The sequence below is a fragment of the Oculina patagonica genome, chromosome 9 (assembly GCF_052425735.1).
Source record: "Oculina patagonica isolate OP01 chromosome 9, crgOcupat, whole genome shotgun sequence".
NCBI classification, from domain to species: domain Eukaryota; kingdom Metazoa; phylum Cnidaria; class Anthozoa; order Scleractinia; family Oculinidae; genus Oculina; species Oculina patagonica.
Window position 1 is genome coordinate 3167317 of NC_135766.1, and position 126550 is coordinate 3293866.

Genomic DNA, 126550 nt, shown 5'->3' on the forward strand with positions numbered 1-126550 from the left:
AGTTCAAATCCGAAACCGTGTACCTTGAAGACTTTGCGGGGCGCATTGGTCAATGCAGCTGACAGTAGATGTAGTATTTTGTCCATTTTTATGGTTTATTGATTTTTTTTTGCGACAATTTCGCCAATATACAGCTGAAGACCCATTATGGTAGGATGGTGGTCCAAATTCCATTTTAAGTATCCACTATCCGAACTCTCTGAAATGAAGAGTCCTGAACCCAGGCCAAAATTCTTATCTTTTATTCTTAGCTATTTTTTTATTCGCTGAGCTGTTGTGTTTGCCTGTGTTTGCTAGCCAAACGTCACTCGGGTAGATAACCATCTGTTCTGTGCTTAAAATGAAAACAAGTTCATGTAGAAGACAACAGTGTCGTGAAGTCGTCATCCCTTGAAAAAATACGCGCCTTATTCGATCAACATAATGTCAAGGAGGTTTTTATAATCATCATTGAGTAAAACAACGCTGACTTTAAATTGCGGACAAAACACGTACAGTAATGTGTAAGTTTGGATTAAATACTTTGAAGGTTTATTTTGAACAAACGGTCGGGAACTAAATTTTCGTAACTGTTGTCTCCTTACTTAAAAGGGGGCTACAGTTTAATGATGTCTGTTTCATTATTAATTTTTTATCTAGATGAGTATTAGAATCGAAGACAGCACGTGCTTGCATATTCAGCCGGCTACCAAGACCCTTTAAATTACATTGTCGAAATTAGTTTAGCGTGATCGATATGGTAAATAATTATATAACTTCGTTGTCCAGCAGTTGAGAAAGTAGTTTTGAAAACCGTGAGTCGGGTCCTTTTTCGTTTGTTTATGAGGTCGAAAATGTTATCATACGCGAACGTCACTTACGCATTACACTGAATTGGATTGTAAGAAGATGCCAACCCGTCTGGGACGATTCCAAGTGTTTTCGAAAGGAAGATGGTCAAGTATACCTGTTAAGTTATAAAAAACGAGATGACTTCTAGATTTTTTTTAACAACTGAAATATATGGCTATCAATCTGAGCATGCCATGACTGTCCAACTAAAAAAGTTAAATATCTACTAACGCGTACTCGCATTCCGAGCGAATAGTTTAAATTATTTTTTATTACTTTTGTAATTATTGTAAAGTGAAGGTCTTGCAATGTAAGCGCTAAAGGTTTATTTTAGTATAGGTTTCCCGGGCCCGTGACCTCATACTCTGTAAATGTTTTCCTTGATGTATTTTTTTTTTCATTTAGCGGAGTAAAAGAAGTTAAAAATTCGAATAATTTTACTTGAAACATGCCACAACACACACTCCATCTGTCTTTTATGAAATACCAAAATATTTGTAGTGACCTCAGCAAAAGACCATTTTGTTCTGGATTTACAAAATAAACAAGTATTTTTTTCCACCAATTAAAGCCTACATTAGATAGCCGATTTTATCTAGTTGAGAGCCCAGAACAGACCTTTTTGTTTTGACTGTAATGTTTTCTTGATTCCTCTTTTTCTCTGTCAAGGCCATCAACTCGGTCATGTGTAAACTATTCAGGCAATCTTTGTCCTAACCTATTCCATCTCTAAATCAAACAAGATCTCTTCTGTACTGACAAACTTAAAACACTTGTTTTCGTTCTTTCAGTTAAAAAAGAGATGATTTTGCCAGGAAGAGGTACCGATAACTTTTATATTCATTTCACTAAGGCGATTTATGGTGTCTTTATAGTTAAAGATAGCGGGATATGTCTTGAAACACGCTGCCGACAATGGGCAAGTTCCAATAATTTATTGTTCTTACTTAGAAAATAAATATGAAAGAGCATTGACCCCGATTAAAATCCATTTCCTTTCAATGCCGGCAAAATACTTTTCTCCATACACAAGATGTTATCTGTAGTATTAGGTGTCCTGCTATCGTATAGCCATACAAAAAGGTACGTCTTATCTCACCAAGGGGCATTTGCCATTTGGGAGTTGTCCTCGCTTCACACTGAATATCAAGCCATGGTATTCTCAGCGAAGAAAGGTGTCCTTCTGGTGCTCTGGTTTTGCTTGGTGCTTGCAGAAGTCAAAGGTAAACAAGTAAATTGTGTTTTAATGTATTTTACCTGGTTGTAAAATCCGATCAACGCCTACTTTTGATGTGAAAATTTAGTTGACTCTTGCTTTCAATGAATCATTTGAGAATAAGGTGGCACGCACAATGCATGACAACTAAATAATTTATTTTTCCAACGATTTGAAAGCAAGCTTAGAATTAAACAAACAGTGATACCCTATCAGACACTATTGTAATAAGCAAATACAGCGGAAGATCTGGTGAGCAACAACCCAAGAGGATTTGGAGAAGGGCTGTTGTAACATAAACGAGTCGCTTTAGAGAACGGTATCTCGGCAGCAAACACACACTGAAATGGTAGCCGCCGGCCACCAACAAGAGCCGCCAAACACTCCAAAGATAGGGTTTTGATCGATATTACAGTATACAATTTCATTACCCAATAAGCAAACATTATCAACCAAAAAATGTGCATTCAGAATGCCAGTATCAGTAGTGCATACTTTAAACACATTGTTGAATCAGTAATCAGCAGTTTGTATACTGAGCCATCTACCGATTTCCATGACTGTGATACGTTTCTCAGGGATCGCCGCGTATGCGTAGCTTTAACACAAAGGCAGATCCTAGTTCGAATTCATACGAAATATGGATGCGATCGAGTTGCAGTCAACGGTTATATAAAATGCAAAGATTTACAGAGTTTCTTGGTTTCTTGAGCCAGGGTGGACGCCAAGGGAGCGGGTCACTTACCAGACTAATCGGATATTAAGTTTAAAATGAAGTTTCCGCAAAACTTTTGAGCACTACAGGCAAAAATAAAGTTAACAAAGAGACCTCATAGAATGGTATAACGTAACAGTGTAGGTACAGCAACAAAATCCTGCCGAAACTTGAGCACTAAAGCTGACCCCGCGAGAGAAAAATGTATTTGAAATTATCTATATTTCAGTTAAAACGGACGTTTTACGCCAGTTCAAAACAAAATTGGCGCGCCTTTTGAACATTTTTGAGTTTTGACTTTAATATTCTCGAGAATACTTTAGAATTTTATTACGGGGTCACTAAGACAAACGATTTTCAGTACGATCTTTTAAATAGTATATACAAAATGTTGCCGTGCTATGAGCAGATTTTTGGTACTTAATTTTTGCACTCATTGCTTGAACTTTCAGCGGAATCAGTCTTTATAGTTTAGAAAATTAAGATTTAGACGTGTCTTTTATGTTTGTATTATTAGCAAAGGGAGCACAGTCTAGAGCTTTCCATCGTGCTCACAGGAAAACATGTAAAAAAAAAAAAGTTGACTGCTATAGTTGTGAGTTTCGCAACATGTTTAAATGGACTATCCAAAAAGATAACCTTTTTTAAAGTCCATTAAGTCCATTTATTTACAGCATGCATTTTTGTCTTTATCAGTTTAACAATCGAGTCAGAATAACAGAAAGCAATTAGATTCCGGTCCAAAAGAAATACGCCTTAATTCGTTCAACGTTTTTTGATACACTATCAAAATAGTGCAAAAAGCAGTCGTCGGTGATGGTTATCAAGACACTATTTTTTCTGAGTCGAAACCGTTTTTGTGTTTTTTGTGTTTGTTGTTTTTTTTTTTCACGCGCAAGATTTCACTTTGATATATATCTACCACTAATTTAAGAACGTTCGCAACAAATCTTCCCACGCTCAGATTTTATGGAACTTTCACTACAGTTATATAATGGCTAACTCGAACGTAATGGGGTTAAATATGGAAGCTACGAAATTGACTCAAAATTAGCTTACTTACTAAAGTTAACAAAAAGAAACGGATGTGAACTCATTTAGCCATTTTTTTTAACACATAATGCAAACAGTCGAATAACTGCATCAGACGCACTGCAATGCAATAAATAATACTTCGATTTCTATAGACACCAACTCTGGTACCTTATGTTCTTTGGCGGTATTTCAGTAATTGGGATGTGACACGTTCAGTCTCGCCATACAAAAATCTCTTGATCTACTGGGTGACCTTCTAAATAACTATCATTTTTTTCACATTTCGCAATCGTTGACTGCAGCGGATTCAAGTTTGAATGATCTAGAAACACTTCCTCCTCTTCGATATTATTTTCTAGAACTCAGAACCACGTAAAATACATGGTTTAAAGACGGCCATAAAGTCAACACCGCCAACCTAAACCAGGCCATATTCGAGATGAAGGGTTCCTTAATAACTAATTTTGACCCGTTTCGACAAGGGGTTCCCTCAATTAACCAACAAAAGGTTTGGACACGCGGGACTAACATTATATGAGAGATAATTACGTACATCGGAGACGTTAATTTTCAGTAGTATAAATCCCCCCCCCCCCCCCCCCCCCGTGACCATTTTATTGTAAATTCACTGTCATAGGAAATTAAAGTGAAAGACATTACATAATGTATGATCTTTGGCCTTACATATTAAACCAGGATATTGCAATAGCATTATCTTGCATGAGCATTATTCATTTTGTGAAACTTGCTTCAGTTAATAGACTTAAGACTAGCTTGTTCAAGTTCAAAATGACATTTACTGTCCGAGTCTTACATCGTTTGCTTTAATTCAGCGTTACACTAAAAATAATACAATAAAAATAACCATCTACCACAGCTCAGACCAAATCATTGCCTTTTACCTCGCACATTTTGGAACCATAACAGTTGTAACTCAGCCCAGTCAAAGACCCATTCACTGCCGTAAAGACTTTCATCCGGATTTACCGTGGATGTCTTATTAAAGCAGATTCAAGGAATTCTTTGTCTTACTTTAGCGCCGTATCCATTTTATAACGAGACGAAATCAAAGTATGAAGCCATTTGAGTCGGCCTTAGTTTAATTTACGATAAAGATTTATAAGTGTTGTTTTTTTTAGCGCGCTGGGTATCAAACCATTATCTTATCAAATCGTTATAAAGCAAATGTTTATGCAGCCCAGTGAACAACACGTACTAGGCCTTCAAGTGTGTGGACAAACTTGATCCTTATCATAGTCAAGAAGTCTGAATGCATTGTCTATCTAGTAACAACTCCAGTAAACAGTGATTAAAATGACTTTTACTTAAAACAATGGTTTTGCATATTCTTTTCAGGTGTTGAGAGGGGTAAAGTTGACATTCGGCAAGCCGCAAACGGCGATTTCCACTGCGAATATGTGTCATTCAGCAGCAGTTTTTCTAGTGGAACTCCCGTACGAGTATTTGCTTCACTAAATCACGGAAACGAATCATCAGGCGTCCACGATACTGCATTTATTTGGGTGGAAGATGTGACAACAAGCGGTTTCAAAGCCTGTCTCGTGCAAGGTGGCCAGGGTTATGGAGGTAACACCACCATCGATTGGTTTGCATTGCAAGGTTCCCAATCAGGTGTTTATCATGGAGAGGCTAGTTTAAGCCTTTTTACCACTGGAACAAAATGCAGTCAGGTGGCATTTCCTCAGGTGAGATTGAAATTTGAGTGACTGATTGTGTTTCTTTTGATTTGCTCTCTGCCTCGGGAGTATTCTTTTCTTTTTTTTTAATGTCTTTTAATTATATTTTTATGAACATAATCATACTTCTCGTTAAGGATTCCCGCCATTTCCATCCAGATCATGGTCGAAAATTGCATTAAAATCCCCACAAATCACAGTATTACAATTATCATGTAGATGGAAGTTATCCAGCTGTTCTCGGTTTCCTGAACAAAGGTTGATTGCTAGTTTGTTTTGTTTGGAGGTACTGGTTGAAATAAAGGGATAGTCCTGTACCATAGCTTCTATAAATACAGGACGCCACTTTAAATCGATTTTTGGGAATTCATCTCGAACTCATTGTTATAAGAACACCTCTACTTTTAACCGTACCGTGCAATAAAAAATAATAATAAAAAAATTTCAGACATTATTGTTGCCATTGATTTCGAAAAATCCCTCGATCATACTTACCTGTATGCATGTAAATTTCGGCCATCCACACTTTTTACTCAAATATATTAACTTGCATCATAAATAATTGATTTACATCAGAAAAATTCGCAGTCGGTCGTGGTGTGTGGCAGGGAGACCCATTATATATAACATCTTATTTTCATATTAGGATTGAAAATATCCAAGTTATTTAAATTGATACTTGGGAGGTTGAAATGTCACTTTTGCGGATGATCTGACTTGTTTCCTCCAAAACAGAACCTCCTACTATTGCTTTCAAGATTTTCTTAGCATTTTATCAGAATGATCTGGTCTCGAAGTTAACGCGGAGAAGACTGATTTTTTTAAAGCTTAAGCACAGGAACTTTAGAGCGAAATGTACCCTAGTGAATTTGAAACGTCTATAAAAATTATTGGTGTGTACTTTGACTACAATCAAGTATCGAGAAAAAAAAAAATCAATTTTGAGTCTCACCTGATATCAGTTTAAATAATAATGAAATATGTACAAGTGAAGGGGTCTGACACTCGGGCAGAATTCAAAAATATTTCGCCAAAATTATGTCCAAGGCTTCTCTAATTCCTTTTTTGCAATGAACTTATTAAATACATCAATAAATGACTTTATCTGTAGGGGCAAAGATTAAGTCAAATGTCTGCTTTAATTAATGATATAGATTATGTAGGTTAAAAATGCTGGATTCCGAATCTATAATCTCTGCTTAACGAATCATTTGTCTAAAGAAATATGCTGAGAATTACGAAAGTCCCTGGAAGTATGATCTAGATTTCTATCTCCAGAAAGTTGGTGGGAAATAACGTTACATTGTAATTTTGATTTTCGGGAAGTATCCAACCCACTTCCTTCACTTTTAAAAGGAGTCAGTTTGCAAGCCTGGTCATTTGTTTTAGCCACCTCTTTTTCGTTTATATTAATTTTAAATATTCTTAAGTTTGTACTTTTGTTTTTGTAATTTTGACATTTTATATAATTTTCGTTTTTACTTTTAGTTTTTATTTTACTTATAAATACTATTTTTATAGTAATGTAGCTGTATTATTGTTAGTATCGGTATAATTATGGTAGTTATTGTAAAATAACTGTGTTTAGGTTGTAAGTAGTGTGACAACTGTATTAATATTGTAAGTAGAGTAAGAAACTATAAAGTGTTGTTATTAGTATACCTTTATCAGTATTGTGAAATGAAATATTATCACAATATTATAGATATCTCATCACCTACAATCTTCTGATTATGGTGATAAAAAATGCTTCTTATTAACATACCCAATTTTTATTCGGTTTGTTAGACCTTCTCAAATGTGCCTACAGTTCACGTGACTGTCAAACATGGCATTCCAAACCAAAAGCAGGACGCCATGAGTGTTTGGATAGAAAACGTCTCCACAAGTCAGTTTGAAGTTTGTTTGCGAGAATCAAGGTCATTTGATGGAGCTCACAACAATCTTGCGGTGGTACGATATACCTCTTTGTTTGTTAATTAAAAAAAAAAAACTTGAAATTACATTACTTTTTTCCTGTATTGATCAGTCTCAGCTATTCGACAAGTGTTACAGTCAACCCCTAAATCGTTTCGAAAAAGCAAGTTGATTGACCAAAGAAATATTAAATTATAATGATGAAAGTTATTTTGCTGTTTTTGTTATTTTGCCCTACTAGAACTGGATGGCATATGAGCAGTACCCATCGTCGTGGCAAGCTAAAGAATCATCAGAGGTTGCGTTTTATGATAACGAGGTACCAACGGCAGAAAACAATTACTCCCTGTGCAAGGTACGCTAAAAAATGTTTTGGTCGATACATTACCTTTCTCACAACTATCTATCAAATAGCGCAAACCTTTATCAAGAGTCGCAACCGATTCGATTATCTAGAGTAAAATTAGTGAAAAAAATGAAATCATCTGAAGGGGAGTCAGGATTTAACTGTGCCAACAAAGGTTATTATGCTTACTACCAACGTGAGACTTAATTTGGCGATCAGCGACCTTACACTTGCAGGTGTGACACAGACAACGCTCCTATTATTGTCACTGCAACTTTAAACTTGAATCCCCAAAATATTTTCATATATATATAAGTTTCTTTTTAACATTACTTACAGATTGTCAACTTTACAAGTCCATTTTACAAACCACCCGTGGTAATCAAAACTGTGCTTGATGGTGGCAGTAACAATGCCAACATTGCATGTCCAGTGAAAGGTCCTTTGAGCAGCTGGATAGAGGTACAGTATGTTTACAGACATCTCAACCATAAAAATATAATGATGGTCGCGACAATGACGCAAACGGTTACTTTTCCATGCGTAAACCGAACCTTTACTAAGGAACAATTTTTGAAAGTTAAATTGGTCGATACCCGACCAGCGAATATTGCCAGGTGACTTATGATAATTTATTAACTTCAGACCCCTCGTCTTTAGCATTCTTTCAAAGCTAAATAAAAACGATGACAAATCTAATTTAGGCTTTTTCCCTAATGTTTTACCAGTGAGCAAAAGGAGATGACTAAACCAAGATAGGCGAAATGTATTCCCTATATATTTTTAAATTCTTCCAACTCTTCAGACTAATGTAAGTTTCTCTTCTTCAAATATTTTTTTTTTTTCAGATCAGCTAAGCATACATTAACGTTTGTCTACACCACTGAGCTAACTGTATAATTATATAATCTATAATAACACCTAAGGCAGATAGGATATATGTTTTCCAATCGCTGTTTTGATTCATATTTTTTTTTTTTGACAGGAGGTGACGAACAACCACTTCCGTGTGTGTATCAAAGACGACGCTGGCTACGACGGACAGAGAGGCAATGTCACTGTGGACTATTTGGTCATCGGAGGTAATTATGGAAGTGTGTTAACATATCCATCAAACAATCAATCCATATAACAGCTATCTTATTCACAACATTTACTTTGTTAACTTAAAAAGTCACTCAATTATCATCTCTAAGAAAAACATTCTTTGGTTTTGTCTCTTTAGATCTCGATCCCTGTACAAATTCAAGCTGCAAGTACCACAGTCACTGCGTGGCGTTGTCTTCGCACCAGTTTACTTGTGTTTGTGAAAGCACTTGCCCGTCGTACGAAGAACAAGTCTGCGCGTCTAATGGTCGCACATTCAAAAACTTGTGTTTGTTAAAACAAGAAATCTGCAGAACTCGTGGAAATTATACCCACTATCACCCGGGAAGCTGTACAGGTATATTAAATACCATCTTAACACCAGTTAATCTTCATTTTATTCATTTGATATAGAAAAAAGAAATGCAAACAAACACACAGAGAGATTGGTAGTTAGTCAGTCAGCTGGTCAGTCAGTCAGTCAGTCAGTCAGTCAGTCAGTCAGTCAGTCAGTCAGTCAGTCAGTCAGTCAGTCAGTCAGTCAGTCAGTCAGCTTCATTCCATCGTGTCACAAACTGATCCTCGCTTTGTAGATTTAACTGATCATGAAAAAATAATGTACCTTCTTAAATTAGATAATAATGCTACCTCTAGAATCATAGCTAAATATATCTTTCTCATGTTTCGAAGAAGAAAAGAAATTTTAAATTGAAAGTTATATCAATAAATAGTTGTATAATTAATACTTCAATTATTATCATAAACGTCTGCATTGTAATTCAAGTGTTTGTTATTAAGTAATTTGTTAGCATAGTTGTTATAACATAACAACCTCCCTTTGGAGTGTAAGGCACAATAAAGATTTACTGTTACTGTTACTGTTACTAGTCAGTCAGTCAGTCAGTCAGTCAGTCAGTCAATTAGCCAGCCAGTCAAACAGTCAACCACTTAAGTTTCTTCTCGCTGCTCCCCATTTAACCAAAAAAGTACCTGTAGCAGGTTATTTCACTGATTAGTGTACATAACGTACACATTCATCCATTAAATACACGAAAAACCTAAAGTTATTATCTTGTTCTCTTACAGGTTTTCCACTACAGAAAGGAAGACACAAGTTGCAAAACACCCCTTCCTGGGCAGAGGACCAGTGTGAAGTCATCAAGTTGGAGCCATTCCTATTTTATCCTCATAAGAAAATATACATACAACTTACTGTTAACCACATAAACTATTCTGACTCCAACTTTGTGCATGAGGCCACTACACCGTGGGTTGAAAGCGTCAATAGCACTCAATTTACAGCCTGTGTTACTCGGGCTGGTAGGAACGACTACCCCACAGATAGCTTTGCCACGGTAGATTGGATCGCTCATCAAGGCTCTCCGTCAGGAGGAGTAGCAGGCGAAGAAATGTTTTCTCGATGGTGGACAGGAACTAGCTGTCAGACGGTCACCTTTCCAAACGTAAGTGGACTGGTTATTAAAATTAATACGAAACGATTTGAGAAACGTGTTTGCGTTTACAACATGTTTAAAGCCTCGCGTTAATCAGATTTTTATAATAGATATAACTTACTTCTGTATTCTCTTGAATTTCTAGGGACATTTCACTGATTCACCAACGGTATTTGCAACAGCTGAACATCACCGATCAAGTCTCAAGCACGATGCTACCAGTGTGTGGCTGGAAGATGTCTCATCAAGTTCCTTTAAGATTTGTCTCAGGGAGCTTCAAAACTTCGCAGGGGTTCATGACGACATCTCTGTGGTACGATTGCTCTAACTTTAATCCAATTTTACCATGGATATAAAAAAAAACCCTACTGCAAACTACGAAACAAACTAGCTATGGAAAGATAGGGCAGATAGTGCTAAAGCTTCGTTGATAGAAAGTTGTTGAGTATGTAGCTTTGGTATTTTAGGTTTATATTAATTGTCACTTTTTTCCATTTCTGTTATACAGAACTGGCTGGCGTTCGATTCCCTTCACAGACCGCTATTTAAAGAAAACAATGACATCAACTTTCTAAATAACGTCTTGCCTTCTAAGAAGCATAACTTCGCATTCTGCCAGGTGTGTATGCACATGATGTAACCAATATGCAGCAATCGATCATCCTTTTGATAATTAGTCAATATTGTGTTTTATCTAAGTTAAAGAATTGGAACTCTTAATATTTTATTTGGCAAACCAAAGGAGCTTGACTTAAAAAATCAGAGATACTTTTAAAAATGGCAAATGACTAGGACTAACTGCACCACAAATTTTGCAGTTTAACTCCAAAGTGGTAATACTGAGATACACACAGACGTGAAGAAGCGATAGCCTGCTTGCTTGCTAAAGAACTAAATACATGGCTAAAAAACAAATTCCACTTATTAAAACGAATCTGTATACATATATTTATTTATAATCAGAATTTTGTTAACAACAGGATGTTAGTTTCCTTCGGAGATACAGTAATACCCCAACAGTGTTGTTAACAGCAAAACATTCTACCAGTGGTGGAAATGCAGCCGCAGAGTGCAACGGGATCGTAACCTGGATTGAGGTATTAACTGACATTTTAAGCCACTAAGCCAATAAACTATCAGATGCTTTGTTTTATTGCTTGACGTAAATGAATCTCCAGATACCAAACAACGTTCACGCGCAATGGGCGAGTTGGAGTTTTGGGACTTTTTTGTTTCTGTAAAACTAGGAAAGGTTGTGAGACAGAAGGTCTCCAACAGGGGAGGGGGGGGGGGGACTGTCAACTAACACCTGATATAACTACCTTCCATGACCAAAACAATCCATACACCCCAACAATTAACATGTGCATTTTTTTATACATTGTATAAAAAAATATATACTGCGTTGTTGGGCATTTTTCTTTAAAAAAATGTTAACAAGTTTACTTACGGATATTCTATTATTTCAAGGATCGACGGAACAATGCTATGAAATCAAGGTATTGTTTTTGATATATTTTCATTCTTTTTCAGTTCATCTCTAACTCAGGCTTTCGAGTATGCGCCAAAGAACTGTTTGTTCAACACTTTGACCCACTGACTGTGTCATATGCAGTGTTAGCAGGTGGATAAATATGGTTCCCTTTTACATTTCTTTTTTTTTTTTATCTTTGTATATAGCAGTACGAAGTTTTTCGAAACGTTTTCTTATCACCGTAAATGTACAAAAAGGGGTTCGTTGTGCATCATCACTGGACTGGTGTAGTTATAATTACTGCATTTTAACAGTTCATACGGGCGCAGGCGCACAAAGGTAAAAACAGTCCGCCATCCAAAAAATTGCAAACCTACTCAAACCGTCACCTTAAAAGTCACTTCAAAACGCATATTTTCATCTCCACTTAACTGAGTGCAATATTTCAACCAACTCAATCAAAATCATCTTTAAACAATTTTAAGAGGCAGTTGAGTAAGATATACCTTAAGCAAAATGCTACGTGTTTAAAGCTGGAAAAAGTATTTAACATTACCCTTCCTTTAAATAGACATTTGCGGGGATGACTGGACCTATTTTAAGGGATACTGCTACAGGCAAGTATCTTCTTGTGATTCATGGAGTGGCAGCCGGGGGACATGTGCTACATTTGGAGCAAATCTTCCCAGCATTCATAGTCAGGAAGAGAACGTGTATGTCCAAAGCTTACACGGTGGAGAACATTCTTGGTTGGGCCTGTCTGACATCAACACTGAGGGGACATTCGTGTGGAGCGATGGAACACCGTTTGACTTCCATTACTGGGCGAAACACCAGCCAAACAACTTTCACAATGAGGACTGTGTTCACACTCTTGGCTTCCTTCAAGGTCATAAGTACGAATGGAACGATGTCAATTGCACGGACTGTCACAGATTCACCTGCAAGAAGGGTACTATACACAATGCTTTAATACGCGCATTAATCTGATCCGCAAATATCACTAGTTTAGATTTGTATTCCAGTTATAGCACCTTCAGTGCCTAGTAGATTTTGCTGAACCAGGTAATATGTTTGCAATATCATAAAGATAATAACTTATTAACCGAGTAAACAGGCGTCTATTTTTGCGTGACAATAAACCCTTAATCTTTGCGTGATCAGTAGTTAGCCTGTGTAGCAAATTGTCGTCTGATTATTTCAAGCGAAGGAATAGTTCCAACGCTGTGGGATGCCATTTATGATATTAAAACCAAAAAGTTTCGGAACTCAGCAGGTTTTAATATTTCGGCTTTTGGTGTTTATGTAAGTTACGGATGAAAAACTGCAACAACGATCAGAATGAACCGCCGAGTGAACAGCCCAACATGTGCATAAGCACACGAATGGTCCGAACAAACAGACTGAGCAGACGAAGGTCGAAAGAGCAGAAAACCATCCAAAAGACTGATTGACTAGAGAGTTTACTGACTCGATGGTAAAAAAAGTCCTAATAGTTATGTTTGTGTAAGAAACAGACGCAATGACTGGCTATGGTGGTTTAATTAGTAGTGATCTGCTTTCCTTATTTAATTTTATCGCTTAGGTAAACTACCATTTTTATTTTAATCAAGGAATTTATAATAGTGAGCTCACTAAAATTTTTTCTTGGATCGGAGTAGATTGTCATGAAAGCTCAGAAAGTCTATCATTCTCGTCAGGGGCACAGTGACAGACGCGTTAGAGAGATAATTATTTCGCGAAGATTACGCTAGAAAACAGGATAAGCGCGCGCGGGAAGACGTTACATCGATCTTTCTATCCGTATTGTAACGTACCGTTAAACTAAAAGCCAAATCAGGGTAAATCTCTCTAAACCATGTTTCAAACTGTGGTACCACAGCTGGCCCTACGTGGCTGAGCTGACTGTTATCAATCTATACCGATCAAACGTTTACAAAATGTTAAAATAAGGCAAAAATTAATGACCTAAGTTTTAAAGTTCGTTGAATGTGTTTCGAATTGATGATGAGATTATATCACTAAAAAGTGCCGTAAACTAAATAAGCTTTCGCAGCTGTGTTTTAATCATTGTTGTTTGGATCAAATTGGTAAATTAAATCTCTAAAAACAAAAAAATAATAACAAACTGACCATCGGAAAAACTGAGCGCTTGTTACGGAATAAACTCTCTTGGCCGTTTTCATTTTTTTGCTCGCGAGGGCTGTTTGTACGCGCGTGCTTTTATTTGAACGTCTGCATCTTGCGCGCGCGCAGTCTGGGCATCAAAGAGAGCCGACAAAAGCATAGCGCGCGATTCAGTTAAAGCGAGGGAATAATTTCAACGTCGTGGAGTGCTACTTTGATATTAAAGAAATTTCGGAAATTCGGCTGCTAACTTGCTGACTATCTATTGGTTTTACTTCAGTGGTAGAAATATGTTGTTTATACAAGAAACTATTCCGTTTAAGTTATATTACCTTCAGTTTTATACCTGCAAAAATGGCAAAGACCACAAAAAGTTATCGAGCCATGAGGGGCCTTCTCAGATACATACTACCGCTTTTACAGGACCCAGTCTTTCGCAAGACTGGCTTCCTGTGGGTACAAAAAAAAACAAACAAAAAAAAAAAAATAAAAAGTGCTGTTCTACAAACATGCTCGTCTATCTCAAGGGCGAGTAGAGGTCTGACACAGCTGACCCACGGGGACTGCATCTTAGGTTGGACATGGTCCGCCATATGATGGGATATTGATCCGGCATATGGTTTAAAGCAAATTGTCGTTTGATTATTTCAAGCGAAGGAATAGTTCCAACGCTGTGGGATGCCATGCTCAGTTTTTCCGATGGTGAGCTTGTTAATTTTTCTTTTTAGAGATTTAATTTACCAATTTGATCCAAACAACAATGGTTAAAACACAGCTGCGAAAGCTTATTTAGTTTACGGCACTTTTTAGTGATATAATCTCATCATCAATTCGAAACACATTCAACGAACTTTAAAACTTAGGTCATTAATTTTTGCCTTATTTTAACATTTTGTAAACGTTTGATCGATATAAATTGATAACAGTCAGCTCAGCCACGTAGGGCCAGCTGTGGTACCACAGTTTGAAACGTGGTTTAGAGAGATTTACCCTGATTTGGCTTTTATTTTAACGGTATGTTACAATACGGATAGAAAGATCGATGTAACGTCTTCCCGCGCGCGCTTATCCTGTTTTCTAGCGTAATCTTCGCGAAATAATTATCTCTCTAACGCGTCTGTCACTGTGCCCCTGACGAGAATGACAGACTTTCTGAGCTTTCATGACAATCTACTCCGATCCAAGAAAAACTTTTAGTGAGCTCACTATTATAAATGCCTTGATTAAAATAAAAATGGTAGTTTACCTAAGCGATAAAATTAAATAAGGACAGCAGATCACTACTAATTAAACCACCATAGCCAGTCATTGCGTCTGTTTCTTACACAAACATAACTATTAGGAATTTTTTTACCATCGAGTTAGTAAACTCTCTAGTCAATCAGTCTTTTGGATGGTTTTCTGCACTTTCGACCTTCGTCTGCTTAGTCTGTTTGTTCGGACCATTTGTGTGCTTATGCACATGTTGGGCTGTTCACTCGGCGGTTCATTCTGATCGTTGTTGCAGTTTTTCATCCGTAACTTACATAAACACTAAAGCCGAAATATTAAAACCTGCTGAGTTCCGAAACTTTTTGGTTTTAATATCATAAATGGCATCCCACAGCGTTGGAACTATTCCTTCGCTTGAAATAATCAAACGACAAAGAGAGGGAAAAGTGGCATCGTTGCCTTAGCGCAAGCGCTAGGAAAGATCGCGAATGCTAGATCACAGTTCTAGCTAGCGAACGGATACTTTACTTGCTCTTTTTTATACTTGCATTGCAAACGTTGCAATCTATTCCTTCCCCGCTCAAAAGACGTTTGAGATTCGATATTGAGGAACTAGGAGCTCTTTAGACATCCGCGTAGTATGTCGGAACACTTGTTTGTTGTGGGCCAAGGTGTGCATAGCAGAGTGAAAACAAATCAGTGCTTAGTATAGCTTTGGTTTTTTGGCTCAAAGGGAGTGTTTAACGAAAAACATTCTTTCTACAGATTACAATGAATGTGGGGACTTCTCCTACGATTGCCCAGTGAACGCCACTTGTGTGAACAGTGATGGTTCTTACTCATGCCAATGCCCTGTTGGATATCGTCTGGGTGGAAATAACTGCACAGGTTTGTCTAAATGTTTTAGTAACTATCTTTGTCAAATTTATTTGTTGGAGGAATATTTGATATCATATTGAAAAAAAAATGAATAACCGTTGGAAATGTAGCCTTTGGAAAAATCAAACCGTTGCATGTTCCTCGACTCTGGTTCACGGTGTCTTCAGTTAAAACTGCGGTAAACATAGGAACCTTACAATACATCTCAGAAACCGAGGCAAGGTAGAATTTAAACACCGAGGTTGGTTGTTTTTCGGAATGGTCAAAACACTGACTCGCTAGTGAACTTGGGTCTCCTATTCCAAAAGCAACTGGCGCCTTGTGTACAGGGATACCTAAACGCAGATAAACTAATTTGGTATCATTGAAACAAAGTGTAAATAGGTCCACTGAATTGTTCCCACCTAATAAAATGCACTTTTTATCCGGGCCGTTTTTTTGAGTCCTCGCACAAAACTGGGACGAATCGTTGCCTGCCGAGCGGAATAACAAATGCGGCGGGGACTTATTTTATTAGAAGGACCAACTAGCAACGCTTTCTTTCTGATTAAAGTTTTTTTTTTATTTTATATATATTTTGTATTTTTTAATTCTTTTACAGACGTGGACGAGTGCAGTGTGCCAGTCTGTGACGTCAATGCTAACTGTCAGAACACTCCCGGATCTTTTGTCTGTTCCTGTAAAGTTGGGTTTTCCGGAGATGGAAAAACTTGCACTGGTGAGATATCCGTGAAACAAAAGGGAGTATATTGGAATTTAATTTTTTTTTGGTATTTACATAAAGGGGAAGTGTGGTTTGTGTTGTTGTGTGGGGGTGAGTGGATGTTATATTGGAGTGATGTGGAGGTACTTTTATACGGGAATGGCATTTGTTTACAAATGGAAAACGTGACAGCGTGCATGCACCATTGAGATGCACGCGGGAGGATTTACTAAAGCTGGATTTACTGAAGAGATGGAAGAACGTGCACTGGTGAGATATCCGTGGAACAAAAGGGAGTCTATTGGAATTTAAATTCAACAGAAACTTTTTATAGGGTAAAGGTAAGGACATTAAAAAATATATATATATATATCATTACTCTCGTTATCAAAATTGTAACACTTATTTGCGAGTCTTCAGTTATCGTAGATAAATAAACAGGATATTGGTTATCCTCTTCCGTTTATAATTATTGTGTATTTATCCTTGATTTTTTTTCCATAGATGTGGACGAGTGTAGCGCATCTATCTCCGTGTGTGACGTCAATGCCAACTGTCAGAATACCGTCGGTTCTTATAACTGTTCCTGCAAAGCCGGATTTACTGGAGACGGAAAAACATGTACAGGTAGGAGAGAATGGCAGAATAGGTTGTTATCTTTTCATAGGTTTAATCATATATAGTCCCTAAAATGTAAGTTGTTCAAGGCAAAAGACTGGAAGATGAAATAAGGTGATGATAAAACGTGTCCACTTCCCTCCCATCAGGAAAAGGAAGGTTTGCTTTCTGTAAACCCTATTCAGACCGGGGTTTTTTGGACCTTCTCAGACCGGGGGGAGGGGGGGGGGGCTTCGGAAGCCCCCCCTATGTAACTTCCAGAATATTTAAGCAATCACCATGAAACTTATAGGATGTATTGTACGTCCGAAACTCTTTCTTTTGGTATACGTCACGTGGGATGGTGACGTCACATCACGTGACAATTACATCATGATGTCAAAACAGCCGCCATCTTGGATCCGCCATCTTGGATTTCAAAATTTTTCCAAAATGCCAGAAAACCACCGAAAATCACTGCAAAGTACTCAAAATGAATAAAAATGTGCTTTAAACCCGCAAAGATGTAAAAATAATCCCATTTAAGTTGATATTTATTAACAGAAACACGCAAAATTACAAATTTGGGAAAACATGCCAGTCAAAATGCCGTTGCCATGGTGACGACAAGTTCCTGACACATCATCCAACCCTACTAAATTGTTGCCAGATAAATTTTAGGAAAACTCAGAAAGTTTGGCAGCGTTTGGTTAAATCTTAAAAAAGTTATAAAAGTTCGAAGTCAGCGCGGGCCTCAAAAGCCCCCCCCCCCCCCCCCCCCCCCTTCCGGTCTGAATAGGGTTAACTAACGGCGTTGTCGCTAAAATTATTTTTTTTTAGATGAAGGTAGTCTTGTTTTATTTAGACTTTTGCTAAGCCATTGTTGATTTCCTTGACATCAATTAAATGTCAAATTGAAGGCCATTCAATATTTTACTAAGTGTCATCCTTTCTTTCTGAACTGGAAAATCAAATTGTGAACGAATTACACAATTTTAAACAATTTACATGTTCATGAAATTTGATTGACTTAACGCGCATCGCCGTGGTCTCAAGCCTGTTCAAAACGAGACCTTTTTTTCAAGTTATATTTTGATTTTCTTAAATGCTCTGACCTTTTTGTCTCACAGATGAGTTAAGGTTATTTTCTTTGTGGTAACGTGGTTTGAGAGGTAGACATTATTTACTCGACGGAATACCCGTTAATCAATATGCGCTCGGAAGTTACGTTTAAAAACAAAGTGAAGATCATGATTTATCGATATAGCTCGATTTTTTTTTTAAATAATCTCATGCATTCACTAAACATTGTGCAAGGAGAGTAGAACAGTAGTGTGTGTGTGTGTGTGTGCGTATGTTCATTGTTTAACAATTAGTCACCTCATTAAATTAATTTCTCGTTACCATGTTTAGCTTTGCCTTATGATGATAAAAATTGTCATTTTGTGTTTTGCAGCTGCCCATAAGGACTGTGCTACGCTGTACAAATCTGGGAAACGAAGCAGTGGTGTTTATACAATCAACCCTGATGGATCAGGTACATTTGATGTGTTCTGCGACCAAACAACAGCCGGTGGGGGGTGGACAGTTTTCCAAAAGAGGCAGGACGGATCAGTCGATTTTTACCGCGGCTGGGCTGACTACAAAGGAGGCTTTGGTAACCTTAACGGGGAATATTGGCTAGGGCTAGAGAAGATACACCGTCTGACCAGCAGTGGACAATACAACCTCCGTGTTGACCTTGAAGACTTTGCAGGAAACACTGTTTATGCCGAGTACGGTTCGTTTGGGGTTGCGAGCGAGGGGAATAAATACCAGCTGAGCGTAGGAAGTTACTCAGGTTAGGTTTTCTTTAATACGCTTGTTTTTCTTTTTCTTCGTATAAAAAAAAATATATTTTTTTCCTCTCTCCCCGTTGTGGTTATTAATTGTAGTCAGCAAATTACTCTCTTTCAAACAGGATTTAAAGGCCAGTTTGCTTTTTGCGGAAGTTTGTTATGAAAAAACGAATGTTAAAGTTACTGATAATTACTAAGCTACATTTTTTGCTGTCCGTTTTGGCTATTACATGTTTTATTTTTTTTTTTACAGTTCGTTACTCCATTTTATTAGAAAATACTTAATTTTATATTTAGGTTTGTACTTTTTTTTTGTTTAGGAACCGCTGGAGATTCGCTGACTTTTCATAATAGTTATCCATTCTCAACAAAAGATCAGGATAACGACTACCAATCCAACAGCAACTGTGCAGTGCAATATAAAGGAGCCTGGTGGTATCACGGTTGTTACAACAGCAACCTGAATGGCCCCTATCGTCATGGAAAATACACGGGTACTGATAGTGTTACTTGGTATTATTGGAAACGAAATTATGAGTCAGCTAAAAGAGCTGAAATGAAGATTAGACCCGCATTTTTTTAAAGGCCTGTACGTCTGGCTCCTTTGTTCACCATAACAAGATCAATACCTTTTTTATTTGTTTTCGTAAAAGCATTTATGACAATTCCATGGTACATAAGAAGGGAAACTCTGACGAATTTCAACTGTGGAAATAGAATATTTTGAAAGAACTTTCAACGACACGTACGTGTTTTAGGTCAACAGAAGTTTGCTTTCACGTTTTCTTTCACGTGTAATTTGATAACTGTGATTTGATATAATATTCATTATTGCGCTTTTGTTAATCTGACAACATAACAAAAAAAGTAAGAGAAACTTTCTTTTGGGTATAGTCAAGCTTTCAGTTTCCGTTTCTCGCCTTTAATTTTAAAAATGTTTATGTATACCATAGGTCAGTCCAAGTTAGTTGATGTAACTGGATATTATAAGCTCTTACGATTATAGGTGATACTGGAAACTTAGTGTGCAGCTATCAATAAACAAGTTGTCCAGTACACTGGTTGTCTGTTACGTGTTGTATTTTAATATGTAAATAGATCATTGGGGAAAAGAAGTCGGACAGCGAGTAAAGGCGAGTAAAGGCGTTAACCAATGAATGAATTGTTACACTCTCTATTTGTCAAAATCAGGCCTGCTGTCGCGGAAATTGAACCTATTGACCATGAAAATTGTTTACGAAGAAATTGGCTGAAAGCCCTGGAGGGGGGAGGGGGGAAATCTAATATGGAAGAGACGGGAATGTTTTTTTTGTTTGTTTTGCTTAGAGGTATACATGATGTAAATTATTTCAGATTTCGGTCTCTCTTTGTGTGTTCTGTGAAAAAGGAGGGTATTTTTAGCCTTCAAGGTCTCGTTTAGGGTTGCTCAAGAAAAAATATAAAAATATATCAGTTTTAAAATGTTCCAAAATGGTATCTTTTAGGGGTCAAAAAGTGTAATCAATGCCCAGATTGGTCCCCTTTAAGGGACTGTTTAATTCAAATTTTTTGACGAGCATCTCTGTCTGTTCGATATGGGAGTCCCCCTTCCCCACTTACTTCCAGGGCTGAAAGTTAATTAATTTCTACAAGTGCAACTAATTAAATATCTTTTGGGCATAAGAATTTTCCTTATCTTCCACCATGAACAAAAAAGGTCATTACACAGCAAATTCATCTATCAAGTAGCAGCTCAGTAAACAAAAAGGCAGTCAATTTATAAATTTTAAAATACTTTTCTTTTATAAGACTTTTACTTATACTATACGTATATACTTAGTGTGAATTGAATTTCTTTTTATTGCCATTCAAGTACAACGAAAAAGATATTTGCTAGTCCAAAACATGACTTTGACTTTTTGTTTGCACAGAATTACTGCATTGAGATCTTGGTACATGTAGATAGTTCCTTAAATTTTAGGAACAGAAAAATATCAATCTACCGCTGATTAATTTTATTTCATTTTATTTGTTTTAAACCCCTTGGTAAATTTGTTTTTCCCTAAAAATCCTGGTTCTTGAGGAATTAAATATACACAATTAACATGTAACAGCATAGTAAATATAATGTTTTCATTGTTTAAGAAAAGAGGGGGTGGGGACGGTTGAGGCCCAGGGGGAGTCCTCCAGCTTGTTACTGACGGGGATGATCGAAGGATTTTTTTGGGTTTGAAATTTTCAATTCCGGCATTTTTGGGGAGTTGGAAAATTTGGCAAGTATTTTTTTGGGTGACTGTATTTTTAGATAGGGATCCCGGATTTTTTTGGGTATTAAAAACGAACTTAAGTGCCTTTGTCCACGGGCCTTAGCGTATTTTATGGTGTGATGAATAAACAAAATGGGCGTTCTTTGTGTTATTTTATTTCCCCTTTTTTTTTTTTGGGGGGGGGGGGGTGTTGTATTTGGTCCAGGGATTTTTGGGGTAATGTCAGAAGACTTAGGGATTTTTTTGGGTTCTGAGTTTGCCTCCATTCGATCATCCCCGTCATTTACCCCCACCCCTCCCCGTTGAGGCCAAAACTGGGCCTACAAGATCTACTTAACCTGACCTGATAAATTTTCTGGACTACTTGTAATGAGTTTGTGGGAGAAGTGCCAATTGACCTGTTGGAATTCCGATTGTTAATACCTTACTTTAATAACTAAGCTCAAGCCCTACCTTAACATAAATTATCTTGTTGTGGTACTAGGCATAAGTATACATAGAACTTAAATTGAGCTGAAATTCCACATGGAAGGAAAGACTTACTGAGTTAACTTTGATAGTTGCTAAGGCCAGAAAAGCCAGCTGAGCTTGTTGATGAGCCGGGTAGTGTTTTTTAAAGCTCAGCTACACCCCTGATTAAAGTTTTGGGCAGAATATGAATGCTTTTATGTAATTAATCACAGTGCTTTCAACAGCACTTGTTAGAAAACAATTATAAGTATAGTTGCATGACGAATGACATTCATTTGTACAGCATGTGAAACTACTCAATTTTTTTTAAGTCAAAACGTCAACGCTAGCTAACGCTTTATTCAACATTTAAAGTAAATAGCTCCACGAGTAAACAAAATGAAATTTTACTGTTTTTTACTCAACTGACATTTTATTGTGTGAAGTGAAAAAAAAAAATATTGTCATCGTTGCTTTCTCTGGTACGTTATGCACTTTAGAATGTCTTCCTTTGCTGGCCTTACGTGCATTTATTTTCCAAATGGTACTACCAAAACTCCGGTTGATGCCGTAGAGGAAATTGTTTGAAATTGTCACGAGCGAACTCCGCCACGCACTTTTACGTCTGGAGGCATATGGCAAGCCGTTGCTTTCCCTGTTTTGACACAGTTTCGAACTCCTCTTTCATTTATGTCGCTGATATTTACTTTCCAACTTGTGCTGTCACAACTACTCAAGCTCAAAAGGGATGCAATCGAAGTTAACTGAAAATCCAGCGCCATACAGTCAAAATTTAGCATTGATGTGTTTTCGTGGCGAACGAAGAAGTTGAAATTTCTTTGTTCTGTACTCGACATTTCATTGGCTGAAGGAAAAAAATGCTGAAATTCATTGTTTCCGTTCTGCTTTGTGATTGGTTAACTTTATCTGGGTGACCGCGGTAACAGTAGCCGCACTGCAATTCCCAGTGCTCACACTGCAAAGAACAGTAATCATGATAATGGGATAGGCTGCAGTTCATCAATCTATATTAACAAACATCACATGTTGCAAAGCAATCTGTTGTTCGTAGCCAGCCAAATTTTTACTTTACCGAAACCAACCTCAGTCATCAAATGATAAACATTGAACATAGCTATTTTGGTTTGTGGGTGTGTCTCAGTTGTGTCTCACAGATCAGTTATTTGTTGATAAGTCTTCTGTTTCAGTACAGTTAATTATTATGTTATATTTGTTGCTCATGCTTGCATGGTTTGATTATGCAGGCAAATGAATGGTTAAATTTTTGCCAAACAATCTATACCGGAGTTTATGACTAACAAACAGTGTTTCCGCCTGTGCAAAGTTAATTTTTGCTTAGTTTACATGTAGTTAAAAAAAACTTATATGCAGGGAAAAAGGTGCTTAATCCTTTTGGGGGACCCTACAGACTGTATTTCGCACTATGACAAAATGTCACTATTTTTGCTTGCGGCTTGCTTGCTTATTTTTGCTTGTTTTACTCCGGTTTGCTAGCAGAAAGCTGTTATTTTTCGTATCGGTCCACCATTCCATCAAAAAAAAGCTGCTATTTGGGGGGAGGGGGAGGGGTAGGGAGAGGGGGAGGGGAAGAAGGGAGGGGGCGGGGGAGGAACAAGTAACATGTAAAATGTTACAGCTAATTAAGTGTGGATTCCTTGTCTGAAGAGATCTTATCCTAATGTTTGTTTATCACTTAGCTACAAAATACAAAAGCAACATCGGGGTTTTCTTTCTTTCGTCTTTAAAATGTGGAAAGTGTGTGTGTGTGGGGGGGGGGGGGGGGAATTTGACCCTGTTTGAAGCCTTAACCGGTGGGGCATCTACAAAGTGGGGAATATGACCAAAATGTTTCAAAACGTCAATTTCCCCCAGGGGGGGGGGGGGGGGGTGGGGTATAGGCGCTTTTGAAATTTACTGATACATAACATACCAGTCATGGTGGGGGTATGGACATTTTCTAGAACAACACAAGCTTTCTTTGTTCTAGTTTATCCTCGAAAGTTTAAACTAGTCTATCATTAGGAGGTTTAATGCACAGACTGCTAATTGACAATCCTTTTTTATTGATCAATTTTTTTTGCTCTTATATGGTGCTGTTGTTCATGGTTAAAAAGGATACATACTATATATGTATATAAAGAAAAAAAAAAGAATAAAAAAATCAGTCTAAAAGGTTTAAATGGCAAATAACCAGGGAGCTCCGGTTTTAGGCTTGCCTAAATCTATATATTACACTAATGTTCCCCGCGATACGGTGATCGGTCGTTCTGCGAATGGAACTCTATCGTTCCAAACACAACGCTATTGATTTGCATTGTTTCATTGTGCTGCACTTTTTTTGTGTAAGACTATTTGTTAATTATTATAGCGGAGCATCCATACGACAAGTAAACGTAAGCAATTGGAAATCCATGGAACCTATTAAATCCATCGCACGTATTAGGTCTGAGACCAAGTGTAGACACCTACGTTTTTTTTTTTTTTTTTTTTTTTTTTTTTTTTTTTTGGGGGGGGGGGGGTGGGGGGTCTGTTGTGGCAAAGAAGTTTTTAAAACAACGACTAGTCGAATATTTTTCAGCTAGTCTGGAGTTTAAACGCGATGAAAAATTTCAAATTTTATTCTCCGAAAAGGATCTTGTGGCGGTATTCCATTACCTGGCGAGCTGGAACAGCGCTTTTAACGCGTTTTCTCATTTACTGTGGCCGCATGGATACGATCCTCTGTTTTTGAGGCCGCTTTTAAAGGGCATGTAAACCCTAGAATACAACTTTTTTGATAAGACGTAAATCATGTCGCTGAATACCATTTTGGCGGTTATTTTGTCAAATTCGAGGTTTTTAAGGGTAAAAAACGACATTCTTTATCAAAATTTCACTTCCGGTTAAAACAATAGCGAGCACTCGTGACGTAAGAGGTGGAACCAAAACATTGCGCAACAGAGGAATTTAGTAGCAAATTACAGGTATATATGGCTTCTCGAAAAAGTAGTTCAAGTTCCGAGGAAGCTTTGTCTGAAGAAAGCTCTCCCAATGCGCTAAATTTTTATGATAGCGATGTTGGTGAACTATCAGAACTTTCCGAGGACGTTGGGCCTCGTCCATACCGATTTGAGCCGCGGAGAGTTCAACGAAATGTTCAGGAACGTGACGACAGCGAGCCACAGAGTGAAGAAGAGACAGATCGCCTCGGAAACACTGACTGGTAATTTTGCCATTTTTTTTTTTGTATTTCTAGTTTATTGAAAGTGATGTTAGAGACAGAATTCTGAGCAAAAGGGAATAGAAACCATCTATTCTTCGTTGGGATGTGTTATCAAAGCTTCTTTTAATTTTACGGTAGGTGCGAATGCGGTTCCTGTCGTGCAATGCCTACACCCTCTGAAAGCGTCTGCTGCACAGAAATCGGCCAAGTGTGGCAAAAAATCGAAGATCAACGGCCAGAGGTAGAGCTAAATTGCATTACTCAGCACCCAGGGTTTGCTTCAAACTGTCTTGATGTTTGGGTTCTGGAAACGGCCTATTACGCGTATCGACAACAGCATGGCGCAGTCAGTCACACGGCACACGAGTAGGTCAACTTGATTTATTGTCGCTTACATACTGAAGTATGGTTTAAACTATTACAGAGTTATGCTGTATTATAATAATACAGTGCAACGTACAACAGCAATTTTGCGTCTTTTTATGTGGCAGGAAATTTAGGTACATCGCCTACAGACAGCTTGTACGTTGGTGTTGGGGCTATCTTGGGAAAAATGTCAGAGTCGCGCTGCCATCATGTGCAGTCAATAAAATCAGAGACACTTTCCCCGCTGATTTCGGTAATGCGTATACTGGATTGAAGCCACCAAACCTATAACAGATACAAAGGCAAGTAAACATTAAGTTACAGCACTAGCAGCATTGTATGTTTGCTTTATTAGCAAATTAAATGTATATTTGATGTGCGTGCGTGATTCACATTTGAATATATGTACGAGACGCGTTTTATTAATTTCCGAAATGCATACAACGGATACTTATCTAGAATTAAGGTACAGTAGTTTTGCTCCCAAATCACATGTGAAGAGAGAGAATTTATTTCATTTTAAATTGGTGTTTATCTAAATAAAGTGATGCATGGCAAGTTGCTGACGATTATTTCCGTAGCGTGATTAAAGCTCTGCGTGATCAATCAATCCATTTTGTACATCACACAATTGTAATATATCAAAAACCCCTACTCTAAATAATTTTAACAGATAGTCTCAATGGTCTCATCACTTTCCCATTTTTGTAAAAACAAATAACAGTTGAGGTTTAATAGTAGGCATACCAAATGACCTTTGCATTAAGACCGTGCGAATCGTGACACAAACTCATCCACTGCTGTTTGTTTGCAGGGTTTTTCAAATGAAGCTGCGAGTGGTGCAGGCAGACTGGTCCGGAGTTCTGCAATTGAGTTTTTCAATGAACTGGCGTCTTCTTCGTAATCGTGTATAAGGACATCAATAAGAGCCTCCGTGTAACCTAGACAAGAAGACAGAATTTTTATATCAGACTTATTTTTATCTGTTTGATCTTTGATCACACAACTACACAACTATTAATGTGTCGTGTTACCATAGGTAGCAGCAGTCTTGACTTCGCGCACCGAGTATTCCCCTTTCTTAAATTTGGGAAAGCGAATGCTGTAACATGGTCGGCCATCCACTGTCACTGCTTGCAAGCGGTCACTGTTTTCATTGTAATGGAGGGCAGCTAGGAGAAGCCTGCAAAGTACGGAAAAAACGTTCTTTTAAACTCGAATTGAAAGTAGACCAAAGTAAGATAAAAGACAAACAAACGCAATTGTACTGTACTATCAGCGTACTACACCATAAAATATATAAATATAAAACTTTCATTATAATTATGAAAACCTCCAACATTACCGGGCATACATTGCCAAGAAAGCGAAAGCAGTATGCTTGGGAGCAAATATAATATCGAGGCTGTGGAGTGCCTCCAGGGAGGATGTTTGATACAACGGTGATAGCATTCTGATGTCTTTCAGAAGGGACTTGTTCAGGAGAACATCGGTTAGTTTCTCTCAGACCTTGGAAGCTATAAATTGTATAAAGCAGAACAGTGACCTTACAATTGTTCAGTGATGAGCGTAATAACTAAAAAAACAGAAACATAACAAAAACAGTAACAGAAATAGGTAAATCTTACAAGGCTGCAGCCACTCCTTGTCTCTATCTTCTTCATCTAGAGGGCCGTGTTCACAGGATGGATACAAATCGCTGTGTCCATCATGAATGTCCTGTATGTGGTTGGTGACTGACTTCCACATAGCCTCTATCATGTCCCCATCCCCCTCTGGTGCTGCAGCGGCTATCCAATAAAGATGGTTCACAACTGATTATTTTCCACAGCCCAGCGTCTCCACAGTCTTTCTGCTTCGCCAGCGCATCAATTTTTTTGCCAATTCCTTAAATAAAAACGGTTCTCTCATGAAATCTATACATTTGAAAGGAATGTGATCAAAGGCAAAAATGGACCCACCTTTAGCGATATGCTAGATGTCATAATAGTGGGTGGTTCCTTTAGGCTTCATGTTCTTTCTTATGTAGGCTGCGTTTTGGCGATTCCTGTCTGTAATTATGACATCAAGTGCAAGATTTTTTGCGGCCAAGAACCGTTCCAAACGTAGAAGTCCTTCATGTTCACACCAAGAGCTGTTTTGCACCTCGTTAGACTGCAGACAGTAAAAAAGGCAGTTTTAGGAAACAGACATTCAAAAAGAGAAAAAGGAAAGATTTTGAATGTACATTACTTGAACTAGTTGAATGTCCAGCACTTTGTTCACCCTCTGCTCAATAACAGTGAAGGCTCCATACTTAGCACAATGGCCAGGGCTGTCTGATCGCCCATCACCAGACAGGACAATACCTCCCTCGAGACTTCTCAAACTCTGGATGACTTGTTCCTGCTCTTCCTTCCACTTGTTAATGACAACCGGAATAAGGTTTTTTTTTTTGGTGTTTATGGAACGTCTGGCGACTGAAGCACTGTACCTTGAGAATCTTCAGCATTCTTAGGGTCTGTGATATCATGCTTCCAGAGAAGAGAATGGCTGCAGATAGCAACAGATTCCCAGCGGGTATCCTTTTAATGTAGGGCTGACTTCTCCATACTCTAGCGTAATTGCAGTTAGAGCATTTTTGTGTAACGTGGATTAAAGTGCCAATTATCTTGGAGACTTCAGCAGAAGCCGGCTCAGTGCACAGGGGACAAAATGCGAATAGCTCCATCAAGCAGGATAAAAACACGAAAAACTTTGATTCACTTTGAGGGGACGCGTGCTCCTTTTTCGTGTCGGGCACCCTATGATTTAACACAATTAAAAGGACGAAATTAAAGAAAAGAACAAAAGAGAAACAAACTAATCCGTAGTTCGAGTAAAATACCATACTTGTCATTATAGTCTTCTGTCTCATCTTTCTCAGCCATTTCGTCGAAAGACATATCAGCTGGCGGAAAATAGTCCACATCGTCGTCATTATCGGCACTACGACCCCCTAAACTCTTCACGGGACTGCAGATTGGGGTTGAAGTAAAAGGCATGGGCGGGAGATAACATTGCGTTTCGGTCTCATCTGTGATTGCTACTTGTATGCCTAGTGAAAAAAGAACAATATTCTTCAACACCAAAAGAATACGGAAAGATTGACACAACACCAATTTTTAGCAAATTAAGCCGAGTCTTACCAACACTCGCAACTGCCGGTTTGGGTTGAACATCAATCAATGGCCAAACTGGCCAAGGATCGCACTGAACAGCTACATCGCAACTACCTTTGTTGCCCGTTTCCTTAGGTGCGTCCCTCTCTGCGCTAGGCTCAGCAGAACAAGAAGCTTCCGCTGAACTGGAGGCTTGCTGGTGTTCTCTTAGTAGCTATAAATAAATAAAATTTATTATTCAGGCTTTTCAGGAATAATAATAATTAAGCTTTACAATAATGCAGTATTTCGAACAAATTCTACTTACTCTATTGATCTCCAACTTTTGAACCGCTCTACTTTTTCTTGGCCTTTTATCAGTATCACTGTCACACAATTCCGGTTTTGTGCTCTCCAGAGGTCGCTTGCGACTGTCAGGCACATTAGAAGATTCTGCTACTGCTGAAGATTGAATGGTCGGTACAGCACCAGCAAGTAATATTTTTTTCTTCTTAATGCCCATTTCTTCCATGTACGATCGCTCATAGCAGTCAGGAGCAAAATGAATGTGACAGAGGACGGAGTGCTCGGTTGCTTTAGCGAAATCGGCTCTTTTCAGTCTGACGAAATTAATCCATTGCCGCCTCAAATTTGGATCTTTGGGAAATTTATGCATAGCATATCCTGTTTCATTAGAGTTACTGCAAAACGCGGCGACACAGCGCTTCACCATTATCAAGAAACAAAGTTAATTCTGCCGAAAAACAAGTTAACCTGGTTAACACGTGCGAATTTCGCAAAGCTTTGCAGGAAGACCTTTCACTTCCGGTCAACGAAGGGTCCACCTGTGACGTCACGAGCATGATGGCGCAATCCAAGATGGCGGCTTTTTCAAACTTCACGTACGTTTTTTCACGTGAAAATGCGCTCGGGGAAAAAAAAGAACTACAGACCTGAACTACTTTTTATATGTACTAAACATATATGTTGCTACAAAAGATAGCATTTTTAGGGTTTACATGCCCTTTAACGTTAGGAATTCATTTATATCGCATATCACAGCCTTTCCTAAGACGTAAAATATTTAGACTACTATTCAATGCACAGTCTATAGTTTAGGGCAAGATCCTAATGATTAACTGTGCAATGTATTTGAGGTTATTGTCAGAGCAGAATCTAAAAGTCATAAGAAAACTTGACTGGATAGTTAAAGCGAAATGTTAAATTGTTAAAGCTGAAGGTTATAAGATATTTTTTTTTATAACTCGAGCTTTATAAGCAGTTTTACCTAAAGAGTAGCTCCGCAAAAAATTATTAAGATGATAACGATACGCTTAGGTATGATTTTTTTTGTGGAACTTTTTAGCTTTACTAATTTATAGATTGTCCCATCAAGGTTGACGTAAAGCATCCACATGCATGTTGCATTTTCCGGACTGTTGTTTTGTTGGGAATATGTGAGTCGGAACGGGGTTTCAACTTGGTTTAGAGCGATCTGAAGTTTTTCTGTTTTAATAAAATTATAGAATTTTCAACAGTTCTTTTATAAAATACGAAGCAAAGGAGTGATGCGCTCCTTTATTTTCATCCTATGTTATATTCCGGTTTTAGTTTCCTACTCTTCGAAGCTTGCGTGACCGAGGAAAAAGTCTGACATTTTTACAGTTGCTTAGTTTAACTAATCAAAAGACACTGACTATCAGAAGTCTTTTTGTTTTTGGTTTTGTAAACTCGTTTTTTGTTTGTTATTTGTTGCTTGATTACCACATTTACTCATTTTAACCGTAATAGTTTTATCGCTTTTATCCGGCTAACACAAGGTCTTTGCAATGGTATTTCCTTCGACGGTTAGTAGTAATTGCTCAGTTGTTTAGATAACCCGTGAACGTTCGTTAATAGTTTCCGAGAATAGGTCGTGTATCAGGCGTAAGCAAATTGCGCAATATCCAATATTGTATAATACAGCATCTAACTTTCCGTTAATTTTGGCGTATAAGGCGAACAAAGAGATCTTCCTAAATTTCCACTTGTGTGATAATTTAAAATATTTATTCATAAGTGAACTCGTGATCGCGCACTGAGGGCGGACTTACATGTATATAAGCTTATGCTGGAAGAGCTTATCTTCTTGCAGAAGAAGATCTGGCACCTGCCAATCATTACGTGCTATGCTTTTTGCAACTGTATAAAAGCACTTGAAAAGATATAATTTCCCTTCACACTCGATGACTCTTGGTGAAATATTTAGATAACCCGCACTCAACGGACAGTCAATCACTTGTTTTACATCGACTACGAGAACTTTAACGCGACACATCCAAATGAAGCAATTGTTAAAGAAGATTAAAGTAAATGAATTTCGAGATATGACAGAAATTGAAGTCCATAAGTTGAAGTTCAAACAAACAAAAAAGAAGGTTTCCTTGTGAAAAATACATATGCTTTTCCATGCTTATACTGCAACGGCTGGCTGAAATGTCATTTTTGACACCTGCTATTCGATACTCGCTGCATTATCTCCATACGACGAAACTTCACCTTGCTTTATTGCCATATTTCCCGGGCTAACGATGAAACACAGCTAAAACGTTATTTCCTTGAGGAAACAAGACTTGATACCTGCTAATGAATACTCGCTGCATTATCTACATATAACTGTGTTTCACCTTGTCGCGCGGCAGTCTTCATTCCAACAGCAAGGGTGGTCTCTTCATAAGCTCAAGTCATGGTATTTGCATTCAAAGAAGGCTTGCTTTTGTTTCTTTGGTGTTCCTTAGCTTTCGTCGAAGTTAAAGGTAATTTTTGTTTTCATATTTATTTAACCGTCCTTAAAATTACAATTGTTACCAATTTTTTAGTGCAAGAAGCTACAAACTTCGAGTCTGGAGTCTTGATCGGGCTCTTTTCAAATTGTTGCGATAATTGTTTTGCATGTTCGGACTAAAATGTATAATCAATTAAAAGAACGGGTCCTTTTTTTTAACATTGAATATTAATCCTGAGCTAAATGTTGTTCACATTTATTCATAATGCTAGTTAAAGACCGTCATTTAATTTTCTGTGTTATTTGGATAAAACCATTCTCAGAACAAAATTTCATTTTTTTTCTAAAAAGAGAAACATCGATCAAAGTGAGATATTATTAGCTAATTTAGTGTGTTCCTTCACTTGTGATATCTATAGCTTTTACGTCTACTGTCTTATTTCCGTATGCGAAAGCTGGTACCTTTGAGTTGAACTGCTTTTCTTTAGTATAGGAAAATTCTGCTGAATTGTAATTATTAAGTGATATTATTTTTTTTTTTGCGAAATAGTCAGTATCAGTTGGTAAATAATGATCTCATCCGTCCCTCGACGGCGTTAATTTTACAAGCATTAAGCATTTTTTGGACTACACCTAAAATTGATTACGTTCTGATTTTAGAGTATGAAATGAACGCCAAAACATTAAAAAACATAGATTCTTGCATATTATACACACTAGATGGATTTCTTTTGGCATCATGTCTAATCTACACATAAATCTGAGGAGCATTTGATTATCAAGTCATTTCAGTGTTACAAAGTGAGCGCCCCGCCTCCAATGGGAGCAGATTGCTTGAACAAAATTGTTGTGCCTGACCTACCGTAGTCGAAAAAGACTATATTGCAAATATTCTCCCCAGCACATTTGGTTAATCTCAAACGACTAAGCTAAGCAACACTCAAGACCTTGTGTAAGTCCTTGAGGAAACGAGATTTCAAACTTGCTTATCAATACCTTTTTTGTCGTCGTCGTATAATTGCCTTTTAATATTTCTGTGCAGCAGTTTGTATGTTAATAGACTGCATAGTATATTTAAAGATATATTTTCTTTTCTTTTTGCGAATGCGTGACATTTGTAAAAATTACTGACTCATAATTGGCAGCTTTGTGCACTTTATAGATTTTTTAAGCTTTAAGGAACATAAAATCGCATCGCATTAGCCATTAAATTCTCGCTTTATCAAACGTTGCGCTGGAAAAATAATTTAAACCACCGGTCATAATTGGAACAATTTTTTTTTTGCTGAACAGGTTAATGTCAATTATCTTTCTTACTGTTGTAAAATGGTCCCCCTTATCAGCTTTTAAGATAGTATCATTATCAAGCATTTTGAATCAGTCACTCTTTTGTCTGACGGTCAGATATGAGCCACTGTAGAATCAGTACTGCTAGTGTTTCGTTTCTATGAATTCGTTGTTTAAAACTCATATCACACAAAGCAATGCTCCTAAATCTCTACTGGAAATGATAGGTGCAAATCAGTTCATGTAAATCTAAGTGATTGCATTTTTCCAATATTCATCGTGTCCAAATAACAATAAACAAAACATTTTTTTAATAATTTATTTAATAAAAACGCTATAATGTCCTTGTCAGGGACATTCTTTCTTAGGCTTATGTTGAAACATCAGATACGGTTATTTCCTCGAGGAAAGAAGATTTGACAACTGCTCATCAAGCCATGTGACATTCTATAGTGTCATTTACTTTGAAGTGTGCTTTTTAAATACTTTTTTGGGAAAATTAAAAAAAAAATGTTTCCTTGCGGATACAAGACTTGACACTTGCTTATCAAAATTTATTGCATTTTTATTTGTATATATGTCGTTAACTTTCTCGTGTGGCACACTAGAACAATAAAAACTGTTATTTCCTCGAGGAAACAAGATTTGACAACTGCAAATCATGTAAGACATGTGACATTATATCGTGTCATTTACTTTACCGTATGACACAACCTACTTTTTCGGGCTTATACTATAGCAATTTGACACCTGCTAATCAACACTCGTTGCATATTCTTTCCATATAACTGTAGTTCATTTTGTCGTGCGGCAGTCTACATTTTTACAGCAGGGGTGACCATTTCATAATTTCAAGTCATGGTATTTTTTAAGAGAGAATGCCTGCTTTTATTGCTTTGGTGTTGCTTAGCGTTTGCTGGCGTTAAAGGTAACTGTCATTGTTCCATTATTATTGATTTTAAACCTTCGTAGTGCACGAAACTATCCAAAAGAGTCTTATACGAACAATATTGCGAAAACACTTTTAAAAGCCTTCTGACTAAAATGCAAGGTCAATTAAGACGGCAGATTCGATACGCTTAGGTTTGTTTCACTAGCTCAAAAACAGGAGCATTGTTTCATAATGCGAGGTAAAGATTTCATTTAATTTCGTGTGAAACGTACTTGAAGGGCGGTACTGATTTCCTCAAGTGTAAGGAAATGGCTTCACGGTGAAGATGATCGTTTGCAAGTTTGATAATACTGGTTGAAATCTTCGATCCATGGTCGAAGTACCATACACAGTTTTTTTTAGCTATGGAACCAGAGTGAAAACGGAAAGCCGAAAGCTTCTGTGTGCAAGTTTTAACTACCCAAAATTCTACGACTAGTACCTGACAATCGAGTTATTTCCTTGGCAAAAAATAGCGCCACACCTCCAATGGAACTCAATTGCTTAAACAAACGGTCTGTCTGGTAGCTTCTTATAAGTACCAAAATATGGAATTAGTACAGCAGATGATAGCGTATTCAAATAGTTACTATACTTAAGTTGTTTTAAATCACCCATTGTGTTTAAATTGACGTGGTGATGATATCGCCATCGGCTCATTTGTTACAAGCGCGCAAAAGAAATAGCGGGCGACTGTCCTTTGTCAATTGCTAGCAAAATAAATTTCGCCAATAATGGTATAGATTTAGAACATTCGCCAGATTGTCATTGCACCACGACGCTTTATCGAAAACGAGTTTGAGCGGCACCTTGGCCAAGATCAGACTTTCGTACATGGTACTGCATTTCGACGTCACCTGTGATAGAAAACTAAACGCGTAGATGCATCCTATTTCTGACTCGTGTACGTTTTGTGCAGGAAAAAAACTCAGGCTAGGAAAAAAGTTCTTTGCAGCAACTTACTATTTTTTTTTTTTACACTTAATACACTTGTTATCCGATAGTCACCATATACTCTTCTATAAACTCATTTTATATTGCCATGTGGCAAAGGCTAAAATGCATTCTTCAGAGCCTATGCTGAAAAAAAAAAAACATTTCCTTGCGGAAAAAAAAATATTGCTCTTCAACACTGACCCTTTACTCTCTCTGTATGATTCGTGGTCTTTATTTCCAAAGCAATTAGGACAACTTCTCCGGAATCTTAAGAGCTTTTTAGCAGCTTCATAGGGCCTCTATTTATAGGGCCTCTATTGATGGCAGTAATTTTGTAATTTATAATTACTGAAAGAGCAACCCTGTTTAAATAAAGGCACTCTTCTTCTTCTTCTTTTGCTTCTGTTCCCCTGTAGTTTAGTGTTCATCGGGGTAACAGGAAACTACATTAATAAAAAGTGGTTGTGCTTCGTCGATTCTATTCTGTTCCAATGTTGACAATTTAGAGAGGCCTTTCCATGTTTAATATTACAAAAATAGACCAAAGTTTACCGGCGATATACGCCCGATTTAAACGGCTGATTTATTTTGAATAGATAAGTCGTCATGTGTAAATCTTGTAAAAAGAAACATTGTTTTGCCTTGGGTGTCACAGCAAAATCTTATTTTAATCACGTAGCCATTTGTTTTGACTTAATTTCGAAATCCAGTCCTTGTTTTTTCTGAGTGTTTTTGCGTCAAAATAACAAGCTTGTGGCATCTCAAAATGACCCCTTGAACTACTTGTTTGAACGGCTTATATATGCAAAGCACTAAAGCCAATTATATTTACAAAGGATTTATCGATAAACTGAATTGTCATATATGCCGTAGTTCCAAATTTAGTTTTGAACATTTCGTTATGGTTCTGTTTCTTTCAAATTTGCAGAAATTCAGCCACCGCCAAAAAAACAAAAAAACAAAACAAAAAAAAAAAACGCTTAAGCCAATGTCTTACAAAACATTAAAGAAGGGACATGAACATGGAGCTTCAAGTGTTTGTTTAGCATTACTAAGCTGGATTACGATTGAATGATCTGTTGCAACATAAGCAGTGTTACTAATTATAGTTCAATTTTCTTTATTTTTACCTTTTTCAAGTTTGAAACATTATTTTAGCTGGATTATTGCATCATTTAGCCGTCTTTACGTTGCGATGGAAATAAAAACGGACGGCACTGCTTTAACATTGTAACCTCGCGCCATAAGGCCTAGAACGATGTTTGCCGCTGTAACGCCATCGATCCATCCAAAAAAAAAAAGGAAATTACGCTTGTCGCAACACAGATTCGTTCTTCACAGACAACAGATATTAAACAATTACTGGATGAGGTTTTTGTGATATCCGGAATAATCAAGGTCGAGGTAAGTGTTATAACACGTACAGAGACCTTGATTATTCCGAATATCACATAAACCGAATCTAATAATTGTTTTATTATACATTGTTTTTTCTGGAAAAAGAAGTAATGACAAACGATTTCAACCTGTTTCAAAACTTGTGCTCATTCCGGCTGGTCGTCCTACTAAATCGTGGAATAGTTCCTTCCCAATTTTTGATAGTCATTTTGTGTTTTCCGAAATTTTATTGTCCAGCAATTTTTGAACTTTTGTCAAACTACTTCTCGGTTAAAGAAGTGAATCGACGAACTGTGAATTTCCTTCGCCGCCAGATGCCTGACACATTGCTCTTGGAAATCATGCATTGCGCGCGCAACCTACAGATTAGTGAATAATCTGCTAGCAGATTATTCACTAATCTGTAGGTTGCGCGGGATTGCGCGGATTCCCAGAATTAGCTGTAGGCTCTTAGCCAATGAGAAGACAGCTAGTGACTACAATGTATAATAACAGGTTTAATTATGCTAAACCTGGCTATCATTCATTTAATATTTCATAATCGAGTCACTGCCGTGGAAATACTGAACTCGAAGTGAGGACCATGGCTCTAATTGAAGCTAATTGCAGCCTTTGTTGTGTGTAACTTTAAAAAAAAAGCCTTCGCAACGTAATAGAGACTTTCAATTTATCGGGCAATTCTGTTAGCAGGAGTGCAAGAGACCTTTAAATTTCTTAATTTCTAAAACCAACGGTTGTCTGAATAACTAGTGCATAGCGAGCGCTTCGAAGAAATAATCCTTCGGCCATTTTGAACATCTCACCGAATTACTGCGAGACGTACATGTAGATAAAAACTTTCTCCATTTATGGCTCTCCACTTTAATTAACAGCAAAAGTATCCAAACATATATATTTGATTGATTTTAAAACGGGGTTTCAACCTGGTTTAGAGCGATCTGAAGTTTTTTTTTTTTTTTTTTTTTTTTATGTTGTTATAACATTATTAATAGAGTTTTCAACAGTTCTTTTATAAAATACGAGGCCGAAAGGAGTGATGCGCTCTTTTTTTTTTCATCTTTTGTTATATTTCGGTTTTAGTTTCCTACTCTTTGAAGCTTGCGTGACCAAAGAAAAAAGTCTGTTTTTCACAGCTGCTTAGTTTAACTAATCAAAAGACACTGACTGAGAGTGATAAATGATCGTCGCAGTGAATTTCCAATTTAAGCAATTGGAATAAAGAAGCCTGAAAAAAATTCAGGGCTTCAACGGGCCGTTGAAGCCCTGAATTTTACATTACATCATTACACTGACTATCAGTAGTCTTTTTTGTTTTTAGTTTTTTAGGCTCGTTTTTTTGTCTGTTATTTGCCTGCATGATCACGCCACATTTACTCATTTTAACCATAATGGTTTTATCTATTTTATCCGGCTAACACAAGGCACAATGGTATTTCCTTCGACGGTCAGTGGTAATTGCTCAGTTGTTTAGAGAATAGTTCGTGTGTCACACGTAAGCAAGTTCCGTAATATCCAATATTGTATAATACAACATCAATCTTTCCTTTACTTCTGGTGTCTAAGGCGAACACAGCAACCTTCTAAATTTCACTTGTGTGGTAAACTCTTGGTCATAAGTGAGCTCGTGATCGCGCATACATTTAAGAGCTTAAATGTAATCTTCTTTCCAGACGAAGATTCGGCAAATGCCAATCATTACGCGTTGTTCTCAAATCGTTCCACATAACTGTATTTTAACATGCCGTTATTTTTTGTTGTTATTGTTGTTGTTGCAACATAGTGAATTAACCAAGGTTAACATAATTATTCTGGTCTCTCTAACACAAAGCAACTGCAAAGAACTTGAAAGATATTTCCCTCCACACTCGATGACTCTTGGTGAAATATTTAGATAACCCGCACTCAACTGACAGTCAATCACTCGCTTTACATCGCTACGGGAACTTAACGCCACACATCCAAATGAAGCAATTGTTAAAGCATGTTAAAAGTAAATAAATTTCGAAATTTGACAGAAATTGAAGTACCTAAGTATTCCGTTACATGCCGGGCTTCAGTGCATCGGTGCATATAGAGTTGAAATAGAAAGTTCGAGTGAAGACATCAACAAAAAAATCATTGTGAAAAACATATGCTTTTCCAGGCTTATACTGCAACGGCTGGCTAAAATGTCATTTTTGACGCCTGCTATTCGATAATCGCTGCATTATCTCCATACGACGGAATTTCACCTTGCTGTATTGCCGTATTTCCCGAGCTAACGATGAAACAGCTGAAACGTTATTTCCTTGAGGAAACAATACTTGATACCTGCTAATTAATACTCGCTGCATTATCTACATATAACTGTGTTTAACTTTGTCGTGCGGCAGTCTTCATTCCTACAGCAAGGGTGATCGCTTCATATGCTCAAGTCATGGTATTTGCATTCAAAGAAGGTTTGCTTTTGTTGGTTTGGTGTTCCCTAGCTTTCGTCGGAGTTAAAGGTAATTTTTGTTTTCGTATTTATTTAACCGTCCTTAAAATTACAATTTTTACCATTTTTTTTTTTTTAGTGCAAGAAGCTGCAAAATTCAAGTCTGGACTGTTTCTTGATCGTGCATTTTCAAATTGTTGCGATAATTGTTTTACATGTTCTGACTAAAATGTATAATCAATTAAAAGGACGGGTCCATTATGTCCATCATTAGTGAATATTAATTCTGAGCTAAATGTTGTTCACATTTATTCAAAATGCTAGTTAAAGGCCGTCATTTGATTTTCTGTGATATTTGCATATAACCATTCTCAGAACAAAATTTCAATATTTTTTTTTTCAAAAAAGAGAAACGTAAATCGAAGTGAGATATTATTAGCTAATTTCGTGTTTACCTTCACTTGTAATATCTATAGCTTTTACGTCTACTGTCTTATTTCCGTATGCGAAAGCTTGTACCTTTGAGTTGAACTGCTTTTCTTTATTATAGGAAAATTCCGCTGAATTGTATTTATTAAGTGATATTATTTTTTGCGAAAAAGTCAGTATCAATTGGTAAATAATGATCTCATCTAGGACTACAGCTAAAATTGATTTCATTCTGATATTATGAAATGAACGCCAAAACATTCAAAAAATGAAAAAAAAAAAAAAAAAAAACCCACATAGATTCTTGCATATTACACACACTAGATAGATTTCTTTTTGGTAGCATGTCTAGTCTACACATAAATCTGAGTAGCATTTGATTATCGCGAGTCATTTCAGTGTTACAAAGTGAGCGCCCCGCCTCCAATGGAAGCAGATTGATGACCAAACTTTGTGTGCCTGATTAAAAATAAGTGCCTAAATATCAAGAATAAGAGAATTGGTATGAATTTTGCCACTACTTTTACACAAGTATGTCATTAACTTTCACTTAGAATGATACATTGTAGCATTTCCAAGTAGTACTTATTGAGTCGAAAAAGACTATATTGCAAATATGCTCTCCAGCACATTTGGTTAATCTCAAACGCTGGGCTAAGCAGCACCCAAGAACTTGTGTAAGGCCTTGAGGAAACGAGATTTCAAACTTTCTTATCAACACTGTTTTATCAACACTCTTTCTTATCAACACTCGACGTATAACTGCCTTTTAATATTTTTGTGCAGTAGTTTGTATGTTAAAAGACTGCATAGTATATTTAAAGATATATTTTATTATTATTTTTGCGAACTTGTGACATAAATATTGCTGACTTACAATTCGTAGCTTTTTGCAATTTCTAGATTTTTTAAGCTTAAAGTCAGTGTCACAACGCATCGCATAAGCCATTAATTTATCGCTTTATGGAACTTTGGGCTGGGAAAAATAATTTAAACCACCGGTCGTAACTGGAACAGAAAAAAGCTATTTGTTTCACAGGTTAAGGTCAATTATCTTTCTTACTGTTGTAAAATGGTCCCCCTTACCAGCTATAAAGATAGTATCATTACCAAGCGTTTTGAAACAGTCACTCTTATGTCTGACGGTCAGATATGAACCACTGTAGAATCAGTACTGTTTGTGTTTCTTTTCTATGAATTCGTTGTTTAAAACTCATATCACACAAAGCAATGCTCCTAAATCTCTTCTGGGAATGATAGGTGCAAATGAGTTCGTGTAAATCTAAGTGACTGCATTTTTCCAATATTCAACGTGTCCAAATAACAATAAACAAAACATTTTTTTAATAATTCATTTAATAAAAACGCTTTAATGTCCTTGTCAAGGACATTCTTTCTTAGGCTTATGTTGCAACATCAGAAACGGTTTTTTCCTCGAGGAAAGAAGATTTGAGAACTGCTCATCAAAACATGTGACATTCTATAGTGTCATTTACTTTGAACTGTGGCTCAACTTATTTTCTCATTTTTTTTTTAAACTTGCTTTTTAAATATTCTTTCGGAAAAATGTTTCCTTGCGGAAACAAGACTTGACACTTGCTTCTCAAAATGTGTTGCATATTTGTTTGTTTATCTGTCGTTCACTTTCTCGTGTGACACACTAAAACAAAAAAAAAAATGTTATTTCCTCGAGGAAAAAAGATTTGACAACTACTATTCAAGACATGTGACACTATATCGTGTCATTTACTTTACCGTATGACACAACCTACTTTTAAGGGTTTATACTATAACAACTGATACGTGATTTCCTTAAGGAAACTATATTTGACACCTGCCAATCAACACTTGTTGCATATTCTTTCCATATAACTGTAGTTCATTTTGTGGTGCGGCAGTCTACATTTTAACAGCAGGGGTGACCACTTCATAATTTCAAGTCATGGTATTTTTAAAGAGAGAATGCCTGCTTTTATTGCTTTGGTGCTGCTTAGCGTTTGCTGGCGTTAAAGGTAACTTTCAGTGTTTCATTATTATTGAGTTTAAACCTTCGTAGTGCAGGAAACTATCCAAAAGAGTCTTATGCGAACAATATTGCGAAAACACTTTTAAAAGCCTTCTGACTAAAATGCAAGGTCAATTAAGACGGCAGATTCAATACGCTTAGGTTTGTTTCACTAGCTCAAAAACAGGAGCATTGTTTCATAATGCGAGGTAAAGATTTCATTTAATTTCGTGTGAAACGTACTTGAAGGGCGGTACTGATTTCCTCAAGTGTAAGGAAATGGCTTCACGGTGAAGATGATCGTTTGCAAGTTTGATAATACTTGTTGAAATATTCGATCCATGGTCGAAGTACTATTCACAGTTTTTTTTAGCTATGGAACCAGAGTGAAAACGGAAAGCCAAAAGCTTCTGTGTGCACCGGAAAGTCTGTGGCTAGTATTTGAAAATCGGTTTATTTCCTTGTTAAAAAATAGTGCCACACCTCAAAGGAGCTAAATTGCTTAAACAAACAGTTTGCTTGTTTCTTATAAGGTACCAAAATATGGAAAAATTAGAATAAATGATAGTTTTTTCAAATAGTTACTGCGGTAAATTTGTTTTAAATCACCTATTGTGTTTAAATAAATGAAATGGTTATGACATCGCCCTCGGCTCATTTGTTACATATGAAAGTATGAAGAAGCGCGCAAAAGAAATAGCAGACGCCGGCCTTAGGTTGGCAAAATCGATTTCGCCAATAGTGTTATAGATTTAGAACATTCGCCAGATTGTCATTGCGCCACGACGCTTTATCGAAACGAGAGTGAGCGGCACCTTGAAGAAGACTTTCGTACATGGTACTGCATTTCGACGTCACCTGTGATAGAAAATTAAACACGTAGACGCATCCTATTTCTGACTAGTGTACATTTTGTGCGAAAAAGGTTCTTTTTAAGAAATTGACTGTTTTTTCTTGTGGAAACAAAAAAAAATTGAAATATCTGACATTTGTTATTCGATAGTCACCATATACTCTTCTATAAACTCATTTCTTATTGCCATGTGGCAGAAGCTACATGCATTCGTAGTAGTATCTTAATTCTTGTCCTAGTTTTTAATCTAAGTAAGCATACAACATGGGTTTTGTCTTTTTATTGTATTTTAGATTTTAATGTATTTTAATGTTTAACATTTATTTTCTCAGAGGACCCTCCTGAAAACCACCCCCTAGGTGATTGGAGGCCTCCTCTTAAAATATTATTTATTATTATTATTATTATTATTATTATTATTATTATTATTCAGAGCCTATGCTGAAAAGAAAAACGTTTCCTTGCGAAAAAATATATAGCTCTTCAACATTCGCTTTACTCTCTTTGTATGATTCGTGGTCATTATTTACAAAGCAATTAGGACAACTTCTTCGGAATTTTAAGGGCTTTTTTAGCAACTTGTGTTGTCCTGTAAATTTGTGTTCATCCGGGTAACAGCTGTACTGCTTCGACGATTCTACTGTTCCATTGTTGACAATTTCGAGAGGCCTTTCCATGTTTAATATTACAAGAATAGACTGCTTACCTGCGATATAAGCCCGATTAAAGAAGCTGATTTATTCTGAATAGGTAAGTTGTCATGTGTAAAATTCGATATGTGTAAATTTTGTAAATTTTTCTTTCCCTTGGGTATCAAAGCAAAATCTTATTTTATCAATTACACATGTAGCCATTGTTTCCATTTAATTCCGAATTCCAGGTTGTTTTTCTGAGTGTTTTTGCGTCAAAATAGCAAGCTTGTGGCATCCCAAAGTGACCCATTGAACTACTTGTTTGAACAGCTTATGTATGCAAAGCACTTAAGCCGATTTATATGTATAAAGGCTTAAACGATAAACTGAATAGTCCTATATTTCGTAGTTCCAAATTTAGTTTTAAAAATTTCGTTATGGTTCTGCTTCTTTCAAATTTGTAGAAATTCAGTCACGGCAAAAAAAAAAAAAAAATAATAATAATAATAAAAAAATGAAGTCTTTGTCTAACAAAACATTAAAGAAGGGACATGAACATGGATCTTCCAGTGTTTGTTTTGCATTATTTTAAGCTGGATTACGATTGAATGACCTGTTGAAACATAAAAAATTATACTAGTTTTAGTTCAATTTTCTTTCCGTTTATCTTTTTGAAGTTTGAAAAATTGTTTAAGTTGGATAATTGCATCATTTGGCCGTCTTTACGTTGCGATGGAAATAAAAACGGACTGCTGTTACATTTTACCCTCGCGCCATAAAGCCCAAAGCGATGTTTGCCGCTGTAACGCCATCCATCCAGATTGGTTGACAACACTTTATTGAAGCGGTGTCGAGCTAGCAAGTGTTTATATAACTTATCTATATATCAACAAACGTTTGGCGTCAGCTGCTAAAGTCAGTGAAGATGTACGAAAAATGTTGACCATGGATTATAGTCGCTCTTAATATATTTAAATATCTAACTTAGGAAAAAATGGATACGATGTACAGTTTAATTCCAATTATTGCAGGAAATCTAACTATTCGTTTCTGGCTTGTCATATTGAAGTTTTGCTTTGTTTTTTAAAATTCCTTTTTTTCAGGAGTTGAGAGGGGGAAACTTCAAATTGACCATGTTGGAGTTGACGGTTTTCACTGCGAACCTGTGTCATTCAGCAGCGGTTTTTCCAGTGGAACTCCCGTGCGAGTGTTTGCTTCCATTAATCATGGAAACGAATCATCAGGGGTACACGATTCGGCTTTTATTTGGGTGGAAGATGTGACAACCAGCAGTTTTAAGGCCTGTCTCGTGCAAGGTGGCGAGGGTTATGCAGGTAACACCACCATCGATTGGTTTGCATTCCAGGGTTATCAATCAGGAGTGTATCATGGGGCGGCAAGTTTCAGCCTTTTTACTACAGAAACAAAATGCAACCAGGTGGCATTTCCTCAGGTAAAATTAAATGTCGTGTTTGCATTTTTTGAAGTTATAACATTATTTTTGGGGATCCATCATCTTTCTCTCTTCCCTTATTGGGAAATGCTTAAGTGTATTAAATTATGTTTCATCCAGTGCTACTTGTCAAAGTACACTTTACCCTACCAAATTATCTGCGAAGCAAATGCGAATCAAACTGATCATTAAACTGATCAATCGTGCAAACGACGCCCCATTCCAATTTGTTTTTATACTTAGATCTCATAAGAAACTAATGTAAATGTCAATTCGTACCTATTAGATCTTTGCAGAGGTACCTAAAGTCCACCTGACAGTCCAACATGGTACTCCGAATAAAAAGAAGGACGCCATGAGTGTTTGGATAGAAAGTGTCTCCACAAGTCATTTTGAAGTTTGTTTACGAGAGTCGAGGACATTTGATGGTGCTCACAGCAACCTTGCAGTGGTACGTTAATAATATACTAATTTTTGTTATACGTTGTACCTCGATTTTAAAAACCAGGCAGATAGACACTTCCCAATACAAAAGGCATACATTCAGCTGTCAAAAATTGTAAAGTACGTGACGTTTAAGCCTGAAATTCAAATATAACAATATTTTTCTTATAACTGTTTGAAAATTTACTTAAAAACTACAACTCAAATGCTAAACTTGGGCTTCCTTCGCCAGAATTGTATGGCATACGAGCGTTACCCCTCAGTGTGGGATGCAAAAGAGTCCTCGGAGATCATATTTTCTGAGAACGAAGTTTTGACCGCACAAAACAATTACGCTGTGTGTAAGGTACGTATCCACTGCACATTCAGTTTAATGTCATAAGAGAGGTTTAAAAATGGACCTTGGTATTGTTTTATTTGTTTTCTGTATTACAGTAGCATGGAGCATTTTTTTTTATTAAGTGTCGTGAAAGCAAAACCAAAGTAATCAATCTAGGCCATCACAAAGGACGCAAACAATCAGTCGAACCACCAAATACTCAAAAAAAATATAAGTAGCCGACTCGAAGCGCGGAAAAACGTGTATGGGTGAGCCACAAATGTTTTTGTGCTTCAGATTGGATGAGAAAGTGGCGGGAGATTTTTAACCCAAGCGCTACTAAGTGCTTACAAAGCGTGGTAATGCAGAAAAAAAAAGCAAATGCGAATTAATTTCGACACTCAATCGAAAACCGCTTTAAGCTCAATTTACTATGAGCCGGGGCAAAAAAGATGCGAAATCACTATTTATGTTTTAATTTTTAACTGTCTCAGTACTGTTGTAAATAAACCCTTGGACGTACAAGCAAACTCAAACACCCACCGCACAGGAGGGGGGAAGGCACTGAGTAGATAGCCCTCAGCTTACTCTACAAGATGACATGCTTTTTGTCGGCTGTGACGTCATTTGAGCCACCATCCAGGATCTTCCATCTTGTATTTCACCTTTTTCTTAAAAAAAGCAGAAAATAACAAGTTTTGCTGTAAAATCATGTCAAACTGCTTATGAAATGTGGAATATAACAAATCACACAATTATGTTTAAAAAACTGGAAAGTGTTAAAATTGACGATTTCGGGCTAAACCTGCTTGTAATCATGACGTTACCATGGCAACATCAAATATCGTGGACACATGGTTGACATATCAAAGTTTTTGCAAAGGATGAATGAACAGCTACTGAAAGTTTCAGTATTGTAGAGTAACTCTTTTTTTTTCAAAATTTTTAAAATCCTCATCATCCACCCCTCCCTTGTACGTTCGAGGGTTAAGACAAAGATGATTAAAATCATGCTTGCAAGAGGCTGTTGAAATGTGCTTTTGGTCATTAAAACTAAATCTATTATGGCTTTACAAACATGTATTCACTTTTGCACGTTCTTGCAGAATGTCAGCTTTTCAAGCCCATTTTACGCACCGCCCGTGGTACTCACAACTGTTCTCAATGGAGGCAGCAACAATACCAACATTGCCTGTCCGATAAAAGGTCCATTAAGCAGCTGGCTGGAGGTAAATTTATTTATTACATCCATTTTGAAATCACTGGTGATCCTTGCAATCTGATTGGCTCTCAGGAGTGCGATTTATTCACGAATCGCACTAATTTTTGCTCCAAATTGCATCTTTTTTCCAGCCAATGAGAAAGGAACAGTAAAACAAAACAACCAATCAGATTTCAAGGCTTGCTTAAATTTAACAAACAAATTGCAGGAAAATTTTATGAGAAAGAAAGCCATTGTCTATTGTTTAGTGAATTTTTAAATTTGTTCTCCAAAATCTTGCTTTAAAAAATGGATGGATATAACTACTTTCAGTTTCTGAATAACAATATTGAGCTCCTTCAAGCCTCATAACCTACATTTGAGGAAGTTTCCAACTTTCAGCGTCATTTTGACAAATATTTTGGCGATTTATCTTCACCATTTGCACAAGATCCGTGTGATCCCGAGTCCATCAAAATATAAACAAATGAAAATCACACAACAACAAATGCAGAGCCAACAAAAGAAGTAGAGGCTTCCATGCAGGTTTCCTTTAGTTTCAAGCGAAGCAATACAAGAGCTAAGTCTGTCGCTGTAAATAAAAATACGCCAAAATATGACAAAACATGACAAAACGATGATTGAATGTCTTTAAGCGGCTGGTGCCAGTTCCGCCATCTTGAAAATTTTAACACGAAAACAATGCCACCGGAACAACTTGACAAGATCATTTCTAACCTGAGGTCAAATAAGGACGGAGAATATTACGAGCAGGAATCCTTTTAAATCATGTAGAGTGCCATTAAACGACATTTGTAGGAGAAAATACATCTACTGACCTGATCGAGTCCTGAGCATGCGATCGAGAGAGTTTCTCAACTCACAAAAAATCCTCAACACGATAGGTTGCACCATTTTCTTCCACAAGGACAACGAGAAGTCTCAACCACAAAAGAAACTTACATAATTGAGTCAGATAACGAGGATTGAACGTTGAAGTACATAAAACTGTCTTTGTTCTGCTTGAGAACCTGAGAACTGCGCGAGTTTCCCTGAATGAAAGATGTTTTCCTTCGTTACGCTCGACTGAGTTTTTGACACATGACGTCTTTGTCTTTCTGTTTTCAAAATGAGATGTAAAAGCGTTTCCGGTTGCGCTTTCTTTCCAATCAGCTACTGGATCAATAAAATATCGGTACTGACTAAAATCTAAATTGTGCGATTTCAAAATGGATGTAATAAAGTGGTAATTGAACTTCGTGTCGTGCAATTTTGGTCTAAAATCATACTCGTTCGATTTTGAAATCACTCGTACTCGTATGATTTCAGACCAAATTGCACTCCACTCAGTTCGATTACTATAATAAACAACATTATTTATAAGCTAACTCGATTTAACCCTATACAAACCGGGGGGGGGAGTGTCGGCACTGACTGTAAACGCTTATGGCATCATCAAGCTTCAATCATTTATCTAGACTTGATCTAGGAATCATTTGGTATAATATGCTATTGTGTCGGGAACTTGCCGTTACCATGGAAACGGCATTTTGACTGTCGCGTCTTTTCAAATTAGTATTTTTTGTGTTCCTTCTGAAAGTCAACCTTTCATTTTTTTTTAGTTTTTTGCACCGCTTTATTGATTTCAATTTCTTTAGTAATTTTGGGCAGTTTTCTAAAAAATGAAATACAATATTGTGATTATTGATGGCACATAACTTTTCTACTCTGCAATTACTGTTTGGATGTCAGGCCCGAAAGCCTTATGTCGACAGATTCAAACTAGCTATGGACAGAGTTACTTTGAGAAAGGGATGTGTTCTTGATTCCTGGTTGAAATTTTATTTTCAAATTACATTTTTCGAGAAAACCAGAAACAGTCTTACAAAGTGGTTTTAACTTTGGCCATTCAAGTTTTTATTTTACAAATTACATAGATAACCTGGCGAGCAGAAAGCGACTGAGAAAAAAAAGGGGGAAATGCGAGATAGAAATGATCGGATTTCAGTAATAAGCATACACATAAAACATAAATAAGAAAAGTCATCGAGAATTTTGAACTAGCAAAAGAAAAAACATTTCTCAGCTTTAAAATATAATAAAAGCTTGAATATTTGAAAGAATCATGCAAGATAACAATGGCAGCCTGTATTATTCTTAGTGATGCCTTATAATGTCTTACTATCTCTATGCAGGAAGTGACGAAAACCCACTTTAGAGTGTGTGTTAAAGATGACGCAGGATACGATGGCCAGAGAAGCAACGTCACTGTAGACTACCTGGTTATTGGAGGTAAATAAAAAATAGCTCAATTGAACCGCCATGCATAGGTTTCGTTTCAAGAAAAAAAAAAGAGTGAAAAGGGTTAAAACAGTAAGCGATAGCATACCATCATTTTATCGATAAACACAATTATCCACAAAGTCGAGCTATTCTTAACATTCAATCTATATTACATATTTTTGTTACTCTTTTAACGACCGTCAGTTTACAAACAAATGTTATTATGTTTACTTTTCAGACCTTGATCCGTGTACAAATGCAATTTGCAAGTACCACAGTCATGGCGTAGCTTTGTCTCCACACCGGTGTACTTGTGTTTGTGAAAATAGTTGCCCATCATACGAAGAACAGGTCTGCGCTTCTAATGGTCGCACATTCAGAAATTTTTGCTTGCTAAAACAAGAAATCTGCAGAACACGTGGAAATTATACCAACTATCACCCTGGAAGCTGCACAGGTATTTAGTCTAGTCTTGAAGAAAAATCAAAGACAGGCAGACAGACAGACAGACAGACAGACAGACAAACAGACAGACAGACAGTAAGTTTTCGTACTCGTTTTCGTACTCGTTTGGGTTTATGATCTATTAGATTCCATATTGTTTTAAATTTTGAATAAATTCGTTTTGCCACTAGATATACATCCACTTGGACTGTCCTCCTTTTGTCATTTTGTCGTGGCTATACTGTCAGAACTAACAATTAAAAAATAAAAGATAAAGTGACCGTCTCCAGCAGAGATCAGCTGAGGCAGCAACCTTGCCTACTAACCGTTTCATTAATTGCCTTTGTATGCTTTTGTATTATTGCAGGTTTCCCACTTCAGAAAGGAAGGCACAAGTTCCAAAACGTTCCATCTTGGGCAGAGGATCAGTGTGAAGTAATCAAATTTGAGCCTTTCATATTTTATCCACATAAGAAAATATACATACAACTTACTGTCAACCACATGAATTACTCTGATGCCACCTTCGTACACGAGGCCACTTCACCGTGGGTTGAAAGTGTTAACAGCACTCAGTTTACAGCCTGTGTTACTCGAGCTGGTAGGAATGACTATCCCTCAGATAGCTTCGCCACAATTGATTGGGTCGCCTATCAAGGTAATAACAATAATAATTTAATAATTAGTTATAACTTTATATTGCGCAAATTGTTAATATAAAATTTTCAATTGCGCATTGCAGTATTTAATATGATCTTTGAAGGGTAGTACTATTCGAACTGTTTGACTGTCGAATAGTACTACCCTTCAAAGATTAGGATTCTTCAGATTTTGTACGGAAACAACTCAACGACCTAAGCCAGAAAACGCGCACAGTCATTCAACCAGTTTTTGTTAGCAACAAAATCGAACAAAAGCTTAAAACCACCTACTGTAAACCAGCAGTGTGTTGTATACAGATTCCAATGCGACTTGTGTGATGCAAGTTATGTAGGATATACACTGAGGCATTTACATCAGCGCGTGGACGAGCACAAGAACAAAACATCATCTATTGACAAACAGTTTCGTGTCATCAAGAAGTGAAAAAATTAGTTTGATTGTTTAGTGCATGGAATGCTAGTAATCAGAGAATTGTCACCATCTCTAAATGTCCAATCAGACTCACTCCGAGCCAAACTATTTGCGTGACATTGCATATTTTATTATGTTAATCTTAAGCGAACTTTTTCTGACAGTTTATTCTTTTCATTTTTTGTTAACTTGATAATGGAGTCATGACGACTCCGAAACGTCGATCGTTATTATCGTTTATTTTTACTTGCCTATGTATATCAAAACCCTTGCTTATATATTATGTTTACTATATTATCAAGGTGCTCCGTCTGGGGGAGTTGCAGGCGAGAAAATGTTCTCTCGATGGTGGACTGGGACTAGCTGCCAGACAGTCACCCTTCCAAACGTAAGTCTACCGTTTCCCCTAGGTATACGAGAACGATTACGTTGAGAATTTGTTTTTCTTAACGATCTAGAAAATGATTTAGATCCTATCTGAACTCAAAACTTACTCCCATATTCGCTTGAATATTTTAGGGAAAGTTCTCTAATCCACCGACAATATTTACAACAGCTGAACACCACAGGTCTCGCCTCAAGCACGATGCTACCAGCGTGTGGCTCGAAGATGTCTCGTCAAGTTCTTTCAAGATTTGTCTCAGGGAGCTTCAAAACTTTGCAGGGGTTCATGATGACATCTCAGTGGTAAGCTTTATAGATTTCTAGTCCAGTCGATTCATTGAACCTTCCCAATGCTAGGTTTTATAAAAAATATTTTAGTAACTCTCATAGCGTCAGAGGCAAAAAAAATGCAAAAATTGGATGCAGGGTAAGAGTTAGTTGAAAAATTGAAAAATAAGACAAAAATTGGTGCTATTTCTGGATTAACTCAATAGTGCTTTAAACAGCGGAGGCAGGGAGCGCTTAATCTTCGTGTTGAAGCCAGTCCGCCCAGCCCTTTTTTGCTTTTCTTTGTTGTTGTTGTTGTCTTTTTTGTCAAACTATGCATATTTATGCTTGTCAGACTACAGTCCCTTAAAAATTTTTTTTTTTTTTTAATACGACTGTACACAATTCAGATTTTTATTTTCTATTTTTGAAGAGGAATTAAGTCACTACGAACACGCTGTGGTTGGTCTTTTTCTTTTCTACAGAACTGGCTTGCATTCGAATCGCTTCATAGGCCACTGTTTAAGGAACACCGGGATATCAGCTTTCCAAATAATGTGTTGCCTTCAAAGAGGTTTAACTTCGCCTTCTGCCAGGTAAGCATCGTACATGTATATTGGTAGCACGAAATCTGGGATGGTTGTAGTTAGTTGGTAGAACACACGGACACATTGCAGTTCTAAGATTTTCAAGGGGTTGATGGCAAAGGGAGCGCATTATTAATAATGATACTACTACTTTTTAGTACTTAATCTCGCGATTTTGGCTAGACAGTATTTCGCGGGGTGTTATCTTTGCGATTCGGCCAAAAATATATTAACATAAAAAATAGTGCGTCAAAAACTTTTTTAAAATACACTTTGCGGGTATAAGTAATACGGTGGAAGGCGCAAAGGCCTAGTGGATAGTGCGCTGGACTCCAGATCAAGTGGACTGCGTTCGAGCCCTGGCCGGGCTACTGCGGTGTGTTCTTGGGAAGACACTTAACTTACATGATGAATCGTTCCACCCAGGTATAATTAACGGATGCAGGCGAATTTACTGCTGGGAGTAACCCTACGATGGACCAGCATCGCATTCAGGGGAACTAATTACTGGTAGCCTCTTAATGCGGCCTAATATTATGACACTTGTGTCGACAGCAGGCTTTACTTTTTTCAATCAGATACCACGGACATTTAATGATTTTCTTTGCAAAACAATATTTTCTCTCCATACCTGAAGGCATTGACTATCTCTTTTGCCCTTTATTTGTATGAACTGGATCGATGCAGGTTTTCAGTTCAGTTTCTGGTTATAAGCCTTGGGAAAGGTTGAAACGTTTGCAAGGAATATTACAATGTTCTTCTTAACAGTGATTTGCAATTAATGAATTCGTAAAACGTGCATCGTTCGTTTTCGTAATTTTTTTTCGATTCAAATAGCTGAAGAGGAGATGGAGCTAGGAATGTTTACGGTCTATAGTTCTTCTAGCTTCCAAACTGTACGAGTTTCATTCTACTTCTACAAACCAACAGCCATTTTGTGAACTTTCGTCACGGTCGCGTAGTATGGCAAGCCAAAAGTTTCTTGTTGTAAAGGAAAAATGAAGTATTTACGAAACTTTTTAAATTCGAGTTTTTAAATAATTTTAATTATTGTTACAGGATGTGAGCTTCGTTCGGGCCTACAACAAATCCCCAACAGTGCTTTTAACAGCGAAGCATTTCACCGGAGGTGGAAATGCAGCCGAGGTGTGCAATGGAATTGTGAGCTGGATCGAGGTGAGGTGATCTTTACATTCTTTTATATTTGTTTCCCGTCACTCAACAGTTTCTCCTCTTGAGGAAAAAGTAGACGACTGAAAGCAGGCTGTTTTTTTTATTAATATATTTAAATACAAATTAAACATGCAGACGATAAAAGCAGCAGCAAACTTGAACCGCTGTTCAAAAATTGCTAAAACAAAAACCGTTAAGAAACGAACCTATTATTTCGATGATATTGCCCAAATAGCAGCGTTTTAATTTCAATAGCACGTGTTTGTTAATGGTCATTTACAATCAACCTTTAGTAAACAGAACCTAGATTTTGGTATGATCTTGCATTGCTGGAGTAAATGGGCTGAAAGTTAATATAACAATAGAGTTGATGTTTGCGGGCGTAAATATGTTTTTGGCCCGACTCAGGCACTGAGAAGGGCCAAAAACATATTTACGCCCAAGAACATCAACTCTATTACTATTATAATCATTTCAAAGGGCATTTAGTTAAAGAATCAAAAACAGTAAGCGATATCTTGAACACTGCCGACTTGCGAGTCGGCGTTTATTTCTGATTGTAAACCAGGTTTAAAAGTTTACAAAACTCGGCAGAAAACCGCAAAATTAATCAAAACAATCTTTGCTTGAAAAGGAAATTAAAAAACTCTATCGACAGCAAAGAAATAGTCGTCATTTAGAAGTGTTAAAATAAATTGCGCTGTTAACTGAACTGGCAGTTTGGAATATGCCTGAAATTCAACTGAGCGATTTTCGCTCGACGAAGACAAACTTACATTTACTTCACCGCCTCGATTCTTCTTTAAGTTTCTGCAATTCTTCTTCACCTAGCTAAGAAGTCTGAAAATTTGCTTCCCCGTTCAGTCCTTCAACAATTTTGTCGCTATAAAGCTTAAAAACAGTTTGCAATTGCAGTTGGAAGCGTCTCGACTCAAAGGGCTTGAAGTGATGCCAGCTTTTACCAGCCAGCAAGAAAACGGTTCTGATTGGCTGGCTTCGTTATTTTCTTGTTTCTGATTGGTCCACGGTAGCGGGCTAAAATATATTTTAGCCCGTTGAATTCTCCATTTTAGCCCGCAAAATACGCCACAATGCCCGATGAAATGATTATAATATATACTAGTTATGCAATGCTTTCGAGTGGTATTGAATATCCCACGAGTCACTTGTATTTTCTCGAAGGAAATTCAAGTGACAAGTGGGATATTCCATAGTATACCACGAGAAAGTGTTGTGTAACTATTTTATACTATGCCATAGAAAATACGCTTACTAAATTTCATCGTGAATAAGATCGCAGCACACGATGGGAAGGTTGGGTTGAATTCCGTCGAAAATACAACGGCTTTCCTGTATTCTGAGTGGCTATATTTTCTATGGCATGGTATAAATTGTTGTACAAGTGTGATTATATATTTCCCATACATTCAAATGCTTACAACATTTTTTTCTTTTTCGATCTCTCCCTTAAGTATATCACCAAAAACGGATTTCGTGTTTGTACCAAAGAACTTTTTGTTCAACGCTTTGATCCAATGACAGTATCATATGCAGTATTATCAGGTATGCAAAACAGTATTTTTTTTTGCTCTTTCTGCCAATCCTCAGAGGAAAACATGTCCCACTTCTTTTTCCATTGTCCGTTGGTAGCAAACTTTTGGCAGTCAATTAAGCATCTATTGGGGGGTTATGAGCTAATTGAAAGAGAAATGATCCTAGGGATCACCGACGCAGTTGAAAATGCATTTCTAAAGAATCATCTAATTCTATTAGGAAAACAACATATTTTCAGATGTAAACATAACAACTCTCTTCCTAGCGTAATCAATTTCACAAAAACTTTGAAAGCATGATTCTGAACGTTTAATTGCTAAAGAAAATAACAAGATCAACTTTCATTATGACAAATGGAAGGATCTGTTAGGCTTCCTCCTCTCATTTTAAAATAGCTGGCAAGCTCGTGGCACTTCTTGTCTCGAAACAGCTATCTAATCAATTAAAGGCAACTTACTGAACTGTATGTCGTTATACATATATATTGTCTGTAGGCATGGCACTGTCTTTGTGTTTTATATATTTTTTTTTTTTAAGAAAAATGTAAATTTATTAGTGTAATGTAAGAAGTTAATTGTAAGTTCTGTACTGTAGGTTATTCTAAGCTATATACTGCAAGTAGTGTATTGTAAATAAGTCACAGAGTTAAGTTATAAGTATAAGTAATGTATAATGTAATGCAACGTGAAATGTAAGTAAGTTATTGTGTGTATTGTAACCTGCTTGTTGGAAAAAAAATAAACAAATTACAAAAAAAAAAAACTTGGGGGAGCATAAGCTTAATTCGCTTTATTTTGTTAATTGTTGATTGTCGTTTATTTTTGTCGCGGCGACTCTTCAAATTCCTCCACTTGGCCAACAACAACGAAAGGTGACAAGATGAATGCGCGGAGGAGGTGGTTGGGGTAACTATTCGCAAAAATGACGTCACCTCCGGTTTTCAGCGCCTCGAACTTTTCTAAGAATTTGACTCGAAAGCCGTGCGAACTTTTGTGGGAAATTGTTATAGAAATAGTAGGGTGAAAAAATTCAAGCTGGTAACTCAGTGGAGATCAATTATCAAAGTTCCATCCCTAAGCTGCGTATAAACATAAACTTTCTAGGGAGGGCGTTAACTTTTGGCTTTAAAGCGAAAGCTTTCGGAAAATGTAAGACTTTGTATGGAGATTTTTGGCGGGAATTGCACAGGAACTGCGCACGTGCGCGGCGTTTGACCGCTGTGTGGAGTAACTATATGGTAAAAGGCGGATGAAAGTGGAGTTGAGGGGAGAGGATAAGGCGGTGGGCCCCACAATCCTTAGCTGTTTTACATATAAGAACGGGAAGAGAAATTTGGGGAGGGTGAGATGTGGATTGCGTGTGGGGTCACTAGATGAAAGGGTGAAGCTATCGCAGGGTTGGATAAATATTTTTGCTTGTTTTGAATAAAGTAAGTTTTCTAAACTGATGAAGGAACGACGAGGCCCTGTCAAGGGGGGGGGGGGGGGGGCAGTTATCCCTTATCCCTTTTATTCGGAGCACTGTTATCCCTTCCCCCTAAAAGTATCAACAGCGTTATTAGTACATTTGGTGGAGTTTTCACCGTACAGAAAAGTGAAATCGTGCATTAATGTCTCACTAGATGCTATAAATATCTTATTTATGTTATAAATGCGATAAAAGTAAGTTGACAAGCCTAGACTAATCTCGCGCATGCGTATTAGCCATTTTCATAGTTTCGATCTTACGAGTATATCTTTGAGATACCTTCCCCTTTTGTATGATATCAGGGGAGGTACTTTGAATATTTTCTTGGGAAATGATTTTTGTTCTATTAAATGCCAGATTTTCATGAGTATTTTATATTTGCTTCAAGTTTGGTACTGCTGGGTGGTATTGCCATACAAAAGGCATTTTTTTATTTGTTTTAAGGTACTTGGTTGTAGGGCCTGCTTTTTGATTCAAAATAAACTCTTGCAAGAGATTTTGGACTAGGCTCGCTGCGTAACCTCTCTCGATAGGATGTGATTGAAATGCTTGAAATGTTGTTTTGGAGGATTTTTTCCTGTTATCCCTTATCACAAAAACCCCTAACAGGGCCTCGACGATTTTCAGCCAGCCGGGAGTTATAAGTGTATTTTATTTATTTTTATTTATTTATTTGTTTTTTTTTTCTTTAACCGTCACTAGTGCTGTTGTATGCAACATTTTAAGGTGATGTTTATCACTTTGACATTTGATAAGCATAAGACAAAAGATTAAAAGCAATCAGAACATGTGAATAAGCCTGAATGGGTGAATTTACAGATATTTATACAATTTGCTTTGAACAGATGTTTGCGATGAAAACTGGAGGTATTTTAAAGGTTATTGCTTCAGAAAAGTGGGTTCGTGTGACTCGTGGAGTGGCAGCCAAAGCACATGTGCCACACTCGGAGCTAATCTTCCCAGCATCCACAGCCAGGAAGAAAATGTCTTTGTTCAAAGTCTACACGGCGGGGAACAGTCATGGTTGGGTTTCTCTGATATCAACACTGAAGGTACTTTTTCGTGGAGTGACGGAACACCTTCTGACTTCCATTACTGGGCGCAAAAGCAACCAAACAACTTTCGCAATCAGGATTGTGTCCATACTCTTGGCTTCCTTAAAGATCGCCACTACGAATGGAATGACATCAATTGCACAGACTGTCACCGATTCACATGCAAGAAAGGTAAGTGAAGAAAACGTTTTTGTTCAAACCATTTTATTTTTTTTTTCTTTCTATATAGACGATGTGATAAATGCTGTCGATGCAACAAATTGCTGGAGATTGTTTTAAAAACGTTTTAAATTCGTTTTTGAAACAGAAGTTCACAGGAAGCTCATTAATATTCGCTTCTGAAGTCCCTATCGAAAGGGGAGAAATGAACATCGTCATTTAAAAGCTTGGAATGTGGTGGTTTAGCATTATTTTTATTGCTATTGATGTGTTTTTTCTTTTTTTATTTACACATTTAAACCGCCTCAAAAGGTCTCACCAGAAACTTATCATCCTCCGTTTGTGATGTTGCCAATATTTTCATTTGCTTCATAGCGGAGCTCCCAGCAAAGCAGAGCCTTATACACATAAAATCAAACTAATTAATACGTACTGAGATTTACTCACTGAAAAGCCGCTAAGTAAATTTTAGTTCGCAAACCGATGTAAACCAATCAAATGGCGCGTATCGCTTTTGTCACGTGTGAGAAAAATGATACGTCTAATCAGAAGCCGCCTTTTTTTGACGTGTGAGACGTATCAAGTTGAAGTTTTCATTCAAGGCTGATTGGCAGCGTTTCGCGCACAAGCCATTTCTTGGTGTATCTGAAAGGCTATTTTTTTACAATTATAATTCCAACGTTTACCTTGAAACTTGTTCGGTATTCCTCGTGTTGTCTACTCTGACTTTGCAGTTCTTTATATTCACCTCTGAAAATTATACTAAAACGATTGTCCGCCTCAGTCTCAGTGATTATTGTTGAATAATCAATTCGCCTTGGACGAATAATTGTTAATTAATATATACCACACATGTGAATATTACTTTTTTACTTCTATAGAGCCGATCTGACGGGAAACAAAATGTCCGCGATTTTCGCTTCGTCTTCTAAAAGTTATGTTTTCGGTCACTATTTTATTGAGCTTGTGTGGTATATACTAAAGGGCGATTCTCATATAATCTCCCCAATCGTTTCTATCGCCTCTGTCACTTCAAAACGTTTTCTTGCAATTGGGACGATTATATGAGAATATTACATCTACGATTGTCTCAGTGTTTGCAAACGATCGATGCGACAGAAACGATCGGGGTGATCATATTGAGAACCAACCTTACAGCAATGCTTGGCCTCAGTGTCAGTGAATAATTGTTAATTATAGCTAACTGCTAATTTTTCTCCGATTCTAATTGGTTTAAAGACATTAAAAGACATTAAAACCTAACCAAATACATTTCATTTAGTTGGTTTTGTGCCTGCCGGTGATGTTTCGTTTGTTAAATTCCGGCTTTCAATTAAGTGTTTTATCCTTAAAAAGTGAACAATAAATCACGATGCTCGGTTTTGAATAGGCGGAAAAGATAGTGGTTAACAATAAAAACGATAGAGTGTTTGTCTCCAAATTATCGACGGTCTAATAGTTCCCCCTTAGAAATTTGATGTTCTTAATTCTTAAAAATAGCATTTAAGCCCTTGACGCTTCGCTTATTTGCTAATATTTGTTTTAAGAACATCCAATTATCGCGGGGCAACTATCCGCCGATAGCTCATCGACAGAAACACTTTACTTTTTTTAATATAAAACAATAGCAGAACTAACCAGATAAGCACATCAATTTCCAAAAGAATACGGATGAGCTTGTACTAAAAGGTTCTATAAAATAACTGAGACACTATGCGAGCACTGATTGGTCAATAATGAATGCAATCGTACTTAAAGATGATCGAGGGCAGAAACTGCAATTTAAAATTAGCTTTTACGGTAAGAACACAAAAACCGTGCACACTTCATTGTACTTTGAAAAATGAAGTAGAGAAAAAAGATGACAAATTATTCACGGAAAATAACCTGTTGGCTCCATCTTTGTCCATTTGTTTATATCTCCTGCAGTTTTTAAGCTGTCATTCGATGGTTTTCTGCATAAATTTACATATGCTAGATAATTAAGGTGTAGTGTTTACGGTTTTCAGCTTCACACTAGCTGTAAAGTGTTCTCCCGACATCCTGCGTGTGAAAATGCGCTCTATTGCTTAAATATATTTATATTTTTGTACAACACAGATTACAATGAATGTGATGAATTTATCCATGACTGTCCAGTGAACGCCACTTGTGTGAACAGTGATGGTTCTTACTCATGTCAATGCCCTGTTGGATATCGTCTGAATGGAAATAACTGCTTAGGTTTGTAAAACCATATTTATAATGATTTATTTGGTCAACGAACGGTTTTCTTCGAAACGTACAATTAATATTTTCGCACGTGATTAACTCTACTGGCATAATCAGAAGTTTTAGAAAACGTGTTTTGGTTCAATTTCACCCCAAAAAAATTCAACTTGTTTGTATCGTTTTCCCAGCTTAACAGACATGGCGATGCCTCGATTTATCTTGTTACTATTTGGCATCGGAGTACAACTTTCATTGCAATTAATTTGTTTTTTACCAATAATTTAAGATGTTGCATTTCGTGAGCAGATGTGGACGAATGTAGTGCTTCTATCCCCGTCTGTGACGTCAATGCTGATTGCGAGAATACCCGTGGATCCTACCGGTGTTCCTGTAAAGCTGGATTTACCGGGAATGGGAAAACGTGCACCGGTGAGAGGATAATAGATATAGAATAATAACGAGTTTTTCTATAAGGCATAATGAATTAAAACAAATCATCAGTGTTATTTCCAGGAGGCGAAAATAAAGTTTTATTCTTGTTAGATGATAAATGAGGAGCACATCTGAGAAGTCACTCCTTGATTATCTTGCCATATTCAGTGCTTATAACTTAAAGTTTCACATTGTTTTCCTGTAAACTTTGAGGTATTAACTGCCCCATTTGTGTATGAAAATGTTTTCAACCATACTCTCGGTGTTGGAAACGAATTATACAAGAACGCCTAGCCCGTTCAATTAAGTTAATAATAATAGTTGATGAAGAAAGAGACTTCGGTTATCTCTTTGCTTATAATGCCTAAAGTTACTCATGTTTATTCGAAGTTGCTCTCTATTGATCTATAGATATTGACGAGTGTAAGTCTTCTGTGCCAGTGTGCCACGTCAATGCAACATGTCAGAATACTCTCGGGTCTTATCGTTGTTCATGCAAAGCTGGATTGGTTGGATACGGAAATAACTGTCTAGGTAAGAGTAATATGAAGGATGAAAAATGACTTGCTTGTGACTTTAATAACGGATTTATTATCCGTGCTTTCATCTGTCTCGCCGTTATTTTTATAATATCCAAATTCTTAATTTCTAAAGAAAGGACTGCAGCTTCCCTGTAACACGAGTGCAGCAAAGTTATAATACGAGTGCAAATTACAACAAACATTATACCAGGAATTACTCACTGGAATATGATGCCATGACGGTGTAGAAACGTTTTTTCGTTTGTTGTTTATTATATTCTTGAACTTTAAAACTGCCAACGAATATCCTGGGTATGGCTAGCTTATCCTGGGAATTAAAAGCTTATCCAAAGCTTTCGGACGATAATATAAGGAGTTTTATGGGTATCCAAAATAACCTTACAGCTTTCGTAATAGCCTGCGTCGCAGCCGGACATTTAGTTCGTCTGCAACGCAGGCTACTTTCGTAACTTCCGAAAATTATTTCTGAGGACAGTCCAAAGATTGCCGAAGATCAAACAAATATCCCCGAAGTGTATCCAACATAATTGGAAGGAGAACACGTGGGGAAGATATTTGTCGAGGAACAGTGTCCAAAGGCTAGATTTTTAAAGTTTGTTATTGACAATTTTTCAAATATTTTTTCTTGCTGTGGGAACAAATGCAAATTTCGTTATTTTTTGGAGACAGGAAACTGTGCTCGAAACGATGTGAGTAGCACAACTTAGCATTACTTGAACATCTGTCACGGAGGGTAACATGTTTATACAAACGTATCGTAAAGTTACCATATTTATTGTCTATTTATCTGTATGTGTCCTTTAGTTTGCTTTCTTCTGTTTAAAATTCAACTTGGAATAGACGACAATCAGAAGAATGATTCAATCCAACTTGAGATGTCTGTAACTGATCATTTGTATTTTATGTTTTAAATCTAGAGTTTGTGGAGGTCAAAGTGAACAGCACGTGTGCACATTCATTGGTGATTAACACCAATGCAACCGGCATTATAAGGCCAAGGCAGTATTCATATTACATTGATAATATGAATTGCCAATGGAATTTTACATCAAATGTGAAGTTGGAACTTGTCTTCCTACATTTTAAAACTGACTCTCCTGCTGATTATGTTAATGTGTACGATGGCGGATCGCCTGCTTCTCCTCTGATTGGCACATTTAGTGGATCTTCTTTCCCTTCACCCATCATGAGTTCTTCAAACAACCTTTTTGTAACGTTTACTACTGATGGCTCAGGAACTAGCGACGGATTTACAGCAACATACCAAGGTGTGAAGCATCTACAGTATTTTTAAATAGTTTCAGCGTGCTAAATTTAAATATGTTTTATTTCGGTAAGTTTCGACAAAAACTTCTACGTCATCTTATAATTATTTGCAGTTATCTTATAGTAGGGATAATGTTTGTATTGACAAAGTTTTTTTAAGCCTTTAAAACATAGAAACTGTTGGAAGAAAAGAACATTTACAAGGGGACCTTTGCACTCGCCCGTCATGCTAATGTTGCATTTGTCCGAGAGTTGACTGAAAACGGAAGAGATGAGAGAAAACTAAAATAAGTTGATATGGTTTCGACGGCTATTTTAAACGAACTTTTCATCTTCACTGTTAACAACCAACGGTGCAAAGTGCCGAGTTACGCCCCGCGCAGTAAAAGATTCAGAGCACGTGCACTCAGCAAGCATATTCCTTATAATTCATATTTATTTCCATTTTCCTTAACCTTTAGCCATTACTGAAGGGACCATTCGTCTAAATGGCAGTAAGCCATCGACTGGAAGAGTTGAAATCTTTCACAATGACCAGTGGGGCACAATTTGCGATCATGACTGGGATATAAATGAAGCTAATGTAGTCTGCAAGCAGCTTGGTTTTCCGAAAGCATCACGAGCTCACAGCGGCGCCACGCACGGTCCGGGATCTGGTCCGATATGGTTGGGTGGCGTTACATGCTCAGGAAACGAGTCATATATCGGTGCTTGTAGTCATCGTGGATGGGAAAACCATGATTGTATTCATAGCCAGGACGCCAGTGTAACTTGTTCTTCTGTTCGCTTGGCGAATGGCAATGCTAGCTATGGCCGTGTGGAGGTTTGCGTGAATGGAATTTGGGGCACAGTGTGTGATGATATCTGGGATATGAATCATGCGGATGTGGTGTGTTATCAGCTTGGCTTCTCCAGTGCATTCTCCGCTCATCATGGTGCAGCATACGGTCAGGGATCTGACCCTGTCTGGATGGATGACGTCAACTGTGAAGGAGGAGAGCCCTCGCTTTTCAACTGTACCCATCTTGGCTGGGGAGTGAATAATTGTGTTCATAGCGAGGATGCAAGTGTTGTTTGCAACACTTAGAATATTGTAAATGATATCCATAATGTTTGCGTATTCATGTCTTATTTGTTGATGGGGACATGACTACAGCAAACACCTTTAAAAAATGCTTTTAATACTCGAAGCAACTATATAACTGAGTGTTTGCTTGTTATTATCTTTTTGTCAGGCGTTCGTATTTTTTTATTTTCACCAAGCTGAAAATAAAATATTTTTATAAAACATTAAGGAGCATTAACTTTATATGCAAATGCATTTTGAAGTTCTACAGTTTACCACGGACGAACCTAAAAAATTAATACCCCACTATGAAACGAGGGGGTTGAAAAACTCTAAACGCATAGTTGCCATATTAAAATTTTCACTAAAAGTTCCAGCATCATAGAGTAAATCCCTTTTTTTAAAAAAATATTTAAAAGCCTGGGGGGAGTAAAGGGGGTGCATCCACTTTCTCCCACTGTTCGTTCATCTTAAGTCCCTGGGTTGTATGGTTATGAAGATCTTCTCTTTAAACATACATAATCGAACTCATCCAGTTTGACAGGCACAGCAATTCAAAACGCGTATTAGATTCAACGAGGAGAGTTTTTTTTTTCAATCGTGCACAGCCACTTCTCATTTCACCTAGTTGAGTGTTTGAGCTTTCAATGCACCTTAGAGATCATCTCATCCCAATGCCTTGCGAACGGAACACAGACACTAGGACACATAGAAGCCTCACAAAATCTTTTTAGCACTAGCAAAACGATGTTTGCTTGGTCTGTGCTTTTTTGACGAGCCATAAATTTTTGTTACGGTGGATCGAGCACTCCATTGCGCGGTAGGAAGTGCAACCACCTTGTCATACACCAATCCCTCGGATCGCGAAGAGTTTGTCACTTTCAAATATAAAAAGTCACTTAGCTTATTGACATTAAAAAACTAGAAAGCTGCTTGAAAACATAATATTAAACAGTTTAAACTAATTGCCACCAAGAAAGTATCATTTTTACGTGGGCATGCAAGGTCTCATGGAGACGCTTTTTCAGCACCCCTTTTCCACGGCTCCTTCTTAGGTGGTTTACATTTCGCAGCAACGCTATGCTTGCTTGTTCTACTAGGCTGTAAATAATGTACCTATATTTAAATTGTATTTTAATTATGGGCAATTTAGAGGCAACAACTTTTGTCACACACGCCTTTGAAAACACGCATTGTTGGCCTCATGAAAAAATCGTATACGTCTTTGTTTTTATATAGCATCGTCTGTCGAATTGATTTAGCAATTACAAGATTATTGTTTCACATGTTCAACACCTCGATTATCTTTTATTGCCTTCGCTCCCGTTACCACTTAAGTAATGCATTCCTGTTAGCAGTGAAGTGGAGCAGATGTTTAAATGAAAATTGTGTTGATTAATTATGAGTCACCGATAATTCTAGCAGTTTTGCTTAATACTAGTATAAATAAATAGATGGTTTATTTATACAACTTCGCAACCCAAAAGGTTGAATTATGTTATACAGTGGAACCCCGATATAACGATCTTCGATATAACGATATTCCCGATAAAACGATGAATATGTTATGTCCCGGCAATAGTAAAATGTATGGGACGGAACACCTATATAACGATTCCTCGATATAACGATATAATTTTACTGCCCCCTTGGCATATCGGGGTTCCACTGTATTCACAAATCTACAAATAGTATTATAGTTGAGTCACGATTTTTCGAAATTTCAAGAAAAGGGGTTAGCAGGGTAGTTGTTTAAGTAAGAAGGTACGAAAAAAGATACGAGTTAGCGAGAAGTTCCAGTTGTTGAGGGCTCGAGATATTTTTCAACTGTATTTACATAAACAATACTTGCTGTTTTTAGTTGTAGCTATTTGCCAGTATAATCATTATCTCACCTCCAGCGGTTTTTCGCGGTGGCGGAGGAACACCTCGGCGTTCCTTCCTCATCCCGAAACTCAAGAGCGGTTGATATTTCCGGTGAGGAAACGTTCAGAGTTAACGCAAAACTCCAATCAGTTTTTATTACCAGTAAACATATCTCCAGGGAAACATGTATTATTATTTCACTTTAATATTTTCACTAAGCAATCTGAAACAGAGTCCACCAATGTAAGGATGTAGAATATGTTATAGAGCAAAACATCAGTAAGAAACTAAGAAGTCTGACACACTAAAAAGAAAAAAAACAAAGTTAAAATCAATGATTTATGGTAATTTTGATTAAATAAGGTATGGTTCCCTTGAGATATGTTTACAAAAGAGGTAAATAGTTCCTTTTGTTCTTTATTTTGTGTTTGTTTCGCGTGATTTGACAACTTATGTAGTGGTATACTCAGTACTGAAACTTATTAAAATAATACTTTAAAAATCTAAAATGTGGTCCTTTGACGTAATAAAAATAAGTTGTAACACGGCGTGAAGAGCGCAGGTTAACACACAAATTCAAACCTACACTGTGGTACAAGGAAAGGAGGCGTGTCGAGGGTGGGCGTTGGCGGACCATTCCTTAGGTTTTAGTTCTAATAAGACACACTCCTTGAATAATAATATATTTCAATTAGGATCACTGCCATGTAAAGAGGTGTTGTTGCAAATAGTTTCCAGATATAAATAATCAGTGTTGTGTTCTGCCACCTAAAGAACTGCCCAACACAATCAGAACGGAACAAAACGCTGGGCTGGAAGTAAGCCAAGAGCTGTTGTTATTTTAATAATCTCACCCTTTGCCTATATAATATCGTTCTTTTATTCTGAACCTTACACCGGGTGATAGATTTTGCAATAAAACCGAAATATTGTTGTTTCTCGTTTCTTGAATATCTAGTCATGAATGTACTCGGACGTTCTTCATAATTATTCGATCACTATAACTTTCCATTTTGGTTGAAGGCGACAAAATGTGGAAAATTTCGTTCTTAATGTTTCAGGTTAATTTATTAAATGCCGGATTCTCTGTTAGAGAAAAATCCGGACAGTTTTTGCAAGTTTTGAACTTCAAAATGTGCCTCATGTTAAGTTACAGGTTGCGGCCTTTTTTTGATCTGTACTCGTATCGACCATAACTTTCGACCTGTCGGTGGGGTGCGAGAGTTCTCTCAGTTCTCTCACTTTTGTTTGTTTTCGTTGTAATTTTCCGCACTGTTTAGAAATAACAGCGTTTTTACAGGTGGCCATTAATTTTAAGATTTCTGTTACGTGTCTCAGATAGCATGCGAGCTCTGATTGGTCAATTTTACAGGTGGCATTGCACAGTACGATCGCATACCACTTGATTCACGCTCTCCAGAACGAAAGATCCATCATCAGTAGATATAAAGTGGGGATTCACCAACGGGAGGGCCGGGGAGGAATGACGTCACAATAGCCGGGAGGAATGACGTCACAATAACCCCCGCATCACAATAGCCGGGAGGAATGACGTAACAATAACCCCCCGGGTTGACATCCTCAAAAAAATGATGACATCATCTAAAAATACTATACACCCCCACAATCACCGGTTTAGGTGGTGGAATCTCCTCATAGTTCTAAAAATAGATCGGATGATGTAATTAGATATTTTTAGAACATAACATCATGCAATGTTCCCTCTCCCCCCTGCATTCTGGTTTATTGTCAAAAATTAGTAGATATAAATATTTTGCAAAAATTATGATTTTAGTAAATAATATTTTGATATACGTTAAAGAATCTACATTCAGAAGTCTTTTCAGAGGTAAAATTATCGGTAATTTAAGATTTACGGAGCAGCCGACCGAATAGTCATGGGAGCAATTATTTCTCGTTTCCATTCTAACTCGGGCAATAGTTCGAATATAATGTATGCAGGTTGGCGCAATGTTTTGCTGTGAAAGACCATTGTCACATTTTCATAGTCCCGGCATATTTGGATCATCTCTGGTAAGTTTTTGCTTCTAGTCCAAACTAGAATTAAATAACTTCGTGAACCTCAATCAACTAACGCCAAGATTTATCGCACGCGAATTCGCATCAACTTGAACTAGTAATTAGTTTACGAAATCAACATTTCACTGGCACTTTTTTGTTTAACGAAATTACCTTTGTAAAGTTCAGTGATGTCATAGTTTAATTTTCTACTTCATGGCGGTAGCGGTTTTCAGCATTTCAAAGTACAGGCATAAGTACCGATTCATTTCGGTCAAAGTTTTTAGCTTTGTAATTATGCAAGTTGTCTTGTCGCATACATTTAGTACTGCTAACATACCGGTAATTGTTTTTAAAACAATGGTAAAGACTCGATGTGCTCTAGTGAACAAAGCATGACCAATCGAAAAGTTAAAACAATAGAGTGAACGCGCTTCAGTGACCTCGGATATAAACAACGATTTCGAACCGCTTATGATAGAAAAATATCGGTAATGAGTTTAAAAAAAATCATACACTAAACACACAGATTGTAAGTAAGATAAACTTTTATTTCGATCGTTCAACATGGCATTACAATGATTTAATTTAATCGTCTTCGTCCTCCTCATTGCTTGGGAGATAAAATGTGGATTTTGATGACTTCACGTTCTTGTGTGTTATAGCTCCGCAATCGTAACATCGACGCAAAGTATCCTTTCCGTGCTTTCGGTCAAGAGGGATTTCGTGCTCACATATAGGACACATTTTACAGTTATCTTCCCAAAAGCACTTCGGGCATTTCATGATCGTAGTATCATATACATTGGAACCCTCGCAGTGTTCACATGAAGAACTAGCTTTTGTCTGAATTACATTTTCGAAATCGCTATTCTCGGCTTCTTTATCACTATCGCTCTCGCTCCCTTGAGGTTCCTCATCTCCACTACCCTCCTCAGAAGCTGTTCCCTCCTCTTCGTTACTCTCAGTCGAGTTACCGTCGTCAGCCTCTTCCTCTTTATCACGATAGGCTTGTTCTTTTTGTAATATATCGCTTAGAACTTTCTTATTCTTTATCAAACGCTTATTAACTCCCAGCTCCGCCAGTCCCTCTGAAAAGGTATTGAGTGCGCGGGGTTTAGCTACATCATCGTTACGTGGAAGTAGCACATACTCGACCAGTTCTGAAATGTTTGTTACTGGTATTATGCGTTGATTTCGGAGTATTTGTCCGCGTGGTGTCCAAAACAAGATATCTTTGGAGGTGGCCATGCTATGCAGCAGTTCAGAAGCATACTTTCTAGACACAGCTTGGGAAAGATTATTTAAAACATCTTTTATCCGAGGTTCCTCGTCATCGCTCTCGTCGTCATCAGAGGTTGTGCTATCTTCTTGTCCGCTTTCCTCCTCTTCATCGTCCCAGTCTATCTTTCTCTTCATATTGACCAGCACTCGTTAAAAGCAAGATATAAATGATCAATTTTAAGGATGCAGCTATGCCCTTATAACATAAGAAGTCCCAAACTACTTATAACAGGGGTCAATAATTCTTGAATAAAGCCTCCACCCTCTTGTACAAGAATTCGTTTCTTTGTCTTGAAGGGAACATTTGGTTCAACGAGGTTGACTAGAGCATCCTTGTAGGGTATCACTTTACGTTTATCTTCTTCAGAGATTGGTATGTTTTCCTTGAGAACGTTATAAATAAGTTGCACTAATGCGTGCATCTGTTGTGGAGTGGCTGTCTTAAGAAGAAACTGGCGTTGATGAGAAGGACAGTCAGCTAAAAGTTGAAGGAAACCTCGATTGTTCTTTACTACACGAGTCATGATTAAAGAATGAACTAACGGTAGTAAGGTTTTTCTTTATAATTAATACTGGTGGTGGTGGTGGAGTTAAACAATGGAATTGTGGTGGTGGTGGAGTTAAACAATAGAAATGTGGTGGTGGTGGTGGTGGAGTTAAACAATAGAATTTTGGTGGTGGTGGAGTTAAACAATAGAATTGTGGTGGTGTTGGTGGTGGTGGTGGAGATAAACAATAGAATTGTGGTGGTGGTGGTGGTGGAGTTAAACAATAGAATTGTGGTGGTGTTGGTGGTGGTGGTGGAGTTAAACAATAGAATTGTGGTGGTGTTGGTGGTGGTGGTGGAGATAAACAATAGAATTGTGGTGGTGGTGGTGGTGGAGATAAACAATAGAATTGTGGTGGTGGTGGTGGTGGTGGTGGTGGTGGTGGACTTAAACAATAGAAGTTTGGTGGTGGTGGAGTTAAACAATAGAATTGTGGTGGTGGTGGTGGTGGTGGTGGTGGAGATAAACAATAGAATTGTGGTGGTGGTGGTGGTGGTGGACTTAAACAATAGAATTTTGGTGGTGGTGGTGAAGTTAAACAATAGAAATGTAATGGGCGAGGTCTATATAATTGTGAAACATTGCACAGAAATTCAGTTCTCGTTGAGTTGTGAGAGAGTTGACATGAGTTGGTCCTGTCCTATTTGTCAAAAGGATTTTTCAAGGAAAGATAGCATGCAAAGACACATGAGCAGTAAACATAGTACTTCCGGTTTTCCTCCATTTCAAGCTATGTCGATTTCTCAAGAAAAGTGTCAGCGGTTTCACTTGGGGCATCCGTTTACCTGTATGGTGGCGGGAATGACAGGTTCGGGCAAGACGCTCTGGGTTAAATCTTTGTTGCAACAGGCTCACAAGACAATTCACCTACCCCCTGAGAGGATTGTTTGGTGCTATTCTCAGTGGCAACCGGCCTACAGCGAGTTGTTGATGACGATACCTGGAATTGAATTTAGCAAGGGTATCCCTGAGACCTTAGAACAAGATTTTTACTTTGATGTTAATAAACGAAACTTGATTGTCATCGACGACCAAATGATCGAAGCCGGAAGTGATAACCGAGTCGTGAACCTGTTTACTAAAGGATCGCATCATCGCAACTTGAGTGTCATTTACATTGTGCAAAACCTCTTCCATCAAGGCAAAGGCAATCGAAGCATCAGCTTAAACAGCCATTACTTGGTACTTTTCAAAAACCCCCGCGACAAACTGCAGATTTTGACACTAGCAAAACAAATGTATCCTGGACAAACTGCTTGGTTTATGAAACAGTACGAAGACGCGGTACAGAGACCATTTGGTTATCTGTTTGTTGATCTTAAACCAACCACTCAGGACAGTTGCAGATTGCGAACGAACGTATTACCTGGTGAAGAACGATTCGAAAAAGACCAAGTAGAAGGCAACGTTTCTAAGGAACTAGTGCAATATCTTAAGCAGCAAAACTTGATGATTCCCCCGGTAATTTCGGAAATGCAACGCTTGCAGAACAATATGGATGGCTTTCTCTCTCGTGGAGACCTTGCAGAAGACGAAAAAGCAAGGCAATACATACAGCTGCAAAACAGGTTTTTGACATACAAACACCAGCTCAATTCTATACCAGAAGCAACCGAAGAGCAGAAACAAATAGCTACCGCAGGCAACTTACCAACAGTGCCAACCCCCCTTCAAGAATCACCGGTAACAATACCAGCAGCTCCTGTTCAAACACCAAACCAACAAGTAATTACTTCCATGGCAACTTCCACTCCCTTACCTCCCTCCCCTCCTCCATCGATCTTGACCCCTCCTCCCACGGTGGAATCATTATCTCCGCCTAAAAAGCGGAAACGACCTCAAATCCGATTCGTAAATTACTGGGATGATGAACCGAAAAGGCCTTCCAGACGCTCCCGGCGAATACATAAAAACTCACCTTACAAATCTTCCAAAGGACAAGAAGAGGATTATTAAATTAAATCATTGTAATGCCATGTTGAACGATCGAAATAAAAGTTTATCTTACTTACAATCTGTGTGTTTAGTGTATGATTTTTTTAAACTCATTACCGATATTTTTCTATCATAAGCGGTTCGAAATCGTTGTTTATATCCGAGGTCACTGAAGCGCGTTCACTCTATTGTTTTAACTTTTCGATTGGTCATGCTTTGTTCACTAGAGCACATCGAGTCTTTACCATTGTTTTAAAAACAATTACCGGTATGTTAGCAGTACTAAATGTATGCGACAAGACAACTTGCATAATTACAAAGCTAAAAACTTTGACCGAAATGAATCGGTACTTATGCCTGTACTTTGAAATGCTGAAAACCGCTACCGCCATGAAGTAGAAAATTAAACTATGACATCACTGAACTTTACAAAGGTAATTTCGTTAAACAAAAAAGTGCCAGTGAAATGTTGATTTCGTAAACTAATTACTAGTTCAAGTTGATGCGAATTCGCGTGCGATAAATCTTGGCGTTAGTTGATTGAGGTTCACGAAGTTATTTAATTCTAGTTTGGACTAGAAGCAAAAACTTACCAGAGATGATCCAAATATGCCGGGACTATGAAAATGTGACAATGGTCTTTCACAGCAAAACATTGCGCCAACCTGCATACATTATATTCGAACTATTGCCCGAGTTAGAATGGAAACGAGAAATAATTGCTCCCATGACTTTTCGGTCGGCTGCTCCGTAAATCTTAAATTACCGATAATTTTACCTCTGAAAAGACTTCTGAATGTAGATTCTTTAACGTATATCAAAATATTATTTACTAAAATCATAATTTTTGCAAAATATTTATATCTACTAATTTTTGACAATAAACCAGAATGCAGGGGGGAGAGGGAACATTGCATGATGTTATGTTCTAAAAATATCTAATTACATCATCCGATCTATTTTTAGAACTATGAGGAGATTCCACCACCTAAACCGGTGATTGTGGGGGTGTATAGTATTTTTAGATGATGTCATCATTTTTTTGAGGATGTCAACCCGGGGGGTTATTGTTACGTCATTCCTCCCGGCTATTGTGATGCGGGGGTTATTGTGACGTCATTCCTCCCGGCTATTGTGACGTCATTCCTCCCCGGCCCTCCCGTTGGTGAATCCCCACTTTATATCTACTATCATCTTGTAATTAACTTACTTAACGTTTTCGTGTTTCACCTAACTGGGACATGAAAGGAAACGGATTGTTGAATGGGAAAAGTTTAATGCGCACTGTCAGACAGTGGTTCTGTACTTGAAATATAAATCGTATCCCTTTTATCGCCCTCTGCGAAAACAAACAGAAAAAAACGTGAAATGATCAATTGTTGAGAATTTTGGAAAACGTTAACAAAGACGGCTTGTTTTCATATTTCTTTTAGAAAACCTTTCATTACATGGTCAGCTAAAACAAATCAATTGCTAAACTGGTAGATACACGGTACACAATACACATCCGCGATAGTTGCAAAATTATTTGGGAAATATCATTCAGTTTTATTTATTTATTTATTTATTTTAATGCGCCATTTTTAAAGGTGTCACTACTGACAATGCTATTTCAAATGGCTTTCAAAGGATACATTTTGCATTTACTGTAGCACGTTTCTTCCTCAAGTGAGCTCATTCACGTTTTTGATGAGAAAATGATTAACTTATTATGGAACATACGGCAGTAACAATTAAATAAAACCATTAGATAAATTAAATGAAAAACGTGAGGTGTTACCACACTGGTCGGATTTTTAATGCACGCTGCGTTGCACGAAAATGGTTGGTATTTACGAAATTAGTTGTTTTTAATTACTGAATGTTCATAAAATATTCATTTTTAATAAATCGAACACGTGCACAACTCCAGGTACTAGCTGCAAGACTGTGTTTCTCTCAACGTATCAACTACAACAGATAAACTAACATTTATAACCCATCGCTAGTACGTATAATTCACCAAAAGGTGGATGAATCAACTTTTTCTCCAGTAAAATAAAAAAAATAAATAGGTAAACTTCTTGTAAGACAGCTAGAAGTAGTAAAACAAAAAACTTATTAAGCTGTTTAGAACTGATACAAACATCCTTTAAATTTCATCAGTGGATTAATTTGCCTGACATCTTAAGTTTACGATTCACAAAATTTCAAAACAAACAAACTGCGATACGTTTTCTCCAATTTAAAATAGAAAAACATGTTTCATGAAAAATCGTGGCCTTTTGCATCATCCTGCTATTGAACGGTCATAAAAAAATTCATTCATTCCAAGGTCAATTTTAATTACTTAGACCTGAATTAAATAGTGCGTCATGAATTACGCTATTTTTGACAGTTATACCTTGAACTGGACCGGCGCAAGCTCCATGGCTTTTTTCCCTGAAATTTGCAGCCGAGTTTACTTGTTGGAAATAAAATATAAAGAAATAATAAAAAACAATAGCAGTAATATATCGAGTTATATTTATTGATATTTATTACTGTATCATTATCTACGTTTTATAGTTTCTTGCGTTAAAAATAAATTTAGTTCGGATTTATTGCACTTCAGTCAACTGCACTGAACAGGTTCGCGTAAAGGCGCTTTTTCAAATCATATCTTCCCCAGTTTCAAATTGAGTAAAAAATAAAAACAAGTTGCTTATATTATTTAATGTTGCTTTCAATTCATTTATATTTACTGTATAGATGATAAGGTTCATTATCTTAGTCAATTATCTTAGCCTTCTTTGAGCAAATATGCGTGTTAACAACCACTTATGACAAACACTCTGCTGACGTTTTAACCTGTTCACCTGCGTAATTACGTAAAGCCCAATTTACAGTCGATCGAGGTACCTGTTAACGAAACCCTAATGGATCGAAACATCCAACACAATATCAGACCTGCGTAGCGAAGAAACGTGCTATAAAAAACAAGGGTCAGTAGCATTTAGAACACACTTTAACTTGGGACTGCCAGTGGCTAGTCTTAATTATTAGCGATTACTGGACACTTTTCAAGAAAAAAAGTGTAGTGATATATTCATATCTGGAAGATAAATTTATCAATATCTGGTAAGAGAGGCTTTTCTTGTTCGCAATGGCAAACCCTTGTTCAAGTAAATTTGAAAGCTAAAGGTGAGAACATTATATTGATAGTACTCTTAAAGTACATTTGGAACTTATTAAAACTTTTAAAAATTCCTTGAAGTTATGATTATTAGTTTAAAACTCAATAGTATTTCTGTGTGAAACATTTAAAACATCGCCAAACGTTAGATAAAACGAAAAAATGTTAATAAATCCATTCGGTTTGAAGAAATACAAAGAATCGATTCAGTTTTTCCACCTCTAAAAAACATTAATTGAAGGTAATTGTTAAGTCTGCATAGGGCCAGGGTGTCCTATACAGCCTGAGCTTATTCTTGTTCTCATTGTGCTAAGTGCCAAGCAGCTTTTTTACAGATTCCTCTTTTTTTTTAATTTATACTTCCTGCTACTGTTAAGTGGAACCAAAATGGTCATTAAGAAACTCGTTCACATCCCAGTTCTACTTGTCCTTTGTCAAATATATGGAACAGCTACTCAGCAATGCACAGAAGCCGAATACTCAAAATTTGGCATGATGTTACGGGGACACATCTTCAAGAAGATCACAGGGGTATCACTTAGTGGTTTGTGCTTGGTGGATTGTTACCAAGACGTTAGATGCCAAAGTTTAAACTACGTCATTTCCCAGTACATGTGTGAATTGAACAACCGAACCAAGGAAGCCAGACCTGAAGATTACGTTCCTGACCAAGACAGATTGTATTTTCGACGCGACATGAATAGAGGTGAGTTTACATATCAAACGCCGAGCAATGCAGCAAAACAACGTAAACAAGTTATAATGTCTTGTTACTTTTCAGTACCCCTCGGTTCCATTCCTGAACTTCCCGCCGAAACGTGTAAAGAAATCAAGGCAAGTGAAGGAGGACAAGCGGTCAGCGGCAAATACTGGTTTGATTCTATTATACCTGGGCAGACGGTGTTCGCACACTGTGACATGAAGACAGAAGGTATCTTTAATGATACATGAATGATTATTTCATTTACAAGTGTGACATGCTACGTGCCAAATACACATTTATTTTGACTTTATTAAGGCTTAAAACGAAAATGAGGATAAAAAAATAGCAAGTGAATATTAAAAGAATATGTTGTACAGTATAAGGGCGAGAACTGCACAGCCCCCGAAATGATCATTTCAGGGTCAATTTGGGGATCAGTTCGAGTTTGGGGGTCATTTCGGGGTCGGTATCATTTCGGGGGCTGTACAGAACCCTTAGATTCATTTGTATTGGATATTTTTGTGTATTGATGGTGTTTTTTTAATATCCACGCCATCAATGTCATCGATGTCATACAGTGCGACCTTGACATAATGTTCGCTATAACGTAGTTCCCTCGTATAGGGGTTCGTGTTGGTTTTGTTGGATTACGAAGCCACGTTACCAAGAATAGAAGATTTTGCATTTTGTTTGCAGACGTCGACGAATGCAGTGCTTCTATCCCCGTTTGTGACGTCAATGCTGATTGCAAGAATACCCGTGGATCATATCGGTGTTCCTGTAAAGCTGGATTTACCGGTGATGGGAAAAAGTGCACTGGTGAGAGAATAGTACCTGTAGAACAATAATGAAATTGGTATACGTCATTATACACACTGACTATCAGAACTCATTTAGTTTTTTGGTAAGTTTGGTAGTTCGTTCGTTGTTTGTTTATTTGTTATTTGATTGCAAGAACACGCCAAATTAAAGTCATTTTAACCATATAGTTTTATCCATTTTATCCGGCTAACACAAGGCACTAGCGATGGTATTTCCTTCGACGGTCAGTAGTAATTGCGCAGTTGTTTAGATAACCCGCGAACGTTTGTTTATAGTTTCCGAGAATTGGTCGTGTGTCAGACATAAGCAAATTCCGCTATATCCAATATTCTATAATATAGCATCTAACTTTCCGTTAACTTTGGCGTACAAGGCGAACAAAGCAATCTTTCAAATGTCCACTTGTGTAATAAATTCTTAGTCATAAGTGAACTCGAGATCGCGCACTAAAGGCGGAATTACCTAAGCTTATGTTGCAAGAGCCTTAATATTATTTTCTTGCAGAAGAAGATTTAGCACCTGCCAATCATTACGTGCTATGTTTTTTTATTAGTTCAATATAACTGTCTTTCGCCTTGCCGTAAATATATATTTGTTCATTTTGCCAACAAAGTGAGCTAACGGTGGTTAACATTTTAATTTGTCTTTCTAATACAAAGCAACTGTATAAAAGAACTTGGAAAGATGTTTCCCTTCACACTCAATGACACTTGGTGAAATATTTAGATAACCCGCACTCAACTGACAGTCAATCACTCGCTTTACATCGACTACGAGAACATCCAAATGAAGCAATTGTTAAAGAAGGTTAAAAGTAAATACATTTTGAGATTTGACAGAAATTGAAGTACCAAATTTAAAGTATGCCGTTACATGCAGTAAAAAAACATATGCTCTTCCAGGCTTATACTGCAACGGCTGGCTGAAATGTCATTTTTGACACCTGCTATCCGATTATCTCCATACGACGGAACTTCACCTTGCTTTATTGCCGTATTTTCCGGGCTAACGATGCTGAAACGTTATTTCCTTGAGGAAACAATACTTGATACCTGCTAATTAATACTCGCTGCATTATCTACATATAACTGTGTTTAACTTTGTCGTGCGGCAGTCTTCATTCCTACAGCAACGGGTGATTGCTTCATATGCTCAAGTCATGGTATTTGCATTCAAAGAAGGCTTGCTATTGTTGCTTTGGTGTTCCCTAGCTTTCGTCGGAGTTGAAGGTAATTTTTGTTTTCGTATTTATTTAACCATCCTTAAAATTACAATTTTTACCATTTTTTTAGTGCAAGAAGCTACAAAGTTCGAGTCTGGAGTCTTGATCGTGCTCTTTTCAAATTGTTGCGATAATTGTTTCACATGTTCGGACTAAAATGTATAATCAATTAAAAGAACGGGTCCATTATTTCAACATTGAATTTTAATTCTGACCTAAATGTTGTTCGCATTTATTCACAATGCTAGTTAAAGACCGTCATTTGATGTTTTTGTGTTATTTGCATAAAACCATTCTCAGAACAAAATTTCATTTTTTTTTTCTAAAAAGAGAAACATCAATCGAAGTGAGATATTATTAGCTAATTTAGTGTGTTCCTTCACTTGTGATATCTATAGCTTTTACGTCTACTTTCTTATTTCCGTATGCGAAAGCTGGTACCTTTGAGTTGAACTGCTTTTCTTTAGTATAGGAAAATTCCGCTGAATTGTATTTATTAAGAGATATTATTTTTTTGCGAAATAGGCAGTATCAATTGGTAAATGATAATCTCATCCGTCCCTCGACGGCGTTAATTTTACAAGCATTAAGCATTTTTTGGACTACAGCTAAAATTGATTACATTCTGATTTTAGAGTTTGAAATGAACGCCGAAACTTCCAAGTTAATGAAAACACACTAGATAGATTTCTTTTGGTATCATGTCTAGTCTACACATAAATCTGAGGAGCATTTGATTATCAAGTAATTTCAGTGTTACAAAGTGAGCGCCCCGCCTCCAATGGAAGCAGATTGCTTGAACAAAATTGGTGTGCCTGACTAAAAATAAGTGCCTAGAGAATAAATGTGAATGTATGCCGCTACTTTACACAAGCATGTCATTAACTTTCACTTAGGATCATACATTGTAGCATTTCCAAGTAGTACCTACCGTAGTCCAAAAAGACTATATTGCAAATATGCTCTCCAGCACATTTGGTTAATCTCAAACGACTAAGCTAAGCAGCACTAAAGACCTTGTGTAAGTCCTTGAAGAAAAGAGATTTCAAACTTGCTTATCAATACCTTTTCTTTCGTGGTCGTATAACTGCCTTTTAATATTTTTGTGCGGCAGTTTGTATTTAAATAGACTGCATATTATTATTATTAAATATTATTGACTTATAATTCGTAGCGTCTTGCAATTTCTATATTTTTTAAGCTTAAAGTGTCACAACGCATCGCAGAAGCCATTAATCTATCGCTTTATGGAACTTTGGGCTGGAAAAATAATTTAAACCACCAGTCATAATTGGAACAGGAAAAATATTTGCTTCAAAGGTTAAGGTCAATTATCTTTCTTACTCTTGTAAAATGGTCCCCCTTATCAGCTTTTAAGATAGTTTCATTTTCAAGTGTTTGGAATAAGTCACTCTTTTATCTGACGGTCAGATATGATCCATTGTAGAATCAGTACTGCTAGTGTTTCGTTTCTATGAATTCGTTGTTTAAAACTCATAGCACACAAAGCAATGCTCCTTAATCTCTACTGGAAATGATAAGTACAAATGAGTTCATGTAAATCTAAGTGATTGCACTTTCCGATATTCAACGTGTCCAACTAACAATAAACAAAACATTTTTTTAAATAATTTATTTAATAAAAACGCTACAATGTCCTTGTCAGAGACATGCTTTCTTAGGCTTATGTTGAAACATCAGATACGGTTATTTCCTCGATGAAAGAAGATTTGACAACTGACCATCAAGACATGTGACTTTCTGTCGTGTCATTTACTTTGAAGTGTGGCTCAACTTATTTTCCCATTTTGTTTTTAAACTTGCTTTTTAATACTTTTTGGGAAAATATATAAAAAAATGTTTCCTTGCGGAAACAATACTTGACACTTGCTTATCAAAATTTGCTGCATTGTGATTGTATATCTGACGTTCACTTTCTCATGTGGCACACTGGAACAAAATTAACGTCATTTCCTCGAGATAACAAGATTTGACAACGGCTAATCACAACTTGTGACTTTCTTTCGTGTCATTTACTTTACCGTATGGAACACCTACTTTTCAGGGCTTTTACTAGAATAACTGGTACGTGATTTCCTCAAGGAAACTATATTTGACACCTGCTAATCAATTCTTGTTGCATATTATTCCCATATAACTGTTTTTCATTTCGTTGTGCGGCAGTCTACATTTTAACAGCTGGGGTGACCAATTCATAATTCCAAGTCATGACATTTTTAACGAAAGAATGCCTGCTTTCATTGCTTTGGTGTTTCTTAGCGTTTGCTGGCGTTAAAGGTAACTTTCACTGTTCCATCGTTAGCTATTATTATTGATTTTAAACCTTCGTAGTGCAGGAAACTATCCAAAAGAGTCTTATGCGAACAATATTGCGAAAAACTTTTAACAGCCTTCTGACTAAAATGCAAGGTCAATTAAGACGGCGCATTCAAAACGCTTAGGTTTTTTTCACTAGCTCTAAAACAGGAACATTGTTTCATAATACGAGGTAAAGATTTCATTTAATTTCGTGTGAAGTGTACTTGAAGGGCGGTACTGATTTCCTCAAGTGTAAGGAAATGTCTTTACGGTGAAGATGATCGTTTGCAAGTTTAATAATACTTGTTGAAATATTCGATCCATGGTCGAAGTACTATTCACAGTTTTTTTTAGCTAAGGAACCAGAGTGAAAACGGAAAGCCAAAAGCTTCTGTGTGCAAGTTTTAACTACCCAAAATTCGGCGACTAGTACTTGACAATCGAGTTATTTCCTTGGCAAAAAAATAGCGCCACGCCTCCAATGAAGTTAAATTGCTTAAACAAACGGTCTGTCTGGTTTCTTATACGTACAAATATATGGAATTAGTCGAATAGACCATAGCATTTTGAAATAGTTACTGTTGTTGAGTTGTTTTAAATCACCCAGCGTTTTAAATCACCCATTTTTAAATAAATGACATGGTAATGACATCGCCATCGGTTCATTTGTTGCATCTCAAAGTATGAAGAAGCGCGCAAAAGGAATAGCAGAAGCCGGCCTTAGGCTAGCAAAATCGATTTCGCCAATATTGGTATAGATCTAGAGCATTCGCCAGATTGTCATTGCGCCACGACACTTTATCGAAACGAGAGTGCGCGGCACCGTGAAGAAGACTTGTACATGGTACTGCATTTCGACGTCACCTGTAATAGAAAATTAAACGCGTAGACGCATCCTATTTCTGACTCGTGTACGTTTTGTGCGAAAAAGGTTCTTTTTAAGAAACTGACTGTTTTTTCTTGTGGAAACAAAATAAATTGAAATATCTGACATTTGTTATTCGATAGTCACCATATACTCTTCTATAAACTCATTTCTTATTGCCATGCGGCAGAAGCTACATGCATTCTTCAGAGCCTATGCTGAAAAGAAAAACGTTTCCTTGCGAAAAAATATATTGCTCTTCAACATTCGCTTTACTCTCTCTGTATGATTCGTGGTCATTATTTACAAAGCAATTAGGACAACTTCTTCGGAATTTTAAGGGCTTTTTTAGCAACTTGTGTTGTCCTGTAAATTTGTGTTCATCCGGCTAACAGCTGTACTGCTTCGACGATTCTACTGTTCCATTGTTGACAATTTCGAGAGGCCTTTCCATGTTTATATTACAAGAATAGTCCACAGCTTACCTGCGATAAAAGCCCAATTAAAGCGGATGATTTATTCTGAATAGGTAAGTTGTCATGTGTAAAATTCGATATGTGTACATTTTGTAAAAAGGAACATTTCTTTCTCTTGGGTATCAAAGCAAAATCTTATTTTATCAATTTCACATGTAGCCATTGTTTCCATTTAATTCCGAATTCCAGGTTTATTTTTCTGAGTGTTTTTGCGTCAAAATAGCAAGCTTGTGGCATCCCAAAGTGACCCATTGAACTACTTGTTTGAACAGCTTATGTATGCAAAGCACTAAAGCCGATTTATATGTATAAAGGCTTAAACGATAAACTGAATAGTCCTATATTTCGTAGTTCCAAATTTAGTTTTAAAAATTTCGTTATGGTTCTGCTTCTTTCAAATTTGTAGAAATTTAGTCACGGCAAAAAAATAATAATAATAATAATAATAATAAAATGAAGCCTTTGTTTAACAAAACATTAAAGAAGGGACATGAACATGGATCTTCCAGTGTTTGTTTTGCATTATTTTAAGCTGGATTACGATTGAATGACCTGTTGAAACATAAAAAGTTATACTAGTTTTAGTTCAATTTTCTTTCCGTTTATCTTTTTGAAGTTTGAAAAATTATTTAAGTTGGATAATTGCATCATTTGGCCGTCTTTACGTTGCGATGGAAATAAAAACGGCGACACTGCTTTTACATTTTAACCTCGCGCCATAAGGCCCAAAGCGATGGTAGCCGCTGTAACGCCATCCATCCAGATTGGTTGACAACACTTTATTGAAGCGGTGTCGAGCTAGGAAGTGTTTATATAACTTATCTATATAATATATAAATTTAGGCAAGCCTAAAAGCGGAGCTCCCCAGTTAATTATTTTGCACTTTATTGAACTCTGAATTCTGGCCATTGTAAAACTTTAAGGCTAAGAATTTTATATTCGTTTTATTTTTTTAATAAATAATACCGTATTTTCTCGATTAAACGCCGGGCCCCGAATAAACGCCGGGTCTCCAAGTTGTATTTGAAAATAAACCCCTTACACAATTATTAACGGTTTAATATGCTTTAAAAATAATGTCTAATTATATAGCTGTCAAAAAGAATGAATAAATATCATTTCTTAGAAACATAGGGCTTAACAAAACTCCTAAATTCAAATAAACGCCGGCCCTATCGGGCCAAGTTTGAAATAAACGCTGGGGGCGTTTAATCGAGAAAATACGGTAATTAATATTTTTCCTTATTTCTTTTTTACCGTGTCCGGGGTGGGGGGGGGGGGTACTCCCTAAAATTTACTATGGGGGTGTGCCGTTGCGTTGCTGAGACTCTGGACCTGTTCCAGAGACAAAAGGTTCAATTTGCGACCCTGTTCCAGACAAACACTGCAAAGTAGGTACCCTGTTCCAGCAATATCCACAATGGAAATATTTGAAGATAGATATAAAAACACTACCGTACATCACAAAGCTCTCACTTGACTTCGTCTGTGGCTTGGAGATAAAGCGATGAAAGGAGCGGAGTTTCATAGCTATATACTTGATAGTGTTTAATCAGGATTCTGGGAAAACAATCAACCCTGTTCCAGAGTCAAAAGGGTGATTTGTATACCCTGTTTCAGAGTCAGAGAGACAAAAAGCATACCATGTTGAGCGGCACATACCCGTATAGCTCTTATATGGGAGTACCATCCCCCCTCCGGGTACCGTGTACAGCAACACCAAATAAGAGAACAAACAAAATCAATCAAAATGTTATAATTCCACCGAAAGCATTATCATAAAGAAGTCTGGATGGGAAATTATGTTGCAAAACGGGCAATTATGTTACCTTCATGTAGAAAAAAGGAGGGAGGAGTAGGGCTGCATGTCGGGGTAGATAGGCATATCACATGGCAAATTAGGCATTTTTGTTGTTGCTTTACCAGCTTTAAAAGAAAGAAAAAATCACTTTACATTTAGAGTATAAAGGAAATAACAAACATCTACATTTATAATAAGGTTGATTTTAATTTTTTTCATTCACTCATTTATTCATTTTCATTTTCACTATTTGCCTATATTTTAATTTTGAATGGAAATGGCAGAGGTTATAGCTAATGGTTTACAGCATGTTGCCCAAACCAAGCTAACTCCAAGCAAACCGGAGTGAAAGCTAACCACAAGCAAACTAGAGTGAAAGCTAACCGCAAGCAAACCAGATGAATAAAGCTAACTGCGAGCAAACAGGGGTGAACCTAACTCCGGAAACAAAGAAGTGACATTCTGTCATTCCACCGAACAGGGTCACCCCATCCCCAACCACCCCCCCCCCCCCAAAAAAAAAAAAAAAAAAGAAAAGAAGAAGATAGCACCCTGTTCACTTTTACATGTCTTTTGACTCCCCTTCCTCTTAAGGGGTTTCACTTCACTTACAGAAAAAAAGCAAAAATTCTGGGAAGCTAGAATATTGTTTGTGAGTCTCAAACTCAGTTTTGTTATTTGATTACCCAGAAAAAAAATAGAATCATGTCTGCTTGTGTATAAAACTATGCAAGAAAAAATATAACATCAATACTTTGACTACTCTTTTAAAAATTTGTTTGTATTATTGTCCACATCTTTATGGAGTCATGTTGCCCATTTGTCATGGAGTTCACAAAGTAAGCAAGTGAGTCACAATTTGGTTGCTACATGGTACCTTATGGATACTGCAAATTTTATCTGGCTTTAGAATATTTCACTTATTTTAAAAATATAGCTGTTCTTATAAATTGTACACAGCATACAATACATAAGAATGAAATTGGTAATGTATATTGCTTGCAATAACGGTTTTAAACTCACCTATACTTTAGAATTACAGTACCACCAGTTTCAGCATAACTAATCCAAATTCAAATAATTACATTGCTTTGTAACTCCACTACCTCCCCCAAAGTCAACCAAAGATCTTATCATATAATTAGACAACTACATGTAAGTCCTGTGTAGTTGAGGGCTCAAAACATTTGGACACTTGCAGGTCATGTTAACTTGCCAAACAGATTTTAGCTTGGTCACATGTGGTTTCTTACCAGTCAAAACATTGAAAATAGCAATTTTAAACTACCACCATTTCTGCTGTTACTGTTTTCGCTGCATATTTTTGAAAAGATCACTTCATAATGCCCTTGTTACATCTAACAAGATGTGAAAGTGACAGGTCAATCAAGAAGTCGTTTTCTGAAGTACACTGTAAATAGGTTAACATTTAAAATCTAAATTTTGCTTATTTGCAGCTTTTCTTGATTTTAATTTACATGTAATTTACTAGTCTCTTAAAAATAGCATCATGACGACACCCAAACATCGAGCTGGATTTAATCTTTCCTGTTTTCTATTTATGTCCTTGTCCTTGTCTGTTTTTGTGTCTGTGGCACTGCAAACTCTGCAACTCATGCTAACCCTGAAAAAAGTCAAATGCCACATATTAAATTAAAATTGATTAATTGTCATCAATATCAATAATTTATAAAACAAAACACTTAACTTGAGCTTGTTTAACTGAAGCCAAACCGCTGGATGCAAAAGGATCCATTAGATATTTAACAGAGATGGATCAGCACAGACTATTTTTTTTACTGATAACTGCAAAGTCAACTAAATATTTTAATAAACTCAAAGCATCACTGCAAACCCTAACACCCCCTCTTACCGGTAATTAAAAGGTTTGGCCTTTAATCAACCCCCCTCCCCCTCCCGCTAGCCCTTTTGGAACTTCCATTGACCTTACATGGGATGGATCTGAATATTTGGGTTTTCCTTGGTATAAGAACCTGTGAAAAATGTCTGTTTTGAAGCTATTGTTTTCCTGCTCCATGTTGTTTTGAGGCTCTTTGATGCCTTGTTTCACTGGTTCATACACTGAGGATGAGCTGGCCATGGATTTCTGCCATAACCACACATTGGAATTTGTGAGGAGTTTGTGAGGGGAGGTGACATTCAAACCATTTAACCTTCCACAGTGAGGATAGGGTATAGATATTTTCTGGTACAAGATCTAGGCATTTCATGAAAACATACTTTTAGTGAAATATTAATTATTTAAATTGTCTACTAATACATTGTAGTTGTTTTGAATGTCATTGAAGAGAGACAAACTAACTCCCGAGTTAGGATTTCGAGTTAGGATTTCAAGTTGGATTTTTGAGTTGGATTTTCGAGTTGGATTTTTGAGTTAGGATTACAAGTTGGATTTTCGAGTTGGATTTTCGAGTTGGATTTTTGAGTTAGGATTACTAGTTGGATTTTCGAGTTGGATTTCGAGTAAGGATTTCGAGTTGGATTTTCGAGTTGGATTTTCGAGTTAGGATTTCGAGTTGGATTTTCGAGTTAGGATTTCGAGTTGGATTTTTTTTGACAAAGCAAAACCCATTACAATTATTGAAAGCTAACCATAAACAGGCTAACTGGAGTGCATAGTAGGCTAACCAAAGTGAATAGTAGGCTAACAGGAGTGTGTAGTAGGCTAACCGGAGTGCATAGTAAGCTAACTGGCGTGTATAGTAGGCTAACCGGAGTGCTTAGTACGGTAAGCAACTTGAAAATCCAACTCGAAATCCTAACTCGAAATCTAACTCGAAATCCAACTCCAAAATCCAACTCGAAAATCCAACTCGAAATCTTAACTCGAAATCCAACTAGAAATCCAACTGGAAAATCGAACGTAAATCCAACTCAAAATCCTAACTCGAAATCCAATTTGAAATCCTAACTCGGTGAATAGGCAACCACCATTGAGGAGTTGAATAATGAATGCAAATATTTCACAAAGTAAGAAGATCAGCAGCAACCAAATGCAGATTGAAGCAGCTGGGTAAAAAAAGAACGAAACTGAATAAAAACATATTTCAATTATAACTAATATAAAGTAGATACCTGATTTACTTTGCTGTTGTCCACTTTGCACAGAGCATTCTATACCAAGTTCAACAAAACTTGACTGTAGCCAGTAGGTATTGTTCATTCATTGCGGCTTAATGGCAGAATATAACACTACCTAAAAGAAGGATTGACATAATAATCTATTAAAAACCACCACACTAGCTCTAATTAATGGCCCTGTTTATAAAAAGAATTTATAAAAAATTCTGTCTTATTTAATGGATCTCATCAAATATAATAATATTAGCCTCTTTCGTTTATACACTCAGTGTAGTGCCCTTCCTTCCTACAATGGGATATTTAGCTTTTCTACTTGGAGATTTCTTGTTAACTTACTTGTATAGAAAAAACATTGCCATTGCAAAGATACACATTCAACACTGTCATGGTGATAGTCAATGTAAGTTTGCATACACAGCTGCATACAGTGTCTAAAATGGCATGAATTACAAGTAGAGCGAACAATTGTGTTTTATAAAATTACTCAAAATAATTAACTAAGATAGTTTTATGTGGAAATAAACTGAGTTTTTTTTTGTTTCTGCTAAGGTGTGGTAAAAACGTGTCAACGCAAGAAATTCGCAACGTAACGTAACGATCTCTTAGCGTATTCGTCCACGACCCTAAAATAGTTCGTTCAAACGAATTCCAACAGCGAGTAAATAAGAATAAATAGATGAATTAAAAAAACTAAAACACTAAGTTTAGCTGGGAGTTTAAATAAAAACATTAAGTCATTAACAGCTCATGAATTAATCGGAGGCGAAGCGGCCGCAGTTTTTCGTATTATCCAACCGCGTAGTACATGTGTAAGCATATAATTACAGATTTTCACAAAAAAAACATGGACTTAGTGTATTCAGTAAAGTCAAAGTTTGTTACCTCATATTTGAAGTCGGAGAATGCTTGTCAATTCACAGCAATTCAGCAGGGCAAAGCTTTCAACCAGCTCATGAATTAATCGGAGGCGAAGCGGCCGCAGTTTTTCGTATTATTATCCAACCGCGTAGTACATGATATGTGTAAGCTATAAATTATAACTTACTCCAGCACCACCGACCTTTGAATTATCTGCGAAGGTCTATTTCAGCCTTTTCCATCCGTGTAGCTATTGACACTTCTTTTTTCCTTCACTTCAGTTAATTGCGTTTAGCTCAATTACTAGAGCTGGTCAGCCGCCGAAACGGTAGAAACTCGCTCGCTCTCCACCTGTGCCATTTTTTCGGATCTCCCCGTAAGCCCTTATCGTTTGCCATAACTTCCATGATGTGTAAAGCCTTTAGACGGGGTAGACCGAGAAATATTTACGTAGACATTTCTTTTTCCTGCTCGGTTTCTCCTTGTGCTTCGTTCAGCTTTCAAACTGACCGGGTTGTTCACTTTGTCCTTCATGTAAATCTAAATGGACTGACCATAGAAAAGTACTTGCGCCCGCGGACCAATAGCAATGCTATCACTTGGTCAGCGGTCAACTTCAAAAAAACACGCGTCCTTGACTAGTTCTAAACCTGAGCCCGCGATATGGTCATGTGATACTGGTCAGCGGATACGTTGTTTTGACAGCTGTCAATTGACCATAAAATGGATGTCCAAAAGCTAAGATCTTAGTCGATTACCTCACTCATTTCTGGTTAACGAAGGAGGCAGAAGATTGTCTCCCCTCCCCCCTCTGCTTGGGTTGCCTTGGGACTCCCCTCCCCCTCCCCGAGAGTCTGTACGCGCGCGCGGTCGGCCGGGCGTACGCACCAAATTTTTTCGGCCTCCTGGGTTTACAAAAATTCTCTCGTACCCGCATTACCCATGGTGCTCCGCTCCGCGCGCTGGCGCGCGCTGAGGAGCTTCGCTATCAACAAACGTTTAGCGTCAGCTGCTAAAGTCAGTGAAGATGTACGAAAAATGTTGACCATGGATTATAGTCGCTCTTAATATATTTAAATATCTAACTTAGGAAAAAATGGATACGACGTACAGTTTAATTCAGTTGTGATGATTTAACGATATTAAGTAACCGTTGTGCGTCTGAATGAACAACATGTAATGTTATTTAAAAAAAAAAAAGAATCTTGCCTGGTCGACGACTGTAATTTGCCGAAACAAAATGACAAACTTGTTGCTCGTCAGTGTTAGTCACCTACACTCATACATCATTGTCTATAAGGTTAAAACCTTAGTGTTTAATTCCAATTATTGCAGGAAATCTAACTATTCGTTTCTGGCTTGTCATATTGAAGTTTTACTTTGTTTTTTAAAATTCCTTTTTTTCAGGAGTTGAGAGGGGGAAACTTCACATTGACCATGTTGGAGTTGACGGTTTTCACTGCGAACCTGTGTCATTCAGCAGCGGTTTTTCCAGTGGAACTCCCGTGCGAGTGTTTGCTTCCATTAATCATGGAAACGAATCATCAGGAGTACACGATTCGGCTTTTATTTGGGTGGAAGATGTGACAACCAGCAGTTTTAAGGCCTGTCTCGTGCAAGGTGGCGAGGGTTATGCAGGTAACACCACCATCGATTGGTTTGCATTCCAGGGTTATCAATCAGGAGTGTATCATGGGGCGGCAAGTTTCAGCCTTTTTACTACAGAAACAAAATGCAACCAGGTGGCATTTCCTCAGGTAAAATTAAATGTCGTGTTTGCATTTTTTGAAGTAATAACATTATTTTTTGGGATCCATCATCTTTCTCTCTTCCCTTATTGGGAAATGCTTAAGTGTATTAAATTATGTTTCATCCAGTGCTACTTGTCAAAGTACACTTTACCCTACCAAATTATCTGCGAAGCAAATGCGAATCAAACTGATCATTAAACTGATCAATCGTGCAAACGACGCCCCATTCCAATTTGTTTTTATACTTAGATCTCATAAGAAACTAATGTAAATGTCAATTCGTACCTATTAGATCTTTGCAGAGGTACCTAAAGTCCACCTGACAGTCCAACATGGTACTCCGAATAAAAAGAAGGACGCCATGAGTGTTTGGATAGAAAGTGTCTCCACAAGTCATTTTGAAGTTTGTTTACGAGAGTCGAGGACATTTGATGGTGCTCACAGCAACCTTGCAGTGGTACGTTAATAATATACTAATTTTTGTTATACGTTGTACCTCGATTTTAAAAACCAGGCAGATAGACACTTCCCAATACAAAAGGCATACATTCAGCTGTCAAAAATTGTAAAGTACGTGACGTTTAAGCCTGAAATTCAAATATAACAATATTTTTCTTATAACTGTTTGAAAATTTACTTAAAAACTACAACTCAAATGCTAAACTTGGGCTTCCTTCACCAGAATTGGATGGCATACGAGCGTTACCCCTCAGTGTGGGATGCAAAAGAGTCCTCGGAGATCATATTTTCTGAGAACGAAGTTTTGACCGCACAAAACAATTACGCTGTGTGTAAGGTACGTATCCACTGCACATTCAGTTTAATGTCATAAGAGAGGTTTAAAAATGGACCTTGGTATTGTTTTATTTGTTTTCGGTATAACAGTAGTATGGAGCAGTTTTTAATTAAGTGTCGTGAAAGCAAAACCAAAGTAATCAATCTAGGCCATCACAAAGGACGCAAGCAATCAGTCGAACAACCAAAACTCAAAACAAAATACATGTAGCCGACTCGAAGCGCGGAAAAACGTGTATGGGTGAGCCACAAATGATTTTGTGCTTCAGATTGGATGAGAAAGCGAAGCTACATTTTTAACGCAAGTTTACAAAGCGTGGTAATGCAGAAAAAAAAGCAAATGCGAATTAATTTCGACACTCAATCGAAAACCGCTTTAAGCTCAATTTACTATGAGCCGGGGAAAAAAGATGCGAAATCACTATTTATGTTTTAATTTTTAACTGTCTCAGTACTGTTGTAAATAAACCATTGAACGTACAAGCAAACTCAAACACCCACCGCACAGGAGGGGGGAAGGCACTGAGTAGATAGCCCTCAGCTTACTCTACAAGATGACATGCTTTTTGTCGGCTGTGACGTCATTTGAGCCACCATCCAGGTTCTTCCATTTTGTATTTCACCTTTTTCTTAAAAAAGGCAGAAAATAACAAGTTTTGCTGTAAAATCATGTCAAACTGCTTATGAAATGTGGAATATAACAAATCACACAATTATGTTTAAAAAAACTGGAAAGTGTTAAAATTGACGATTTCGGGCTAAATCTGCTTGTAATCATGACGTTACCATGGCAACATCAAATATCGTGGACACATGGTTGACATATCAAAGTTTTTGCAAAGGATGAATGAACAGCTACTGAAAGTTTTAGTATTGTAGAGTAACTCTTTTTTTCTTCAAAATTTTTAAAATCCTCATTATCCACCCCTCCCTTGTACGTTCGAGGGTTAAGACAAAGATGATTAAAATCATGCTTGCAAGAGGCTGTTGAAATGTGCTTTTGGGCATTAAAACTAAATCTATTATGGCTTTACAAACATGTATTCACTTTTGCACGTTCTTGCAGAATGTCAGCTTTTCAAGCCCATTTTACGCACCGCCCGTGGTACTCACAACTGTTCTCAATGGAGGCAACAATACCAACATTGCCTGTCCGATAAAAGGTCCATTAAGCAGCTGGCTGGAGGTAAATTTATTTATTACATCCATTTTGAAATCACTGGTGATCCTTGCAATCTGATTGGCTCTCAGGAGTGCGATTTATTCACGAATCGCACTATTTTTTGCTCCAAATCGCATCTTTTTTCCAGCCAATGAGAAAGGAACAGTAAAACAAAACAACCAATCAGATTTCAAGGCTTGCTTAAATTTAACAAACAAATTGCAGGAAAATTTTATGAGAAAGAAAGCCATTGTCTATTGTTTAGTGAATTTTTAAATTTGTTCTCCAAAATCTTGCTTTAAAAAATGGATGGATATAATTACTTTCAGTTTCTGAATAACAATATTGAGCTCCTTCAAGCCTCATAACCTACATTTGAGGAAGTTTCCAACTTTCAGCGTCATTTTGACAAATATTTTGGCGATTTATCTTCACCATTTGCACAAGATCCGTGTGATCCCGAGTCCATCAAAATATAAACAAATGAAAATCACACAACAACAAATGCAGAGCCAACAAAAGAAGTAGAGGCTTCCATGCAGGTTTCCTTTAGTTTCAAGCGAAGCAATACAAGAGCTAAGTCTGTCGCTGTAAATAAAAATACGCCAAAATATGACAAAACATGACAAAACGATGATTGAATGTCTTTAAGCAGCTGGTGCCAGTTCCACCATCTTGAAAATTTCACCACGAAAACAATGCCACCGGAACAACTTGACAAGATCATTTCTAACCTGAGGTCAAAGAAGGACGGAGAATATTACGAGCAGGAATCCTTTTAAATCATGTAGAGTGCCATTAAACGGCATTTGTAGGAGAAAATACATCTACTGACCTGATCGAGTCCTGAGCATCGTGCGATCGAGAGAGTTTCTCAACTCATTTTTTCTTCCACAAAGACAACGAGAAGTCTCAACCACAAAAGAAACTTACATAATTGAGTCAGATAACGAGGATTGAACGTTGAAGTACATAAAACTGTCTTTGTTCTGCTTGAGAACCAGAGAACTGCGCGAGTTTCCCTGAATGAAAGGTGTTTTCCTGTACGCTCGACTGAGTTTTTGACACATGACGTCTTTGTCTTTCTGTTTTCAAAATGAGATGTAAAAGCGTTTCCGGTTACGCTTTCTTTCCAATCAGCTACTGGATCAATAAAATATCGGTACTGACTAAAATCTAAATTGTGCGATTTCAAAATGGATGCAAAATTGCACGACTTCGTGTCGTGCAATTTTGGTCTAAAATCATACTTGATTTCATATTTTGAAATAATGCGTATGATTTCAGACCAAATTGCACTCCACTCAGTTCAATTACCATAATAAACAACATTATTTATAAGCTGTAACTCGATATAACCCTATACAAACCGGGGGGGAGTGTCGGCACTGACTGTAAACGATTATGACATCATCAAGCTTCAATCATTTATCTAGACTTGATCTAGGAATCATTTGGTATAATATGCTATTGTGTCGGGAACTTGCCGTTACCATGGAAACGGCATTTTGACAGTCGCGTCTTTTCAAATTAGTATTTTTTGTGTTCCTTCTGAAAGTCAACCTTTCATTTTTTTTTTAGTTTTTTGCACCGCTTTATTGATCTCAATTTCTTAAGTAATTTTGGGCAGTTTTCTAAAAAATGAAATCCAATATTGTGATTATTGATGGCACATAACTTTTCTACTCTGCAATTACTGTTTGGATGTCAGGCCCGAAAGCCTTATGTCGACAGATTCAAACTAGCTATGGACAGAGTTACTTGAAGAAAGGGATGTGTTCTTGATTCCTGGTTGAAATTTTATTTTCAAATTACATTTTTCGAGAAAACCAGAAACAGTCTTACAAAGTGGTTTTAACTTTGGCCATTTAAGTTTTTATTTTACAAATTACATAGATAACCTGGCGAGCAGAAAGTGACTGAGAAAAAAAAAAGGGAAATGCGAGACAGAAATGATCGGATTTCAGTAATAAGCATACACATAAAATATAAATAGGAAAAGTCATCGAGAATTTTGAACTAGCAAAAGAAAAAACATTTCTCAGCTTTAAAATATAATAAAAGCTTGAATATTTGAAAGAATCATGCAAGATAACAATGACAGCCTGTATTATTCTTAGTGATGCCTTATTATGTCTTACTATCTCTCTGCAGGAAGTGACGAAAACCCATTTTAGAGTGTGTGTTAAAGATGACGCAGGATACGATGGCCAGAGAAGCAACGTCACTGTAGACTACCTGGTTATTGGAGGTAAATAAAAAATAGCTCAATTGAACCGTCATGCATAGGTTTCGTTTCAAGAAAAAAAAAGAGTGAAAAGGGTTAAAACAGTTAGCGATAGCATACCATCATTTTATCGATAAACACAATTATCCACAAAGTCGAGCTGTTCTTAACATTCAATCTATATTACATATTTTTGTTACTCTTCTAACGACCGTCAGTTTACAAACAAATGTTATTATGTTTACTTTTTAGACCTTGATCCGTGTACAAATGCAATTTGCAAGTACCACAGTCACTGCGTAGCTTCGTCTCCACACCAGTTTACTTGTGTTTGTGAAAACAGTTGTCCATCATACGAAGAACAGGTCTGCGCTTCTAATGGTCGCACATTCAGGAATTTTTGCTTGCTTAAACAAGAAATTTGCAGAACACGTGGAAATTATACCAACTATCACCCTGGAAGCTGCACAGGTATTTAGTGTATTCAGTCTAGTCTTTAAGAAAAATCAAAGACAGACAGGCAGGCAGACAGACAGGGAAGCAGACAGACAGACTGACAGACAGACAGTAAGTTTTTGTACTCGTTTTCGTTTTCGTCTGGGTTCAATTTGATCTATTAGATTCCATATTGTTTTAAATTTTGAATAAATTCGTTTTGCCTTTAGATGTACAGCCACTTGGACTGACCTTCTTTTGTCGTTTTTTCGTGGCTGTACTGTCAGAACTAACAATAGCCTGCGAACGCAGACGTATTTCCGGCTGTCGTTTCTCTCCGCCGAAAAATAGCGTCTGCGAACCCGAGCCACAAAACGATTTCCGTGACGTAGAATCTTTTGTTTTCTCTTTGGCCAATCAGATAACACGACAGAATGAAACGCGTGTTCACACCGCGCGGCTCCCTCGCGACACAGAGTTTGATTGAAACACCAAAGGCCAAAGATTTCTCACAGCGGTGAAAGTTACATACAATCTTTGCAGAATAACGTTTTCAGGTTCAAAGAAAAGGTTAATTTATTCGGCAAAAGTGTTTTAGGCATACCTTCATTGATAAATCGCTTAACAAAAATAAATTTGTATGTTTACGTGGACTGTGAAAATAGAAAAGCTGTAGTTGTATCGCTTCCAACATTAACTGAAGTGCTGCAGTCAATTTCTGCAGTTAGAGAACACCTTACAAAATTTGTACCCAATTGGGCAAGAAATTCGAAGAGTTTTTGTCGGTGATGCCCACTTTGTGTCAAACTATTTGCAAAAGATTTTAGCAGCACGTCGAACTCAATTGAAGGTGACAATCTTCCAGTTCACCTTCCGAGAAATTACACAATTAAGTTGCGACTAGCGTCAGTTGCAAGCTCTAAAATTTCTTCAAGTCCGATCCCTTTATAGTTCTAAACCCTTAGGCGTTTCTTGGCTGTTCTAAATTCTAAGGCGTTTTTTTTGCACCATCGAATCCCAGAAGTTTGTCTCAAAGGAATAAAAAACATTCGCAGATTTCTGACAGCTCAAATTATTATTTCAAATACATGTATCAACAGCGCTGCGAAGACGAATCTCTGACGAGACTCGCTAGAGAAATCGCTTCTTTAGGTAGACCAAAGTACACCTCTTTCAATTAATATTTTTATTTTATTTGCTATCCTTCTTAGTTTTTCAGGAGAGGTTTGTCCTTTATGTGTAAATATACTAAAGATCATAAATTCTAATCAACACCGGATCTTTCGACAACAAAATTATAAACAAGTATAAAGTGTTTCGTCAAGAGCGAATGTTCGTAACGAAGAATCTCACCTATTTAAATATCCAAGATTCTTTAGAATTCTGGTGATCCATGCACGACAGAATAGCCGCTTCTTTCAACATTTCTTTACTCGGCGTTCAGTTTGTCGTTATTGAACGCCGGCTATTGCACTTCGATCAGCGACGACGATTCGGGGGGATAAGGTACATTCAATTCTACAAGCGGCAAAACGATGACCACAATATTCCAGTCGGAAGATTCACGAAGACGTCTTCTTCATCTGACTCGAACAAGTACTTTCAAGCGTTAATGTGATGCTGATTTGACTTTTCAAATCCAAACACTTCACAAACTTTCCCATCCTCGAATGATTCTCAGTGTCTGCTTTATCGGCCCTGTTTTCTCCACGAAATTGCGCGATACCCTCGCAGGCTACACGCGTGGCACTTCTGGGTTTTTCTGAGCCTAACTCTGATTGGCTTAAGATTTTGACGTCACGGAAATCGTTTTGTGGCTCGGGTTCGCAGACGCTATTTTTCGGCGGAGAGAAACGACAGCCGGAAATACGTCTGCGTTCGCAGGCTAAACTAACAATTAAAAAATAAAAGATAAAGTGACCGTCTCCATCAGAGATCAGCTTAGGTAGCAACATTGCTTAATTACCCTTTCATCAATTTACTTTCTATGCTTTTGTATGCTTGCAGGTTTCCCACTCCAGAAAGGAAGGCACAAGTTCCAAAACGTTCCATCTTGGGCAGAGGATCAGTGTGAAGTCATCAAATTTGAACCTTTCGTATTTTATCCTCATAAGAAAATATACATACAACTTACTGTTAACCACATAAATTACTCTGATTCCACCTTCGTGCACGAGGCCACTACACCGTGGGTTGAAAGCGTTAACAGCTCTCAGTTTACAGTCTGTGTTACTCGAGCTGGTAGGAATGACTACCCCTCAGACAGCTTCGCCACAATTGATTGGGTCGCTCATCAAGGTGCCCCGCCAGGGGGAGTGGCAGGCGAGGAAATGTTCTCCAGATGGTGGACTGGGACGAGCTGTCAAACGGTCACCCTCCCAAATGTAAGTGAAAAAAGTGTACAAAAAAGTTCTTATGGTAGTTGTTCTGCTACAACGTTAGATGTTCTTCTGTTGAGGTCGACTGTACGATCGGTTTCTATCAGACACCAAAACTATTTAGATGCCATAAATCCCCTCCAATAAAAATCATATCAAACCTGTGACTGAAACTAACACCCTCTTACTTTTGACATTATTAGGGAAAATATTCTAACGCGCCGACGATATTTGTAACAGCTGAACATCACAGATCGAGTCTTAAGCACGATGCTACCAGTGTGTGGCTTGAAGATGTCTCGTCAAGTTCTTTTAAGATTTGTCTCCGGGAGCTTCAAAACTTCGCAGGGGTTCATGACGACATCTCTGTGGTAAGATTGCTCTAACTTTAATCCAGCTTTACCATGGATATAAAAAAATCCCTACTGCAAACTACGAAACAAACTAGCCATGGAAAGATAGGGCAGGTAGTGCTAAAGCTTCGTTGATAGAAAGCTGTTGAGTATCTAGCTTTGGTATTTTAGGTTTATATTAATTGTCACTATTTTTTTCCATTTCTGTTATACAGAACTGGCTTGCGTTCGATACCCTTCACAGACCGCTATTTAAAGAAAACAATGACATCAATTTTCAAAATAACGCCTTGCCTTCTAAGAAGCATAACTTCGCATTCTGCCAGGTGTGTATGCACACGATGCAACCAATATGCAGTAATCGATCATTCTTTTGATATTCTGTTTTATCTACGTCGTATGAAATGGAACTTTTAATATTGTATGTGGCATGCCAAAGGAGCTTGACTTGGAAAATCAGAGAAACTTTAAAAATGGCAAATTACTGGGACTAATTGATCCACGCATTTTGCAGTTCAACTTCAAAGTGGAAGTATGCACACAGATGCAAAGAAGCGATAGTCTGCTCGCTTGCTAACGAACTTAATACATGACTACAAAAGAATCCCACTAATTAAAACGAATTTGTCTACTATGTTTCATCTTGACTTAATGAATATAATCAGATTTTTTTATAACAATCAGGATGTTAGTTTCCTTCGGAGCTACAGTAAATCCCCAACAGTGTTGTTAACAGCCAAACATTCTACCAGTGGTGGAAATGCAGCCGCAGAATGCAACGGGATCGTGAGCTGGATTGAGGTATTAACTGAAATTTGAATCCACTAAGCCAATAAACTATCAGAGGTTATGTTTTGTTGTTCGACTCAGTTACCAAACGACGTCCACGCGCAATGGTCGAGTTGGAGTTTTGGGAAATATCCTTTTTTTCTGTAAAACGAGAAAGGTTTGCGAGACAGAAGGTTTTCAACAGGGGAGGTTTTCAACTAACACACTGATATAAGTACCTTTTATGACAAAAACAATCCACACACCCCAATAGTTAACAGGTGCATTTTTTATACACCGTATAAAAATATATAGACTACGTTGTTGGGCATTTTTTCTTTGAATAATTGTTAACCCTCGGACGTACAAGGGGGGGGGGGGGGGTGGATGCCACCCCCCCCATAAGGTTTTTTCCAAATTTTGAAAAAACCATTTACTCTACAGTACTGAAACTTTCAGTAGCTGTTCATTCATCCTTTGCCGAAATTTTGATATGTCAACCATGTGTCCATGATATTTGATGTTGCCATGGCAACGTCATAAATACAGGCAGGTCTTGCCAAAAATCGTCATTTTTAACATTTTTCTTTATTTTTTCCAGTTTTTTTAAACAGAATTGCACGATTTGTTTATTTTACGAATCCATAAGCATTCTGACTTGATTTTGCATCAATTTCTGTTATTTTGTGACTTTCTAAGAAAATGTTGAAATCCAAGATGGCGGATCCAAGATGGCGGCTCTAATGACGTCACGTGACGTCATGCGACGTCACAGCCAATTAAAATTATGCCATCTTGTAGAGTAAGCTACGGGCTTTCTTGTGAGAGCAAAATAATTTCGCTACGCCTTAATATAACGAAAACTCCGGGGAGGGGTTCCATCCACCCCCCCTTGTACGATGGTGGGGGTATGAGTTTGCTTGTACGTCCGAGGGTTAACAAGTTTATTAACGGGTACTCTATCATTTCTAGAATCAACTGATCAATGTTATTAAATCGATTGTCTTGTTTTTCTTTCTTTTCCAGTTTATCTCTAACTCAGGCTTTCGAGTTTGCGCCAAAGAACTGTTTGTTCAACGCTTTGACCCGCTGACTGTGTCATATGCTGTGTTAGCAGGTGAATAAATGTGGTTCCTTTTTACATCATTTTCTTTATTTTGTATATATCAGTAAGTGGTTTTTCGAACACGTTTTCTTATCACCGAAAAATGTACAAAAAATGTTCGTTGTGCGTCATGCCTGGACTGGCGTCCCTACTGCATTTTTAACAGTCCATACGGACGCGGGCGCACAAGGGTAACAACAGTACGCCATCCGAAAAAAAAAAGTGTAAACCTACTCAAACCTAAAAGTCACTTCAAGACGCATATTTTAATCTCCACTTAACTGCATGCAATATTTAAACCAACTCAATAAAAATCATCTTCAAATAATTTTAAGAGGCAGTTGAGTAAGCGATACCTTAACCCTATTCAGACCGGGCTTTTTTGGACCTTCTCAGACCGGGGGGGGGCTTCGGAAGCCCCCCCTATCTAACTTCCAGAATATTTAAGCAATCACAATGAAACTTATAGGATGTATTGTATGTCCGAAAATCTTTCTTTTGGTATATGTCACGTGATATGGTGACGTCACATCACGTGACAATTACATCATGATGTCAAAACAGCCGCCATCTTGGATCCGCCATCTTGGATTTCAAAATTCTTCCAAAATGCCCGAAAACCCCCCAAAATTATTGCAAAGTACTCAAAATCAATAAAAATGTGCTTTAAACCCGTAAAAATGTAAAAATAATTCCATTTAAGTTGATTTTTATTGACAGAAACACGCAAAATTACAAATTTGGGAAAACATGCCTGTCAAAATGACGTTGCCATGGTGATGTCAAGTTCATGACACATCATCCAACCCTACCAAATTGTTGCCAGATAAATTTTAGGAAAACTCAGAACGTTTGGGAGCGTTTGATGTAATCTTAAAAAAGTTATAAAAGTTCAAAGTCAGCGCGGGCCTCAAAAGCCCCCCCCGGTCTGAATAGGGTTAAGCGAATTGCTAAAGCTTGAAAACGTATTAAACTTTATCCTTCCTTTTAAATAGACATTTGCGGGGAAGACTGGACCTATTTTAAGGGATACTGCTACAAGAAAGTATCTTCTTGTGATTCATGGAGTGGTAGCCAGGGGACATGTGCTACAATGGGAGCAAATCTTCCCAGCGTCCACAGTCAGGAAGAGAATGTCTATGTACAAAGTTTACACGGCGGAGAAAATTCATGGTTGGGCCTGTCTGACAACAACACTGAAGGGACATTTGAGTGGAGTGACAGAACACCGCTGTTTTTCCATTACTGGGCGAAACACCAGCCAAACAACTTTCGCAATCAGGACTGTGTTCATACTCTTGGGTTCCTTCAAGGTCATAAGTACGAATGGAACGATGTCAATTGCACGGATTGTCACAATTTCACCTGCAAGAAAGGTAAAAAACTAAAAGACTTAACCGAGGCTAGAACTAAAACAGATTTGGTTTGATTCAAAACGATTTTTAGGCCGCGTTTGGAACCAAAAAATATTTTGCCCCTTCGGGACCCGCAGCCCAAAAAAAAAAAAAAATAGGCATTTTTCTGGCCGTTGTCAAATACTTTATTCGCATCGAACACCAACAATTTTTGTATCAATTTGGTTAAAAAAAATATTTCTAGTTTTCTAAGAAAGTAGCAACTTTTCCCTCGATTTATCTGGAAATGCGAAATCAAGGATATGATGACCACTACTGATAGGTATCGAACGAAGGTTGAACAATGGCCTTGATTTAGAAGTGAATATTTCAATTCCGGGACCTAGCTGATAACTTTTCTCTACACAGCCGAAAAGTGTAGTCCTTTATCTGCTAAAAAGTTATGTCAGTTTGCACATGTGCTGATACCAGGCTGAAAACAGGCGTCTTATTTGCGTGACAATTAAACCATTAAACTTGGGCGTGATCAGTAGTTAGCCTGTGTAGCAAGTAAGAATAGGGAGAAGTGTCACTGCTGCCTTAGCGCAAAGCGCTAGAAAGGATCGCGAACGCTAGATCACAGTTCGAGCTAGCGAACGGATACCTTACTTGCTCTTTTTTATTGCTGCATCGCAAACTTTGCAATCTATTCCTTCCTCGTTCAAAAGGCATTTTAGATTCGATATTGAGAAAGGAGCTCTCTAGAGCTAAGGTGAGAGAAGCAGAGAACAGAGTAAAAACCAAATCAGATAAAACACGGGTTTCTTTCAGAAGCTATCCTTGTCTTTAACTACTTGCATGGCTTAGTGTATATTAAGTGTTTTTGTTCTTGATTTCAAGACACATTTTCTGTTAGTTCAATGTGATCTAACGTTTAACGATACGTTTTCTTTCTACAGATTACAACGAATGCCAGGATTTCACCTACGATTGTCCAGTGAACGCCACTTGTGTGAACAGTGACGGTTCTTACTCATGTCAATGCCCTGTTGGATATCGTTTAGATAGAAATATCTGCTCAGGTTTGGGCAATTTTCTTAGCATTGTTTTTCATAATTATTTTAATCGTTTGCAGAATATTTCAAAAAATAAAAAATAAATGACACTTTCGATTGATACCTCATTGAAACCTCAACGATTGCAAACTATAATGTGAAATACATTAAAAGACATTAAAAGACATTAAAAGACAAGGGGAAACAAAATCTGAACGCCGATTTTTAACCTTGTTCAGAATAGTGAAACATCGCCTCCTATAAACCCCCACTTCGAAAAATAAAATAAAAAACAGGCGCTTACACGGCAAGTTTCCTAGTGTAGTAGCATTGACAAAAGGTGTAAACACGTCAATAAAACTAAAACGTCAGCGGTTAATTTTAAATAGATGGGAGAGGTTAGCTGATCGACGGACTTGGCTTTTAAATGTACACGAATTGTGGATTTTTGCTATAAAAGTAACGAGTTCGCGTATTTCTTGAATACTAGGAATCGCGGATTAGCTTTGCACTCTGGTCATGACGTTTCCGGTCTGTTGCGACATTCGGATCGTGGATATCGCAAAAAAGTTCGGATCACTTTGGTCTGGTTTGTCGGTATGCTGGCAGGATATAACGAAAATCGGTGAAGAATCAAGTCAGAATGCTTGTGGAAAACCCCCAAAATAGGGTAGTGAAATCCAGCTCCCCGTTACCCCCTCATTTTACCCCTCACCCCCTCTGCATACTAGGTCATGGGTTCGATTTCCGTTCAAGCCTGAATTTTTTTCAGGCTTGCTTTTCTCAACTGCTTAAGTTGAGTACATTACTGCGGTGATCTTTCATTTGCTTAAAATGTACAAATATATGAATTTTATATATTCATATCGAAAAAGAGTTTGAAAGGTTGTGGCCAAGCCTGATTCGTGATCTAGAAGAATGTTACCATGTTACTAGTTGTTATTCTACTGCACCAAGCTGACGGTTCATACGAACGACATATCTTTTCTGAGTCAGACAGGAGGGTTGCTTTCTTTGTATATATGTGTATCTAAATTCATGAAATGTGTAGAGGTGGTACCCTGCAGTGGTTTCAGCTAGTAACCGTTTATCTTTAAATATAGGTACCTATGATTTTAGGTTCAGAGATGTCATAGGTAAAAACAGGTCACTTTACTAGACGTGAGGTAATTTGTGATCTTCTGCCCAGGATGGATCATTGATAAAGCATTTTTTTCTGGTATTGTGTTACAAGTGGAGGCGGTATCTAACTGGGCCTTGATCGATTTGCTGAATGTCCTTGGTCACACCTAGTTTCAAGCACCCCCGTCGGGTTTCGAGAATACTAAGGAAAGCGTTGAACATCCAAGCCTAAAAAAATGATGCAAAAGTTAATAGAAAAATTAACCTAAATGCTTTTGTTTCAAGTTGTGAACAGGAATATAAACCGGTACAATAGACCTAACGGCTGCAAATAAGATTAACTTTATAAGAGCTCAAATGAGTAAATCTTTGTTGTTGAATTTGATGTGAATGTTTGATTTTTTTTGACAGATGTGAATGGGTGCAATGCTTCTGTATGTGACGTCAATGCCATCTGTCAGAATAATGCCGGATCCTATGTTTGTTACTGTAAAGCTGGATATACTGGGGATGGTAAAACGTGCACAGGTAAGATAACGGTATATATTTTTTTTTGTTTTATATTCAGCCCAGTTAAGAATTCTCTCATTAATTTTCTGAAAATGGAGGTAGTAATTTGCAAACAGGAGGCAGAAGTTAAATTTCCTTAGGGTGTTGTCCTTAGAGTGTGGTACGCCAAAGAGAAATTCATGGCTTGTAGGAGAAATAGAGATGTTATGCATCTCATTGAACCACAGTAATACTCTGTTGTGAAAAGATATTGCTTCACTACATTTTTGAAATGTATGGAGAGCTGAGTAAGGCTCTCCACAATAAAAACATCTGTTGTTATGCGTAATTCCATAGAGATTGAGCTCTTTCTTTGTCACCACAATTCGATGAATTAGCTTATAATAAAATTCTCCCAATCTATTTTCTTTACATATATGTTTTACTCTGGTGAAGATTTGACGCCAAGGCAAGGCTGCCAGAGCAAGGTCGCGCTCCCATTTCAATGAACCGGTGGCTGGAGTCTTATTGTTATGAAGAAAAAGCCAATATAAATCTTTGGATTTGAGTTTTAATAGGTCTATAGTTAATTGGGGCGAAAGCTGAAACAACTTAGCGCCGGTTAGAAAATCGACATTTGGTCTGACCCGGCCATTGGCTTTTTCAAATAGGGATTTTGGTATTGCGGATATTACTTGCAAGTATTGAAGAAAGTTGCACTGTATTCCATATCGTTGTTTAAACTGTTCAAATGGCAAATATCTCCCATTATTATCAATGACATCTTGCATCTTACCGTCAATTTGGATCTCTTTGTTATTAAAGAGAATCATCTCCTGTTCCTCACCCGTGCTGTGAATGTTTCTAAGTTCTAGAAAGAATTGCAAAATTTGTTTGTAGAGGAGCGGGGTATCTAGGTTCTTAAGGAATTTTGCGTCATAATTTGAGTGTAATAGAAAATTAAGACCCCCGTATCTTTTGAAATAGTTATTAGGGATTATTGCGATCTGAATTATCCTGGTGTCATGGCGGACGGCTGCACATTTCAGTGGTCTGCCACCTTGTTCCCCGCAGCTATATTTAATGGAGAGTAAGGATAAAGGAAAAGAGGGACAAATAACATACTATTTCCCAGGTAAACGTGGTGAAAGAAGTAGCGACAGCAGCTCGCCTGGCTCTGAGAAACCGCCCGCGAAGTCCGTGAAGTTTACAGAAGACAACATGTTGGAGCAGGAGGACATCCGTAAAGTTCTGAACACCATTCAAGATAACACAAACAAACTTCTCGAAGAAAACAAGGCTTTACGTAACCAGTATTCTGAGCTCCAGAAGTCATTGGAATTTCATATAGCTAAAATAGAAACGATAACGACGGAAAACGAAGCACTAAAGAAAGAAATGAAATCTATGAAGAAGCGTTTAAATGAAGCCACCGAAGAACGTGACGAAATGTACGAAGATTTGGGGACTGCCATCAACCAACTGGATGATTTAGAGCAGTACACCCGCAAACACAACTTGGAAATTCATGGCATTCCAGAAACACCAGATGAAAACATCGTAGAGCGAGTTACTGCACTTGGAAATGTGCTCAACGTTACGATCCGCACCGACGATTATAGACATATGTCACAGGCTTCAAACAAGCAAGAATCCCAGTAAACCCAAGCCAATTATTGTCAGGTTCAAATCTTATAGAGCAAAGAAAGAACTATATGGAGCTCGTAAGCAGTTAAAAGGTCAGAATCTGAACCAAGTGTTTAATGGAGGTGGCATTGTTTACATCAACGAAAATCTAACAAGAATGCGACGCGAGCTGTTTGCCAAAGTGTGGAAACGAAAGAAGTCGGAGCATTGGCACAGCGCCTGGACGACAGACGGTAAAATCTTTGTTAAAATAGAGGCAACTGACTATCCTATTAGAATTTATAATAACGAAGACTTGGATAGGATTTACTGATCGATGTTAATTTTTCACACTTCGCATTTACTCATTTATCTGTTCTGACCGCTTCAATCGTTACATTTTCCTTTATGCTATGAAATTAATTTTGAGTATTGTCACTCTGTAGTTTTATAATGCGGGGAATCGTAGAGGGGATCCTTTCCGATCGATGAATTTATTTTATTTACAAAGGCTATCTCCTCTATACATGAAGTCGTTCAACGGCTTGATTAGATTTTTGTTTAGTGTTTCGTGGTATTTCTTTCTTTTTTTGGTGGCACCACATCTGGGGACATCTTTTTTTGGCTGGGGCTCTGGTGCAGGTGTTGAGCCTTAATTACATTTGCAATGGGTTTAAAATGTGTTTCCCTTAATATCAGAGGCATAAATAAGTCGATCAAACGCAGAAATTTATTTAGGTGGCTTCATAATGGAATTTTTCTGCAGGAAACCTACAGTGACAAAACAATCGAAAACGTTTGGCGTGCAGAATGGGGTGGTGACATTTGCTTTTCCCATGGCTCTAAACATAGCAGAGGCGTGATGATTCTTTTTCGACCAACCTTAAAAGCAGAGAATATTTGCATTACTAATGATAAGAACGGAAGAATGCTTATTGTTCGCTTCACACTCCAAGACGAAGAATTTTGTTTAGCCAATGTCTACGCTCCCAATGACCAAAATCAACAATTAAATTTTTTTAACGAATTAACGAGCAAGCTACGTCCTCATGTGAATGTAAATCTTATAATGGGAGGCGATTTTAATTGTCCACTCCAAAATATTGATAAAATAGGTGGAAAAGATATCAGCGGTAAGAAAAACGTTATCCACAGCATAAAGGAAATGAGCGGCAACTTAAATCTCGATGATATATGGAGATTTCATCATCCAAATGATAAGCGCTTTACCTGGCAGAATAGTTCAGGAAAAATAAGATGTCGATTAGACTATTGGCTTATTTCAAAACATTTAGTTCCACGTGCTAGTATGACGGATGTGCTATCATATTACGACTCAGACCATTCCCCAATTTATGCTGAAATCGCGTATAAAAATAAGCAAAAAAAGCTGGCCCTGGGTTTTGGAAATTTAACAACTCTCTTCTTGACAATGAAGAATTTATAACAAACCTAAAATTCTTTTTCCTTCATGCCAAGAAAAAGCATAGTGGAACAAGTGACAAAAGACTCTATTGGGAGATGATTAAAATGGAGATTAGAGACTTTTGTATCCGTTTCTCTAAACGTCTTGCTAAAGGAAAAAAAAAATCAAAAGAAATAAATTTACTCTGCAAGTTAAAACAATTAAATATACGTTTTGATCAAAATCCGCTAGCAGCTAATTTTGCAACAGACAGTGAACGTGTCAAGCTTGAACTTCGAAGAATCGCTGAACATAAAACAAAAGGTGCGATTATAAGAATCAGAGCTCGGTGGTACGAACATGGCGAAAGAAACACGAAATATTTCATGAATCTAGAGAAGCGCTCGCATGAAAGGAAGCATATTGTTAAATTGAAAACCGATCAAAACGAGTATGTTGAGGAACCGAATAGGATCTTGTGTGAGATGGAAACTTTTTATAAAGCTTTATATGCCTCACAAATAACAGATAACACATTTGATGCTTCAGCCCCGTCATTCTTAAATCTTGACAATGTACAGAGACTTGATAGCGAGCAGCAAAAATCCTGCGAGGGCCTTATCACTGAAGAAGAATGCTTAGCCGCTCTTAAAACGTTTGAGAAAAACAAAACCCCAGGTTCAGATCATGGACTGACTACAGAATTTTACTTATCAATCAATCAATCAATCAATCAAACTTTATTTATAGAGGGTTACACGTAATAGTTTTACAACTAATAAATTTGTGGCCCTCTCTAATGTACTAAAAAAAATTAAGAATCTACTATAAACAATAATCTAATTTAAAATTTAGTTAAAACCTAATTTAAAATCGAAATGTAAGTTAAAAATTTAAAAACTAATCTACAGTATTGATCCAAAGGTAATTATTACTAAATAACACAATCTAAAAGTTATTATCTAAAAAAGGAGTTAAAATATTGTTCTTGAGCTGACTTAATTTAAAATATTTATACAAAGCATTCCTAAGGATATTTACAGATGAAGAGGTGGGATTCCGTGGTAACTCCTTTAATAGACTGTTTAAATGAAGCCTATCATAGAGGTGAAATGTCGATCTCGCAAAGGAGAGGTGTGATTTCTCTCTTGCCTAAAAAGAATAAAGACACCCTCCTTCTCAAAAATTGGCGGCCAATCACGTTGTTGAATATTGACTTCAAAATAGCAACGAAATGTATTGCAAAACGATTAGAGAAAGTCTTACCAACGTTGATAAGAAATGATCAAACAGGGTACGTTAAAAACCGCTTTATAGGAGAAAATATTCGTCTAATATCTGATGTAATTGAGTTTTATGAGAAAAAACAACTACCTGGCATGTTACTTTTCATAGATTTTGAAAAAGCATTTGATTCCCTAGAGTGGAAGTACCTGTTTAAAGTCCTTGAATTAATGAACTTTGGGCCAATTTTCCAAAAATGGATCCACACCTTCTATTCCAATATCACCAGCTGTGTGATAAATAACGGATTTGCGTCCGATTTCTTCCAGCTTCAAAGAGGAGTCCGACAAGGATGCCCCTTATCGGGGCTCTTATTTGTCCTGGCAATTGAGGTACTTGGCCAAGCGATTAGGAATAATGAAAATATCAGTGGTTTGAAAATAAACGACACCGAATTAAAATTAAGTATGTACGTGGATGATATCACAGCCTTTATAAAAGATGATCGCTCAGCTAATCACTTGTTTAATCTTTTAAATGATTTTGGAGGCTGTTCAGGTTTAAAAATAAATACTTCTAAAACGGAGGGAATGTGGCTGGGCACTCTTAAGTGACACTCCGCGTCTAAGGATCGACCGCTCAATTTGGATGAAAAGCTCGATTTCCTTCAAAATTTCTCCACTAAACAAGGTTGATATAAGATGAAAGAAAACACATTTCTTTGGTTCCCGTTCTCGATAATACTTGAGATTTTGAGGCTAAAGTTATCGATGCTCGAAACCCACAAAACGGGCCTTTCAGCAAGTCGAAATTAGCCCAATTTTAAATGCTTGCAGCCAAGCGTATATTTAACGGACGAATACAAAAATAACACCAGTAATAGATGTACCATAGTACTTGATACAAGTGGTAAAACCAAACCAAATCATTTCAAATTTTTAAAATGATAGTCATTTAGACAAGGCAATGTCCACGCCATTTGCAAGTAACGGGCGAAGTGCCGTAGCAAAAATCAAAATTTCTCAAAATTCTGACTTACTCCGAGAAAGTCTTCTATTTTTCTGAAAGGTATAAAGATAGTTCTTAAAAACCATGAAATAATATTTAGTGGCATCCGAGAATTTGAAGAGATATAGACGGAGTAAAGTTCTAGAAATCTGGCAAACAGTCGAAATCAAATATCACTAGCACAATTCCAAATTTTGTCAATTTCGACTTCGGTTGACTTATCCACAAACATAAATTATCTGTTATCATAAAGAGAAGAATATTTTAAGTCTTACCTTCAAATTCCCACCGCTTTTCTTTTACGGAATCATTTCTATGGCATTTCTTTTGAGATTTTTTCCACTGTTTCGGCAACGCTGCACTTGTTATTTCCGGAAGAGTTCGAACTACTATTGCTTGGATTGTTGCCATACTCCGCATAAATACTGAATGTTTCCGAAGTGGTCCGTGGAACGAGTGAAGGTAATCGTCTCAACATTTTGCTGGTTGACGAATACAATAGCAGCATTAAAAGGAAGGAAGAAAATCGAGCAAGTTTGTTTTGAAAACCCAGCCGCCATGTTGGTTTCAGAGAACTACCGCTGACCGCATCAACAAATTGTGCTGAGCAAATCAATGGAAAAAAAAGTGGATAAATAGGATAATCGATGAAGTAATCGATAAAAAAATGCTTCTGCAGTGTGGGCGAAATAGAGGTAAAGATATTTTTTTTTTTTTAAAAAAATAAAATCCTTTAGCGAGTGTCTCCAGGACGCGTACCAGACGAGAGGACGGCTGATATTTCTAACTATTGTCACTTGAGAATGTGACTGAGATAAACCTTATTTGCGCCATTGGTGGCTTTTTTGTTCTCAAAGGGAGTATGGGAAAGCAGGTAGATGAAACCCGATATACACATTAATTTAGGTATACCGTAATGATTCGATTTAGCTCATCCTTCCAACAACCGCCCCCTTCTGAATGTGTTTGTGTCATATGATAAGCGCCCCTATTCTAATATCATTAAAGCGCCTTCAGAGTACGTATCAAACGTAGTTCAGTCTTCCTTTAATAGATGACATAAGTAATAGTGCATTAAAAAAAACAATTTGTTTCTGAACAGTGCAGTTTCTGTTATCGTTAGTTATCTTAATATTTATTTAAGTATTTTTTAAACTCTCGGTTGTTTCTTAAAAAAAAAAAAAAAAAAAAAAAAAAACCAGAATAAGCGCCCTGTCCCAAACTATCACCCTGTCTCGTTTAAGCGCCCTCCCTTGAGTTGTCAAAAGTAAGCGCCAGATCATTAACGTAGTTCTATTTTTTTTTCCCCGGTGGAAGGATCCTGTTTAAAAGGGGCAGGGATGCTTGTCGGAAATTTTAAAAAGAGCCCCTAAAAGAAAATAACTTGCGTGTGGCTCAAGCTTTTCTTGACCAATGAAAGTCACCAAAAAACTAAGAATATAATTTATATTTGTAAATTTCTTTCAGTGCAGCCGGAAAAGAGACCATTGTGGCTAATAAATGTTTGGAGTATAGCCTGAAACTCCCCGAGCGAGACCAAAAATCCGAAATTTGCATCCTTAAACGAGACGAGGATCATCCCTGTCGCTTTTTATGCAAGTCCCCCTGAAATGAACGCTCCCTAATCGGCTTACGTAGACAAACACAACAGAGTTTAAAAAAAAAAATAGAGTGGCTTATGCCATTAGCCTACGAAAATGACGTTCACTCTAATGAAATGTTACACGGATTTACACTCACAATGCGCATGTCTGATATCATTTCAAGTGAGGTCTTATTCAAAACACGAACACTGCTGAACAAATGCAGCTAAATGATCCACCAAATCCTTCTTCCTGTCCTTTGATTTAAATGGAATATCAAAGGCCTTTAGAATAGTTTTCAACACCTGCACATTAAACTTTGAAAGTTTGCTGCACTTGTGGTATTCGCAAAGATCGTACACGTCGTAGCAAATGGGATGGCGAAGACCAATCTCTTCAATAATGCTGTTAATCACTTGTTGCCTGTTGTTTTCTTCCTCTTCAGCAAGAATGTCCTCAAGTTCTGTCTGGTCATCTGCGTCATTTGGTTGTTGTCCTTTCCTTCTCGCGGATGCTAGACGGGAAAAATAGCCCTTAATCTGAGTTTTTGTAAGCCACTCCTCTCTAGAAAAGCGTCGGTTGTTCTCTTCATCTCGGGCGTTTCTCATGTCTGCTGAAACTTGATTGGGGTCCTAACCTTTGGAGAAAAACGGTTCGCAGCACGTGGTTTTGAAAGAGCCCATCCTTGGCTCAAATCTGAAGGCGGCGCATCTATTGTCGTCTTCTCTGGGTTGCTACTTCTACTACTGGTTGAACCGTCTGAATGCACTGGATCAACAGTGGAAAAACGCTCGGCCCAGTCTTTCCGTATGCGGTCGTAGCAGCTTTCCGTCATGGGCTTATTTCCGTGACTTCCGATTTCAGCATGAATTTCAAGTTCACGGAAGCTCTTAAAAAGTTTTTCGCACCCAGGTTCTGAACATTCAAACAGCTGACCTTCCTCGGTCGATTCTTCAGTGTCAATCCTCTCCGGATTTTTGATGTTGAGTTGTCGTGCTTCCTTCAGAGTAAAAAAGTCGCCACTCTCCTGAACAATAGGACATGTTTTGCCTTGCTGTTCTGTAATAACGTCATCGAAAGAAATCAGTTTTCCAGGACCTATTCCATAGGCTCTCCAAACGCGTAGGCCTTTGTCATCGTATGTGAAGTTATGGAGCTTACTTAAGCCATCAATTTTGTTGACGTTAAGAGTGTTCTTTTTCTCGTCGATTGCACATACCGAGGCCGTCACTCCCCGGACTGGACGCTCTAATAGTGCAGTGCGCATGTCTACAGCACAGTTAATATCATGGCCTTCATCGCAGTAGCAACGAATTGAGCTCTTCATGGGGCACAAAATTCGGTCGCATACATCCTTGCCATAGGCAGGCTCGGAGAAGTCGTAACTTTTCACTTGAACGCCTAATCTTTGTCCGACATCTTTCAAAGAAGCAACGAGGGCATTGTTATGATAGCATCCAGCCTCATCCGAGCGAAGAAATACGCTGTTAATGGAGGGCCTGGATGCTAAGACATTTTCCAGAAGATTTTCAAAAATAGAGCAGACAGCGAACCAATCTTGCTGACAGCAATCAAACAGGTGGGCGTATGTTTGGGCTACGTTGTCGGAAGCTTCTTCTTTAAAAATAACGGTCGACACGTGCCAACTGATACCTCGTTTAGCATACCAGTCTGTCTGCTTCTCTCTGTACTTCATCTGCAAAAATTTCATCGCCCAGTCCATCACTACCAAGACAGTGCTTTCGTTAAGATTTCTTATGACGTCGTGCTTTGCCTTGTCTTGATTCACCGATCGCAAAACATGGGCTTTCCACTGAAAAATGTCCGTTCTGGCGTGTTCAAAGTCGTACAGCAAGTCCTCCTCATATTCTTTGCTGTACAGAGAAGCAGATGATTCGCAAATCTGTCGCTTCAGTTAACATCGTTCATAACATCGTTAAGGTCTTCACACATGTCGCATCTCAAGTTATGTTCATGATCGCATTCCTCTGTGAAATCTTTCTCTACAGGATCGCTTAAGGCAAATTTTCGGCAGTGGTCTTTACATGGGGAACTCTCCTCGCTGCAGTGGACTCGGTAATCTGTCTTAAGATATCGTTTTCCCTCTTGCAGTCTTCGTTTTGCAGATACGCACCACTCCCTGTCAATCCCTTTTTCTTTGAGATCGTCAACAATTCTCTCCATTGTTTGGAATCCTGCAGCACCATCGGCAGCGATATTATCTAATCCCTGAAGCGACCTAAATTGGTGAAAAATTGTATTAGTCATATAAGTAACGAGCCCGAGCTCAGGATTTTTTCGAGCACCAAATGTCGGCCAGGGAAGTCGCTTTTATAGAATATATCCCACTTTAGTCATGTGATTGTTCATTTTGTTTTTGTTTTGTTTTTCATGTGAAAAAAGGAAAAAAAAAAGAGAAAGGGAAAGAACAGGTGCAAAGTCATACTTACAAAAAACAAGCCACTGTAAAAAGGTGTAATGATGATCAATGTATTATATTGTTTAAACTGGAATATGTCGCAAGTACATACAAGTATATCAAAGGCTAAAAGCTTATGATACGCTTCTGGATATATACATTAAAAAGTGTCGTTCTCACCTTCGTTGGGAAGCCTGTCTCACATCTAAAATTTTGAATAAAGTTGACCGACTCAAAGGGTTGAAGTTCTCCTCTTCGCAGAAACTCTGGTATTGCTTGACCATGGTAGATCGTGTGACGGTCCGAATTACATTCGGCATGGGGATCTTCTCTCCGCTGTCAAGTTTTAGTACTCGGCTACCATAGGCCACATCTTGATAGAAATATGGTCGATTGGCAAACTCGAGGAAATGATCTACCTTGGCCATATCAAGTCGCACACGATGCTTCATCTCCTTTTCTAGTATGGTTCCAGGACCATGCAGTTTCGCGTGACTTCTTGCTCGCTTCACTTGATAACGGGTGATCTTTTCGTACGGCTCGTGAAGTTTCATCAATACGGGGATTGGATACTTAAATGCGTCAAGACTAAGAATCTGAGTTCTGAGGCCCGAGGTCTTAGCATTTCTATAGGCTGTCATCAGCGCTTCCATTTCTGGAGAAGGCTCAATTCCATGCTGGGAGGTGAGAGCGTTGTACAACTCATCTCCACTTTCTGGTGCAATCATATTGCACACGAGGAGACAATCTTCTCTGGCTTTGTCAACACACTGCGATTTTGTTTCTTGGCTGGCATTTTCCCACGGAACGTCTAGCTGAAACGTTAGCGGATTGTGGTGTGCATTTGCCCTCTCGGCCACAAGATTCATTGTAGTGTTGTACGTAGACAAAAGGCTATCCTCACTAAGGCTTACCTCAAATATGGAAACTAAAAATTGAATGAAGAGTTGAATTTTTTGTTAGAAAAACATGTGAATCGAAACCACTTTTTTTCTCTTTATCCCACCTGTTAGCAAGTGAAGAATGAATAAAATAAATAAAGAAGGTTTCTGAAAGGGTAAAATGGGAACTTGCGTTTGCCTATATTTTCACTAGGAAAATGGAATTTGGGTCAATGGGACTGGGAATCACAAGTTAATAATGAAAGGGTATTTGGGCGAAAAGAAAGTTCGAAAGTCGGTTTATTTCTAGCTCGTACAATCTAAGATGTAGAATGTGGAGACGTTTCCATTACGAGAGTAGGAGCACAAATAATACGAAGAAGCGCTAATTATTTGGCAATATCACGCGGAAACCGCCTGACACTTGGCCGACGACGGCGTAGGCCGAGTGGGCTAAAAACGGACGCTTTCCCGCATTATTTAGCGGGATAATTGTTTTATTATTCAACAAATTGTACACAAAACACATTTGAAGTTAAAAAAACTATGGTAATGCAGCACTTTGCAAAACTTGGTACAGATCCTAGTAACCTACGTACATTGTTAGTAACCTACGTTTATCGCAGGACATGTGCTATATACGGATAACTAATGAGAATGACTTTTTGTTCATAAGACGTGTGAGTTTGTTAAAAGATAAATGTAGATAGTGGGCGTTTATTGGAATAAAATAGGGGAAGCTAATCATTACGGAAAAGTTGTGTTTGTTATTAAGGCAGCATAATCACCTTCTGGGTTCCAATCGACATCCGTTTCGTTAAATGTCTTTAGAGGTGTTGCTACTTCCTTATATGGCGTAGAAGATATAACATGTTTGATAGCCAACTTAACCTCTTGTTTGGCATACCTGTAAAACAATTCCTATCATAAGTAAGAATGCAGAAATTCATTTTTTTTTTTTACACTTGCAACTGTGAAAACGGGTGTACTGTGGAGCTTTGGTAAATAAATTATTACCTGTCGGAACCTTCACTAATGGGAGACTCGTCTTCGGAAAAACTTTGCAGCCATGTGGCCTTCTCGAGCTTCTCCTTGTGTTTTTTTCGGCATGATGTACAAATTGCTAATTAAAGAGAAATAATATAATTAAATTACCTAAATAAACAAGAACTCCTTGAAACACAAAAACATTGCCGATGATGGTTTACACAATAATGCAATTTGAAATTTTTATAAATATGTGTCTAAAAAGGCAGTTAATTTCAATGGTACTTACGGGATCCCACTTGTATCTTCTCGCCAAATAAAGTAAGAACCTCTTTGGCCGTTTTGAAATTGATCACATTTCCGTCTTCAACTTTCTTCAGCTTTCCAGAATGTTCGGGGTATTGACAGGTTCTGGGGGACTGCCAGTATCTGCCAAGATTGTTTCTGTGTTTTGGGCACACAGTCATGTCTTTCACCTTACTAACCCCGAGGTCAAATAGGCCAGCCCGAGCGAGAATAAGGGTTACCTCCGTCATATTCTCGCGTGACAAGTGACAATTTCGAAGGTGATTACTAATGTCATGGAGACATTCGCGGAGAGAAACGACATCTTCTTCGCCTCTGTTCGGCCCACACTGTTCGTTTAGAATAACAGCAAATGAGCAATTTACCTCTTTGGACATTGTCTTCCTATCAAAATAGCTTTGGAACCATTTTGACATCGATTATCTATTGATTTGCTCAGCACAATCTGTTTATGCGGTCAGCGGCAGTACTTCGAAACCAACATGGCAGCCGGTTTTTCAAAGCAAACTTGACCAAACTTGCTCGATTTTCTTCCCTCCTTTTGATGCTGCTATTGTATTCGTCAACCAGCAAAATGTTGAGACGATTACCTTCACTCGTTCCACGGACCACTTCGGAAACATTTAGTATTTATGCGGAGTATGGCAGCAATCCAAGCAAGAGTAGTTCGAACTCTTCCGGAAGTAACAAGTGCAGCGAGGCCGAAACAGTGGAAATAATCTCAAAAGAAATGCCATAGAAATGATTCCGTAAAAGAAAAGCGGTGGGAATTTGAAGGTAAGACTTAAAATATTCTTCTCTTTATGATAACAGGTAATTTATGTTTGTGGATAAGTCAACCGAAGTCGAAATTGACAAAATTTGGAATTGTGCTAGTGATATTTGATTTCGACTGTTTGCCAGATTTCTAGAACTTTACTCCGTCTATATCTCCTCAAATTCTCGGGTGCCACTAAATATTATTTCATGGTTTTTAAAAACTATATTTATACCTTTCAGAAAAATAGAAGACTTTCTCGGAGTAAGTCAGAATTTTGAGAAATTTTGATTTTTGCTACGACACTTCGCCCGTTACTTGCAAATGGCGTGGACATTGCCTTGTCTAAATGACTATCATTTTAAAAATTTGAAATGATTTGGTTTGGTTTTACCACTTGTATCAAGTACTATGGTACATCTATTACTGGTGTTATTTTTGTATTCGTCCGTTAAATATACGCTTGGCGGCAAGCATTTAAAATTGGGCTAATTTCGACTTGCTGAAAGGCCCGTTTTGTGGGTTTCGAGTATCGATAACTTTAGCCTCAAAATCTCAAGTATTATCGAGAACGGGAACCAAAGAAATGTGTTTCCTTTCACCTTATATCAACCTTGTTTAGTGGAGAAATTTTGAAGGAAATCGAGCTTTTCATCCAAATTGAGCGGTCGATCCTTAGACGGACTGTCACTTAAATGCAACTTGGGTCAACGTTCTAAATTTAATATTTCGTGGCCTGAAAAATATGTAATCGCGCTAGGTGTGGCCTTCGCATATGATCAGTCTGTTAGTTACAAAATTAATTTCGAGGAAAAACTTGTTGCGCTAAAGAAAATTTTAAACCAATTGACGACCAGAGGCTTAACTTTAATGGGAAGAATTTGTATCATCAAAACCTTCGCTATCTCCAAGCTTGTTTATAATACCTCCGTTCTCACAACACCACCAATTTTTTTTAGTGAAGTTAATGATATTTGTTTCAAGTTCATATGGAACTTTAAGCCCGATAAGGTCAAACGTAACACGCTTATTGGTCCTATAGAGAAAGGGGGCCTTAACATGGTAGATTTCAACATGATGAACAAATCTTTAAAGGGAGCATGGGTTAAACGTTTATATGAAGCTGGTGATAACAAATGGTGCTCCCTCTTCTCATCTGCTACATCCCAATATGGTGGTTCGTTTCTTTTGGAATGTAATTTTAATGTATCTGATCTTAATTTCGTCTCGTATGTACCGTCCTTTTACAAGGAAGTATTGAATGTCTGGCAGGAGCTACATTCTAAAGACCCTTCTTCTGCTAAGGAATATGAAAACGAAATTATTTGGAATAACCGCTATATTAAAATAGATGGTAAATCAGTCTTCTATCCATCTTGGCATAGAAAAGGAGTTATTAAAATCTGTCATCTGCTAAATGAGAACAGAACGTTTTTATCCTGGTCTGAGTTTCAACATAGATATGGTATGACGGTAAACTTCTTAACGTATTACGGCCTCCTCACCGCGATCCCTGAAGAATGGGAAAAAATCAATTTTAAATTCCGAACGAATGCTTGCCGATGTTGACAGTAATGAGCTTCCTCTTGCGAATGTCACCGCCAAATCTACTCGCGATCTGCTTGTTATGAAAGTGTTTAAAGCCCCAAACATAGAAACTAAGCTTATAGAAAAACGTCTTCCTGCTAAAGCCATTTATGAATTGCCATTCAAAGTTACAATAGAAAATAAACTCAGATGTTTCCAATACATGGTCATACATAACATTTTACCCACTAATAACAGACTTTACAAAATGAAATTGAAAAGTTCTCCCAGTTGTGATCGTTGTAGCTCTTCATACGAAACTTTACCTCATTTGCTGTATGAGTGTCCGACGGTACAATTATTCTGGAAAAAAGTTATTGCATGGTGGAATGAAAAACGTTCAGAAAATATCACCTTAATCGACACAGATATTTTTTACGGCTATAAACCAGATTTAAGTAATTTTTATGCCCTGAATCATTTCCTCATCATCGCCAAGTATCACATTTTTCTGTCCTGGTTGAATTCAGCATATCCGAATCTAGATATCTTCCTTCTCTTACTCAATCAAAAGATTCTCTATGAACGCACAATCGCTGATAAAAATAATAGTTTGACGAAATTCATAGCAAAATGGACAACACTTTGTGCCTGAGTTCCCCCAAGTTACCCCGCCCCCTGCCCAGAGGTTGTGCCGCAATCTATTTATTTATTTATTTTTTTATTTATTTTTCGTTTCATAGTAAAATAAAATACATACAGTTAGTATTAGAGTTAGTAGTAAAAATTGAACTTTGTAAATAGATTGTAACTTTAAAATGTAATAGTAATATAATGTAATATTTTTTGTAAGAGCGCTATTTGTTATAGTAGGTATTGTAAGGCGTGTTATTGCGATATTGTTATTTAAAAAGAAAATAAATAATGTAATAAGTAATGTCTTGTAATTAGCATCGTAGGTAGTGTATGTATTTGTTAAGTAAGTAGTGTTCTTTGTGTGTCAATAAATAAATTAAAAAAAAAAAAAATAGGGATTATTGCCCACGTGGGGGATTCCACATCGTCACTTTTAAGCAAGCGCGGAATCCACGCCAGACGGAGGGACTTGAACATAGTTTCAACGTTCGTTACCCTTAGCCCACCATTAGGGAAGTATTGATATAGAACCTGTCTCTTGATTTTGTCTGGTTTGTGTTTCCACAAAAATTGAAAAATAAGCGACTGGATTGCAGAGATGTATTTGCTGGGGATGTCCAACATGGACGCAAAATAGACAGTCTGGGATAGCCCCAACGTCTTTGCTATCAAGCTCCTTCCAAAAATAGTCAGATGTCGCGAGCGCTAACCAGCTAGCTTCGTTTTTAGATTATCGATCTTCCTAGAGACATTTTTGTGCTCGTTTTTAAGACAATCATAGGAGATAAAAGTACCTAATACCTTAATCGGTTCATCGGTCCATGCGAGACCAAGAGGCTTACCACGGTAGGATCTCCAAGGCCCCAACCACGTGGCTTTTGTTTTTGACCTATTTAAGCGAAGTCCTGAGATGACTCCAAAATCATCCAGAGCGGCCAGTGCATTCTCCACAGAAGTAACGTTCTTACAGATGAATGAAGTGTCATCAGCAAACTGGCTCAGTTTAATTTCTTTATTGAAAAGCTGAACCCCTTGAACAGTTTTATCGTAAGGCTTGTTCTATAACAGGCCACTCAACTGTGTCAAACGCTTTCTTAAAGTCCAGCTGCAACAAGATGTCGGGAACATTTTGCTTTTCTGTTTGCTCAAGTACGTCATTTATTAATCTAATATTTTGGCCAATAAATCTATCTTTCATAAAGCCGGACCGGTCCGAATGTATTAACTGAGGGAGTACATTTTTTATTCTTGACGCTATTGCTTTAGAAGCAATTTTATAATCCACGTTCAATAAGATAATTGGACGCCAGTTGGATAACTCAAGGAGGTCCGAGTCATCTTTTGGGATCAACGTGATTACTCCTCTTTTCTGGGATATAGACATTTCCCCCTGAAAGTAGGCGGCATTGAGGCTCTCAAGTAGATCTGGTGCAAGAACATCGAATAATTAATCGTAAAATTCGATAGTGAAACTGTTTTCCCCAGGTGACTTCCCATTAGTGAAGGTCTCTTAAACCCGACGGCATTCCTCGAGAGTCAACTCACCTTCTAGGGCATTCTTATCTTCTTCGAATAATTGCGGCAAATCGATATTTTCAATGAAGTTGTCAAACAGCCCCTGCGAACCAGCATATTCCGAAGAGTACAAATTTTCGTAAAATTCCTCTATGCGCTTTAGTATTTCACTATCATTGACAACAGTTTGGCTGTCAGATACTTTAAGTTCAACTATAGTTTTCGGTATAATGATAAAATAGTTATCATGCCCAAAACAACCATTTCTTGCGGGTCACTCAGCTGGTATACGGCCCAGTTGGTTAAGTATCAGCCGATATTCTGCGCGATTACTCATCAGAGGTAATGCCCTGTTGGATACCGTCTGAACGGAAAGTACTGCATAGTTGAGTCTTGTAGTCTTGCTTATTGCTTACTTTTCATGATTTTGTACATTTGCTGGATATGTACGACTATGAGATCATTTATTAGAGAGAAACCCCATACAGCTTGTTGGCGGAGTTTAATTATCATAATGAGTTCGGTGCTCCTGACTTCAGGCGAGTACGCTTTAAAAGAAAATTCAAGTCTACAGTAGGAAATAATTGCATGCTGGCGAGAGAACCGTCATAGTGTAACCATAATTAAATCCCATGTCTCGTGCATACACATAACATTTCATTTAACTTACTTAACGAATCCGGATAGCTTTAAAAAGATTTACACCATCGCGCTCTTTGGTCTGCCTTTCGAACGACGAAATAAATTCGACATAAATGAGTTGTCTTTGGGTTGTTAGGGTGGTGTTGTGGTAAATTACAATAATTATTGTTTTTCCATAAGAACAACAAAAATCTTGCAATCAATAGCTGTTTTTCTACTCTTTGTGGAAAGTCGAATAAGAAAGCTTCATTTCGTTCTCATCCTAAAAAAGTAACGCCCGCTGTCACCCAATCTTTCGGCGGAAGACTTGGAAAACACGATGAGCGGAGCGAACCAATTAAAAAAGGTGAAAAAATAATACCTAGAGTAAAAATTTGCTTATTTGTGTTATGTCTTCAAATTTAGACATGGATGTAAAAGTGAAGAGCTCATGTGCAAATTTACTGGTGGTTAATGACAACACAAGTGGCATTATAAGGTCAAGTCAGCGCTGGTATTACAGTAACAACATGAATTGCCAGTGGAATTTGACATCAAATGTAAAGTTGGAACTTGTTTTTCTACATTTTAAAACCGATTATTCTGCTGATTATGTTAAAGTGTATGATGGTAACTCGCCAACCTCTCCTCTGATTGGCACATTCAGTGGGTCCTCTCTCCCCGCACCTATCATGAGCTCTTCTAACAAACTTTTTGTAACGTTTACATCTGATGGCGCTGGAAGGAACGAGGGATTTACAGCAACATACCGAGGTAGGAAGAGCTTTATTTCATAAACATTGTTTACAAATAATACTGAAATGGATATCTATAATTATATCATTAAGGGCCTGGACGACAAAGTTTGTTGGGCTCTACCAAAAATTTCGACACATTTTGTCTCTACCAAATTTTGAATTTAGCAATCGTGGACGCTTTTTAAAACACCAAATGATTGGATAACCACAACGTGTCAATCACATTAAAACTGCACCTTCGATAGCTAACCGTTCGCTGAAAAGAGTGTTACTTTCCGATCAATAAGAGCCGTATTTTTCGCTTTAAGTACAATTCAATAGTCTTGACTCGCCGCGCTTTCATTTTTATTAGCAGCGGTACTTGTACTCGGGCGGTTTGGAAATTGTGCCAAGCCAGAAGTACCTGCATACCGGAGGTGTAATGGAAATAAGATCTGCGAGCCATATATATAAAGTATGGAGTCGATGGTTATTATAATCTTTACCGTCTTCCATGTTCACAGCTCAGTTGTCAAGAAAAAAAGAAATATTTTGTCGGACATTTGCCTTGAAAGCGAGATCAAATATACTTGTTTGACGTTTTGTTTTAGATTAATTGATGTTAATTTACAAATCTGTCAGTTTTGACGCGTGATAAAAAGTTGTCCTGCACCGAGGCAGGGAGACGGGGCCATTGAGGTTCGGTTAGGCTTGATGAACATTAGTAAATCTAAAAACCACCGGACGCACTTGTCTCACGGAACTAGTGACGGATTTTTCTCGCAAAAAAAAAAAATTGCCCAGTGCTTCCGGGCCCTCAGTATATATTAACAAAAAAACACTCGACTGGGAATATTGCTTCAGAAAGCCTTAAGACGTCCCAAGACACATTTCCTACACTTATACATTTATTTTTCTTGATTTTTAGCCATTACAAGTGGTGCCGTTCGTCTTAATGGTAGCACACCGTCAACCGGACGAGTTGAAATATTTCACAATAAAAGGTGGGGCACCATTTGCGATCATGGCTGGGATATCACGGACGCCAGCGTCGTTTGCAGGCAACTTGGCTTCCCAAAAGCTACACAAGCTTATAGTGGAGCTACTCATGGCCTGGGACTCGGTCCGATATGGATGGATGACGTGGCATGCATAGGGGGTGAGTCAAACATCGATGATTGCAGTCACCGTGGATTGAGAAACCATAACTGCACTCATAGCCAAGACGTCAGTGTAAAGTGTTCTTCTGTTCGCTTGGCAAATGGTGGTGCTAACTATGGCCGCGTTGAGGTATGCGTGAATGGCAACTGGGGCACAGTGTGTGATGACTACTGGGATATCAATGATGCGAATGTGGTGTGTCGTCAGCTTGGCTTCTCCAGTGCATCCTCCGCTCCTATTGGTGCAGCATACGGTCAGGGGTCGGATCCAATCTGGATGTATGAAGTCAACTGTCAAGGAAGAGAGACTTCGCTGTTCGACTGTACACATAGTGACTGGGGACTACATGCCTGTGGCCACCACGAGGATGCAAGTGTTGTTTGCAACACTTAGCGGGCTGTTTATGATATCCTCAATGTTTGCGTGTTCATATTTTTTCAATGGTGGATAACTACAACGAACACCATTAAAATAATACTTAACTTTTAACATACAAAGCAACCATAGAGCTGAATGTAATTTTGTTTGTTTCTTTTTATGACGCGTCTGTATTTTGTTATCACCATGCACATAATAAAATAAGTTTTAGGAAAAACGGAAATAATTTGAAACTTTTAAACTTAATTGTTAAGATTTAATAGCGTAAGACTTGAAGCTTTTAATTATATTACGAAATTTGATAATCTTAAAAGTATATTCAAAGTTTTTTACGCATAGATCATTCGCTTAAAAAGATTGTTAGCTTTTTTTATGAATACCCGCTTTATATATTGTATTGAATCTACATCCATTTTGGCATTTTATGTACATCCGTTTAGTTATAACTGGTTTCACCTATGCGTTTTGTCTATAACGAAACTAGCGCATGGTATGCCCGATAATAAGAGGTGCAAGGTAAATTTTTATAAAACATTTTATTAATCACTTGTTAGGCCACTATTAAAAGGCGAAAATTCAAAATCACAGCCGGTTTGGTAAGTGAAATAGTGAGAACCCTACGAAATTGCTGCAGCGTTTTTTTAACTTGGAAGGGATAATGCAATTATAGAAGGGCTCTACTGCCATTCCTTTTTACCGGTATAAACATTATCTCACCTCAAGCAGTTTTTCGCGGTGGCGGAGGAACACCTCGGCGTTCCTTCCTCATCTCGAAACTCAAGAGCGGTAGATATTTCCGGTGAAGAAACTTTCACGGTTAACGCAAACTCCAATCATTTTTATTAGAGCAATTTTTAATTGAGTGTCGTAAAACCAAAACCAAAGTAATCACTCTAACCAATCACAAAGAACACAGACAATCCAGTGAACCAATCAAAACTCGAAGCAAATACATGTAGCCGCTGCGAAGCGCAGGAAAACGTGCGTAAACGAGTTACGATTGGTTTTGGTATGACTTCTGATTGGATTACAAAGTGACGCGAGAGATTTAAACCAATCGCTGAGCATAGTAATGCAAAACCAATGCAAACGTGAATTACTTTCGACACTCAAGTGAAAGCTGCTCTACCAGTAAACTTATTTCTAGGGAAATATTTTTTATTACTTTACTGTAATAGTTTTACTGAGCCGTCTGAAGCAGAGTCAGCCAATGTAAGAATATATTTTTCATAAAGCAAAACGTCAGTTATATACTGGCAAATCTGAAAATCTAAACAAAAGAAAATTAAATTTGTGATTTATGGTCATTTTTGCTCTTATGCAGTATCATCCCCTTGAGATATGTTTACTAAAGAGGGAAAAAGTTCATTTTTTGTTTATTTTTAATTCGTTCAGTGTGATTTCAATGAACAGGTATATAGTAGAATACTTAGTAACGTAACCTATTAAAATTATACATTGAAAATTAAAAATGTGAACACCTACGATGTTGTCATTTATAAACACGTGCGATGCCTTGTTTTAATTTAACATACATTTTATACAAAAGGAAAAAATGGACTGAGGGATTAAGGGATTCAGTTGAAAATTAGATATCAACCCCCTTATTTTCCTTGAATAATTTAGACATTCCCTCTCCCCTCCCTCTCTCGGTTGGTTTTAAATTTTGCCGCTGTGCCTTCCCATCCCTCATGCACATTCCAAAAATCCTAAGATTATAAACAATAACAACAATCAATGCATTGCTATTTACAAAGGTGACTTGACTGAGACGAGATGACTTGACTGAGGCGAAAACGGTTTACTTTTTTGTTGATTGGTTATTTAGCCCACGCACACGATACTAAACTGCATTTAGTGTGTTAACAGCAAAATTTATTATGCAAAAAAGTACGAAAAATATCCATCAATTCGACAATAAAAAAGGGTTTTTTTCGATTCAAAGGGAAAGTATGACAGGGATTCCAGTCTCTGTAACTTCGTTACAAAACACTACATTTCAATGTTAACAGAAACTTTAAATAATGGTCCAGGTTCGTTATAAATTACCAACTAGTGTACTAAAACTTTCGACGAGTGTCTCTGGCAATAGGTGGGAAGGGTGAAATGAATTACAACTTTACACTTTTTTCCTCGCAGTACGCTATAAACGATCATGATTTGTTCTATTTTTTGTTTGTTTTGTTTTTCAAGAATTAGGTCCATAACTTTCCCTTGTTGTCCTAGAAAATAATTAAATACACCACAATGTAATTACACCACAGTTTCGACGAAAGACAATCAAAATCCTCGCGATATTTACCCTTTAAGTGAAAGTGCTAACTATTAAACAGCGCATATTTAAAAACTAAAAGGAAGTCGACTTGGATGTAAAAATAAATGATATTATCATTCGATGCAATTTTTTTTCCTTTTCATTTTATTGCCGAGAGCCCACCTCGTGATCTGCAAATAACTGCCTACAAATAATGGTCTGCTCGTGCGCACTAGCGTCTGATAGTGATTTTGCTACAAATAATATTCTGCTCATGCGTAGTTGTGTCCACTTCCGAGAAAAAATGGCAGCTAGTTTTCCAGAGATGGAGAAGAGCGGTTGGAATTTTTCTGCTAGGCCCGAAAAACACAGCGAAACTACAAAGAAAACAATGGAATCCCCTCTTATTGTACTTTGTCAATTTCTGAAAGAAAGAGAATTGGATGAAGACCAGCTCGTATTATCGAAGGCGAAGTTACGCCTTCGTCTGTATGAAATAGGGCGATTTCCACGCAGTTCACGAAGGTACTTTGTGCGAAACAAATTCAGTGATCGAATGATAAAACGGTTCTCGCAAAATATCGTGATTTGTCAGTTCCTCGCAGATCAATTTTAACCTCGTCCAATAACTGTTAAATGCTGAAAACAAATTATTGAAAATAAAAGATAACAGAGCGATACATTTGTTAGGAATCATCTGGCCCAAAAAAATTAAATATTACTTGTAGTGTAATACGCGCAAACCAGTTTTGCTATAGCCCAAACGTCGTGCAAGTCCGTCGTGCACAGTTCTCCATAACGTCTCCGTTGTAAAGGTCAATACATAATATTTCCTCTTCATCTGTATGTTTGACAATGCATTGATTTTGTCAAGAAAATTGAGATCTTCGGCACATCAATGGCCTACATATTTTGGTGACCGCCATCCACAGAAGGAAATCGGGTAATATATCTAAGCAGTTTAAGTTCTCACAACAAATTATGGAAGATTAAACAAGATAAAGGAAGCGAAACAGGTATGAAGGAAACATACTAAAAATAGTACTCATTATGTACTTCAAACTTATCGAATCTACAGCTTCGTTAATTATGGGTTAGAGACTGTTGTGAGTGTTTTGTTGACAAATACACGCACGCGCTGGCCGCACAATGAACGAGAAATTTTCAATACTGCACGAGGCGTAGCCGAGTGCAGTATTGAAAATTTTGAGTTCATTGTGAGGCCAGCAAGTGCGTGTATTTGTCAACAAAACACGAACGAACAGACTCTAACCCTTTTAATATACAATCTGAGTACACTGCATCGAACTGCAAGCGATCATCGACTTAACGAACTTCAAACAACAAACTTAATGTTTAAAAATAAGAAGTGTAGTAGTACATAATTACACGGGATTACATCAATAATATAAAAATCACAAATTAGCCGTACAGAAATAAAACTGTAAAATGGTTCATAAAATCGTTCATCAGCTGTGGTCGTTCATAAATACAGTCAGCGCGAAGCTTGTTCAATGCAAGTCGATGGCTTTCAACAATCAAGCAACTACAAGCAAGTCAATCGCACACAAAAATGTATTTATTGAGCTGCAGTTTACCTTTGAACATGAAAGCGCTTCAAGTTGTTATCCTCTTCGATTTTGTTTGGTATTGGATCGTTGATAATTTGAGGAATATACTTTTCTTCCACTTCTACAAGCTTTGAAGCTGAAGACACCTTCAATAATGCACGATTTTCGTGCATTATTGTCAATACTGCACTGTCTGAGTTTGCTGACGACAGGTAAAGCAAAATCACGTGATCTATTTTAACCAATTGCGCGCGTGGATTTTGGACAGTGAACGAAGATTGTATATTAACATCATATAATATGCTTATCCATGCAAATTACTTTGATTAAATGAAGGGGCTGTGTCACAGCTGAGTGAAGTATATTTTATTTAGCTTTGGCCAAATACTCGCTATGAATTCTAATGTTTACAAAGGAACTATCCGTTTATGGATCTAAATGTTTCATAGCTTCATTGAAACCAAATTTGTCTCCCGGGCGTTGAAATTTAAAGTTACAAGCGATAAAACCAGATTAACTTTGAAAACTGGAAAGGTAGCTCCCAGGGTCCATGAAGGGGCCAGGGTGCTCCCCTATTAAACTGACGGAGGTGCTCGCCATACCTTTAACGGGGTTTAAAGTGTGGACCAGTACCGCCTACCCAAAATGACAGCTGCTAAGGTTTCCTCATTAACTACATACTATATACTTATGGCTTTTAATAAAGTTATGAATTAACCCTATATATTCAGACCGGACTTTTTTGGATCTTCTGGGATGGGGGAGGGAGGGGGGGTCTTTCAAAACCTTCCTTTGTAACTTCCGGAATATCTAAGCAATCACACTGAAACCTATAGGATGAAGAGTATGTAGGAACATCTTTCTTTTAGTATACGACTTGTGGGATGATGACGTCACATCACGTGACAATAACATCATGACGTCAAAAAGGCCGCCATCTTGGATCCGTCATCTTGGAGTTCAATTTTTTCCAAAACGCCAGAAAACCACCCAAAATTACTGCAACGTACTCAAAATCAAAAACAGAAACCGTAAATAGGTAACAAATAATTCCACTAAAGTAATTTTTCATGAATAGAAACACTAAAATTACAAATTTGGGACAACGTGCCTGTCAAAATACCGTTGCCATGGTGATGTCAAGTTCTTTTAACAACAACCTATATAACCAAATTATTTTCTGATAATTTTTTTGTAAACTCGCAAAGTTTTGCAGAGTTTGGTTGAATCCTAAAATAGTTATAAGCGTTTAATGTCGGCGCGGGCCTCAAAAGTCCTCCACCGGAGGTGGGTTGATTGTTTGGATGATTGAAAGTTTGACCCTGCCAGTTGTAAAAGGAAAGCATGCATCAATTATTAGTTATCATTGAAATCAGGGAAATGGAGGCCATGTATTTTTACCGATCGGCTAGTGATATTGCACAATGTTAATGTCCATTGTGTTGCGTGTCCCTGCCTATCTTGTGATTCTTGCACAATCACCATCTATGGAAGAAGTAGATGGGGTCAAAATTGGGACAATCAGTACACCTTCACCCTTGCAAATAAGAATAAACATTCCTGTATAACTAATAGGAAATAAAGACATGAAACGAAAAATTAAAAAAAAAAACGTTTATTTGTAGGTAAGTATATTCATTTCTCTGCTTCATGAATCTGTTCGATTTTTTCCACTGATGCATAATTTATTTATTTAAATTCATTTGATCATTCCATGACATTTTTTCTGTCGCCATCAAAAAAATCCTTAAATCTGTTTGCGCGCAAAACAGTTGATCCGATGACATTCACTCGAAATGGTATTTGGTCCTTACACACGCAATATTTTTAAGATGCGCTGTTTGACAATCATTTATCGACTTTATCAGAAGTGAGAAGAAAAGAAACAGCATTAAACCTCTATCTGAAGCAAACTACAATGTATGTGGGTGTGTCTGACTTTGAAATTCGGCGAGCTATGACCACCTGCCATTTTTCATCTTTTCTGACAAAGAAGACGGGTTAAGTGAAAAAAGGAGATCATTAATGCACTAGTTCAAACGTGTTTCATAACCTATTGTTCTGCGTAAGACTGAGTATCGATTCCATTATCAATTATCAATTCAGTTATCATCTTAAACAAACATCGAACGTAGTTGACATCCAACGTTAATAGCATTGGTTCATGCAGTAAAACACGCCTCAACAATTTTATAACAAAGTTTTTGTTTTTTTGCAAATGCTTCACTATTCCATCATCTCTCCATCATGTTACCAAATCTATAAAGCTTCTTATTAGTTTAACAAATAAGTAACTGAACAAGTTAAAAAGAACGATACTTTGAAATATAACCTTTTCAGCTGCATAACATTCTTTCTTCTAGTAGCTTACCATTCCTAGAAGTAAAAATTAAGTATCTTGCTTTGCTCTTATTTATTCCCATATGTCAATTTGCGTCTTTTCGGCTCAACGGACTAGTTGACCTGAATAACCTGTCTCGAACGGCGCACGCAAATAATAAAACACTAAAGAATGTTTTTTTTCTCTTTCTAATTTTTTTCGAGGAAATAGCAGGGTTGATATATGTTTTAATGTACACAACTGTATTAGCAAAAAGCTACTCAGCAGATTTTGCAGAATAACCAAAAAAAATTTAAACAGAAATTACACATCATTTTATGACGTTTGGCCTTGGAATATTGCACAATAGCCCATCAGTCCATTTTGGCACGCAATCGAAAAACACTTTTCAGTGGAAATATTTCTCATTTTTTTTTCCGGGAAAAATACCAAGATAGATTTCATGACCCTGAAGCTAGCAAATCACTCAAAATGATATTTGGACCTTACACACGCAACATTTTAAAGCAGTGCTGTTTGACAATTTTGTTCAGTCACTGATCACTGATTATACCTAAAGCTAACTGCAATGTTTGTAGTGTATCGGACATAAAAACGCGGCGAGAAATAACCACCTGTTATTTGTCATCTTTTCTGCCAAAGTAGCCAAGTGGAAAAAAAGAGGCACCGAGTTTAAAAGTGTTTCATTACCTATTGTTCTGATAAGACTGCTAAACATCAAACTTAATCCATATAAAATGCAAATAGTATTGGTTCATGCGGTAAAACACGCTGCGATCATTTTATGATTTTTTTCTAATCCATTCACTTTACTAGGTTTAATATCTCCATCATGTTACAACGTCTGTAAAGCTTCTTATTAGTCCAATAGATATACATAACAATTAAAAAATAACGATTCTTCTAAAAGCCTAAAGGTAGCCAGTCCTAGAAGTAGGAATAAAGTTTTATGCTTTGCTCTTATTTTTTTCCAGATGGGAAGTTGTCAACCTACACATGTGTTTATTCACGTCTTTCCGGCTTTACTGACTGGTTGACCTGAATAACCTTTTTTGAACGTCGCACGCCATTAACACTAAAGAAAGTTTTCTCAAATTTCTCATTTATTTCTGAAAATCAGCAACATGGAGATATGTTTTAAAATATATACTCAACTGTATTAGCCAAACATTTTCCAGTCGAGTTTGCAGAATAGAAAAAACGTGACGTTATCCGTATATCGGTATTCATTTAAAAAAGTCATTAGAGATTACACAACATTTTCTGACTTTTGGCCTTGGATTATTGAACGCACAATAACCCACCAGTCCATTTAGCACGTAAACGAAAACGAGCTTTTCAATAGAAATATTTCTCATCTATTTCGGGGAAAATACCAGGATATATATGTGTTTACAAGTATACAACTGTGTTTGCCAAACATCGCCCAGCCGATTTTGAATAAAAGAAAATAACTGTCATCATACGTGTACTGGAACCTTTTTTTTTTTTTTAAACGGAGACATAAAAACCGATTTTCTAGTTAAGAAATTTGACAGCATTTTCTGACTTTTGGCCTTGGAAAGAGTAAGTAGTGAGTATTAATCCACCAATACAATTTAGCACGCAAACGAGAACCTGCTGATTAGTGGAAACAATTTGAAATAAACAACTCATTGGCATAATTTTAGGTAAAACTTGACTAAGCTTAGGTAAATTAAAACAATTTTTTCGTTGTGCATTACAACTAGCGGCTTTCAGCAAGTCCGACGGGGCGACCTCCCGATTTATCAACTTATGGAGGAAAAAAACACCAAGGATTATCACAATAGCTGTTTGGACTTCCAAAACAGATACGTCTGGAAAATAGTGATTAAAATATAATCACTTTCAAGTATTAATTATCCATTGTTCAACCAAGTAATGAAAACCGGTTTTAAGACTTTTAACAAGTTAAACAAACATTGAAGCCAAGTTATGTGCCCTGCTAGCATCAAGTGGTGAATAATTAAGTTTTTTTAGCACCCCCATTAAGAGGAAATATTTCAACTGTGCTGTTAACTTCTCATAAGGAATTAAAGAAAAGCTGAACTGATCGAGAAGTAAACATTACTAGATATAA

The 126550-nt window shown here is 37.4% G+C and overlaps 6 protein-coding genes, 1 long non-coding RNA gene and 2 pseudogenes across 9 annotated transcripts; 7 read left to right on the forward strand and 2 right to left on the reverse strand.

Annotated features, from left to right (window-relative positions):
• The first annotated feature begins 1877 nt into the window (after positions 1–1877).
• LOC144665197 (uncharacterized) lies at positions 1878–20159 on the forward strand. The gene is made up of 18 exons (XM_078526385.1): positions 1878–2054; positions 5154–5503; positions 7283–7447; positions 7653–7766; positions 8097–8219; positions 8743–8839; positions 8983–9201; positions 9930–10306; positions 10443–10610; positions 10806–10916; positions 11278–11394; positions 11831–11921; positions 12343–12723; positions 15876–15998; positions 16591–16707; positions 17197–17319; positions 18746–19129; positions 19448–20159. Exons 1-18 carry the CDS (start codon positions 1985–1987, stop codon positions 19708–19710), a joined length of 3393 nt encoding a protein of 1130 aa, XP_078382511.1. The 5' UTR covers positions 1878–1984; the 3' UTR covers positions 19711–20159.
• Positions 20160–24596: 4437 nt separating this feature from the next.
• On the forward strand, positions 24597–26469 carry LOC144665382 (uncharacterized). The gene is made up of 4 exons (XM_078526625.1): positions 24597–25046; positions 25185–25412; positions 25538–25714; positions 26227–26469. The coding sequence occupies exons 1-3, from the start codon at positions 24814–24816 to the stop codon at positions 25701–25703; spliced, it is 627 nt and encodes a 208-aa protein (XP_078382751.1). The 5' UTR covers positions 24597–24813; the 3' UTR covers positions 25704–25714; positions 26227–26469.
• LOC144665243 (uncharacterized) lies at positions 25061–28583 on the reverse strand (annotated as a pseudogene). Its single transcript, XR_013572905.1, has 8 exons — positions 28284–28583; positions 27645–28195; positions 27374–27566; positions 27041–27299; positions 26758–26929; positions 26447–26595; positions 26160–26353; positions 25061–25697 (listed from the first exon to the last, which is right to left on the reverse strand). The product of XR_013572905.1 is annotated as an uncharacterized LOC144665243 (transcript).
• A 4849-nt stretch (positions 28584–33432) lies between these two features.
• On the forward strand, positions 33433–63066 carry LOC144665192 (uncharacterized). 2 transcript variants are annotated; one of them, XM_078526379.1, is made up of 19 exons: positions 33433–33510; positions 43286–43635; positions 43922–44086; positions 44312–44425; positions 45505–45627; positions 47795–47891; positions 48121–48339; positions 48694–48984; positions 49703–49788; positions 49920–50087; positions 50537–50647; positions 51698–51814; positions 53284–53374; positions 55678–56058; positions 58147–58269; positions 58564–58686; positions 59101–59223; positions 60149–60499; positions 60959–63066. In XM_078526379.1, exons 1-19 carry the CDS (start codon positions 33441–33443, stop codon positions 61582–61584), a joined length of 3729 nt encoding a protein of 1242 aa, XP_078382505.1. In that variant the 5' UTR covers positions 33433–33440; the 3' UTR covers positions 61585–63066. The 2 variants fall into 2 exon arrangements, with proteins under 2 accessions (XP_078382505.1, XP_078382504.1); XM_078526378.1 differs by lacking the exon at positions 33433–33510 and adding an exon at positions 40605–40704.
• A 9690-nt stretch (positions 63067–72756) lies between these two features.
• Positions 72757–73920, forward strand: LOC144664884 (uncharacterized). The gene is made up of 3 exons (XM_078526090.1): positions 72757–73075; positions 73151–73300; positions 73769–73920. Exons 1-3 carry the CDS (start codon positions 72757–72759, stop codon positions 73918–73920), a joined length of 621 nt encoding a protein of 206 aa, XP_078382216.1.
• Positions 73921–75033: 1113 nt separating this feature from the next.
• LOC144664885 (uncharacterized) lies at positions 75034–100387 on the forward strand. The gene is made up of 16 exons (XM_078526091.1): positions 75034–75123; positions 85946–86295; positions 86582–86746; positions 86972–87085; positions 88151–88270; positions 90401–90497; positions 90726–90944; positions 92916–93292; positions 93490–93657; positions 93855–93965; positions 94324–94440; positions 95434–95524; positions 96508–96888; positions 97806–97928; positions 99435–99551; positions 100338–100387. The coding sequence occupies exons 1-16, from the start codon at positions 75054–75056 to the stop codon at positions 100385–100387; spliced, it is 2670 nt and encodes an 889-aa protein (XP_078382217.1). The 5' UTR covers positions 75034–75053.
• Positions 80762–85087, reverse strand: LOC144665451 (uncharacterized). The gene is made up of 3 exons (XR_013572943.1): positions 84563–85087; positions 83675–83795; positions 80762–82202 (listed from the first exon to the last, which is right to left on the reverse strand). It is a non-coding gene; the product is annotated as an uncharacterized LOC144665451 (long non-coding RNA).
• A 208-nt stretch (positions 100388–100595) lies between the features above and the next one.
• Positions 100596–101472, forward strand: LOC144664886 (uncharacterized; annotated as a pseudogene).
• Positions 101473–116442: 14970 nt separating this feature from the next.
• On the forward strand, positions 116443–118458 carry LOC144665347 (scavenger receptor cysteine-rich domain-containing protein DMBT1-like). Its single transcript, XM_078526586.1, has 2 exons — positions 116443–116781; positions 117673–118458. The coding sequence occupies exons 1-2, from the start codon at positions 116538–116540 to the stop codon at positions 118296–118298; spliced, it is 870 nt and encodes a 289-aa protein (XP_078382712.1). The 5' UTR covers positions 116443–116537; the 3' UTR covers positions 118299–118458.
• Positions 118459–126550: the final 8092 nt, after the last annotated feature.

Excerpts from the sequence above, each read along its gene's own strand:
- LOC144665197 (XM_078526385.1), top strand. The coding sequence starts at position 1,985 with ATGGTATTCTCAGCGAAGAAAGGTGTCCTTCTGGTGCTCTGGTTTTGC. Across the intron at positions 2,055-5,153 it reads GGTGCTTGCAGAAGTCAAAG|GTGTTGAGAGGGGTAAAGTT; the intron begins GTAAACAAGTAA and ends TATTCTTTTCAG. Across the intron at positions 10,611-10,805 it reads TTCATGACGACATCTCTGTG|AACTGGCTGGCGTTCGATTC; the intron begins GTACGATTGCTC and ends TCTGTTATACAG.
- LOC144665382 (XM_078526625.1), top strand. The coding sequence starts at position 24,814 with ATGGCTTCTCGAAAAAGTAGTTCAAGTTCCGAGGAAGCTTTGTCTGAA. Across the intron at positions 25,047-25,184 it reads CGCCTCGGAAACACTGACTG|GTGCGAATGCGGTTCCTGTC; the intron begins GTAATTTTGCCA and ends ATTTTACGGTAG. Across the intron at positions 25,413-25,537 it reads GTCAGTCACACGGCACACGA|GAAATTTAGGTACATCGCCT; the intron begins GTAGGTCAACTT and ends TTTATGTGGCAG.
- LOC144665192 (XM_078526379.1), top strand. The coding sequence starts at position 33,441 with ATGGTATTTTTTAAGAGAGAATGCCTGCTTTTATTGCTTTGGTGTTGC. Across the intron at positions 48,340-48,693 it reads TCACCCTGGAAGCTGCACAG|GTTTCCCACTTCAGAAAGGA; the intron begins GTATTTAGTCTA and ends GTATTATTGCAG. Across the intron at positions 50,648-51,697 it reads TTAACTTCGCCTTCTGCCAG|GATGTGAGCTTCGTTCGGGC; the intron begins GTAAGCATCGTA and ends TTATTGTTACAG.
- LOC144664884 (XM_078526090.1), top strand. The coding sequence starts at position 72,757 with ATGGTCATTAAGAAACTCGTTCACATCCCAGTTCTACTTGTCCTTTGT. Across the intron at positions 73,076-73,150 it reads TCGACGCGACATGAATAGAG|TACCCCTCGGTTCCATTCCT; the intron begins GTGAGTTTACAT and ends GTTACTTTTCAG. Across the intron at positions 73,301-73,768 it reads CTGTGACATGAAGACAGAAG|ACGTCGACGAATGCAGTGCT; the intron begins GTATCTTTAATG and ends TTTTGTTTGCAG.
- LOC144664885 (XM_078526091.1), top strand. The coding sequence starts at position 75,054 with ATGGTATTTGCATTCAAAGAAGGCTTGCTATTGTTGCTTTGGTGTTCC. Across the intron at positions 86,747-86,971 it reads CTCACAGCAACCTTGCAGTG|AATTGGATGGCATACGAGCG; the intron begins GTACGTTAATAA and ends TTCCTTCACCAG. Across the intron at positions 95,525-96,507 it reads GTCATATGCTGTGTTAGCAG|ACATTTGCGGGGAAGACTGG; the intron begins GTGAATAAATGT and ends CCTTTTAAATAG.
- LOC144665347 (XM_078526586.1), top strand. The coding sequence starts at position 116,538 with ATGAATTGCCAGTGGAATTTGACATCAAATGTAAAGTTGGAACTTGTT. Across the intron at positions 116,782-117,672 it reads ATTTACAGCAACATACCGAG|CCATTACAAGTGGTGCCGTT; the intron begins GTAGGAAGAGCT and ends CTTGATTTTTAG.